At 35.2% G+C, this 144,179-nt stretch overlaps 1 protein-coding gene across 1 annotated transcript; it reads left to right on the forward strand.

Moving 5' to 3' along the window:
* Positions 1–32,790: 32,790 nt before the first annotated feature.
* On the forward strand, positions 32,791–111,055 carry Vwde (von Willebrand factor D and EGF domains). The gene is made up of 31 exons (XM_074057795.1): positions 32,791–32,936; positions 43,116–43,312; positions 47,029–47,213; positions 50,370–50,601; positions 54,791–54,856; positions 57,337–57,584; positions 58,159–58,248; positions 60,426–60,570; positions 63,662–63,879; positions 64,115–64,188; positions 65,663–65,933; positions 67,366–67,574; positions 67,714–68,678; positions 70,618–70,754; positions 76,673–76,828; positions 76,945–77,049; positions 78,636–78,750; positions 87,353–87,603; positions 88,624–88,843; positions 90,877–91,014; positions 94,266–94,826; positions 96,147–96,242; positions 96,345–96,440; positions 97,688–97,783; positions 98,360–98,455; positions 100,053–100,148; positions 104,043–104,138; positions 104,233–104,328; positions 105,401–105,496; positions 108,060–108,163; positions 110,761–111,055. Exons 1-31 carry the CDS (start codon positions 32,791–32,793, stop codon positions 110,773–110,775), a joined length of 5,616 nt encoding a protein of 1,871 aa, XP_073913896.1. The 3' UTR covers positions 110,776–111,055.
* Positions 111,056–144,179: the final 33,124 nt, after the last annotated feature.

Genomic DNA, 144,179 nt, shown 5'->3' on the forward strand with positions numbered 1-144,179 from the left:
TTTGTTTTGTTCTGAGTTTCCTCCCCAAGCTCTACAATGATATCAAGTACCAGGTAGGTAAAGGAGAATTCAAACACAGTGATCATCAGGTTCATAATTCAAGCTGAAAAAATTATTACCATAGTTTTTATGTTACAAGATTCTTCTCTGAAAAACAGCAGACATAAGATTAAAATTATAAAAGTTGATGAAATTTGATAGTTATATTTGGATTTGACAGTAATTTATCAGTTTGTCATAATATTAGGAAATAATTATTGTGTTCTTAAAATATGTACTGGTTATTCTAAACATATACTATCTTATCATTCTTACTACAGAACTTTGTAATGACCTCATTTGATGAAGACAAGTGAAGTGCAGAGACTGAAGCTTGAGGATGGTGTAAATAAGGGTTTGAATACAGGTGGTCTGACTCCTCGTGAGGCCACATTGTTCACTAAAATATCACAGTATATTCCAATTAGAATATTTGCTTCACCAAAATTGTCAGGGAAAAAACATAAAATCAACTGAGAATGAGTTTAATGACTATGATACTTTTCTTCCCTATACATACAAATAGGAAACCGCTAAATTTACTACATTTATTTAGGAGGATGTCTGTGAAGTGATGAAACTGCAAAGTATCAGCCTTGGCTTGTTAGCAAATCTGAGTGCACCAGATGCCATGGGACTAAGGCTGGCAAATAGCGTAAAAATCCAATAGTGAGTATTCATTAAATATTATTGATGAAATGATCTATGGGAAATCAGGCACAATTGAGGTCATATGAAAATGATAGACTTTCTAGAATTTTATACAAATACTATAAGAGAGGTTTCAGATGTCATCACCAATAGCTCTATTTTCTAGAGGAATAAATTATGGAATCCTAAGGGTTAAGTGATTTATTTAAGATTACTGGAATAAACACTAGCAGAAATCTCATGTCCCTTCAATTTTCTGAGGTTAGATTTTCTACTAGGTAAAGCAAGTATATAGGGGAGGAAGAAAAATGTACAGTGTTGCTTTTGTCAACATTTTCAGCCCTATCTCCTGCCAAAACCTTGAAGCAGTTGAGCTTCCTTTACATGAGCTATGACTCATCTAGCAGATGTAAAGAATAGAATTTCATGATCCATTTAGAATACTGTACTAACAAAAATACAACATGCATTTTATTATGCCAGCAATGTGAAATAGAGGATAGCTCAACTTCAGATGTGTAACAGTACTTGGTAGTATGCATGTAATCTGGAAAGGTAATTAATAGCAGAAAATATGGTAATAGCATAACAGCATAAATGTGACTCTCAAATTGAGGTTTATTATAAGAGAATAAGCAGATAGGGTGAAATTAAATGATTCGTTTTCTACTCAAATAATGAGAAAAAGAGTTCACTCTTTAAATTTTCTAGTATTTGTTAAAGTATTGTCTGTGTTACAGATACAGGCAATTGTAGTCTTGAGAAGCTAGGAACTTACTTAAATTTAACCAGAAAATTCATGACAGTAGCACAGATGTTTTTAAACCCAGAAGTGGATATTTTCAGATACACTAAGTCACATTTCCTCCATAATGGAACCTTTCATATTCTGAAATATACAGAGAATAAAATTCCAAACCAAAGTCAGAACATACCTAAGTCACGAGATTTTTAAAGTCATGAGAGGCTGTTACTACTTAGCCCAATTTGAAAACCAAATTGAAATAAGTTTTAGCAAACAATGTTCAATGTTTGGATTATGATCAGTTCATTCTTCAGAGGTTATTTTAAAGTCTATTTTCAATGTTATCTCTCCAATATATGAGGTAATCATAATCTAACATAAGATTTTGTTCTGCCTTTGTATTTCTATAGGTACCCTGGGCTTAAAGTAGAAAGAGAGAAATTTATTGGACAAAGATATATTTATGACAATTTTCTTGGTCCTTCCAAAGATAATTTCTTAGAACAAAACATTTATGGCAGCTAGAAACCAACGAGTTAAAACCCTATCTCATCCTAAACCCTATCATGCTTTAGCATGATGGTTTGGGCTGTCCAGATCACAAGAACAATTTCTGTCCTTTGTTTATGTGAGATCTCCAAACTTAAATCAGTGTGCTTTTCGTTGTCTGAAATCTAGCTGATGCTCTCTCTAGACAATAATCATGTCCAACTTTGATGATTCTATATGTATGAACTCTTCATGAATCAAAAAGGTGATATATAAAACTTTGAGAAGTTCACATGCTGATTCATTTGTAAATGGAGAAAAAAAGTATAACCCTTCCTTGATTTACATATAGTTGAGGCCAGGAAGACTTACTGTTCAAACTAGTGTATAAAAGGAATCCACCTACAAAATCCCAACACTCTAGAAGATATTGCTTCTGAACCTCAAATATCTACTTAGTGTATTTATGATTGTTACATATGCAAAGTAGTGCACAAAGCAGATATTATCCTTACACAAATCTGTCATTTTATCATGTTTGTGCAGCAAAACGTGTAACATTCCACTGATTCTGCCCCCTTGGAAATCTAATATGCATTCTAGAAATAGATTCTGATTCAGTTTTAATTATAAAAAGTACATTTCTGGAAGTGAAATTTTCATTTGGGTTAGATGAAGGATGCTTGTTTTAAATATATACATATTCTGATTCACTTACAATTATGATCACTACTACCAGACAGAGAGAAATGAGGAAAAATTTTTATGCTAGCACATTCTTCTTCTAACTGAAAAAGGTTTATGTCCATTCATTTTAAACCCTGCAGGATTATGTACCCATGATTGCTAGTTATCCATAATCAGTCAAATAAATATGACCTTACTCTCTCAAGGAAGTTTAAGAATATTTCTAAAATAAAAAGCAACTCAATATGACAATTAATTCTATTAAACAGATTCATATTCTATTGTGAAAACAGTCTATGTCTAATGCATCTATCTTTCATTTTTATCATAAATATGGTCACTGGTATTTTAAATATTCTCTTTGTGGTCAGATTATGGCTCTGCAAAGATGAGCATAGAATCCAACCACCACATTTTGGATCAACATTAGCACCACATTAGGTTGGGGTATGTTTATCTAAGCCCATTTATCTTTTATGTAGGTCAGCAGGACTAAAACTTATTCTATGTCAACTTTGAAAAGAAAGATAAGCAATTCAGGACTATTTTTCTCCTATTAAGAGTGCTTCTTTTTTGACTGCTTTACTAAGATATGATTGATAGGCAAAAGTTCTAGATATTTAATACATGCAACTTGGTGGGATCTGAGATAATTATATAATTATTATGACTTGTGCATGAATTGTCTCCCCTAATGGTTTATGTGCTGGAGGTTTGGTCTCTAGCTGGTGACTATTGAGGTGATGGGATCATGAGTGCCTAACTTTATCAATAGATTAATCCATTGATGGGTTCATACCTGAATGGGCTATTAGAAGGGATGGCCTATTTGGAGGAAGTAGATCACTAGGATTATGCCTTTGAAGTGGGCTATCTCCTTCTGCTTTCTGGCCATCACAGGGTGAGCAGCTTTGGTCCACTGTACATGTTCCCCACTATGATGTTCTAACTCATCACAGCCTAAAAGCAATGGATTCAGTAACCATAGACTCAAACCTATGAACCCATGACCCAAAATAAATTCTCCTTTTAAGTTATATCAGGTATTTTGTCACAGCCACTGAAAGACTGATCAACACCATACCCTTAAAACTATCACCACTGTCAGTGCCATAATCTTATTCATCACTTCCAAACATACTTTGTGTGTTTGTTTTCTTCGTGGTTAAAGCACCTAAGGTAGATCTACCTTCTTGACAAAATTTTAAATATATAGTTGCAGTTATGCAAAGACAGCTTTGTAAAATCTCAACTTAGACTAATGGAACCTAGAATAGTTGACAAAGAAACACTTTCTAATAATGTAAACCATGAACAACTACTTGCATTGTGACAGAGGAAATGAGATGTTGACAATACTTTGTTTCTATCAAATTAAAGGAGAGAGCAGAAGGAATAATTGCTTCCTTTGAGCACATCAACCAAAAAGGTTGCCTTTGTAACTTTCTAAAGTAATATGGTAAAATTGGTAAAATCAGTAGAAGAAGCAGTTTGAAATCATGACTATGGTATGAGTAGAAAATCTCCTCTTCGTAAAACATATTTCTCTACTAACTAGTGGCTTACCCTTACCACCTCCAGCAGATCCTTCCTTTCTTCTCTAGAGTAAATAGAGCCTGTCAGCTCCTCTGCTGTTATTGGCACTCAGATACTCCATGGTACTAAATTCTTTCTTCTGTGAACTGGTAGCAGAATTTCCTTTGCTTTCCAGGGTCCTGCCTAGATTCTTTTCTTCCCTACTCTGCTTCTTAACTGATCACTAACATTGAGAAATGATATGGGATTAAAACTTCTGAGTAGTTTGGCATTGGGTAAGAGCCATTTAAAAATTTTTTTAGTTGTCAATATTTCAAATGAAAACTAAAACTTTCAGTCTAATCTTATAATAGTTCTAAGACTATAAGCCTACTATTGTTAAATCTTATGGTTAAAAATAGATTAATGATAAATAGAATTGGAGCTGCATAAGCTTTCAGAATTTTTACATTGTTTTCATTTTTAAAAAATATACATTTGTCATAATCATTTATATACATTTACTATAAAACAGGTTCCTTGTAGCATATTAGTTAATAGGTAACATGACTCAATAAAATAGCTTATTTCTCTTTCTATTGCATTGTATTTTATTATATTGTCAAATATTCTTCCAGAACCTAAGTTCCAATGGGTACATAAAATTTCATAATATAATCATGCAATAACTAGTTTCATATTCCTAATTTGTTACACATTTAAGTTTCTCTAATTTTTGATTATTAAGTAACATTGAATAGAACATCTTTTGCAAACAAATGTTTGATTGCATTTCTGATCATCACTTTAGACTGAGATGTAAGAGTGGATACAGGTATACAATCATTTTTATACTCACTACATATTGGTACTTTGTTCCAAGAGACATTGTACACTTATAAGGAATCATCAAATTATGAGATTTCCTGTTTTACTACTACACATCTAGCAGCATTTTGTAGAATCTTTTAAACATATTTTCTAATTTAATGAGGAAATGGCACTTAATTTTTATTTGTGTTTTTATCACAACTGTGGTTGAATCTTTGTTGACATATATATCCCATTTAAATTTTCTCTTCTGTGAATCATCTGCCTGTTCATATCTGCTGCCTGCTTTTTCACCTTTTACCCTTTTACATTGAGGGGTATTATAGCTTCTTTTTATCTTTATGCTTTTAACAGTTTCCTAATTAGAAAGACAAACAATTCTACTTATGTAACTCAAAGTTGTTATATATTTATTTGAAAGATAAATCTATTTTACCGTTTGTAAAACCAATTTTAATTTGTTGATTTTTAATATGTTCAAGTTAGTATTTAAAATTAGGCTTTTTGAATTACCTATAGATTCAATTGAATTTCTCTTGTATTAAATAGATAATTTATAATTGGTAGGTGAAAAAGAATACATCGAATCACACCATTTTTAAATGAAACAGTGTCTGCTTCTCTGGTTCTTCTCTAGAGAGCAGTATCTCTAATATATATCACATATAGTAAATATGTACTAGTATATATATATGTATCTATAAAATATATATGTGTGTGTGTGCATATGTACACACACAACATACACACTTCACTTCATATGAAGAACACAACTTTGCACTGGATGCCTATTTGTCTTTAGTATGTGTTTTATGGTGGGTGAAAGGATTCGTCATGTTGAACTGCAAAGCTGAGACCCTGGGTCCCAAGGAAAAATTCTGCTCTGTTTAAGTGGATTTACCTTTAAAGACTAATTTCCTCTTCCATAAAGGATGCCAAGGGTCAATCCAGATGATCAACTGAGAATCATGGGAGAGGGCAGCAAAGTCATCTACACATATGTGACTGGGAATTGAATGAGATTAATGTCTTATAATCATGACAAAACTCATGTTAACAAAAATTTTTTAAATATGCAAATATACTCTCTGCTTTTCTGGAGACTTCACTAAGAAGAAGATAAAGTCCTTTCTGTCTGGACTTTTGAAACATCTCACCTTAGGAAATTATTAAATTAAGCCATCTGTATACCTTCCACTCACTACAGCTAGTGGATTAATGAAAAAATTGCAAAAATGCCTTAGCAACTTCAAGTAGATTTTATCAGGCCACTTACATAGCAGAGTTTGGAAAATTTTACAATATTGAAATTATATATTGTTCAACACAATAAAAGAAAAGCAGACCATTTTCCCTCAATTAAAACTGCTTTTTAAATAGTTTCTTCTTATTTGAAGTATGTACATATTTTATGAGGAGCAAAGTTATCATCCAAACTTAGACTATCTTGAAATCACTGCTGTTAGTGTGAACTACCCGAGCATTCTATTATTTTCTTATAGATATTTTCTTGTTTCACCAGATAATTTTCTTACTTACAATATGGTCAGTGACTTTTTTGAACCCTGGTTTTGTTTTGTTTTTAATATCAAATGACATTTTATTAGGAAGCTGTATAGCTGAAGAACAAAACTACCTGCAGCATCTGGAAGCCCTGAAAGGTTATCTAGTGTTCACAGACAGGAGGATTGTTCTGTCTTTGTACTCTGAATTCAAGATATTATAATTTATCTCCAAAGACTAATACGGTAATATTAATAAAATGCACATTTTATTTTCTTAAGAAACTAAATGTAACTCTACATCTTATGCCATACTTGGAAGCCAAATTCAATCAAAGGAAGGTGACTTACACATTTAGGGATAGTTAACAAAGCAGAACAAGAGCACAAAAACAAAACTGCAGGACATTAGTCTCATCATTGGGGGAAATTAAAATGTAGCACAAGACCTTGTCCTTATTAAAATGAATTTCTAGGGATCAACTCTTGAAAAATGAAGTCCTGCCTGTGTATATTGGTGGTTTTCCAACTGTCAGTTTTTAATAGCTTTATTATCAGTGGCCACAACAATTAATAGGTCTAAAAAGGGATGGAACAAATTATAAGTGCTTTTTAGGAAATGGATAAGAGGTAGAGGGATGAAATATGAAGGAGAATATATGAAGATGAACTATGAATTTATGTAAGCTCTGCTCTGGCAAATACCACACACTTCAAGAAACAAAAAACAGTATTCATTTCCTGTTTTTAAAGTAATATACTATACTAAGTTTAAAAAATGATGAACCACTTTGGAACTCCTTTTTATTTACTTTGAGCAGAAATAACTGCTCTTATTACACATTTGGAACTCAAAGAAAAATACATGGTCAGATTTTAATAATTTTCAAAAATACAAAGTGAAAGGTATCTGTATATTTCATTTATGTATTTTTTGTGATACATGATAGGTTTACAGTGAAGAAAGGGGAAAATCTATCTTGAATGAAACAAATAGTAACTACACATAAAATTAACTTATCAGTATCAGAAAACATTTGACAATGTTTCTTTTTCTTGGTCTTTTTGGGTTCTAACAATTTTCTTATATTGTAACTTCAGGCTCTTCTTTTCCAGGTGACAGTAATACCTGATGCTGACACCTGATGACAGTTACTGATGCTTTGTGTGTCACAGACTTTTGAGAATCTGGTGAGCACTATAAACCATCTTCCATTATAAGTAATTTTGTTCCCCAGAAAAAATTATAGATACAATTTTGGAATATTTTTGAAATCTTATGTTGATTTATGAATTATGGACCTGTATTTTAAGATACTTGCCCTTATAAAAAGGTGCTATATGTGTGGAGAGATCTAATAACTAACTTTTAATACAGCTAGGATTTTTGCATGCAGGGCAAGTGATGAGAAGATCCTCGCTCGGTCACCTATACTCCAGGCCCTTGGGAGGCTAAGGCAAGAGGATTGGGAGTTGGAGGTCAACCTTGAACACAATGAGATCCTGTCTCAAGAAGCCAAGCCAAAACAAAAAGACAGAAGATACTTGGTTACTTACCTATAAGATTTACTTTCTAAATAGAATTATCAACAATAAAATTTGCAAAAATTTGAGCCCAAATCACTGGTGGGGCAATCCATAATTCCTTTGGTGTGAACTACATTTATGTTCTCATTTTCAAGGTCAGTGTTAATTTCAAATAAAATTAGTGTTAGTTGAATGAGATGTTGTTATAGCACTTCCTTTGGTATTTTTTTTTTTTAAAGTCTTTGATTTAAAAAGGAATCGATTGTGAATGATTGTCAAGGCTGCCTTCTATTTCAAGTCAACTTTTCTGTAGGAAATCATCTAGACACAGTCATGAACACTATTTGAAAGGGAAAAAACATTTTTTGGTGTGTCATAGAATGAAGGTTCAGAGCATTAATCTTTGTTCTGTGTTCAGCAAGCAATATGACAACTGACATATTGTTCTCTCAGTTAAAGCGCAAGTGGAATTTTGACTTCTTTTTCTGGTTTAACTAACACATTATTGATCTATTTTGTGTTGATTATGCTTTTTGCTAGTTTTTCTCATTATAGTTAATGTTAACTTTTGTATATGATTTTGTACACAATATAAAAGAATTTTATATTATTTTTTATAAGGGCAGGTCCAGTTATATCAACATAACTATTGATCTGTTTTAACTAACATTATTGGTTGTCACTTAAACAAAAATCGAAATGCTTACTATGTGTCTTTATTTATAAATGTTCTAATTTTCATTATTTTCTGTATATTTTATTTGAAATAAAGCTATAATTTTTTTAAGATACACAGTTTTTTTTCTTATCACTTAAACCTTTTTTTTCATGATAAGCCATCATTAAGAGATAAGTGTTTTTATAGTTAATCATCTTAGTCTCCTTCCACAACTAGTATGAGAATATTCTTTTAACTTTTATCATTACTAACCAGGTCATAAAGTAGTCTTCTACACCTATGATACAATAAAAAATTGATTACTTTTACTTTGAACTCTCAAGATAAATTTCATCATATTTATAAGGAAAGAATAGATCATTATGTCTTTTAACTCCATGTATCTAATCTTCATTTTGTTGTAGGTAGTTTGTATAGACACAAGGACACATATTTACATGGGGGTGGGTTGTAGTGCCTGCTTAGTTCCTGCTGTGTCTGGTTACACATTGACTCATCATACTGTAGGTAAATGAAGGTTTGGCTCTATGTAAATAAGTCAGATAATGGGTCTTTTTACTAATCCATATTTACATGTATTATCTGGAGTTTTACTGGTGACAGTGAACCTAGTTAGTAGCCATAGACCCTTATGGAAATGTACATTGAAAAGTTAAAAATATCATATAAAGAAACATTGCCATAAGTGAGTTAACTATTTACTGTTATTCTTTACCTTCATGATATAAACAAATGACCATAGTTTAAATCCATTTCTGAATTTATTAGCTCAATTCACTAAAATACTATCTTTTACAGAAAGAGATCCATTCATGGAGCTATGTAGATGTACTGAGCCACACTACCCTCTCTATATCCAAGTAGAGTTATCAATTTTGGCAATGGAGGAATTTCAGGGGTATAAACAAAATACAATTCTCAAGGCAGAGTTGGATTTACAAAAAGATTACTGAAGCACAAAGTTTGAGGTCTCCTGCTACCACAGACCTCACTTTATATTTCCTAGACCTTGCAACATGCCCTAGAGATGCCTGTGAGACTGTTTTTATAACATTTCCAAATGTAAAGTGTTTTGTGCAAAATCAAGTAAGATTTGTGTAACAGTTTTCTCTTCACTTTGCTTCCCTTATATTTTTCTCATGGGATGTATATTGTGGGAGTTGGACTGACCACAGGCATTTTCTAGATTTTAAATATGGTTAAAGAAAGTTAAGTTGGGAGATACGTTGATTGTGTTTAACCTGAAATATGTATGTGGTTCATAGCTTTTTCCATGGATGCTGCCATCATCACAAACTCTTTGTGTGAGAAGATTTTTCTGTTATCCCCATATCAATTAGGTGAGTTTCATGTCACAAGAATGTCAGCACATGAGATGTGGCTTATCGTTCTATAAACTTGCCTAATAGTATCAGACACTAGATATGTTTGTGTAATGAAGAAGAAGAAAAGTCTTGAAAAAAGACATATTCAAAATATACATACTCAAATACCCATTTCTAGATATTTGTCTAAATTTTGCAGTTTACAAATGAAGGAAAGCACACTCCTAAAAATTAGTATGACAGCACTAGTGATGAGTTGTGAAGCTGAATGAAATATTTCTAGATTATTATTAACAATAAAAATTCTCTATCAACTACGCTCCAATACTGAACTTTCTTCCTCTCTCTTTATACAGAACTTATATTAATGTTGTCATGAGAGGAGATACCCAAAAAACATTAGACCAAAAAATGTAGGAAGAAGTATTTTAGGTGTGTATGGGTAGCTATCAATGAGAATGTATATTCTGTTTACATTTTGTGATGCTTATATTTGTTAGCTTTTAAAAATACATAATTTATTATAATTTTTCTCATTTTAACTAATGTTAAACTTTTGTACCTGATTTTGTAAGTATACTTTCATATTCTTCATAAGGCAGGCTTAGATAATATAAGCTTTAGACTTCATAAAACCTAGCTCTGTCCCTTACTTCAGAATTTCATGAAGAAGAAAGTTAGTTGTGGCTGTTCAAGAAGGAAGAAGATGTCCAGTGACCTTTTTCTTCTGGCTTTCTAACTTGATGCCTCATGTTGTTACCAAAAACAGTGTTCAGGGAATAGCTTTCATCTTTATTTGAGTCTCTACTCATCAAAACAAACCAGAAACAGACAGACAACAAAAAACCAAATGTGCATCAAAATTGTCACAGTCATTCTTGTGTGACAGAATTATTAGTGGTTATATATATATATATGTATATATTTTTCTACATTGGAAAATACTGCCTTTATTTTTAAAATTAAAGTTATTATAAGAACTTGGTTTAAACATGGATAGGGTGAAAATTTCCTTTTCCCATTAAAACAATTTGAACAGTTCTTAAATTTTTATTATTGAGTGTTTCCTATGTGCCAGTCCTAGGAGTTACCTAAATAATTAACTTATTACAATTTTAGAAAAAAAAACCAAGAGGATGCCAAGAAGAAATCATGTGATATGTACTGAACATTGAAGCCTAAAGAGCATCCTTTTCTGGGGGAAATACAGCCCACTCCTCATAAACTGCCTTGCATGTCTTATTCTGAGTATTCTGGGGAGAAACATGTGATTGATTATTTCTATAACCTTCTTTTCCCTACTTCTTTCTTTAATCCCTCTTTGTCTACATGGATATTCTGTGGAAGTCAGTAAGGGATGACTTGGTTAATGGCTACAGAGCTCACATTGTTACCAGTTTTTGTAAAAGTGTTCAATCCTAGTATAGTGGCACATCCTGCAATCCCAACTACTCAGGAGGCAGAGGTAGAAAGATTACAGTTCAAGGCCCAAGACCCTGTCTGAAAAACAAGCTAAAAAACCCAAAAGGATTAGGGACATGGCTCAGTGGGTAGAGCATTTGCGTAGCAAGGTAAAACCCTGAATTCAATCCCCAATACCAGCAAAGAATAATAATAATTAATTATAATATAATAAGACATGAAAGAATGACCTCCTGACTCCATCTCCTTTTCTTTTTTTTTTTTAGTACTGGAGTTTGAATTCAGGGCCTCAAGCTTGCCAAGCAGATGCTTTACTACTTGAACTACTTCTCTATCTTACCCTCTTTTCTTGTTTTCTCTCTTCACATGACAGTGATATTTTCTCACACAGAGAGAATTCTTACTCACTTGTAGGAAGAACACTTTCCTCTAGTAGCTACTGATGAGAGACCCATGCAGAAAGAGCTTCTTTCTGTTCTGTGTAAAGGAGATGTTAGTAGGGCTATCCTAGGGTTCAAACTGAGCCTCAGAGGCCTACCTTGCCTGACTTCCTTGTTTTTTAGTAAGAGGGATTTTGCAATAGGAAGAGGAACTTGCTTTCCAAAAGGAAATTGTAGAAAGAGAAAGAATGATCAGGACTAAGCCTTTGAAGGGAAATTGAAATTGGAGGGAGGACCCAAAATGACTAATGAGGAATTTTTTACTTACTTCTTATGAAATGTGTTATATGGCCTCCATTGTTTTATTCCCATGCAGGAATGTAAAGAAAAGCCTTTGTTGAACCTCTCCATTCCTCTCCATTCTCCAGGAGGCTAGAATGGGAGCTAAGATCTGAGGTTCTGAAGTGCCAGGATGCAGGGCCACAGGACAGTGGGTGAGCTGACTTTGGGTATGTACAACAATAATTTGGTGAATGAATGAGTGAAGGAAATCTAAAAATAAATGAGGTATTTTAGTGAAATTGCAAAGAAGTATATGGATTCCTACATAGAATAAAAAGATGGCTGTTTTATTGTAGAATGATTTGTAACTTAGGGTCAACATTCAAGAGCCTGCAGCTCTTTATAGTTACTTGTGGTAATATCTTTGGCAAGTAATTTCAGTTTTCCTAGTGTTTGTTTTCCATTTGTAAAATACAGGCTGATTAATATTCCTAAATAGGCTTTTTTGTTAAAATTTTTGATTAATCATACAAAAGTGCCCTGTTAGAATACTTGTAACCCTTATATACATGGGCACTCTAGTCTATACTTACAGAATAAGGGCACTTCTTTTGTTATAATTACTGTAGCACTAAACCCCAGTAGTCCAACTAGGGGAAATCAGCCTGAGGCATTCTCCAAGTCATTTCAGTTTTCTAGCTCTTACTTCAGGTGTAATCCAGAGCAACACTGGCTGCCATTCTTCTGTGGAGACCATGAATGATGTACTCTTGGGTCTTGGTGTAGAGAAGACGTTGTGTGCCCACATTTCTCCAGTGCAAATGAGAATGGGCTGTGACTTTTTTAACAACTAGAATTTCTTGACATTTGAGTTAACAGAAACATAACTTGAATTCCCACTTGTCTCTGTCCTTCAGTGACAGACTTTCTATGTGGGACAAGTCAGATCCATCACCAAATACTTCATTTTCTTTCCTCATGGTTTGGCCCTATACGCATCCTGCTCTTTAAGGATGGAGCAAATGCTTATGGGCCAAAGGTCATTTATCATCTCCTGCTTAAGTCTTTTTTGAGTTTCTTGATGAGAAAACACATTCATTCCCTTTAGGTGAGTACTTTCACCACCATCCCTACAGGTGAGAATCTTGCTGTGGCAGAGCCTATCAAAGTATTTTGGGGTACATTTAGCTCAGTGTGGCTTATCTGTACACATACACACATATACACGCATATCACATACACAATTATTAAAGCAGGACAGCACTCCAGTCCAGTTCATGTACTGTCCCACATCTGCTTGTGCTGCCTCCATTCTAGCTGAAGGGAAGATGGTCCCTGATAGACTGGGAAAAATGCATGGCTAGGGATAGTGCTCTGAAGAAAACTGATTATTGTCAGGGTATGGGGTGGTCCTGAACTGGACTGAATACTTGTCTCAGTTGGAAACATCTGCATTGGGGACTTTCACTGCAGGAATAATGAGAAAATAAGAGCTCTTGCTAACAAACCCTTCCATACATGGTATGTCATAATTTCTAGAATAAACAAAGCACTGCCTGAAACATGAAGCACAACCCCATCCCAGGAGCTAGAATCTGGCTTAATTCCCCCAAAAGGCAGTTTTCCCAGCTTTAAAACAAAACAAAAAAAATTCTGCCTATTCTAATCTTGTAAGCCATTTAATGCAATATAATCAAGTTATAACAGTCACTGAATATCCAAGCTAAAGCATTAAATAACCCCAGTATACAAAAAGTTGACAAAATTATCTTGCAAAAGTGTGAAGTAACTCTTCTTAACCTAAACAGGGACACATAGAACATGTTTAAGGAAAATAAAACATTTTAAAATTAAATTACACATCCATTTAACTCATGCAATGATGTAGGCTTATACACTCATTAAGATAATGCTACATACTCTTATCTACTAAAAATCAATAATAGGGCTGGTGGTGTGCCTCAAGTGCTAGAGCACCTGCCTAGCAAGTGCAAGGCCTTGACTTCAACCCCATTACTTCCAAAAAAATCAATAATAATGAATTATAAAGAGAAAAAATAGACTACAAACCACATGACTAATAGCCTACTTGTGCTAAGTGTAAGTAATTGGTTAAACCCAAAAAATTCTGGAATAATGTATTTTTAGTATATTCAGTGGCTATCATGCAGTAATGTGTTAGTTTTCTTTACTCATATATTCAAGTTTCTAGTTTAAACATTTATTACATTGACCCTAAGACAAATACAGCTTTTCTGAGTTGATAGTAACTGAACTAGAATAAAAGTATAAAGTCAAAGTACAGAATCAGGATACATTTTAGGTGTTTGTTATGAAAGTGTAAGTGTACTAGGATGACTGCATAATATCACTCAACCAAGACATTTTGAGAGTGAAACAGACAGTTTATAATACAGTCACTTGTCTGTAATCATGGGGAATTGATTCTAGGACATCCTACAGAAATGAAAATCTGCAGGTGTTCAAGTCCCTTCTACAAAATAGTGTAGTAGTATTTGCATAGAACCTACACACATCCTCCCATATCCTTCAAATCATCTTATAATACCTTATACATCTTATAGTCTTACAATGTATCATCTTATATCATCTTATAATACCCATTTCCTAATACATTGGAAATGCTTTGTAAATGGTTGCTATACTGCATTGTTTATGGAGCAATAACGGCAAAAGATTTTTGCATATATTCAGTAAAGTTGTAATTCTTAAAAATTATTTTTATCTGCAGTTGGTTGAATTTGAAGATGAGGAACTTAGAGGTCCAGAGGGCTGACTGTAACATTATCAGAATGAGAAAGCATCTGGGGAAATTAGTGACATTCACTCTAAATTGTAATAACTTTGTGATTTTGAAAGATAAAGAAAATTGTTAATACACACACAGTGATTAGACCTGGTCCAGCCTCGCCTCTGGGATACTGACAAGAACATGGTATCATATGAACTACTGTAGTTTAACAGGATACAAGTAAACAGCTTGGATTTTTCCATTGTAAAAGTGTTTACTTGTTCTATTAAAATAATGGCAGTTATGACTGTGAATTGTGGTTGTATCTTTGTACTATGGTGGTTTCAAAACAGATAAAAATTCTTTGAGGCTCTTCACACTGATGGGCCAGGTCCTTTGCTTTTTCTTTGAATCTGAGCAGGTTTATGATGGATTCCACCAGTTGAATACAGTGAAAGTAACGCTATGTGATCTTCGAAAAGGCCATTTGGATACTTCCTGGTTCTCTTGGGATGCTTGCTCAACAAAGAAATCTGCTTACTCTGAGTCTACCATGTTTGAACAAAACAACATTATGCAAAATTGTTATATTCAGAGACTTATAAAAGTATGACTTATAAAAGAGATATTAAAGAATGTGTTAATAGTAGTTACATCTGACTGTTAAGACTGTGGGTCATATTTTTAGTTTTGAATAAGATGTTAGACATTCCAAAGCATTTCTTTAAGAGCATGTATTGTCATTATCAAAATAAAATAAGCTAATAAATGAATAAAGATGTCATATTATTCTAGCCAACTTAAATCTTAATGGCATATTGTTATTTTAAAATATTTTCCTTTGCTTTCTTTAAAGATATAGCTATTAATTTAAAAAGAGGACAAAGGTCATACTTCTGGGGGTAGACTAAGTTTATTATTTCTACCTGAAAGAGCAGAAGAGATTTAAATTATTGAAACATCAGTCTCTTTGTGGAGCTAAATGAAATATTTAGATGGATGAAATGGAAGACAGATTGTTGATCTCTAAGTAATATAATCAACAGAGATGTTTTATGGCATGTGAAAATTAAAAGTATGGTGAAAAAACTATATGATATAAAATAGACTAGGGCACGTTCTATAAGGATTAGACATCAGCTCTATAAGAAAGCATGTTGTCATTTTTAAGAGTATTTATAGTGGTAAACTGATGTACATGCATTCAAATGTACACACAAAAATAGAAACTTACTTTTTCTTAGTCTAATTCACTATATTTTTCATTAGAAATCCTTTAGTTTTGTTTTATGACATAAATAATAGTAATACAACAATGTCACTAAATAATGAAATTAAAATATAACTATTCAAATTGTACATGTAAACCAGTGAAAAATGATACTAGTGCATTAAGTATTTTGTAATAAAATGCTTGCCCATACATCACAATCAAGAGTCTAAGGATGATTTAATAAATAAAATAAAGTATGATACTAATCTTACTTTTTTCTTCTATCAAGGTTAAATAAGGAGAAGAGTCCTGAGTAAGAATTATTTTTTGTTGTTGCTATGACTGCTGTTTTTAATGTTGATCTTCCATTATAAGTTATTATAATATACAGTTCAAGGATGAAAAAGCTAGAAGAAACTTATGAGGTAACTTTATAAATCATAAAATCTCCCAAATTCATACAGTATGTTGATGCTGAAGGGTGAGTAGGATTTTAAGAGCCCATAATCTCAACTAAGCTGTTGTCTCTGTCCTCTCAGACCTCATGCTCTAAGAACATATTTACTGTTACCATCAGCTGAGTAAAATATTTGAATCTTTGAATCTTTAGTAATGACACAGTAATAACAGTATAAGAATGTCTCTAAATTATTGAGTACTTACTATACTTATGCTCAAAGTTTTATATGCACCAATATATTTTAAACTTGATACCAATTCAGTTATTGGCAATTGTATAATATTCCCATTTTCCAGAGGAGAACATCAAGTTTAGCTATTTTGGTCACATTTAATCAACACAAAATCAACTGTCTTAGCTTTTAATGGGAGGAAATGGTGGAAGGTATTCTTGTACCCAGCAGTTATGGGCAGATACATTTATTAGATTAGCTAAGTCAGTGGGGATGAGAATGAGTTAACCTAAACCAACCATCCATCTCTATAGCCATGCTTAGCCACAACAAAGCAGATAGGGTATGCACTTTTCTCTCTATCACCACCTTACATCCAAACTTTCATTCCTAAAATTTATCCCCTGTGTGACAAGTGAGGAAGTTGATAAACAAAAATAGATCTTCCCAACCACAAAGTCTGATCTCTTCATTGGTACACCATCATTCCAAACCTTCTCAAATCAAAGGCAATGATTTGGTGAGCTAACATATGTACACCAAGGTCACAGAATACATGCTTGCCTTATTCAAGTCAGGAAAACTTCTGAAATTGCATTCTCTCATCTGCAATACCTTTTAAACTCATACTTTCTCTTATAAAGAAGAGAAAATACAGTAGATCTAAAATTGAGACTTGGGACTAGACAGAGTGGCTCACTCCTACAATCCCGGCTACTCAGGGGGCAGAGATCAGTAAGATCATGGTTCAAGCAAGCCAGGCAAAAAAGTTAATAAGACCCATCTCAACAAATAAGTTAGGCACATTGTGCATATCTGTAACCCAGCCTACTCAGGAAGACGTAAGTATGAGGATGGTGGTCCAAGGCTGGCCACAGGCAAACATGGTAAGAGCCTATTTGAAAAATAACTAAAGTAAAAAAGGTCTGGGAATTTGGCTCAAGTGTTAAAGCACCTACCTAGCAAGCATGAGGCCCTCAGTTCAAAACCCAGTACAACAAAGAGTAGACATTTGAAAAGAACTGCAAAATGATGTAAGATTAAATGACTAAATATTAAGATAAAAACAATATGTAGAATGGTAGATTGATTATTTTAAATATCATCTTGAGACTCCATCAGGGATCACAAAGTACCTGGTAAACTAGCTGTGACTACCAGAATTTGTAAAGAAAAGGGTCACTAGGACATGGTCACATCCATTTGTTTACGTGTGAGCTATAGCTACATTTGTGCCACTGTGGCAGAGAAATGAGACCCACTATTATTTTAAAGCATATGTTCAGGTATTTGTTGGAAGGCAGATACAAGTGAGATGAAGGCGTTTTTTCAAAGACTCCTGAACAATTAAATCACAAGTGACTTAGAATGTGCTCCATACTGTAGCCATACTTGATTTAACAAATATACTGAGAAATTGAGATTTATTTTTCTGTTCTATTTATAGAAGGGTTTTGTAAGAAGAAACTAATTTTTATCCCATAATCAAAAATTAAGATGGATGTCATCTTTTGGCCACCTCCATTAAAAACTTTCACTTCATGTTAATCTTAGGGCATTGGGTGCCTTTTTGTTAATAAAAAAGAACTGAGAAGATAGCTCCTCACAAAGGCATGCTTTAAAAAGATAACTTTAAGACTTTAGTTTCAAAAACATGTTGCAAACTTTTAAATGGAAATTTCCCTTTCAAATGAAAAAATGAATTATGAGGAATAGAATTTTAAATGAAAACATTCACTTGGCCACTAACTATATTAAAGTTACAACTAATCTAAGTTTTGATCATCAAATTAAAACATGAATCTTTGGCTTGACCCTGATATACACCAGGATCTCCTACTAACCTCTGATTCTCTTTGTTCCCCTCTAGTAATGGCTCTATGAGTAGAATCATTCATGACAGTCTCATATGACAGACCAAAAAGCTCAGGGACTAAGCTTGCTAGAGAGAAAGTATTACCTCCTTTTTCTACAAAGGCAACTCCACTTCTGGAGACAGTGGGGTAATTTGAAGTCCATCCTTGGGCCATTTTGAAAGTCTTGCAACCTGGCCTAAGAATGGTGGCTCTACAACAAAATTAGAGGTAAGGGCAAAATAGTTTCTGCTGAGTAGCGAGGGGGTGGTGGGGGAGAAAGACGGGGTGGGGGGAGAGGGGAGAAATGACCCAAACATTGTATGCACATATGAATAATAAAAAAAAATAATAAGGATGGTGGGTCTATCACCCAACATGAAAAGGTGGGTTACAACTGAAGCTTTTCCCCCATCCAGATATAATGTCAAGTTGTGATATGCTGTGCCCGTTGTAAATCCACAACTGTCAGGAGAAGGATAGGTCTGATTGATCTCTTGTGAGTCCTTACAATTATAACCTGCACAGTGAAATCATGTTTGTGGAAGCCCTGTTTTCCTTGGTGTCTACTCACTTGTTCAGGCAAAACACAAACGAGGGATTTTTTTTCCATGGGAGGGAGTTTTGTGTGACCTTCGTGGCCTGGATCGGTATTTCAGTCTTTAGAAGGAAACTTTACATCTGCAGAAGAACCTCACCTAGAAACATGGACAGTCTTCTACTGAGCCCCTTTTATGAGTATAGCCTGAAGAGTATGTGTGGAGAAAGGTCAGGGAATGACATTGCTTAGATTCTCTAAGGTTCATGTGGGGCTAGGTGTTGCCTAGAGTTAATACTGCTAATGGCTGATTGGCTCTGGCTGTCTTAAATTTTCTCCATTTCCTACAAAGTCCTGTATAGTGACAAACATTTGCACTTGTACAATTGTGGAAGCAAAGTTAGAGAACACTAAGTTAGAAAAACTGGATGCAGCCCCCTGATTGGCTGTCCTGAAGCCTGGAGCCTGTATGACTCAGGGTTCCAGGCAGACTGCCCTAGACCACAGGATACTGCAGTGCTGCCTGGAGCTGTGGAGGAGCCCTGTTTGCAACCAAAGCATCTTTCCAAGCAGTCTTAGAGCAGTTGTGCAACACTGACTACAGTATATAAATTATGGACAAAACTCTCACATATCATTCTTTGAGTGTGCCCAAGAAGAAATTAAATGTCAGAAGAGGATGTGAGAGCTGAAGGAGCAGACAGAACTTCTTAAAAACGTCAACACTAGGCAGACAGGTTTTAAATGATAAAGCTGACAACTGAAATCTCAGACTGACCCTGGGCTAAATCACTTACTCCATGGATGATGTACCAAGGAATTAGGTGAAAGAAGTGATTTACAATATGGAGAGCAAGAGGACCTGAAGTCAATGTGCAAAATCTCACCAATTCTGCTCAATTAAACATTTCCTCACAAAGGAAAACCTGAAGGAGGAAAAAATAAGAACTAATCAAAATGCTATGAGCAGAAAATCAAATCCATGAAGCAGTTACAGTGTTCCGTAGGGCTATGCTGCCCTCCTCTGGGTTGCTCCTTAATGGTCCTTGTATTGCTTCTCTTTGCTGGTTCTTCAGGATTGGGCATGGCCTGTTTGCTACAGCACATGGAAGAAGGACTACCCACTTTGTGCTGGGATCACACAATTCTAGAGGCTGAGCAGCTAAAATTAAGGTGTCAGCAGGGCTGCAACCCCTCTCAAATTCTGTGTCTTACTTCTTTCCTACCAAAGGTTTGATGTCACCCTGTTTTAAATAAGACATCAATGACAGGGCTTGACATGGTGGTATGTACCTGTGATCTCAGCTATGCAGAAAGCCTTAAGTAGGAGTATTGCAATCTGTGCAAAAACTTGAGCTCCTACTTGAAAATCAACTAAAGCAAAAAAAGATTTCCTTTATAATATTGATGTATTTAACCATCTGGACAAGTCCAATACAATTTTCTCAAGTTTTCCCCCTAACTCCCCAAGTCTTTTGTTAACATTTCCTGAATTAGAGAACAATCAGAAGGCACCATATCCTCCATCAAAGATGAGGAAACATCAAAAGAGTTGTCTGGCAGTTCTGTCAACTAAGAAAAAGCCCAATGATCACAATAAGCAAAAAAAAAAAAAACTGGCTAAGTTAGAGTTTGAAGTCCAGCTTTTTCTCAGTGATTCCTTAGTACTGATCATTATAAAACAATCTCATCCTGTGTGTCAAGTCCTCTCCCACCTTCTCTGGACCCTAGGAGAGCAGGCAAGGTGAGCTGGCGAGGTGAGCAGGGAAGACTCAGGAACGCAGGGAGATGCCAAGATTTGAAGCAGGCTAAGCGCAGCCAAGCTCTGCCCACTCATAGATAGAGTAGAACATCTGACATCCTTTCTCTCTTTAAAATAATTTCACCTATGCCTTTTAGTTTAATGTATTACTTAATCAATAGTGCATTTTTTCTTACTAAAATCTTATATTGTTATAATTCCTAAAATTGTTTCCAGAATATAGTTTTGATATAATTCTTAATAATACATAGTCTCCATTTCATAAAACCCACAAAATTAAGTCACATATTACATTTAAATTTAATTAATTGATCCACTACTAGTAAAATCATAATTGAAATTTTACATGACCAAGTGGAGAGATGTAAAGCAAAAGCTTTCTGTCTATGAAAGTAACCTCAGGCTGGTAGAATGGCTCAAGAGGTAAAGTGCCTGCCTAGCAAGCATGAGGACTTTAGTTCAAACCTCAGTGCCAACAAAAAATGTAACCTCAGATGCCCCAAGTAACATTGATTAGTTTTTAAAAAAATGCATACACACAAAATAAGACTAAAAGAAACTACAATGACATACACACTTGTTAGTATTTTTATTTGGTTTAGCTCTAAATTTATGAATAAACTTTGCACAGTCAACATTTGGCAGGTGTTTGTTTATTATTTATTCTGCATAAATTTTGTAATGTTCATTGTATTGTGTTCACTTTAAATATTTCCAAAATATTCAGTCAAAATACTGTCTTTACTAGTTTGTGACTATTTTTTTCAGTTATTTCTTTTTTTTCCTCTTTTTTATTAGTGTATATTAATTGTACAAAGCAGTTTCATTGTGATATTTTCACTTGTGTATGTTATATGATATGATCAAATGCACCTCCTCTATTGTGCTCTTTCTTATTCTCCTCCCCTCTTTTTTGAACGATTTTTAATGAGTTTCATTTTTCTATTTTCATACCTGTATTAGAAGTACTTTGTTCACATTCAGTTCCCCATTAGCTCTGCCTTTTCCCTCCCCCTCCTGTTGGTTCTCGCCCCAAAACAGTCCCCCAGGTTTTACATGTGTGTCATTGTTTTCTTTTTCTGTCTCTTTTTTTTTTTTTTAGACTCAGATTCCCCAGATGAGAGAGAACATGCAATATTTGCCTTTCTCAGTCTGGTTTATTGCTTTTGACTAAATTTTGATTTGGAAAAAATCTTTTCCTTTCCGCTATCTCTGTTGTTCTATTTTGTATAAGAAATAAATTAGAATCCCAGTATCATCTTCCCTTTCTAAAAGTTTAGCGAGTTTCCTATCATGGTTAATGAGATAATTCATTTTTCCAATTATTTGAAAAGTTCTATTTCTTATCACATTGCCCTGTTCATTTAAGGTTATTTCCATCTTGTTTTAAAAATGAAAAATGTTTATTATATATCACAATAGCCCAAGGAGAGAGTCATTCTCCATTTCCTTGAAGAGTTTCCTTCATATCTTTATTGTATTTTACTCTCCAGTTGTGTCAAAGTCTGCCCTCCATAATCCTGGCTAACCTATTACTAAGGTTTAATGGATTAGCACACCTTTCATGAATTATTTCGGGGGGGGGTCTTTAAAATGTTGCTTCATACCACAGAAAAGGCATGTTTTTATATTTGCTTCAACTCTTCTTCAGATAGTCACCTGTTCTCTACCTCTAACAGAAACCTTTAGAAGCAGATCATCTAACTTAAGTACTTGATTCACTACTAAATAATAAATCAAGTTTTACATGATATGTTGGTCTATAAAATTCCATATTACTGAGTTTGTGAGATGCTCAGAAAGTGGAGTCTGGAATAGACTACATTGTGACTTGGAGAACAACAGACAGACTCTCGAAAATGTATCTATGCCTGACAGAACCAATAGGCCCCACTTTGCATAGGTTAAATATATCAACCTAGATTTCTTCTTTGTTTTGTCAAGTATTTAAGGGACAAATTAACTGAAAGGACAAAGGAGACCAGATTTTTGTAAGTAGTTTGGTACCCCCATGCATCTGAAACTGGGTTTCTTAGTAGGTATCACTCTGGCAAAGTTGTGTAGACTTTACACCTAACTCCTTCACAAATCTGCTCAATGAGGACACATCGAGATTTAATTTAATTAGGCAAGTTTGGTTGCATGCCAGTGACATCTCAGGCACTCAGCAAACCCCGTGGATAAAAAACATGACTCAGAAATAGTCTTTATCAGAAGAACGCTATGAGGTGTCCAGGAAAAGAGATGGAACTAGAGATCATGATGTTAAGTAAAATATGCCAGTGTGACAAAGACTAGTATCCTATGTTTTCTCTCAAGCATGGAATCTGAAAAAAAAGACATAAAAATAAAAGGAAGACTATTTAGAGATGTAGAAGGGGAAAGGGGGGAGCATTAGGGTGGGACTTAGACAGTGTAAGGGGGTGAATGTGATCCAAGTACATTAGATGCATGTATGGAAATGTCATAATGAAATCCATCACTTTGTGGAATTGATTTACAATAGTTAAAAAAGAAATACTCTTTGTCTTCCAGAAACCTAAGTTTGGTTGGTTGGATAGCAAAGGAAAAGAAGATATTTAATGCCTGTGTAAAGGTAAGAGCTATGAGAATAATAAAGACAATTGTTATGGGAACCCTTCTTGGTGGGCCAAGAAAATTCATGAGAGCAAGATGTCTCAGCAGACACTTAAGCTTGGGTAGGAGAAAGCCACATAAAAGATGAACAGGCATACTTCAGGCTAAGGATTCTATATCACAATGGAGTGCAGAAGAGCTTGGCCATCCCAATAAAGTCAAGCTGTTTATTGTGACCAAAAGACAGTATTGTGAAAGGAACTTTAAAGGCAACCAAGAATCTAAAGAGAGCAGCTGGTTCTGAAGGGTCTTGTGGATTACTGGGAAACCACTGGAAGTGTGTAGAGAACTATGGAAACATGAAGGAAAAAGAAAAAGGTGAGTTAGTGTGATTCTCCAACTGGTGAGATTTGATGACGATTTACACTAAGGGATTATCAGTAGAGAAGGTGGAAAATGAGTGGAATTTATGTTAAGGAAAAGTACATGTTTTAAAAATTGAATAGCTGTGGGGGGTGAAGTAGAGGGAGTCAAAGATGTCTTCTGGTCCTTTTTTTAGGGAAAAGTAAGGAATTGCCTCTGAGATAGGAAATCATGAAGAAAAGTGTTGGAACAGGTATGTGAACACTGTAGACATCCTGACCATATTCTCTGGTATATTGAGTCCATGAAGCAAAAAAAAAAATTTTTTTTTGACAACACTGGAGTTTGAAATGAGGGCCTCATGTTTGCTATGCAGGCATTCTTACTGTTTGAACCACTCCACCAACACCCACAAAAGCAACTATTGCATGAGCATTTAGATTTATGAATTTGAATTCAGAGTGGTCATCTGGAGTGGTTAGCACTAAGCAAGCTTTGGCCACCAGCAGCCTACAGACTACACAGATTTGTATAATAAGTGGGTTCCCTCTCTTCCATATCTGAAAATCTGCCCTAAGGGCACAGGACAATATCCTACTGTCACAGTATTTATTTCTGATTTCTCCAGTCTTTCTTCTGTGAGATTGAGGTGGTAGGAACATGCTCTGGTAAACGATTTCACTTTCCTGGGCACATTAACAGCTGAGGGTAGAGGAAGAAAGATTTTCTACAGAGATAGTGGCACTGTTTTCCAATAGCTTCTCTTACTATAGATCCATTGTAGTTAGCCAACAAGTCTTACTAAAGTACTTATCAAAATCACCAGACACCATATGACAGGATGCATGGATGAAGCTTTAGCCCTGGCTGTGAGCAAGTATTCTAGGTGCTGGAGTTCCTGCCATGATGCTCTGGGAACACTGTGGTCCTCTGGGGGTGGAATGAGGCAGACAGCTTTCAGACAGACCCAACGGAACTGGGAGATAGGAATATGGAAGGAGTTAGGTGAAGGTTTCCATTGCTATCCTAGAAAGGACCTGCACCTCCATAAATGGCAGAAAAGTAACTGGCAAAGTAAATCCAGCCATAGGAGGGCATAGTGGTTGCCAGTCTCTGGGAAGTCTTGGAACTCCATGGCAGCAGCAATGACAAGCATTGACTGGGTGCTGGTGGTGATGTTTTTGGCCCTGAAAGAAGATGGATGAAATAGAGGGCTGGAAAATGTCACCCAGAGGCACTCAGGGGTAGAAACACCTAACAACTTGTGAGGGTCCCCATGCTTCTTTAAGGTGACATCTAATGTTTGGCCTGTCCCACAGTTCTCCTGCACTGCTCATGTTGTTGCAATGGTTACTTTGTAAGCTTTGTTCCTCAGTTTTCCTTTGCACACTGGTGGGTTGTTGCCTTCTCCTCTGCTTCTCTAAAACTTGTGGTTCTATTTTATTGCCACTGGTGGGATTTTTTTGTTTTCTTTTTTGTCCATTTGTTTTTTAATTTATATATGTCTATATAAGGTCATTTTAACTTTCTTATAGGAAACTTTTGCAGGTTGGTGGCACATGCCTGCAATCTCAGCACTTGGAAGCATAGGCAGAAGAATTATAAATTTGAGACCTTCGTGGGCTAAATGCCCCAAAACAAGAACAAAACTTTTGTTACATGCTACTAGGGATCCCATGGGCAAATGGATCTTATTTATCAGGACTATTAGAAGTTTAATTCCAAACTCCACTATTTTTTCCTCTGTTAGTTGGGTAATATTTTATCCTTACCAAAACCCTAATACATTTCTACCCATGACATTTTTCATGTATCTGCTAGATTCAACTTTTGCTATTGTGAGTCTTCTACTGAAAGAACAGATCATCCACCCCAGCTCACTCAAGTCCTGAAATAAAACAGTTTTAAATATATCATATTAAAAAGAAAAACCCCAAACAACATAAACCTACAGCGTTCATTGGTACTTCCTACTTGTTGTGCTCATACAGATAGGGATATTAAATGAAAGGTGGCATATTTGTAACTTTCTTGTTTTTTTGAGAAATAAATCTGTCTCATATGCAACTATATGCAGTGTAAAAAATTAAGTACAACTACAAAACTATTCAATGACTAATTTTGCTTTTTATTAGCTTGTTGACCTTAATTTATTTTGAATATAAAATGTGACATTAACAGCACTTTTTAGACTTATTCGTAGAGCCTGATAGTACTCTGTGTCCTGTGTATTTATTTAGATATTTGGACTTGTATCTTCTGTCACTTTGCCATTTCAAATAAAGAACCAAGATTCATTCATTAATTCAACAAATATTTGCTGAGTTTGTGCTATATGCTGCGTTCATAGGGAAAAAAATGAATTTCAAAGGGGAAAATAAATTTAAGTTCTCCAAGTGCTTGAATGTGTTTCAATAAATGGTTTGTTCTCATAAGAACAGATATACAGTGATACACATGTTTAACAGAATGGTTGATATTAATAAATAGGTTGAGAAGTATTTGTATATTGTGTTTGATCTATTCAATTTCTCAGCAGTTTTGATTGTTGTTACAAAACCAGGTTTAGTTGAGAAAGGTCCTTGAGCCAATTCCATACTGCCTTTTTTCATACCTCCTGCGGCAATACTGGAGATGAGCCAGAGGAATCAGGTCATGGATTGCTACAACCTCAGTTTTCTGTTCAATCCTCAGCATCCTAATCCCAATGCTGGCCCTGCTTCATATCCTCCAATATTATACCTTGTAAGTATTGATGCGAAAATTTGCAAAATAATTTTAATAAGTCAAGTCAAATCAAATAATATATTAAGAACATGATATATCATGACCAAGTGGGTTTTATGCCAATAATGCAAGGTTGCTTTAAAATGGGAAAATAAATAAACATAATTAGTCCTTTTAACAGACTATAAAAAGCAAGGGGAAAATAATTCTTACCTCACCCTTCAGAAATGTAGCTGATTTGTACATACTAGACCAAAGTAGTTATCTAGAAGATATAGTTATTGACTATTGGGAAAGATTGCTTCAATGCAAGATCTTTTCTTCTTTTATAATTTCATCAGCCTTCATATGCTTCGGCAATTAAAGGTTATATTTCAAAGGTCAAATGAAAGGAATGAGAAAAAGTTTTCACAAGTATATCAATAATTCATATAAATTGATAAGAAAAGACAGACCAATATAAAAATAGATAAAGAAAAATAACAGATGAGGAAGCCCACCAATTAATCAATCAATATGAAACCATGCTTATTTTCACTAGCGAACGGAGAAATCCAAACCAAAGCAACAAAGGAATTTCTTTATTCATCCATCAGATTTGCAGAGTTAATAAGAAGGATGTTATTTGGTGCCATCTTGAAGAAATGAAGATTATCATATGTTGCTCACTGGGAATGTCAATTATTACATGTTTCTCAGAAATTCGTAAGGAATATTAAAACAAAAAAGTACCATTAACCTAAATTTTCTAATCTGAATACAAAGTCTATAACGATAAAGGACCATATAAAATATTATAAGAGATTTTTTGGCAGCATTTTAGAAGAGAAGACACCAAAATGTTGAAATTGTCTTATTTACCAAGTGGGAAATGTTGAATGGACTGTATTGTGTCAATAGTGTATAATATTTTGTAGCTATTGAGTGACTGAGAGCTATGCATTTGAACCTTGGAGAACCAGCAATATGTATTTTCAAGGAAAGATATTTTCTATAAATATAACATAGCTTACTTTTTGTAAAAACCAAAAACTTCAAGTCCACACAAATATGTATGAATGAGAATATGTGTGCATTTTACATATTCGTGTTTTCTATGAGTGTGGTGAATCACATATACCAAGTGGCAATAAGTGGTTACCAGGGCAATAAGAATGATGGACATTTGTGCTGATTTTGGATGATACTTTTAGCATTTCCTATTGTAACATTAATGCATCAGGGATATAATAACTAAATTATTGGAAATTAATCAGGGCATGTTTAAGGAAAATCAATACAGCATGACTGAATAACACATACAGGGTAAAGAAGAGATGGAGTTTATGTTGTCTTTTTTGGTAAGTGATTTTCATTCCGAGAGAAAATTACTTTTAAGACACATAGGAAGGTTTTTGTAAAACTAGGAATTTTCAGTAATGATTGATAAATTAGCAAGGTCACATAAAATGAGCATACTATGTTATTTGATCACCTACATGAAAAATAACCACTGTCTTAGGTAATTTGGTGATAAGCCATTTCATTTCTTAAATTGTGCTACTTTTAGGGCTTATCTATTCAGGTACACTTATCTGACTTATAAAAAGACTGATGTCTTAGGAAACTATCATATTTATATTAAAATTGTTCATTGTCAAGACAAGGTCAACTTATTGCTTTGTAGCCTTGTTAGAGACTAAGTATTAGAAAAAAAAACAAGGATTTGACTAAATCCTATTTTGACTTAGACTAAATATTAATTTTTCTTTAATTGTTGGCTGAAAATTTTTCACATCGTTTTGCATTAGATAAAATTGGCACTGAGTTTGTACTAAAACAAAAAGGCTGGAAGGAGCAAGACAGTGAGGTGTATATAATGAATCATTATGACAGAAAAACACTTCAAGGAGCTCACAATGTAATAGCTCCAAATGAAAGCTTACGTAGTTGCTATTCACACGGAGACTACAATATAAACTAGGATGTCTTTTTTTTTTTTGGCTTTGGAATTTGAACTTAGGGCTTCATGCTTGTTAGACAGTCATTGTATTGCTTGAGCCATGTCTCCAGCCTTCGTTTTCTGGTTATTTTTGAGATAGGGCCTTGCTGTTTGCTCAGGCTGGCCTGGACCATGAACCTTCTATTTTAGGCTTCCCACAGTAGCTGGGATGAGAAAGGTGCCACCACACCCAGTTTTTTTTTCTGTTGAGATGGAGTCTCATGAACTTTTTTGCTTTTCTATCTTTTCTTCAGGCAGAAAAAAATGTGAAGAAGTAAGTTTTCAGTGGTAGTGCTCCACTCCAATGCCCAGTCCTCAGTACTATGTGTCCTGGAGCATTTCAGTAAGGGTGACAGCTGATTCTGCTCAATTTTCCATTCAGCAACATTGCAGCCATTGAGAGTGAGGTTGGTGGTACAGGAGCACCACAGATAGCTTCCTCTCACCTGGGTAGGTACTCGCAGGTCAGGTCAGGTTGTTGTGCTCTGAGAGTCCTGGGACCCAAACTTTTTTTTTTTTTCAGCCACTGCAATGATTTCATGAGCATTCAACTCTTCTTTTAAATCCCTTTCTACTTATAATATCACAGTGTCATTTGTTTTTTGCAAACACTTTGACTGATACAGCATTCTCACTATATTTAAGTAACTCATGTATTATCTCTGTGCTAGCTATAATGCCCAACAAATCAGGCCATCCCTGAAAAAATATTTCCATTTTTTTTGGAATTTCTATTTCAGTTAGGTTAACCAACCATTCAATTGTGTTTCCAATTTAATCCTTACTCTTTTTCTTAGAAATTATCATTAAAAATGAGTAATATTAATCTGTTAAAGGAAAATGTTTACTCATTGAAAATGAGGTTTATAGAGAACCATTATTTCCAGAAATCTTTCTTATATCCTGCTTCTGCATAGTAAGCAATATATCTGCTTTTAAGAAATGAAGCCTGAGCACAGTGATTTGTGTTTTCCTGAAACCTTTTTTGTTTAATTCATATGGATTTGCAAAATCCACGTCTTACAGTGCTTTAGTAGTATATGCCTTTTTCACAAGTGCCTAGAGGTGAAACAACTGCTGCTCTGTGTAAACAATATGCAAGTCTCAAAAATAAGATAGGAAACTTGGTTCCCTGAAGACTAGATGCATTTTGTAGTTAAAGAGCTAGAAAATTCTTTTCAAAGGCTTCATTTTACTTGCAGTTTATCATTAGAGACATTGTTTAACATAACAGTTTATAAGATTCTGCATATTTCTTCAACATAATTTTTTTAGTCTCCTTTTGAAATGAACTATATTAATCTCTTTGCTTATTTTGAGGATGTAGTTCCTTTGTCTTCCAGATTAAGTTTCATGACATTGAAAGGAAAATGAGATTCACTGTCACCTGGCAGATGAACTCCATTTTGTGGCTTGGTTGAGTTGGAAGCTCAGTGTAACATTTGTGGAGAGCTACGATCTCATCCCATCCCTCCCTGAAAACGTCCACAGGAACTCATATTGGTTTTTTGTTTTGTTTTGTTTTTACATTTTTTGTGGTACTGGGGCTTGAACTCAGGACCTACACCTTGAGCCACTCCGCCAGCCCATTTTTATGAATTTTTTTTTTATTTTGAGAGAGGGTCACATGAACTATTTGCTTGGATTGGCTTCGAGCTGAGATCCTCCTGATCTCTGCCTCCTGAGTAACTAGGATTACAGGAATGAGCCACTGGCACCTGACCAGGCTTGCTTTTTTTTTTTTTTTTCTTGATTGCAAACTAATACAACTGTGATATGTGCGATCCTTTTGGGATATACTTATTCCAGAAAGATAAACTATAAACACACATACATATATATGTGTATATATGTGCATAGTCATAACAAATGAATCTAATTCAGCATATATGTCCTCTTAATAAAATTTCAATCACAAGCTAAAATTTAATAATAGTTCCATTTTTCAAGTGATTGTATTATGCCAGGAACAAGTGCTTCTTATTGACTATTCCATTTAAACCTCACCACAACACTCTGAGATATGCAGTTATTCTTTTATTACCACTGAGAAAGTTCAGATGCAATGGACTCCAGAGTTGATATTCTAGAACACATCTGCCAGCCATGAAGGCTGTACTCTTAATTGGTTCTCTTCCTAAACTCAAACACACTGTGTTAGTGAGAGTGCATTTTGACACTGAGATCAGAGAACAAATGCTGTTTTTGCTCAATTCATAACAATTTTGGATATTCCATCTCTTACCAATAAAATGAGGACTCTTTTTTATTTTTTTGAAAGTACTGGGGTTTGAACTCAGGCCCTACTTCTTACTTGCCAAGCACCCTACCACTTGAGCCACACCCCCAGCCCTTTTTACTTTCAGTTATTTTTCAGATAGGGCCTCATGCTTTTTGCCCAAGTGGGCCTTGAACCTTCAACCTTCCATCTCTGCCTCCTGTGTAGCTGGGATTACAGGCTTGCACCGCCATACTTGCCCCAGGACCTTGTTTTAGAACAGAGATTGCTAATTGTCAACTTCCCTCAAGGGTTGTTTCTGTGACCTGAACAGCATTTCTTTCTGTTTGTTTTGAACTGCTTTCTGACTTTTAAAGGATTTTTCATAAATGTAAAATGTTAAAATAAAAAAAAGAGTGAGAAAAGAAAAAACCTTGGCGTTTATTGAAAGAAGAAAACATTTAGCAAAATAGGCCCAAGTTTGACAGCACAACCATCAGCTGGTGGGAGCAATTGCTCTGTTTATGTGGTCCCTCCAGTCTTCCTGCCTAGTCCCACCTTTCCCAGTTGCCTTGCATCAAATCATTTCCATTTCTAGCTTTTGCTCTGCCTCTAACTGTCTATCCCACTGTGGAGTCATGTTTTCCAAAATATGTTCTGCAGAGTTGGCAAAACCTTTGATACATATAATTTTCTTGAGTAAATTTTTCTTAATCTTTAGTTTAAAAACCACTGGTTGAAGATTACTTGTTCAATTCTAAAATAACTTTTATTTAGATATAACTATAATTTGTTATATTTATTATGTAAATTAGAAAATGTGGTTTCAAAGTAGGTTTAAAACAAATTTCAATGAAAAAGATCAGATAATTAAAATTAAGGAAGAATTGTATTACACAGAGAAATACATGTAGTCTTTTGGAGATCAGCAAACTGTGGCCCATAGGTCAAGCTTACTGCTATTTGTTTTGGAAAACTACCATATCTATATTAACATATTACCTATGACTGTTTTCACTCTGAATGATAGAGTACAGTAATCTCAACAAAGACCATAATGTCTACAATGCTGAGAATATTTACCATCTGACTTTTTAGAGATAAAATTTGCCAAACTTAGGGTAAAAACTGAGCAGTACCCACAGAACAAAAGGAAAGGATTCTGGATCAAGTGGGGACCAGATGTATAGACATTCTAGGGTTAAGTGATGTCTCATAGGGTATTTCTGCTCACTTAGATGTCATATACTTACTTTGTCACAGACAAATGAATAGGATATTTCATTCACTGTGCTTATAAATAATATTGAAATATGTAAAAAGTATCTATTATTTAGTATTTGATAGGCATTACATTAAATGTTAGAAACAAATATGTGTATTATATATATTCATATATTTTATTTTTATACCATCCCATTGATAGGCACTGGTATATTATTTCCATTTCTAGATAGTTTAAGTAGAATGCTTAGTGTCACATTTAAACCTAGTATGAATGTAACAAGGTAGTCATGTCATGGAAGCATGTCACAGGAAGGGGACTTTTACCAAGCTTTCAAGTTCAGGGAATTGGCTGGAGGCAGTGTATTAGCTAAATTACACGGAGTAAGTGGTGGTAGTGGTGGGGAGGGGGGATAGTAAATAACAGAAGAAAGAAAGAGAGCATACATGAAGCCCATAGGCAATCTCTGAATTTCCTGACAATTGCTTTCAATTTAGTCTTCTTCAGGTTACATTGAGTTAATGGGGTTGCATTTAAAGGCTGCATGAGAAATAATAATACTAACAATAACAAAAGGCTCCACCATTCATCCATGTATTATTTGGTTTAATCCCCAAGGAGCTTTATTAAACAAACACTGCTATTAATTCCATTTTACAGAGGAAGAAATGCAAATATAAGACAAGTATCTTGCTTAGAGTTATCTAGATGAGAAGTGACAGAACCAGTTGTTAAAATAAGTCAGTCTAATTCCAGTCTAATTTGTCTCAACTACTGCACATTCAGTGTTAGTGCAATAACTCTCAGAACAACAGAGTCCTGGCAGCTAAATTTCCAGGTTGAGAATTCAATTGTCCTGCAAAAATAAAGACATGATGGCTTCACAGAGTCAGTATCTGTCTGGGAGCCATTCCTTAGGTACAACTGCAATGCCAGGTTCCCTCCTGTGCATCCAGCAGGGATCCGTGGTCCAATCGGAGGCAGCTAAGAGTAAACAGATTCAAACATCAGATGTCATGAGGTGAGTATGGCCCTCAATTAAAAAATATTGGATACCTCTCTATCTAGACAGACATTGTATTATGTGCCTTACTTTATAAATCAAGGAATAAATTTTATGGGCTTATCTATAACTTGCCACAAATCATCCAAATTTTAAGGTATTAGATCTTAATCTAGAATGAAAGTCTGTGATTTCAATAATGATCACATTTTCCATATGATAATTTTCATATATGTACAAAATTTAATTTCTTAAAATCTAAAATATTAGAAAATTCAGAAATATTATTAAACACAGCTAACTAAGCCTCTGGCTTTCTTTTAATGTTCTAAGTCTACAAGAGCTGCTGAAAGGCAAATCATTCATGAAGAAAAATAACTGGGAATTAAAGAAATTTTCGCAATACTTTCATGACAATATTCATAAGATTTTGAGGTTTTAGAGACTAACCTCAAAACTTTTCATTGTAATTTTATGCTTAAATGTCTTTAAGATACTTACTTAATTTTATTTCATCTCCTATCAAATGGACTGCACAGACATTTTTTGAGATACTCTGTTCTTTCAAAGAAGATGATAATGGTTTAACAGTGTAACATTGCTAAGGAGGTTGCACAATTAAATCATGAAAGAAATCCCTTGGTGTTATGGGGGATCAGTTCCAGGGCCCATGTGAATATCAAAATCAGAGATAATCAAGTCCTTACATGAAATTGCATAGTATTTGCAGGTAACTATGCATATCCTCCCATATGCTTTATACCCTGAATGGCTTATAATGCCTAATACAATGTAAATTCCATATAAATAATTATTACAGTGTATTACTTAGGAACTAATAACAAAAAACATCTGTATGTGTTTGGTATAGACACATTTTTCAAGTTATTATTATTGTTAGTATTATAATAATTATTATTATCATTTTTCTGGGGATAGAACCCAGGGCACATGGTAGGCAAGTAATTTAGTACTGAGCTCTACCCTCATACTTTTTTGAATATGTTTTATCCAGGGTTGGTCAAATCCACAGAAACAAAATTCACAGATGTGGAGGGCTGACTATATTTAATTTTCTAATCAAATCTTTTTGAGGGATTTTTTATTTGAGAGAGACTAAATACAATCCAAGAACACATATATGATATTCAGATTGTTTTCCTTAGTAAAGCAAGTTTATTTGGAAAACAGTACAGCAATTTTTAAAAAAAATTAAATGTAGACTTATCATATGACTTAGTAACTCCACTTCTAGAACTGTATCCAGAATAATGAACATATATGTCCATAAAAACATTTACATTCAAATGGTCACACCCTTACTCATAATGACCAAAAAGTAGAAAAATGTCCATCAAACCATAAACAGATAAACAAAATATGACCCATCCACAAAATGAAATATTATTTATCAATAAAAAGGAATAAAATACTGACAAATCTATAATAAAGACAATTTCAAAACTTAAATAAGTCACTCTTAGCCCTGTATCACTGTGACAAACTACCAGAGATAACTCAAAATGAAGAAAGGTTTATTTAGTCTCACAGTTTCAGTTCATGGCCACTTTACCAGGCTGCTTTGGCCTTTGGTGGCACAGTTCATTACTGCCAGAGTATGTGTCAGAGGAGGCCTGTTCTCATAGCCGATGGGAAGCAGAGAGAGATAAAGGGGCCTGGGTGAAATATCATCTCCAAGGGCATATCCCCAGTGATCTAACCTCCCTCCACTAGGCCCCTTCTACTAAAGCTTTCCCCACCTACCAACAGTGCTATGGACTTGGGATCCAGCACTCAACACATGGGCCTTTGCGGAACATTCAAGATCCAAACTATAACCTCCAGTCATAAAAGAACATGTCTATGTACATTTTATGTCCAGAAATACAGATGTTAAAAGATAAGTTTTTCAGATTGGAGGTTGGGATAGTGAGTGGTAATAAATTGTCCTGAGATTTCTATTTGGAGTGATGGATAGGCCCTAAAATTAGATGGTGGTGATATTCCTATAGCACTCAAATATGCTAACATTCATTGACGTGTATACTAAAAATGGGTGGTTAATTTTATGTGAACTACATTTCAGCAAAGTTGTTTTAAAAAAACGAAGTTTGTACATTGTATAATACCTGGTGCATTTCAAGTTAAAGTAAGATGTTTGAGGCAGCAGGACAAAAACTAAATTTACTGATGTCTATTAGATTGTTTTGTAAATCTATCCACTTCCAGTTACAAGCTATCCATTATGTTGCAAGTTATAATTTTGAGGCTCAAAGTGCTTTGTGATTTAGAAAGTGTAAATATAGAAATCATATAAACAAAAGCACATACCTTTATCACCTGTTACAACATTTCATTTAAGGCTTCTAAAAGAGCCTAAATAACATTTAGATATAGTCATGACAGTTACTAGCCAGACATGTCAATTTCAAAGGCATTTTCCAATGTACATTTCAGATGCAAACAGTCCTACTTGATGTATATAGATACCTGTTGAAAGGGAAAATGCACACCTTTTCCACTTCATTCAAAGGAACATTAGTTCTCCAAACTCATTTTAAAATCACATTGTGGAAAATATTTGGTCAAAGCAAAGTGTTTTCTGTATGAAAGTAACCATTTTAAAAGTTGCTTTTATTGTACTAAAATGACAAAAATAGAAGTTTCAAAAAGCAATGTTTCAGTCTACTATGAAATATTTCATAACATTAGGTTTATTTGGTGCATTTAAATGCTCAAACTTTATAGTAAAAGGCATCTATAACAATCCTCTGGTCCACTTCTCTCATTTTGCTGTGAGAAAACAATCCCTTAAAAATTGCTATTTAATTTTTTCCTGATAAATAAAATCTATGTTTCTACATTTGAGCTAGCTATATAGTAGCATATAGCTGTGGTAGAAGCAGATAGCTGAAGTTTTGAAGGCCCAGCTGTGGTAGACAGGTAATGACCCTTACCCTCCATATATCATGGTCCTAATCCAGCAACTTGTGAAAAAGTTATTTTACATGATAAAGGGACTTTGTAGACGTGATTAAGGATCCTGAGATAGGAAGTTTATTCTGGTTTATCCAGATGAACCCTGTGCAATCCCATCTCTCCTTATAAGAGGAATGCAGGAGGACCAGAGTCTGAGAGGGATTTAAGAACTGAAGCAGAAGTCAGGAAGGAAAGAAAATGCTACACTACTGGCATTGGAGATGGAAGGAAGGGCCACAAGCCAAAGAATATAGGAGGCTTCTGTAAACTGGAAAAGGCACAGAAACAGATTCTTTCTCTCGAGCCGCTGAAGGAACGAGGCCTATTCACATAGTAAGAAAACAAATAACTTGGTTTAAGAATGGACAAATGACCTAAACAGACACTTCCCTCTCTCTCCCTCCCTGTCTCCCATCTTCTCTCTCTCTTTTTGAGACTGGATCTCTCTTGCTATGTAGTCCAGCCTGGCCTCAAACTTGGCAATCCTCCTGCATCAGCCCCCTGAATGCTAGGATTGTTTTAGAGAAGAAGCCTCAGCTCCTGGAATCACAATGGACTAGGCTGGGCCACCCATGCTAATATGCCAATCAAAAAGATGGGGTGAAGGTAGGAGCAGAATGAGGTCTAATCAATGTGACCACACTGGGAACAACAGATACAGAGGCCCAGTAACTGCAGATTCCTTTGAGGGACTGTCAGAGACTTTGAGATTTTAAGGAAAGAGAAGTAAAGGTTTCTGGTTCTGTTAGGTGGTGTTGGAGAAGGGCTTACTGCTGTCATTCCTTGAGGGGAACAATCTGGTTCCCATGAAATGATTCCAGGGTGCAGCCCGACTCCCCACAATGAGGTAATAGAGCCCATGGAGGCAGGTGGTGATCTCATCATGGGTGATGTGTGAAGGTTGCCTCTACTTGTGCACAGTTTTGATTCCTTGTTATAAAGATGCTTATTGATCAGTTCTGTTTTGCAATTCTGAGATAATTGCAGAATATAGTAATGCAAGAGGAAAAAAAAGTTAAGAGGCAAAATAGAGTCAGAGAGGTTCAAAATGGAGTCAGTTAGACCAGCAATGGGGCTCTGCTTCAGGATTATAGGCTAAACAGACAGTTCTGAAAAGAAAACATATGAAAAAATATATGCAAAGTTACATAAAAATGCTCAGCATCAATAATCTTTGGGGAAATGTGAGTCAAAACCACAATGAGATTTCATCTCGCACCTGTTACAATGTTTATCATCAAAAAGACAAAAATTTGTCTTTCAACATGGATGTCCAGAAAATAGACCCTTTGTACTCTTTTCATGGGAGTGTAAATTGGTACAGTCATTATGGAAAGCAGTATAGAGGGTGCTTAAAAATTATAATTACAATTATCATATGATTCAGCAATCCCATTACTGGGTGTGTATCAAAATGAAATGAAATCAGTATCTCAAGGAGAGGTCTGTACTCCCATGTTCACTGCAGCATTATTTACCATAGCTAATATATAAACAGCCTAAGTGCCCATTGATGGATGAACAGATAATGGAAGTATTATGTATGCATAACATATAATATACAGGCAAATATAATATAAATAATATGATTCCATATATGTGGAATATTATTCATTCCTAAAAAAGAAGAAAATCCTGTCATTTGTAATACCATGGATGACCCTATATGACATTGTCCTAAGTGAAATGAACAAAGCATAGGAAAGAAAATACTGCATGATCTCATTTATGGTTGGATCTGAAAACTCAGTTGAATTTATAGAATTCTAGTACAATAGTAGTTGCCAAGGACTGGGAGGAAGTAAGGAGATGTTGGTCATAGAATGCAATGTGTGAGCAAAGCAGAATGAAAACACTTGAGGTCCAAGGTACAGCATGGTAATAATGTTGTACTATGTACTGAGATTTTGCTACAGTAGGACATCTTAAATATTGCCACAATAAGAAGAAAAAAGAAACAATCAGAGGTGATAGATATGCTAATTAACTTGATCATATAGTCATTTCACAGGTATATGTTGATGAAAACATCACGTTGTAGGTGGGCGTGGTAGCATGGGCTGAGGTCAGCTTGGGCAAGAGCTATACCCTACATGAAAAATAAACTAACACAAAGAGCGGTGGCAAATGTTAGATCATTTAACAAGCTCAAGGCCTGGAGTTCAAATCCCAGTACCATACAAAAAAATTATTGTGTACCTTAACTATAACTACATTTTAATTTATTTATATCTTATAAAAGCTGAGGGTAAAATAAAAATAAAAGTAATAAAATAGAAAATAAGGAAATGAGTGCTAATTAACAAAATCAGAGAGAAAGAGAGAGAGAAAGAGAAAGAGTCTGATTTCATACTGTTGACATCCAGAAATGTAAGAAAGCAAGAATAGGTTATCATTTTCAAAATCTGTGTTGTTTTAAGCCACTAAATTTGTGGTAGCGTGTTCAAGTAGCAATTGGAGTCAAACTGTATTTTAAAAACTTAAGAACCAATGTCTAGGATATTTGAATCATCAATACTTGTTTTTCTACTTATTTTATAAAATAAAATACCCAAGTCACTTGCAAGTATTCACTTCTAATGAACTGATATTTTAATTTAACGTATAACAAAATTAGAGTCAGAGCTTCATTCTACCTTCTAAGTAGACATTGTTCAAATGCTATTCCTTAAAAATACTAACTTTAGATTCATTCTTGCCAGAGATCTAGATGTAAAGAAAAGAGTCCTGACCCATACCTGTATAGGCCTTACATTCTAGTAGAAAAAACAAATAATGAGCAAAGAAGGATATGGATTAAATATTGAGTTTGCTTGAAGTTCTGAAAAAGAAAATAAATAATACAATGTTAAAGATGCCCTGGGTCTTTAGCCAATTTAGACAGAGTGTTGAAGAGGTGACACTCACTTGAGATTGTAGAATAAGTGATGGAGCCCTCCCTCTAGCACCAGTGTCTGTTCATTTCAAGAGCTGTCAAAAGGCTGCTGAGTTGAAGCATAAAACATGTAAGTAGAGCTGAGAATAAATAAAAAATAGGGTAAAAGAGAAAGAGCTAGGAGGGGTCAGGAACTGTAGGTCATAGTGGTTCTGGTAGTTTTACCCATTATTGATAAAAGATTTCAGAGTAGAGGCATGGTATGATTTACAATTTGAATGTTCACTCCTGATCAACCTATGGCTTATGAACTGACTGGGGCCGGACTGAAGCAGAGACCAAGGTGGTGTTTTCTTCAGGGAACCACAGAAGACATGGTGATAGTCTAGACCATTTTCTATGGCAAAAGACAGAACAATGGGTTTTGAGGTTCCTTTCAACTCTTTGTTAAGGATTGAATGCAGAAGTGGAGCAGTGAGTAACAGAGAAGGGAGGAGATCTCCAACATCTTCCTAGTTTATGAAGAAGGATACTGAATAGTGCCCTTTTCCAGAACAGGAAAGACAAAAAAAGGAACCAAGTTTAAAGAGACTTTCTAAGGACAACTAAGAGAATGACTCGCTTTAATTATTTTCATTTAAAAATTATGATTTGTCTATAATCCTAGATATAAATGAAGCAGGAATATGCCATCAGTAAATGCAGTTTCAGGGTATCCTCTTTTTAACAACTCACTGATTTTCCTCATTAATATATTTTAATAGAATAAATCTGGTTCTCTCTTTATTCATCCAGATTTTTCCCATTAATTTGTAAGCAGTTAAAAAAAATAAGGAACTGTTTTAAATGCAGGAAAAGAAAAGAAAAAAAGAGTTGGAAACTTAGCCTATGAATGAGAATTAAAGATGTATATTTACTTGTTGAGCTTCAGTACCAGTGAATTTTACTTCTGTCTCTCCTGTAGCTAATTTTTAGTTACAATCTCTGCAACTGACCACATCACACACATTAATCATTAAAATTATTAATGATGGATAGGTAATTATCAGACAGCTTGGAAAGAAAAGCAGCTTTGCTATTCCAATCTTTCTAACATTTGACTAATTATCTTCTGAAAGATAGTGAGCATTTCTGATGACTCTTTATTTTTACTCTGCCAATAACCAAACTATACTTGTCCCTGAAACTTTTTGATTGGATAGTTTCTATGTGGCCACATGAGTATTCTGTTTTTCCCTAGCAAATGATTACAATTTCAAAATATAAATCATTATTGCATTTTCCTGGCAAAATGCATGAGTACAGCAAAATATTTAATAATTTATATGGTCTATAGTTTGTCCTGATGTAAGACAATTTTCTTTTAGCTGTAAAGAGCAAAAAGACAAATTCAAACCCACTAAACCCTACTTATAGGTAGTGTATTTTAGATACTTAATGACATTTTAGGCCAAGAAATATAGGCTGTCCTCAAAAGATTTAGGTGACATAGACTGGCAAGCCTCAGGAATTGGGATATATCTCCATCAATCTCTATTTTTTTCTTTTCCTCTGACTAGACCCTCTCTCTTCTATCACTGTGCACAAGTGAGAATATTGTTTATCACTCTCATGTGTTTTTCTCCTTTGCCCTTCTCTTTGGGCACCTACCATGGTCTTTTTTCTCTCCACTCACCAGCTTTCATCATTTGTCACACCTATAGCCAAATACCTATTAGCTTCTGCTTCTGAGTTACTTGTGTTCAGTTCAAATTGACCATGTAAGCAACCATACCAATTTTTTGTTTCTGGGCAAAAGAATCTATGGTCTCAGTAGAGTCAGTACTGACACCAAGATGGCTTCAGTAAAGAGCAAGAGTGTTCTCACTTAGTAAAACATATATGGAACTCATGTTATATAAACATGCATTTTTCACTAAGTTTGCTCCAAATTATGCAGTACACTGCAACACTGAGAAACTCATATCTTTATATAATAAGATGCAAAAAGGTATAATTTTATAGGTTTTATCCAGTGTTTTAATAACAGTAAGCTATTATATTCATCATAATAGCTTCTTGGAACAGACCCTATTCCAACTGCACCCCTCCCCTCTCCATCCCCTAAACAGTATACACACACTTTGGAGTCTTAAACTCTGTGAAGTATTATTTTCATTCCTGTTGTACAGGAAAATGAGGTTAAGAGTGAGGGAGTAGGCTGTTCAAATTAATAGCCAGGAAATATGTAGCATATCTAGGATTAGAGCCCAGGTATCCTGTGTGGTTAACAATTGTCCTGAATTCAGTGTTTTGTCCATGACAGCCTATCTGATGATATTTAAATGAACTTGACAAGAACTGAACTATTTCCTTTTGTAAGAAAATCATCATTTGAAATTTTCTCCTGAAAAACTTTTTTTTTTCCATTGAAACTATGTTGTATTTATTAGCTCTTGGCTTTACTCTTCCTATAGTCATGCTTTTTCTCAGTGATATTTACTGAATCTTACAAATATCCTGAGTATCAATAATTAATGTACCATGCACGTTTTTTCTTCATCTTTTCAAAAATCATGATGTAAAAAAATGAATCTTGTAGTAATTTTTGATTAGCCCCCCAGACACGTGGCAACACTTTATTTTTTCTTTCACAGTCCTATGCTTAGCATATCTTACAGTTCAAAGTCAATTTAGATAAATTTTCTACTGAGGATTGAATAGTATTCTTAAGTCATTTTTAGCTTTTTCCATTTCAACTCACTTATATGAAAGAAAACTGGTGTTTGCTGCAAAGCTATTTTAAACTCATAGGCTGATAGTTGTAAATGAAAAACTGAAGGTACTTGATGGGAGTCAGATACGTGACTCAGATATGTGACTGTATCCTTTAAGAAAGTGTCAAGACTTACTGCCTTTCTTACAGATATTGCCAATTAACTCAAAAGATTTCCCATGATTTGATTCCTGATTAATCAGAAATAAAACAACTCCTGATGATTTAAAAAATAAACTGATGACACTGATGCTTGCTTGCTTCTGTCTCAGAAAAAAATGGTATTTATTTTTCTGACTTTATAAGCTAAAACAAACAAAAAACGTACATTAAGAAGTCTCTGAGTTTTCATCCTGCTCACATTATATAGCTCTTACATAATTAGGCTTTGTAATGCAATCCCTTGGCTTCATCCACCCAAAAGTTATATTTCATTTTTATCTTAGAAGGTTGGGTGCCATTTTGGCATATAAATCAAATTTTCTGCACCACAAAGAACTTATTTTCAAATGGGTTAATACTTTCGCTTTTTGAGACAGGTTTTAAGCTTTGAAATGGTAATTTGCTTTAAAATTTAAAAAGAATAAACCCTTCTAAAAAACTTTTTATGCATTTGGACACATCCTGTTGTCAGTCACTACTACACTTAGTCTCACCTTGCTCCTCCAGCTCTGTAGGGAGGTTGTGAGGCTACCCTCAGCATCATCTCTAGCTCTGTGTGTGTGTGTGTGTGTGTGTGTGTGTGTGGTCATTTGAAAAAGGAGCCACTTTTTCACACCTGTGAAGACAACTCAATGAATTGGAAACCATCCCTGGCAATTGTGGGTTCCTGTGGCCATATGCTGGGGAATCCAGAGTCACTGGGTCACTACTGGACAACTGAGAGCTCTAAGGTTCATTTGTAAATACATGTTGACTGACTGACATGAGTAGTGTCTGCCTTGTACTTGTGAAAACCTGTCAAAAAGACAGGGTTTCTACTGTCCCAGAATTCACCTCCACTGTTTCCCCATCGCATCTTCCGGGAAGCAAGTTCACGTCTGTGAGCAATCAGCATCACTAATTACACGATAAAAAAAAAATCCATCTACAGCCAGGAAGTGGCGATGCACACCTCCAATCTAGCAGTGCTCGGGAGACAGGCAGGAGGATGTGGGGTCTAGGCTGGGCTACCTAGTGAGTTCAAGGACAGCGTAAGCTATGGAGCAAGATGCTGTCTTAATAAAAAAAGAATCCATCTGCAGATATAATGAGGGCATTGCTCCTTCCAAGAGAAACTTGCAAGGCTTCATTTTGTTGGCGGTTCATCTGAGCTGTCTCTAGTTTACCAAGAATAAACACTTGTTAGTATAGCAAGGCGTGACATCCCAAAGCTACATATACAACCCAGAGCTCGAGTGCTGGCTCTGCGAATGCAGGGTGACATCCAAGGTGGTGGAGCCACTGCCAGGACGGGTTGGGCGTGTCTGTTATTAAGGCCCTCAGCCAGGATTGGGGGGAGGAGTCTCTAGGACCCCGGATAAGGGACACACAGGCTCAGTCACTACCCCGTCCTAACCCGGACCCAGGACTCGCACCCTCCCTGCAGGCCCGGAGGTGGAGCCGCGGCAGCCGCAGCCACAGCGATGCCCGGCGGGGCCTGGGCGCTGGCGACCGCGCTGATGCTGCTGGCCCCGGCCGGGGGGCGGCCAGGTAGGTGGCGGCGGACGGGGACCAACGTCTCGGATGCCCGCGGGGCTCCTGGCATCCTCACCGCTGCACCTGAGCTTGGTCCCCAGCCCTTGGGTCTGTCGGACGCGGTCTCGGGGAGGCGGTCACTTCACAGCCCGGTGCCCCTCGGGTTTTTTGTTTTGTTTTGTTTTTTTAAGGCACAGGCGGCTGTTGCTTGCTCTTCTCTGAGTCCCTTGGGCCTGTTTTCTGTTTCCTGCTGATGAATTTTTAAGTTCCTCTCATTTGCTCTGAGAACTTTTCGCTGAACCTGGCAGAAATCTTAGAGGCTGGTGATCTGAATAACCAGAAGTTCAGGTTCAAACCGCTGGATCTCCGCACCCACCCCCAGCCCGGAAATAGTTAATTGGTGAACATTGTATTCCGACAGTACGTCACGAAGTTAACTTTTGTGCATGGTATTTTCCATATTTATGTGTTTAAGTCAGTGTTCCTTTGTAAAAAAGATCTTAGTGGAAAGAAATATCCCCTCCCAATTCTTTAATCTCCGACATAGAAAACAGTTTAAATATATTAACTAACCCTTCAGAATTGTTTTGTGTGTGTGTGTGTGTGTGTGTGTTTGCACAGATAGGAATATTAAATGGAAGGTACCTTGTTCTTACATTGCACGTTTATTAATATTTTTGAGAATAAACCTGATGTATGTACAGCTATTTTCAAACAATAGTCATGTGTAACGTTTGTAACTATTTAGGGTATAATCATGTTTTTTCATCTTGTTGATCTTCATCAGTTTCATTAATCCAAGTTTGCTCTGAAAAAAAAGGGCAGGACAAGCATTCTCCCATGTAAAATTTTAAAAGAATATTTAAATCCAATTTGTTCCCTGAAATGATACACCTTAACAAGGTATCACTGGTCTGTGCCTTCTTTGGTTTGCTTACTGATTTACTAGGTCTTCTTGAAATTTTTTTCTTAAGTTGGCAAATAATAATTGTGCACATTTACAGGTTGCAGCGTGATAATTTGATATATCTATGCAGCACACAGTGATCAAAGCAGACAGTATTTCTGTCTCCTTACACATTTATCAAATTTGTGTTGAGAACCTCTGAATTCCTCCTACTTGTCCTTTGTAAAATGCATAATAAATTGCAGTGAACTTTAATTACCCTACTTAGCTGTGGAGTCTTCATACTTATTCCTCCTATGTAGTTATATTTTGGTACCCATTATTCAACTAACCTTGATCTCTCTTCCTCCTTACCTTTCCTGCCTCCTAGGACCATAATTGTAAAGAGTTTTTAAAACTCATGTGTAGTAAGAACATATTAAATATGTATTCGTTATAATTAGATTAAGTGTTTCCAGAAAAAAGCTTCTGTGTCTACCATAGTTCACATAATTCTTGTTCCCTCTTTTTAATAGCTTTGTAATCTCTCTATGAAAGACAAATATTATCTTTCACAAGTTTTCAAGCGTATATCATAATAATGTTAATAATTAGTTTACATTTCGTAGAGTAGAAATACAAGAGGTGAATGGAAAATATGTTTGCTGATTTTTTTGTACAGTTTTCTTAAGATAGCTCATGGACCATATAGAGCACCCAAAGTGTGTAATTGTATGGCTTTTAGTGTATTCACAGATCTGTGCAATCATTACTATAATCAACTTTGGAACATTTTTATCAATTCAAAAAGAAAAATTGCACCTTGAGATATTAATCCCCTATATCCTTCATCACACTCCCTTCCTCCCCAGCCACAAAACAATTACTATTCTGCATTTTATCTCTATTGATTTGCCTGGTCTGTGTATTTTACCAGAATGGAATCATATATCAGGTGGCTTCTTTTACATAGCATAATGTTTTCAAGGTCCTTCCATACTGTAGTATGTCTCAACTCTTATTTATTTGTATGAGTTTTTGATGATTTTTGGATTCAATTCTCTTTTCGGATTTGTGATTTTCAATTTTTTCCTCCCATTCTGAGCTGTGGTTCATGTCTATAATACCATCTACTTAGGAGACAGCAATTAGGAGAATGGTGATTTGAGACCAGCCCCATCAGAAAGTTAGCAAGTCCCCATCTCGAACAACAAACTGGGCATGGTAGCATGTGCTATCATCCCCGCTACACAAGAGGCATAAATAGGACAGTCACAGTCTAGGCCAACCTGACACAAACAGGAGGCCCTATTTGAAAAATAACCAAAGCAAAAATGGCTGGAGGCATGGCTTAAGTGGTAGGGATGCCTGCCTAACAAGTACAAAGCCCCAAATTCAAACCCTAGTACTGCCAAAAATTTAAATGTTCTTAGTTTCTAATCAGGTGAAATGTTCTTATATTAAAGGATATTAGAGAGACACCTCTTGGTAACTCCCCCAACTCTGAGAGCTCTGTTCTTCCACTTTACCCTTTTCTATCTCAATAAAGTTTCCTGTTTTACACTTTAAAAAAGGATATCAGAGTTATTTTAAGATTAAATGAAACAATAGCACATTCTTCACTGCTATTACACACATTTTATAAATATTTATTTGACATTTACAGATTGCAATTGTCAAAGTCATTAGAGCTTTGGATTAAATTCTTCTTGGAACATTTACGACTATGGAAGAGACAAAGAAGAGACTTTGTGGTGATTCCGAAAATCTTTTAATTAAAAATTAATTCTTTAAGGAGGTCATTTAACTTACAAAATAATAATTTTGAATAATTTAATTGTCTTATCTACAAGCAACAAAATAAAAAGCAAAAAATAATAATGACTCAAATTTTATCAACCATGTTTGTGAGATCCATTTGTAAATTAGTATCTCTATTTTATGCCTATTAATTTAAATTGAGAAATTGATTTGAGTTTATAAATACGATCTACTGTGTCAACAGAATATTCTAGTATTCTAATAAGGAAGGTTCCTTGTGAGGTTATTAGTTGAGTTAATTGGACATGCAGGAGCCACAAAAGCTGCATTTAGGACAGTTTTGCATCCTTCTCTTCTCTTCTCCTCTGCTTCTATGGAAAGATAGTATTTCACAAAAATAGTATCTTTCAAACCAAAGACTGCTCATAAAATAGGTTCACTAAAAGAACCTCACAATTTTTCCATTCTCATGTTTTTTCTTTTTCTTACTCAAATATGCTTCCCTCTACCTGTTCTTTTTCCTGTGTGAACTTTCAATATTCAGAAAGAAAGAAGGAAAGAAGGAAGGAAGGAAGGAAGGAAGGAAGGAAGGAAGGAAGGAAGGAAGGTAGGGAGGGAGGAAGAAAGGAAAGGAGGGAGGGAAGGAGGGAAGTGAACTTTTAACAACTTCATATGCTTTCTTGCACTAAAGAATGCAGAAAACCTCAGTTTGTGTGCACTTTACAAATCACAAAAATAGGTTGACATGAAAAGATTCATTCACTTCATTGCATTCCAGAATCTGACAGAGGTAGGACTTTGGTGATAACTTTGGGGAAAAACTGCTTGAAGTGAGTCAATAATGACATTGAAATCTAGAAGCCCAAGCCCAAGAGGAATGCTGGTAGAGCAGAATAAACAAATCCTTTGCTTTGTTCAAATTAAATGATAATCAAGGTCTTAACAGTGAAGTAATTAAAAGTACATCTTAAAGAGTTCTGTCCAGTTGTTTATTGTGCTTATGGAAAATACCAACAAAGTCATCTTTGACTTACTTCAAGACTGATATTTTGGAAGGTTTTTATGTGTAATAGTAGTTTATTTGTTTATTTTTGTTTTGGGAATCAAGTCTAATTGAGAACTGTGATATATTAATGCATAAAATGCATTACATGAAGACGCTCTTCTTCCTGTCTAGCTCAGGAGTGCTCTCCTGGTGGCCACCAGTTTCTACGGAGTCCTTATAGAAGTGTCCATTTTGACTCAAGGCACCTCCAGCAGTCGGCTGCTCAAGACCTGATATGTGACCATTCCCTGTCCCCTGGATGGTACCGATTTGTCATCTTTGACAGACCTGCTGAGATGCCAACCCAATGTGTTGAGGTATTCAGTCCACTAAGAACAATATATGGTTCTGCTTATGTGCTTTTCCATGGGATGATTGAAACTTTTTACAAAAGCTTCATATTTCACATGTTGAAATATTATCTTAATTTTATGGTAGTTTGAGTTAATTCAAAGGAGTATGTCAAATGGTGATAGCAATGGTAGTAATGTTAAGCTCACTGCAGTCCACAGTGTTTTCACCCACAGTACTGTCTACTATTTTCATAGCTTCAGGATACAACCTATTGGTAATCATTTGCATCAAATAGTGCAGGACACATATATAAGGCATAATCTTCCTATAGTCATCCTGCTAGCAGGTTGAGGAGCCAAGTTTTGAAGGTAAGCAATCATAGGTATGTACTTAATGGCAAGTAACCAGCAAAGAGTACATGCTGTGGTTTTTTTTTTTTAATACATTTTCTTCCAAAATGCCTCAGAGAATAAGCAAAAGGAAAAGAAATGCAAAGCGTAGTGTCTTGGGTATTCCTTAACTAGCATTCATTCCTTATCAAAGTCCTCTTGAATTTCTATTGAGAATTCTAATAATGTGAGTCATGATTTTCCACTAAAAGTTCCCCCCAGTTCACCAACAGTCCCCATGTGGCTGCTGATAACTGTAATGACACAGATGCCATCCCCACTTATGACTAGTTAGCTTTTCAGTTCATTTTCAGTTGTTTCTGATACATTTCTATCCTATGGTCTAAGGAATAAGACTCTCTAACTCTCTTAAGTGACAAAGTCTATTGCCCCAGAATCCTCAATTATAGGATCAAAATAGTGAGGCAGTGTTTGAACCTGACATTTATTTTGCAACTCACACATCCCCTGCACTGGTGGACATTATCACCTATGTAACCTCTGTAACCTCAGTAGATCTCTCAGTGATGTTTTGAGGTAACTAGAAAGAGGTGCAACCAGATGGTGTGTTTGAATCACATAACAAGTCATGCCTGGCAGGAGCAGTACAATATGCAGTGTCTTCCATAGCATGGACCCTCTTCCCTTATCACAAACTTCCATCTATCTCTGATCACTGTTGTCCCAGGGCAATCCAGGCATAAGTAGGTGTTCAGTTGTGATACACAGCTAAAACAGGCACTGCCAAAATGATCACTGCATACATTACTGTACTCTGCCTAAGCGGCATTGGGTGTGATTTCATTCTTAAAGGTAATTTGTAATCTAGAGGACATGTAGTTACTATTTAACATTTGGAGTGACAGCACATCATTCAGGATCATGTTTTAGCAGAAGATTTGTTTATCTTATCATCAACCACACTTTATGAATTAGGCGGAAGCAGGAATTATTTTCCTTTTTAAGTACTAATGTAAAAAGGCCTCAGAAAAGACATTCAAATTTTAACAATATTTCATTTTAACTTAGGGCATCATAGTTAAGTCTTTTTTCTTCTTTGTTTATTGGCTAACTTGTCACTTTTTGTGACATTCTGTTTGCAAGGAAGTAAAAAAAAAATCAAAATTTGAGAGTGAAGTTTAAGGAAGAAAATTGGAGGAAATTCATGACATTCTTAAATATTTGTGTTTTTTTCCTTTGGCTAAATTAGTGAAAATTGATTCTAAACCTTGCACAAAGGTAAAGGTGAAATGATTTGCCTGGCTCTTTCCCTGGAGATCAGCTAACATGGGGTTATGCTGTGCCCTGGAAAGGGTTTCTAGTCTGCACCTTGTCATTCCCTTCTTAACTAAAGGTTTAGAGCATTTGAGTGGAAAATCAATAGAATTTTTTTGCTTGCAAGACAGTGCAAGTCTGCTTAAATGATTTTCTATCTGTAATGTTGTACATATGCATTATAGAAAACCTGAATAATAAAGAAAAGGCAGGAATGGAACAATATTTATTTGTAATCCATCTCTACAGTTGTAACTATTGCTAAAATTTTACTGCTGTTTTCTCTTGCATCATTTTATAACATGATTTTATTCAATCAATTTTAGCGTAAGCATGTTCCTATATCATAAATTCTTTCATATTAGTTTTGAAAAGATACTCTATAATAATTACATGCAATATTTATTTAAGCCATTGTCATATGTGCACGTTCAGAATTTTGTCATAAAAAAGTAATTTTGAAGTTAGCAAATGTGCGTATAATCATTGTTATAATTTCAGAGTGTTTAATAAGGTTGATTTTTATAAGTAAAATTAGTGAAGGCTAATTTTTTGAGGTTTTTGATATACTTAGCTATTTAAAACATAATGTTGTTTTTTGAATTCGCATAGCAGTAGATAAAAATGTCTTTTTCCATACTGAATATTCAAGTGTATTTATTAGACATCTTCATTTGGGAATTATGTATTGATGGTCTCAGTGTTTTTAAATGGATAATATAACATGATTAACATAAAGTAAGAACTATAACAGTACAACCAGACAATAAATAACAGCATAGTAAATAATGCTATTTACAAATAATTTTCTGTGTATTAAACTTATTTAAACATTTCTGTCAATATTTCCTTTATGATTTTTCCTTTGGTTTTAAGCACAGAAATAACATGATTAAGGATTATATATTTTAATAGACTCCAAATGAGGTTTTAATTCTGTTTTTTTAAAATTTCTTCTTTTGTTTAACTTATTATCTTTTATTACTTATTTCTTTACATTTTTATTAGCACATATCATAATATGAGTTGTACAGGGTGGTTTTATTGTAACATTTACATATGTCTTACATATATCTTGATTAGAGTGCTCCATCACAAGATTTTACACAATCATTTCCTTATTTCCTGGTTTTTGTTACATCTTGAACTCTGAATTAATTTCTTACATGTACTATTTCCAAGATGAGTTTGTCTTTACAGCATATATTAAGATGCTTTCAGATTAGCTCATCTTGTTTTAGAGTATATCAGCTATCTTAGTAAGTTATTAAAAATGTACTTTCTCTTGTTTACAATACAAATATAACAACTAGTATAAAAGAACTTACCCTAAGACTATGTTAATTATGATGTATCTACCTTTAAATTAAGTATTTCTCATATAGTACAAGTTACTAGATATTTTAAATGATTGATAATTTAATATTTTAAGTATTGCTTAAAAGAAAATGCAAAGTTGATTTATCTGTATGAAAATAAATTGAGATTTAACTTTTGTCTTCTTTGATCCAAAAGATGAACCACTGTGGAACTCAGGCCCCAGTCTGGCTATCTCTGAGAGATTCAGAAACACTGCCTCCTCCTGGAGAGATGAAGCAACTGACAGCCTGTGTCACATGGCAGTTTTTGTTTAGCACTAAGAAAGATTGCTGCCTCTTTCAAATCCCAGTGGCAGTAAGCAACTGTGGGGAATTTTTTGTGTACTTACTACAACCCACCCAAGGATGTATGGGCTACTGTGCAGAAGGTAAGAAAACATCGTACCACAGTTATGGAACTGTGGGAAGGTACATTTGCACAAACCTAGATAGATTGTTTTAAGCTAATGCAAATCTCAGTAAGAGACATAGGCTAGCATCATTGCTAAATTTATGCTAAATTTCTGGTTTAAGTTGTCCAGGTTTGTTTAAAATTCTTTGCCAAGGTCTTAAGGTGCTCAAAGACACATTCTGATTTGAAAGTATCAAAGCAGACTTCTTGCCATTTTCTCACTGCACATAATCATTGTGTTAAAAATTCTTTGGTTTCCTCTTGGCCTTTTTTCTCTTTAATTAAGGGATGAAAGATGATGAGTGAAAGTTACAAAAATCTGGATTGTATGCTATTTTATTTTTCATTCACCAATGTTTGTTGAGTGTTTATCCAGTGCCAGGAATTAGCATAATGAACAAGATAAATGAGATCTCTTCCTTCATAGAACTTACGTTCTAGTGGAATGCTTCTAATGACGTATAAAAAATGGAATGTAACTCTCAAAGAATAAAAAAAAAATGTTCCTGAGTCCTTCTCTATAAATACATGATTAGAGAAGTAGTAAATAATAAATAGAGGAAAGAAGACAAAGCTTCCTTAAAGAAGAATTTCAGTAGCTTCTATGCTACTAGATGCTAGAGCTTAATCCCTCTCATTTTGATTTTGGGCTTGACTTAATGACTTGCTTGCATGTAATAGGAATAGGAAGGAAGAAAACACTGGTTTTACAGTGGAGACATCTGGCAGACCCTGCACTGGTTAACTTAGCATCACTAGTGATGAAGCATATGGATGTCATGCATCCCTGATAGCATCAGTAAGAAGAACACCACTCTTTTGTGTTAGGATTCCCCAAAAGCCAGTAAGCTAGTCTAATCATGAGAAAAGTCACATAAACACAAATTAAGGAACATTCTGAGCAGTATATTTTAAAAGTGTCAAAATGGTGAAAAAAAGAGGAACTAATGAAAAGTGCCATAGATTGGAGGAAAACATGATGAATAATAGTACAGTGTGATGTCCCAAAATAGATGATGGAACAGAAAAGGACATTATTGGAAAACTAATCCTCAATTTATTTAATAGCATAATCCTAGCTGGGAGCAAGAACACATTTCTGTAATTCTAACTACTCTGAAGGCGGAGACAGGAGGCAGGAGGAAAGACCCTATCTCTAAAAACAAAATGTAAACCAAAGGGTTGTGGGCGTACATAGTGGTAAAGTACTAGCCCAGAAGAATGTGTGAGTGAGGCCCTGGGTTCATTCCTTGGTACCATGACAAAAATATAATCCTAAAATCTATTTCATAGTTTCAACAAATGTGTCATGGTTGCAGAGAATGCATAAGGTATATATGGAAAAGCTCTGAATTATTTTTCAAACATTTTTGTGCTTCTAAAATTATTTTAAACTAAAATGTTTATAATAAAGCAAAAATAAAATTATTTTGGAAATCCTGTGTTATAAATTAAACTGGTCAAAGAAACAAGGAAGAAACAGCACTGTGGGGTCTGCAGCTCATGGGAAAGACTAAGATTGCGTTATAACCACAATATAAAATCTCATGAGATATTCAAACAATGAATAAAATGATCTAAGGATTGTTCACGGGGTATTATTCTTTCAGAAAGATGCCTATAAAGTGTTGAATTAATTAAATAGAGAAATTCTAAATGACTATGCATTTAAAAACCAAGCAAAGTTAATAGATTTGCAAGGAGAAATAGACAAATCTGTGATTAATATTGGAGATCAACATCCATCTGTAAATAACTGAGCTTATAATAATAAAAACAAAAAATAAAGGAGAGTAGAGCAACTCTATCAACCAACTTAATCTACATGACATTCACAGAAAACTCCACGCAAGGACAGCAGAACAAACACACTTTACATGTACATGTGCAGCATTCACCATGATAAACTACATTCTGAGCCCTAAATTAATGAAACTAGAATATTAGAAAAATTGAAGCTCATTAAATTAAAACTCACACACTCCCTAAACATCTACATTGAAAAAAGCCCCACATTAAATACTTCAGTTTATACATTTAGAGGCTAAAAGCAAAAATCACAAATGAGACTCAGAGGAAGGGGATAAAAGGAAATGATCAGAATAGAAAACAATGCAGTATAATATAGTAAACAACAGGGAAACTTCAATAAAAACAAAAGCTAATTCTTTGAGAAATTCCATAAAATTAATGTCTTCAGATCAATAAAAAAATATTTAAGCTGGCTAGTGTAGTTTGCAGTAGAGCACATACTCAATGTACAAAAAGCCCTACACCACACACACAATATCAGGAATAAGACAGTGATGCAACTATCGAGTTTACAGATATGCAAGCACTAACAAAAGGAATCATTATGAACACCTCTACACTAAGACTGTGATAAATTAGGTGAACTCGACGAATTTCTTACAATATGCACACAACCAAAGATCACTCAAAAATAAACACATAATCTCAATGGCTTTCTATCTATTAAATCAATTGTATCTCTAGTTAAAATTCACCCCAGAAAGAAAATCCCAGGTCCAGATGGTTTTAATTTGGAATTTTCCAAACATTTAAGGATGAAATAATACCAATTTTGCACAAATTCTGGGGAAATGAAATGAAGGGAATACTTCTAACCTTCTACAACTAAACATAGAAATACAAGAAAAGAATACAATCAGGAATGTTAGTGTAGATGGCATGAACATTTATTTTTTTAAAAATCCAATGGAATCTACAAAATAGCTATTGGAGCTCGTAAGTGAGTTTAACACTGTTAGTGAAAAAAAGGATTAATATGTGAAAATCATTTTGTATTCTTATACTAACAATAAACAGCCAGAAATTTCATCTAAAATACTAGTTATAGAACCAAAATTGAAACACCTGGTAATAAATATGATAAGACATATACAGTGAAAACTATTAAACATTGCTGAGAAAAAAATTTTAAATCCTAAATTGATGTAGAGATAAATCATATCCACGGGTCAAAAAACTCAAGGTTAAAGTATCAATGCTCCTCAAATTTATCTGTAGTTCCAACATAGTTTTGGTCAATACTGTAACAAGTTTCTTGTGGAAATAAACAAACTCATTCTAAAATTCGCATGGTGACACAAAACCACTTTGACAGTAGAAAAATTTTGCCAAGTTACACTGGCTGGCTTTAAACTTTTTATAAAGTTAAGACTACATAGACAAGTATGGTACTTGTACCAAGAAATATAAATCAATGAAAAAGAATAGACTCCCAAAACAAACAAGCACACATAAACTGATTTTCAAAACAGGGACACAGCCAAATCTATAGAAAAATGATTATATTTTTAGCCTATACATAAAATGTATTCATGTGCAAAAAACCCTTCAGTTTTTATTTTTCATCAAAGTACAAAAATAACACTCGAGCCTTGTAATCTTCATAGACCCAACTATAAATGCTAAAAATGCAAAGATTCTGGGATTATATTAAGTAATATTTTCATTTTTAGGGTGAAAATGATTATGAACTTCCTAGCAGGATGCTGAGGCAGGAGGATCATGAGTTCAAGTCCATCTCAGGCTACATAGTAGGTTCCAGGCCAGCCTGGTTCCAGAGCTACTTAACAAGACCCTGTCTCAAAACAAATTTGTGATCTAAGGTTAAGCAAACATTTTTATAGCATAAAACCAAAATTTTATGCTATAAAATTTACAATAAATGTAAATCGAACAATTATGAATAAAAGTGCTAAAAATATAAATATCCATGTTCAAGTTTTTGTGGGAAAATGTTTTCAACTTCTTTGTGTAAATATGAAGAAGCAAAACTTCTGTATCATGAGAAGAGTATATTTAGTTTTATGTGAAACTGCCAAATGGTCTTACAAGTGGCCATTTTGCATCTCACCAGCAATGAGTGAGATTTCTTGCTGCTCCATATTGGCAGCATTTGCTTCATTATTTAATAATACAGATTCAAATGTAGAAAACAAGATGTGGATGCTACAACTGCTTCAAAATATAAGTGCTTATCATCTCCATTTGATCTTATCCATATAAGGGGAAATTTTATTATGAAAGAGTAAAATCTTAGTCCATTTAAAAACACTTTCCCAAGGAATGGTCATACTGGACATATGTAGATTATATTTTTATGTCAAATTGAGTAAACATACACATCTTTTTTATAGCTGTTTCTGATGCAAAATTACAACCATGTGGCCCTGAAGAGACAGAAATTGGAGGTGTCTGTGTTGGTAATTATAACATTTTGCTTTTTAAAAATGTATTTATAAACTAGTGATTTCAACAGACATTTATGTTCTGTGGCTTCAAATGTTGAATTATGCTAATATTTTGTGGTCTGGTAGACATCAAAAACAAAAGTAACTTTATCAGTCTTTGCCAGGCATGGTGGTTCATGCCCTTAATCACAGCACTCTGGAGGCTGAGGGAGGAAGATAGAGAGTTTGAAGCCAGCCTGAGATATATAGTGAGATCCGGTCTCCAAGAAACAAAACAAAAAATGGACCTTTTCATGGGGCCTATAGTCAAACATGATCTTCTAAAATGAATGAGGTAGAGGTGTATAATTAATGTAATTAACAAAGCTGTTTTAAATGGTGTCATAAGCCATTGGTGTGGTAAAATATATTAGGATAGATCATCTAATGTTTAGATACCATGTGTAAAAATTAACATGCCTTTTATTTTAAAAATACTATTATAATAATCCTCAAAATAAATCACTGAGTTGCTTTTCTATGCAATATTCCAACTGCAAATGTATTTTCTAACCCCATTTTCTAGCATTATTTAAATAAATCATTACTATATCTGAAAGTCTCAGTTTAATTAGACTCTGTGATTTAAGCTTCTGTTTGGTTTTTTGGTGGTATGGAAGTTTGAATTCAGGGCTTCCCATTTGCTAGACAAGCACTCTACCATTGAGCCATACCCCCAGATCTTTTTTGCTTTTAGGTCATTTTTCAGAAAGGATCTTGTGTTTTTGCCCTGGAAGGCCCGGTCCACAGTCCTCCAATTCTTGCCTCTCACATAGGTGGGATGACAGGTATATGCCACCACACCCAGTTCATTGGTTGAGATGGGATCTTGTCAACTTTCTGCCTGGACTGGCCTCACGTTAAGATTCTCCTGTTCTCAGCTTCTGGAGTAGCTAGGATTACAGGCTTGAGCCACTGCCACCAGTTTCCCTTAAGGTTTTAAAAGAATAAAACAGTATGTCTTAACACTAATAATAAACAACATAAAATATAATTATTTAGCTATTCAGCACAGTAGGTGTGTGGATTTTCTTCATAATGTGCTTGTGCTGTGCTAAAGTCACTTTTCTTCCTTGAATAAACAGTGAACTTCAGCAACATGTGGTATTCAAAATGTCTGTGCATCAAATTGGAATTCTATACAAGATTGTATACAATTTGGGAAGTAACACCCAACTGAAAATATTGACTATGAATATGCTCACTTGACTTATTTTTAAATGTTGAGCAAAATGTTTGTAGCCAACTATGTTGGTGTATGCCTGTAATCCTAGCACACAGGAGTCTGAAGCAGGATGGTGAGTTCAAGGCCAGCCTGTTCTGCAAAAAACCCAATTTTTTGTTTGTAATTAGATTAATTTGAAAACAATTAGTCTGTCATTGGGACTTTAGGATACAATTCCTGACAAAAATGACACTTTTAAATATCTGAAAGTATATGTTCTTTACAGAAACGACCTTAAGAAGTCTCAGGACTTTCCAAAATCTACATAACACAGAGCAGAAAGTTTAGTTTTGTGATGTATGCAGTAGAAAAAATATTTGTACATTTTAGAGTATTTTTAAAACAGTTTTAAAATTAATCACTCAGTTTCTTTTTTCTAGAACAATAAAAAAACTTTCAGATCATCAAATTTATTTTTTTATAGTACTCGGAATTTAAAAATTGTAAACTTTTCACATGGGTTCTTAAATAAAACTTCATATATCTTCAAAATTAGAAAATGAAAAAAAATGAGGCATAGGTTGCTCACACATAAAATCCTGGTATCTTGGAGGGTGAGATCAGGAGGATTGTGATTCAAGGCAAGCCTGGGCAAATAGGTGGTGAGAACACATCTCCAAAATAACCAGAGCAAAATGGACTGGATGTGTGGCTCAAGTGGTAGAATGCCTACTTTGCTAGCATGGTACCCTGAGTTCAAATCCCAGTTCAACCAAAAAAATAAAAAAAGAAACAATTACTATTTAACAGCTCATATAGATCACTGATGGTATAATCTCCCCCATAAAGAGCAGCTCTTTCATCTGAAAGTAATGTTGTTATATGAGTAAATTACAAGAGTAAAATGGAAAACATTTGATTTTACATTATAGTTGATTTTTTATTAGAACAAGGAATTATAATGTATAAGTTATGAATTTTGTTCTGCCTGAAAGAATGTAAATTACTTTTATTTTCAAGACCAGACTTTTCAAAGGCAGACACATTTAACATGCATTAAATGTAAGTTTGATGAGCTAAATTACTCCATTATCAATCAATATTCATGTGATTGTAGGTCAAGCATGAAATTGTTAATTTGGCCGATAAAAAATAATTGTTTTTCTGATTTACTTCATTGTTTTCTTAAGATAAATGTCAGAGTTGTAGTATTTGTGTGCTTTTACTATAAGTCATTCTCCATTCTTCCAGGTACTCAATTTACCCATGATGCCTTTCCTCCTACCAGGTCAGCTGCTGGCCTTATTGCCACCTCCACCTCCAGGAAGGCCAGAGGTTGTGGTGGAGTTGATTGAGTCCAGGATTTTCTGTAGGTGTGCTTTTGATGTTTCCCCTACAAACAACTCAGTGGGATTTCTCATAGCTTGGTCTAGGCTTTCTTCTCAAGAAATCAAAGAGGAGCTGAAACAAGAGACCACAGTTCAGGCATTCTCTCTTTTAGAACTCGATGGCATAAATCTCAGACTTGGAGATAGGGTATGTTTGGAAAAAATTGGATTTTCTTTTCTTTCCTTGAATGTATTGGTTTTCAAAAATGAAATTCTTTTAAAATTATATCCTAAATTTTTAATTTAATTAAATGTTAGATTTTTTTCCCCCTAAAATATAAGGAATTAATACTTTTTGGTTTTTCCCTCCTAGGCAACTGTGTCAGTAATATAATTTCAGTAGCTACATATGAGTGTCTCCTTTTAGCAATTTGTTGAGAGTTATTGGTAAATCATAACTATAAGTCTCTTTCAAGCATTAAAATGATATCCTTGTATTTTGGAAAACAGTTTTAAGTTTTTCAATGATGATATAATTTTTTATTTATTTTCAAACATGTCACAAATAAAAAGCCTACTACACTTTAATTTAAGCTGAGGTTTGATTAAATAATATTTTATAATGATGGAGTTTTGCTCAAATTTCAGACAAGTATTTAAATCTTTTATCTCTGTGTACTACCTACCAAGATTTGAATAAAGAATTTATTAAAGACAAGAATTCACACATATTTTTCTCCATAATTGTATTGCTAACTGATTATGTGTAACTGTATTGATAGATATTCTGCAGTGTTTCCATCTTCTTCTTGGAGAAACCAGATGTACAAAGTTTAGCCACTGAAAGCCAAGAATTTTTTGCAGGCATTAAGGTATGTAGCAGTGGAGGTGGATCAGAAAGATAGTTCCTCTGTGACTGTGATCAGCTCTTGGTGGCTCCTGGGCCTTATCACAGACTGTATCAGAAGCTTGGGACCTGCAAGTGTGTAGTTTTGAAGAATAGCCCCAATAATTCTAATGTATAACAAAGTTTGAGGACCTCTGAAAATGGGCTAAAACTGGGATATGTGGGTGCTTCCTGACTTACAATGAGGTTACGTCCAAATAAACTCATCGTAAGCTGAAACAGTGTAAGTCAAAAATGCCCTTGGTGCACCTAACCTGCCTAACACCTCGCTGAGCAGCACAGCACACAGTAGGGTATCTGTTGTTTACCCTTGTGAACATGTGGCTGACAGGGAGCTGCAGCTCCTTGACGCTGCCCAGCATTTGGGAGAGAATCTTAAACCATATTGCTAGCCTGAGAAATCCAAGTCCAAAATTTAAAGATATTTTATGGAATGTGTAAAATTTTTGTACAATGATAACATCAAAAATTCATGAATCTATGTCAGGCACAGCAGTGGCTCGTGTCTATAATCTTAACTACTGAGAAGGTGTTGTTTGGAAGAATTGTGGTTCAAGACAGCCCAAGCAAAAAGGTAGTGAGACCTCATCTCACTCTGTAAGCTGGGCATGGTGGTACATTTCTGTGGTCCCAAGTACAAAGAAGGGTGTAGGTAGGAAGATTGCAATCTGAGGCAAGCCCAGGAAAAACTTTAGAGCCTACCTAAAATATACCTAAAAGCAGAAATGAGGTCCTGAGTTCAAACCCTGATACCACCAGAGAAACAAGAAAAATCCTAAATTAGATCATCTAAGAAATAGTCCAAATTAGTAAAGCAAGAGCTCTGTTCCCATAATCCATTCTGTGATGTCACTGAGTGCTAACATATCAGTATTTATCTATTGTGCGATTTTGAATAAGGGTACCAGGGCAAGGACTAGAGCTTCTGACTACAGTAGAATTGTCCCAATGCTCAACTTTGTAGATTGCAATGATTGAACTAAAAAAGATCCTATTTTTAGTTATTGCTGGGAGTCCAAGGAGTCCAAGAACTGATGAGCTATTTCAACAGGTCATCAGAAGTGACAGGGAATCAGAGCAGTGGCAGCATTAAGTAGTAATGCTTAATGCATCTGGGAAGTCGCACCCACAGAGAAATAATGCTTAAACAAGCACAATGCACCTGGGAAGTCACAGCCACAGAGACAGAGTTTGACTTGCACTCATTCCTAATTCAAAGATAAAATGGGAAAACTGATAACGTTGTGAGAACAGGACTCAGGACCAGCATAGAACATGTTTTTAGGTAAGCTACATGTATGCACAGTATGGACCAGGATGAGAAGAAAAACGGACTTCATTGTCAAACTAGCATACACCTACAGTGGGCAGGGAAACAGCTCAGGCCTTGGCAACACAGTGCTACACTGGTAAGCACTCACCGAGTAATGTCCAAAGCCAGTGGTCAGCCCCCAGGGAACGTTTCTAATTAGGCTAACAAAGAGTAGGAGTACTAAGAAACATCTGTTTGGAGCGCTAGCCAAGACTTGAAGCTTCATTAAAAACAATCCCTGCCTTCAAAAAGACAGGCCTGTGTCCAAAGTTGCAACAGCAAGTCTTAGTACGTCTAACTGTAGAAAAAGCTGAGGTTCAGAAATAAGCTGAGGCTCAAAAATAAACTGAGGGTTAAGATATTTCTGATGACAGTAATAATTCAAGTTAGTTATTAACACATACCTAAATTTCTAGTTAAGATGGCAAATTTAAATCCCTGAAAATAACCAGACTCTTCCATTGGTATATCAGAAAACATTAGCAAATGAGTAGAAGAAAATAGGAAACCGTTTTCCCTCCAGTTCCAGTGCCCTCCACAGTACCAGAATCACTGAGGCAGGCTTGGTCACAACTTGCCTGCATGTGTCGCAGAAGCAAATCGAGCCTAAACTCAGTGGTGTTGCCACGCTAGGTACTCTACTGAATGCTGCTCATATTTTTATTGACTTGGTTTTAACACTGATCTCGTGTAGTTAAAAATTCCAATGTGCAAGTTATTACCAGTTCAGTTAGCCGAATATGAGCTGTAGAGAAAATATACTTTCAAGTTTATATATTAGAAATAGATCCCACTTTAACATAATTGCTCTCTGTATTTTCTTATACCAGTTGCAGCCTGAATTGAGCACTATATCAGAAGATGGGAGAGAGTACCAGCTGAGGATAGTGAGCACAATACCTATCGTTTGTTCTGAATTTAGCAAGCATGACCAAGAATGTAAAATCTCATTAAAATTGACAACTGTTGATCAAGGTAATATACTAAATTCATTTAATTTTATTATTAGATTTCCTACGGTAACTGATGCTTTTTCTTCTTTAGAAAAAGTTCCTGGAGTGTACTCATATAACCAATTTTGCATTATAACTTAACCATATAAAAATGTGGGATCAAATTGATGATTTATAAAGCAATTCATATTTATTCTTCCTGGGTTCAAAATGTACATTTAAACACTAGTGAACAATCTCCTCATTGTTGTCATCTTTCTCTTCCTTCTGCTTATCTTCCTCCACTTATTTCTTATCCCCCTTCTCTTCATTCTCCTACTTATTCTTCTCTTTGCTTTGTTTTCAGAGACTGAGGGACAGAGTTTGTTTCCAAATCATCCACAATGAGGGAGGTGTGATAAGTTATGCTAAAAGTTCAAGCTTATGAAACATGGATCTCATAATGCATTCTTCATACTTCTTGCTCTAATGTAAGCTGCAAATTACTAATTTTATAGATGCCATGATGCATGGCCACATACACATCACTGTCAAGCCAAATAGAGCAGAAATCCTCCCATAGAATGAGACAGAAAATGAGAGGAAAAACCAAGTATGGCAGTGGTTGGTTGGCTGAGTTCTTTTCCTACTTAAGCCTCTGATCAAAGCAGGTAAGAGATTTTTAGATTAAAATAGAACCTATAGCCCTCAATGCAGAGAAACTAAAGCAGATACTTTAAAGCAACTGAGGCCAATAAGAGAAGGGGACCAGGAACTAGAGAAAAGGTTAGATCAAAAAGAATTAACCTAGAAGGTAACACACATGCACAGGAAATCAATGCGAGTCAACTCCCTGTATAGCTATCCTTATCTCAACTAGCAAAAACCCTTGGTCCTTCCTATCATTGCTTATACTCTCTCTTCAACAAAATTAGAGATAAGGGAGGGGGCAGGGGGAAGGGGGGAGAAATGACCCAAACATTGTATGCACACATGAATATAATAAAAAAAAGGAAATAAAATAAAATACAATAGAACCTATAAGAGAGATTACAATTCAGATATCATATTATGTAACTTTTACCCCAGACTATACCATTTTAAGTCACTACACCAAACACAAGTTACCTAGGTCTTGATGCTTATGCTACACCTAATTAAACCAAATAAACAAAAATATAAAGGTCAGAGATAATCTCACGAGAATGATGCACCTGAAAAAAAAGACAGATCAGGAGATAGAAAGAGGAATTAAGCATGATGTTCTGCACCTGCCAGTTACACAGGCTCTTGATAACTCCCAGCTACTCAGATTTCATGAGCATCATGAGCAAGGCTGTATTCTGTATTACAGCTCAGAAAGATGAGAGATACCTTCTCTCTCAGTCTTTGTATCAATTGTACTTCAAGCTACCTCTGAAAAGCTTATTATGCAAGTATTACTACAATTTATGGGAGGAATAGGAAGAAGATGATGTTACTGATGTTTTCCAAAATTGTGTTAGGCAAAGCTTTCCTTTGGTTACAAGTATACTTTAAAATACATTTGCATGTTCTCAATTCCTTCAATAAGGCAAGCATTGCTATAATAATACAAAGATAGCCTACATATATTTCTACATTTCAGAAATTTGTGTGTGCTTATTCTTTATCAGTTAAAAATGTATTTCTTTTTTCCCTAGGGAAAAACTGCTGGATTTCATTCTAGATATTCCTCACTTTATCTTCTTTTGTGTACTGCTATTAAACTTCTTTGATAGAGAACAAGTTGGTGTCCTGATATATTTCTACACAGATTATGTTTGTGTAGAGAGACATTATGCTTTTTCATAGACTTGAAGAGAACCACACTTGGCGCTCGTTCCATAAATTCAGACAGGAAATGATGTCATAGGCTATATAAAAGCCAGAAATAGTCCATATTCACCTTGGGGAGCTATGGAATGTTTCTATGATTTTTTTATGTGTGTGGGAGAAGTATACACATCTAGAAAAAACACATAAAAGAAAATATTTTGCCAGGATTTTAAAATCTAGTACAGTGCACCTGTATGTGACCATTATAATTTCACATGTAAAAATCTATGTGAGAGAAAAGTAGATATCCTTGATTCTCAGAAGGACTTTGTGATCAATAACTGAATATGTAAACATGCTTTCTCTGTGGCCAGCTTTTGGAGAGGATGTGCTCTTTTTATTTAGTTGTACAAATTTCTTTCTTCATTCTGTTATCAAATTATTTTTTCCCTTCCAAATTACTTCTTAAAATTTTTTCTTAGCATAAATTAATTTTACAAAGGGTTTATTATATTTACATACATGCATATAATGCATTTTGATAAAATTCACCCCTTTCAAATCACTTACTCTTCTTTCTTTAAGCCAGGATGCGTCTTAAGATTCTGAATATATTGGAACATTGTAGAAGTGAAATGATATAATTTATTACTGATATAAGGTCACTTTCATTGTTTCTACTTTTAAGACGATGAACACTATATAAATAATTAAGTACATTGCAGCCATTCAACAATGAATGCATATCCTTTGGAGCATGAACATACATCCTGAAAAATATTGTAGAAATACCTGGGTCTGAGGCCCAAGTGTTAGACAGAAAAAAAACAAAGCTTCTTGGTGATAAAATAATCAGTTTTTTTATAGAAACAAGGTTAACTTTTTATTTTTTTCACTTTGTTAAACAGGTTTATTAAAAAATCAACATGTGATAATTATGTGTGTTTATAGGCTGCAGTGATACTTCAATACATGTATAAAATATATATTGATCAATACAGAAATTTGTTTCCATCTCTTTATCATTACTTTGTGTTATTTATCGATTTTGAATTTTATCTAGCTGCATATAGACTTGTAACTTTATTGAAAATAGTTATGCTTATGCATGTATATATATATGTGTTTATTATATAGTCAAGTTTATTAACTATCTACAAATATCAGGTAGATTTAATAGCTTTGTTTTAATTTAGACAAAGATTGCGAGAATATTTTTTAAAGAGAAGATAATTTAAGACTCAGTTTAATGTTTCATGTTAGCTAAGTTGCTACATGCTTTGGTTAGTACATACCCTTAGGAAATTTTTCAACATATTTGTTTTTCATTAAAATAGGTAAAGAACACCTAGGCTTAAATTTGGTATTGTCTTCCTGCCATGTGGACTTGCACCAGACATCATCCTGCAGCAATGGAACCTGTAGTCACGCTTTAGTGCACTACATGGCTGTGTCAGATTTTTCCCGAGATGGAGACAGAGTTTCGAGCATTGTAGTGCAGCCTATAGTTAATGAGGACTTCCTGTGGAACAGCTACATTCCAGACAGCATTCAGGTTGACAAGTTACAAAGTGATCTTTATAGTTTAAGCCTGAAAAAGATATGTGTATTTTACTTCTATATCTTGTAAATTTTCATTTACATTTATTTGATAAATGATTTGTTTTTAAATACTTCAATTTTCAATAAGCATAACTATGCTAAACAAGAATTCATTGAAAATTCACTGTAATTGCTAAGTAATTTATTGTATGTCATTAAATATTCATCAAAATATCTTTATTTTTAAGATCAGAGTCAAGGATGTCCCAACTGCCTACTGCTATTCATTTACTGACCCACATATAATTACTTTTGATGGCAGGTAATTTCTTGAAAGTTTTTTTTAGTAGTTTTTGTCTGGATTTTGATGTTGTTTTATTTTATTGAGCCTACAGTTTTATCATTTCTTAGTCACTAAAATATTAGAAAGAAAAGCATATATGACCATCACTGGCTTGTTTCAAGATACTAGACTATTTGTATAGAATTATTTTGCCTTAAATTTAGTTCCATAGTGAAAAATATGGAGATATCATGATCCTAAATTTGTAGAAATGAATATCATTACAAATACAGATAAACATTTTTGCTTATCTATTTATTTTTAATAATGATGAAAGCTTTTGCAGTAGAGATATCTACCATGTTGCAGTTCTACATACTAACAAAATAATATTTAAGGTTTAGACAAAATGCATAAACTGATACATTAGATTTATCTTCAAACTAATCACTGTTAATTCATCATAAGGATACTTATGGTAAAAAACCGTTATAATCATCATAAATTCCTTTGTATTTTCTTCTGGAAGTTAAGTAAAATGGACACAGTGACCAAAAAGCAATCTAAGCTATCCTGCTATTAACAGCTATAGGAAAGATTTAAACTCAGCAGTGCTTTTCTGGGGATTTGTGAACCAAGGTGTCCTTCAGGAATAAGATACCTCATCGTTGAGTCAAATTTTTCTTCATGATACGAAGTAATTGTTATCCTTGTAATGTGATAATTATCAGTAAAATTACTCAATATGAATAGATGTGGAACTCCTCCAATAAAAGTGACAAGTTTACAGATTTGGCCATTATCGAAAATTTGTCGGAACTGATCCTTTGTTTAAAAACCTTTATGCTTATGATTGAAGGCTTAGAAGTTTTAGTGAAAAACATCAAGACACCATAGAGATGGTGTATTTAATCCAATTGAATTCAACAAGATTGTATGTAACTAGATGACAAGCCATGTTTTGAGTGTTGGGAGGTGTACCAGTGAAAAAAACAGATAAACTGTCCCTGCAGTCAAGGAGCTGATCTTTGAACAGATTAAAAGAGATATTAACACAATTAATATATGAAATATACCAAGGTTCGAGGTAGATACATGCCATGAAGAAAATTAAATTAGGGTGGGAAGGGGAGGTTGGAAGTATGGTTTGATATTTTTGTTAAAAGAGATAGGTTCTGGAAAACCATTTAGTGAAGGTAACGTTTGTACAAGGACTTGAAGAAGCTGAGGGAGCCAGCCATATTCATGCAGTTAAGCAAATTTCCTCTCCTTAGAGTGCAGCCTGATAGGAGTGGTGAAAGGAAAGAAAAGAGGAGGCGTTGAGGTGTTTAATGCTACTTTATTTTGATTCATCCCATACAAATAAATGTTTATGACACATAAAGCTATTGGAAAACTAGATTTCTCATTCTAACATAAAAATATACTGAATGCCTGTAAATACATTAAATACACATTTTTAGCTTATAATATTTTATGCTGACTCAATGCAATTTACTTTTATTAATGACAGGATTTATGATAATTTCAAGACGGGAACATTTGTGCTTTATAAGAGTATGTCACGTGATTTTGAAATCCATGTACGTCAGTGGGACTGCGGAAGCCTTCACTATCCTGTGTCTTGTAACTGTGGATTTGTTGCCAAAGAAGAAGGCAATATGGTTACTTTTGATATGTGCAGTGGTCAATTACATGAATCACAACCATATTTATATGTGAAGAGCCAAGATGCATCCAGCAGTATCAAGATAAGTGAATCTTACTTGGGAAGAAAAGTCACAGTATGTATAATTTTTTAATATTACTTTTCCTTTTTCACATTTTAGATGAACTCCTGTTCAGCTCTACTAAATTAAAAGCTGTCATTTTTAATGTTAGTCTATTCAAGAAATTAGAATTTAGATTATCTATGATCTTAGAAGTAATGAATTTTTTTTCACTTACAACACACAGGTAGACATCATATAGTAAAAGCTGTCAAAGTTAAACTAACTTATTTGAAATTTTTGTGAATTATTCACAAAAATTATTTTTAATAGTGTCTAATAAGCAGTATATTAGGCAGAGATGACAGATATATTTAAAAGTGAATATTCAGAAATATCTAACCTGTTTTTCAAATGAATATAGTTATGTTACTACTTCAGGAATGGGCCAGTAGGTAAGTAGAAGAGAATAGCAATCAAGAAACAGACCCAGGGCTGGGGGCTGGCTCTAGTGTTAATGTATTACCTGTCTAGCAAGTATGAAGCCCTGAGTTCAAACCCCAGTACTACCACAAAAGAAAGAATGAAGGGTGGAAGGGAGGGAGGGAGGGAAGAAGAATGCAAAATTTGTTTGCATTTGAAATAATTTTCTGTCATGAACATATACTTTTTTAAAATAAGCATTTCTTAATTAAAAAATTAAAAGAGGAACAAGAATCAGAGTCACAAAACAAGTGATGTATCTTTAGTATCTTTTAGAAGAGATCATTTTCTCTGTATTTACATGCAAAGTCTGGTCAGGGACAGCGATAGTCCTGAGACCAAGAGAGGTGACTCAGAACTAGATGATACAGGCTATTAGAGTTGATCAGCAAACTACTCTTGTTCTGATTGACAACTCCCCAGGCTACCTTTTGTTATAATTTGGCTTCTGATTCCACATGTCTACTGGCAGCAAGAGAATGCTGATTAGCTGTGGGAATATGTACTCCTCTGCAGTTACATTCAAGAATTAATCAGTTGGCAATCTAGTTCCATATTAAATAACTATGATCAGAAAATTAATTGGTAAACATTCTTATGATTGATTGATTTATACTTTTTTTAAGTTTTAGCAAGATTATTTTACTACAACAGGGTAAAGAATGGAGAAGCGGGGGTGGGTGGGGGGAAGGGAGAAACATTTCCTGCTACAGACATAAGAGATGGGAATAAAGACTCCTATAACTGTTTAATTATATAAGGGACCACATTTTAGCTTAAATTATTTAAAGAAAGGAGTTGCATGCAATGTAGCTCAGAAACAATTAATATGGTGACCACATTTCAAATCAGCAAAATGTAAAAATACATTTTGAAATGTAGCACAAAAAAGAAAATTGTCATGTAAAAAAAATCAATATTTTATAGTCTGTGTATGTAGAAGGGGTGAGTTTATTCCTTATATATTAAATGATACATTTTTTTTGATCCATATTGAATATTGCTTGGTTACTCTGTCTTTCAGATCTGGTTTTCTTCTGGAGTGTTCATCCGTGCTGACCTTAGTGAATGGGGCATGAGTCTCACAATCAGAGCCTCTAGTTCAGATTACAGAAACACTTTGGGTCTTTGTGGCACCTTTGATGAAAATCCAGAAAATGATTTCCATGATAGCAATGGAATCAAGATTGACGAAAGTATTAATAATTGCATTGCTTTTATTAATGAATGGAGGTAAGAAATAAACTGCCATTCATTTGCAATTTTATCAATTGGGACCTTAAGTGGGTTGTGACTTAATACTCTGTAACACCTCACTGGGGAAAACTGATGATTCAAATCACTGCTCTTCTCTGCTCTTTTCATCTGGAAGGATTATAGCAGGAAGAAGCATGTTCGACACAATGCCTGCTGCTCAGGCCTTTCCTGGAAAGACATCCTACTGCAGCTGCTCATTGGGTTCGGCCCCCGAGGACCCATTTTCTAATCATGTGAACAGTGCTTCTCAGTCAGAAATCAGTTCAGGTTGCAACGACCTTCCACATGTCAAATTCACCTCTTTGATTCCAGGACTTGATGTCACCTCTGAATACATCAATTCAGAAGCTCCAGCCAAAGGGATAAATAATCAGACGTCCCAAGAGGAGAATAATTTTAATTTCTTACTGCAAGAAAACAAGTCTGCAAACCTAACCAAACTGGACATAAATTTGCACCATCCTGGGAATGAAAAACAAGATGCAACAGAATATCTGGACGACCACAGACACACATGGGACCAGGGTAGCCAGGCCCAAGAAACAAGTTGGAATCCACAAAACAGATGGAAACGACAAAACTTTAATGAATTCCTTTCTTTGATTGCTTTTCAAAGTCTCGGCCAAACCAACCTTGAAGACTTTGCTTATTTTTTCCCTGAGGACCATGCTGAGAACATCCACCAAGAGTTTGTCCCCTCGTGGCCCACACCCTCTGGCCTTACTGAATACAGAACCATGGTCCTCTGTCAGCAGACTCTAGCCAACTCAAGCATAGGAAGACTCTGTCTTGACTTTCTTGGCAAGAGATTAGACCACGTTATTGATATGTGTGTTAAGGACATTCTGTTAAAAGATGATGTTAGGTGGGCAGAAGCAGGTGTAGCCCTTTTGGAAAATGAATGTGAAAAGAGGATGTTGGAAGAGGGGGAATACAACACCGGAGAGTATAACAAGTCAGTTGAAGACACTCTCTTGGTATTACGGTGCCCCAGTTTATGCAGTGGCAACGGGCAGTGTATGGAATGGGGCTGTGCGTGTTCCCCTGGCTTTAGTTCCTATGATTGCAGAGATTTGTATGGTGAGTGAATGCTCTCAATCTTTGATGTTGTGCATGACATTCAATTACTCAAATTTCTTTCTTCTTTTTTACCTTCAGTGTTTTAGGGTTTATGAAGATTATGTAGGAAAGCCTGGCACTGGTGGCTCACACCTGTAATCCTAGCTACTCAGGAGGTAGAGATCAGGAGGCTCACAGTTCAAAGCCAGCCTGAGCAAATACTTCATGAGACCCTATCTCGAAAAAACCCAACACAAAGCAAAGGACTGGTGGATAGCTCAAGGTGTAGGCCCTGAGTTCAATCTCCAGTACCACCACCAAAAAAAAAAAAGATTATGTAGGAAGAAAAACCAAATGACACTAATTACTACATTAATTTCCCTGAAAGTTTCCATCTTATTCAGAGTAACAGCTAACCTGGCACATGGTGTCCTGAGCTACTGCTTTACCCTTCTCTTCTCCAGCCACTTTGGTCTCTGTGCTGTTCCTGAGAATACCAGGCTCACTCAACCTCAGGCCTTTCATGCAACTGCTGCTTTTACTTGTATAAAATGATTGTTTTCCTAGAGCTCAAATTTGGTTTATTTTAAGAATTTGTCTTAGTGTTTTGTTAATTATATTAATATGTTTGTTTCTCTTTAACTCATATATATGTTCTAGAAAGAGCCCCTGAAAAAGTTGATTTGGTTCCTTTAACCAATCATAGGAGGCTCCCCTTGCTTTCAGTTCATCTACCAGTCTTGTCTTAGCTCATATTCTTCTGCCACACTGGCTGCTTTGCTGTTTCTTGCAGTCCTGTTCCTAACTCAGGACCTTTGCATTTACTGTTCTCACTCCATGAAGCATTGTTTCACCCAATTTGCACATGGCTTTCTTCAATTCTCAGTTACAATGTCATATTATCAAGAAATCCTTCCATAGTGACTCACAATAAAAAAGTTTTTCTCACACAACCCCAGAGTCTGTGTCTCCCGTAATATAGTTAGTATAATTTTTCTTCATATTCCTGAAAATGCTTATTGATGTAATTTGTATCTACTTTTCATTTAACTATTTCTTATTTTTTTCATGATAGAATGTAAGATATATGAAGGCAGGGACTTTATTTATTACTATGTCCCCTATATAGCATAATACACAAAGAAATTTTAAAAAATCATTTGTTAAGTCTATGAGAAAATATACTAATACGTGTTTTTTTCATAAATGATTTAGAGTTCTGAATACATACGGCTTATGGTTTTGTTCCCTGTTGCTAGTAAATTTATATACACTTAGGTTTTTCCAATACTAAAACAAAGGATTTAATTATTTTATACACAGTGTATGTCCATTCAATGACCAGGTCTCACTGATAGATAATACATGCTCTTGCTAAGACCAAGGCCAAAGAAATAATTATATGAAGATTGGTTAAGTCCAAGTGCTAAAATAATTTTTTCTTCAGTAATGGTGTAGTACATCTAAAATTATGCTAGCATGCAGAATAACAATCATAGACAAAAGTATCAATGATACTAGAACAGCACCATATGTGAATTTTGGTAACTTTTTTTTTAATCCTTAAAGAATTTTTGAAATGTGAATACATTGCCCTGACAACTATACACTATTTTATTGCAAAAGTACATTTTCCTATAGCCCATATATATATAGCACAAACAGGTATTTCTTAATACCTGTCTTTAATTGGTACCAAATATTACTAAACATGAATGAAAACATAATTAGGCACTGGTAGATCTGTGATGACACTGTTATCAGTTTGATGATAGATAACATTTCCTTTAATGCCAGATTACTCTTAACATTTAATGGTTTAATTAATGTAAATAATATGCTAGGTATACTTTGAAATATTACTTTACATGTGCTTTTAATTTAGGCTTGGAAAATAATTATGCAGACCTTTTCTGTAATTGAAAAAATGTATTCTATTTGTTACGATTTTTTTCCAAAGACAAAGCTCCTGAAATTACAGAGCTTGAGAATGCTGGATTCTGTGATGTTCAAAAATATAACTGTGTGATGGTGAAAGTTTTTGGCCAAGGCTTCAAAGAATCATCTTCCATTAAGTGTGAAGTTACTAAATTGCAGGTACGATAAATACAGACTTTATGGCAAATTGTTTAAAATAATTAAGGTTATGAGTTATTCAGTCAAATTTTGTCTTGGGTTAGTTTGGTCTATTAATTAGCAATATAATCACAAATGATATTATATCCAGAGAGTGAGCAGGAAAATGATTTGATTGCTTAAACTTAAAAGCTTTCTTATTTATGAATCTTACTAAAGTATTTTATATATTTTATTGAAGTATTGGCTCTCTGTTTTCAGTCATAATAAAAAGCTAAAAAGACCATCAATCTTGATTTACAGAAGCATCTGTGTTTCTTGAAATGCAAGAATACAAAGAATAGAGATTGTGTTTAGCCTGGACATCCCATGTGAATGGTGGGATAGAGATATGAATATTTCCCTTTGGCAAAACCAAAAGTGAGGGGTGATTGTGCCTATCCTTTGACCTTCATTTACTGTGGATTTAGGACCAGAAAATATACTTTCCTCCTAAAATTAGTGGTTTTGTTTCTCAAGCCCACAAAAACAGGAATGATCATTCAGTTTAAACATTAACATATCACATTTTACCTTATTTTTGATTATTATGACTATATGATTATGATTATAAGATCTTTTGCTTCTTTCAAGTGGAATTTTCATTTTAAGCTCTTTAAATTTAGAAAGTATTTATCTGGACAAACTGAAAACTTAAAACAGTAAGTCATATTTTGGCCTTCTTACTTTTTCTCTAAATTGGTGAAGCAAAATGTTAATGTGAGATTGAGAATTATAACTTCTATAAGATGTTTCCATTATATAGCAATGCACAAGTACAGTCATGTCATGGCTTTATGGATAAAGCCTTTCTAAATAAGCTGTGAAGAACTTTAATCCTGATGAAATAAGATGCACAATAGAAAGATATATGTATAATTTCAACATAACTCAAGAGAGTAGATATTATTTTGGTTTTACATGTTAAATAATATATCACACTACAATTAACTGATTTACCATAAGAGACTTTTATAGCTTTATATTCTCTTGGAAAGTACATCTAGCACTTTGTGTATATGTAGTGTATTGTGAGTTATTCTCCCACTACTTCTCCTCTCCAAACATCTGATAAATAAAAATTCTCAAGTTCCCTAACACACTATGCAGAGCTGTACAAAGATAAAAATCTGTTCATTTGCAAAAACCAAGATTACAGTGCATATCAGTTATTTATTTTTTGTAATGATGAAGTTTAAGTCAGCCTCTTCCAGCTCTAATCTCACCCAATGCTGGGTTTTAAAGGCGTTTTTTTGTTTGTTTGTTTTTTTCTGCCCTTTGATTCACTTCTTGAGTTAAGCCTGCTTGGTTTGGCACTACATTAAAATCCCTGGCAGGCTCAGGACCCATTGAGGACCCTAGTACTGAGTTTGCATGGAGGTACTTGCTCTTGCACTAAGCAAATGACTTCTAGTTTCCCTGTTATATGTTTAGTCAACACAAGTAGATTTGTGTTCACTGTTTTAGTTGGAATTCCAGCTCCCTTTGAAGTTTGCATTTCTCTTAAAGATACAAATTTTAAAAAATTAGGTCATTCAAAATCCTCCATAACCTTCCATTGTAGGAAGTAATGTTTGAAACATTTCTGTCAGAGTATGAGACCTGTAGTAAAAATAATACAAAAATTAATGTAAAAATCATAGTGTAAATTATTGTGAACTCCCAATAAGTTTTACTGTATTTTTGGTATGCATTCTAATCTTACTTTTGGTAAGTGAATATATTTTCTTTTTCAAGCAGCTCCATGTAGTGTGTTAGGGAATTTCAAAATTCTTTATATATTCTGCATTTGGAAAGGAGAAGCAGTATAACAGTAAATCACCCAGTTTTGAAATTAACATGTTGTATATCCATAAATCAGTTATTTAAACCAGAAAAATCCACCTTGATCAAATAAAACAATGGTAAATAATTTAAAGACCTTGTTCAAATTCTGCCAGTCATTCAACTGATTCTAAATCTAATCCAAGATTTTATACTGAATTTCTCTAAATGTGAGAAGACACATTTAGACAGTCCTAATGTATGATTTCCTAATATATATTATTTCCTAATATATAATTTGTCTCACTAATTTTAGCACCAACATGTAATTTTTCTTGTTATTTATCAATGGTGATTTTCTATTCTGTCATTTCTTCTACATACATTATTTGGAATTCTTGTGAAAGGAAGAACTTTTCCTTCTTCCCTATTTTTTCATTCACTTCTTTAGATCAGTATGAGATAAGAGATACCTTATGAAATGTAACTCAATGTTATTATTATTTACTTTGCTGCTTAAATTTTTCCTGCTTTGGACATTGGCAGCTTCTTCAAGCTGATTCTTAGGTCCCTTTAATATGTTCTCATAATTTATTACAAAATTCTTACTTTCTATTATCACACAATATTCCAGACTTATCTTGTATTTTCTGTACTCTAATCATAGAACCAACCATTTTTCCAAAGAGCTCTGTTCCCTTTATTGAAGAATGGCATTTATAAAAAACATAATTCGGTTGTGAAGTGTGCTCAGAATGTTACAGGCTAGTTATTGCTTCTCTGCTCTCTCAGGGGATAAAAAGAGGAAATATATGTATGTATGCTCACACATTATCTATCACTATCCATCTATCTACCTATCATCTATATATCTATCAACTTACCACATATCTATCACCTTCTTGAGCTGACACTGGTGCCTCTGATTTCATTGCAGCCCCATAGTCTTCTTTACAGTGTTCCTTTCTTATTTGTTACTCCTTTCTTCATGTGTGAAAGCTAGTTCTCATTACTCACAATATGTTTACCTATTCTCTCAACTTTAGTATGTACATAAATCAATTTCAGAAATGCCAACCCATAACTGTGTGAAAAACAAATTTTACAAAATGAGATTACAATATAAAGCAAATGCTATTTCCAAAGTGACATACATTGACTATTTCCTTTTCTTTCAGAGTGGGTATGTATTTCATTTGCAATACAATTAGATTCATTTTCAAAATATTTGCATTCCATTTTGAATTTTCTTCACTGTGGTTGATTTTAATTATCAGATTACTTGGGGAGTATGTGAAATATTATCATGGTCCTAGAAATAGCATCCATATGAAAGGTACACACAGAGAACTGGCTATTTCTTCCCACCTGCTTCCCATTATTGCTCATTTCCATCCTACCCCTTTCCATCTCCTGAAGGAGGCATCCACCGTCCTCATTTTCTGGTTCATTCTTACTATATTCCTTTAATAAAAAGGAACAAATACACACAGGATAGCATATTATAGATGCTTTTTCTACTTGCAGTAGTAATTTTAAACAAGTTTTTAATTAGAGATACAGCTACCCAATTGTTTCTTTCGCTCTCTCCCCTTACAGCAGAATCCAGTTTTTAAATTGCTTATTTATAGGACTAAATCCAAGTTGTTATCCTCTAAATGGATGGTTGTTTTTTTTCTTTTTTTTGGTGGCACTGGGGCTTGAACTCAGGGCCTTATGCTTGCTAGAAAGGGACCCTACCACTTGAGCCACGTCTCCAGCCCTTAAATGTAAGGCTCTTTACAATCCAACTCTTGTGTATTTTTGCAGGCTTGAACCTCCTCATTATGTTCTACTAAAAAGTTCCATGTGTTTCATGTGTCCCTGTTTTGTTTGTTTTCCTCCATGCTGTTCTCCATTTCTGCTTTCAGTATCCAAGCGGAAATACCTTTGTGCTTCCAGGAAGAGGTATCATCCTCATTTTCTGAAGCCTTCCTTAATTAAGTTAGGCTTAGTGGCTTCTTTCTTATTATACCTTATTTGAATCTCAGTTATAGCAATAATAAAATTATAAATTTTCTGTCTTTTCTTTTGTGATCTCTTTTCATCAGAATATCCTCAGCATATAATAGGTAATCACAAATTATTGATGAATAAAAAGGACATACAATACTGTGTATTTCTCATTTTGTGAGGCCGGTCATTTGAAGTTTGGAAATCATTCCTAAGTTCTCAGTCATTGTCTGGAGTCTGTTTCCACACAGAAACCAAGAGACCCTACATCCCTTAAGTATAGGTATCATGAGTACTCTGAGACATTCTTGCCATTCCTCTGCTGCTAGAGGAAAACCACTGACAGATCTGCTAGGCCAGACTGCACACCTCCATAAATATGGAGATTTGTACTGTGGCTCACGCTTTCAGTCACTCAGTCTTCAAGAAGGCTTAGTATTCTTACCTAAGAATGTTTCCTTTTCCTGATATATCAGCCTGTTGTGTGACCAGAATGTTGAAAACATTCTACAGTCAAAAAATATTTTAAATCTGAATCTAAACTTTGGCAACAGAATATATGCTTCTCATTTTCTGTATAGTCACCAGTACTCAGAAAATTACTCCAGCTTTTCCTCTTTAGAAACTAGCATGTTTTGTGACACTGAAAAATGGTACTTAATGTGCAGCTCAAGCATGATATGCCACTGATTCTTTTCTTTTCAGTCATTAACTTTTCTTACGATTTACACACTTCACAAAAAAAAAGGAATGATAAAAAGAGGCCCCAATTGTTATGACAAAATAAATTCAGATTTGTATAATCGCTCTATTTATACGTGGGAGCAGGACTTTCCCCACAGTAGGCACAGCAGGGTTTGAACTCAGGGCTTCACAGTTGCTAGGCAGATGCTCTACTGCTTGAGCCACTCCACCAGCCCATCACTGATTTCTTAAATAGGATGAACTAGTTAGAATTTTACTTTCACGTTACATAAACTACCCCAAGAAAATAATACTTATTATGAGGATAGTACATTTCTTACAGAATCAAGGAAAAGAATATAGCTGAATTCTCAGGGAAAAAAAAAAACTTGAACTTGACATTTGGATATCATGAAGACTTAGTATGTGCATATTTGTACATGTGTGTATCAATTTGTCTTTGTTCTATTCTTTGTTTGTGGGCTTTGTTTTTCATTTTCATATATATTTGATTTCTCTACAAAGTAAAATACCTGGCCAAGAAAAGCTCCAGTTTTTTGTTTGTTTTTGTGGGTTTTTTTTTTTTTGCAGTACTAGGCCTTGAACTCAAGGCCTTCACCTTGAGCCACTCCACCAGCCCTATTTTGTGATGGGTTTTTTTCGAGATAGGGTCTCATGAACTATTTGCCCCAGCTGGTTTTGAACCATGATCCTCCTGATTTCTGCCTCTTGAGTAGCTAGGATTACAGGCATGAGCCACTGGTACCCAGCCAGTTTTGTATTTTGAACCTCAAGCCACCAGAGGCAAATTTATCACAAAATCCACTTTAGTTAAAATATATATAGTTAAATATATAAATAGTTAAAATATTCCATTTGAAGTTAAAAATAAAAATTTGAAGTTAAAAATATTCCATTTTGAATTTAAAATATTCCATTTGAAGCACTGACTTCAATTGAATCCCTGATTCAGCTTAGTTCCTCCCCTGGATAATTCAAGTGTAGTCAGAGATGTGAGCCATATAACAAGCCAAGAACCTTGTGATCAAGGGCAGAAAGGGCACTTTCAGGTAGATGAAGAAAGTGGGGTCTTCTGCAGGAGAAATAAAGGAGTGTCTGGACAGCAAATCCATTATGTATCAACTACATAGTCAAGTAGTTTTCCTCTTGCTCCAAAAGTCACTGCATAGTGATCTGTTGCATATGGTCAATATTGGTAACTTCTTTCATTTGAAATCTCCAGAAGTGAATGATTTGTTAGAAGCTATTTACATCAAATTAAAATGTATAGTGCTTTCATTATTCCAAATACAACTCACTCTCAATGTGACTTTTTTTTCTTTTATATTCCATTATACTAGGTGTGCATTTTGAAAATTGTGTTTTGATTAATGTAATTCACTAGGAAAAATATTTTCATAATTTAGCAGAAATTAATTGCTTTCTCATTATTCCTTCAGTATAATAGCAGTGTATTGGTGCTTGGAGAACCCAGCTACACACAGACAATTTTTCACAATAGCAGAGCTGTTGATTGTCAGCTGCCTGCTGATGTCCAGAAGTTTAATATTATGGATCTCATGCATGAGAAACCAATTGTGAAGTGGCAATTAAAGGTAAAATATTAATCAATATCCTTATAATCCAAGTAAATGCTCATCTAAAAATTCATAATGAATTTATGGGGCTACGTTTAGAACACATGACCTTATTCTAGAACTGTATCTTACAGGTATCTAATGATGGTTATACATTCAGTAATCCTAAAATAATCATCATATATGATGGTGCGTGTCAAACTTGTGGTCACTATGAAAATGGCTCATGTACTATAAAGGTATGTATTAGCTGTTGGGATATCAATTGTGTCTTTTTTCCACTTTCATATCAGAAAGACCTAGAGAAAAGAATTCCTCAAGTTTATATAAGATTAATTGAAATTGTTCATCTTATTATAACTTTTGTAGAAGTGGTAAGGGAGAGATTACCACCTTTAACATTTTGGACAGGCAGATTTTTTATTCCTAAAAAACCAAAGTAGAAGGTTCAAATTGAATTATTCACTCCTTCAGTCCTATATACACTATTTTTTGAGTAGTACTAATTATTTTTCCAATAACATAGCTCTTTCTGGTTACCTAATCCTCTTTGTGGCAAATGTTATGCATTTGAGTAGAGTTTGTAAAATATGTAGGCTTAGCACTTTTACAGAGATAGTGTTTTCTTTTCAACTAAATTCTTTGGAGCATGCAAGTGCTCACCACTTGATGGATTACAGACTAACACCACAGCCTACACGGAGCTTATAGTCACACCTTTATCTTTATATCTAGTCTCCTGGGCTTTCTCCCTGTGAACTGATGATTTGGTAGACAGCAGGAACCTAATATCACATAACTGTTCAAAACCAAAGTGCACACAAATAGTATTTATGTATATGAAAATAAAAAGGTTATTTTTCTAAACTAAATCTTTTTTCTTTAAATTAGCCATCAAATCACGTCAATAAGACATTTCAGTTGTAGAGAAGTTGTTTGATTTTTATTTCCCCCCAATATTCCATTTATACATGTTCATAAGTACCTTTAAAATGTTATTATTTAATGCTATTTTATCCTCTTAAGACTATTTGTTTTAATTCTTATGCAGTATTCCAAGTGATAACAAGGGAGAGTTTGTAAAATGAGAAAAGTTTATAAATAAAATTTGAATATTCTCAAGTTAAGAATAACTGCTATATTCCAGGAATGAGGTAAAGGAGAATGATGGAGAGGTGAATTCAACTATGATACATTATTGTAAGGACATTTGTAAATGTTGCAATGTATCCCCAGTACAACAATAATTAAACAAATAATAAAAAAGACTTACTGTACACTTAATGTCCTTTCTCTGTGTGTCAGAATCTTCCTCTTGTAATGATACCCATTACCAAGTGTGGGTATTTATGCTATGGATCTGGTCTAATTTGTTGTATTCACAAGACATAGAGGGATCCAAGGGGAAAGGAAAGTAACTATAAACTAAAATGATTCTTTAAGCTGTACAGGGGAAAAAGTTAATCTTATTTCTTTATTAATGGAGTACTTCCAGAATGTGTTTGCAGTGAAAAAAGGAAAAAAGAAGAGAGATTTTTCCTTAATGTTATTTGTAAGCTATCAGCGACAATTTTGCAGTTGACTTATACTGCCTTATTCCTCAGATTGATGAGTTCCACAGGCATTTATACATATGGAAATTATTTGCTTTTTAGCATGCAGTCATGATTTGAAGTGTGAAAAAATATTTCCTACTCAAAACAGAGATAATATGCTTTCATTAAAATCATCAATATGTATGTTTCTATTATTCTATGTATAATTTTATGCAGTAATTATAACTCATCTTTACCGATGCTTTCTTTTAAAAAAAAATTGCTACTAGGAAAATGTTTGCATTATCGATGGACTCTGCTACACTGAAGGGGACAAAAATCCTACCATTCCTTGTTTGATTTGTAAACCCAAAATTTCAAAATTCACTTGGTCATTTTTAGAAAGTAAGTCATTCTTTTTTTTTTTGCATTAGTTATTTTTTTTTAATTTTATTATTCATATGTGCATACAAGGCTTGGGTCATTTCTACCCCCTGCCCCCACCCCCTCCCTTACCACCCACTCTGCCCCCTCCCTCTCCCCCCCACCCCCTCAATACCCAGCAGAAACTATTTTGCCCTTATTTCTAATTTTGTTGTAGAGAGAGTATAAGCAATAATAGGAAGGAACAAGGGTTTTTGCTGGTTGAGATAAGGATAGCTATACAGGGCATTGACTCACATTGATTTCCTGTGCGTGGGTGTTACCTTCTAGGTTAATTCTTTTTGATCTAACCTTTTCTCTAGTTCCTGGTCCCCTTTTCCTATTGGCCTCAGTTGCTTTTAAGGTATCTGCTTTAGTTTCTCTGCGCTAAGGGCAACAAATGCTAGCTAATTTTTTAGGTGTCTTACCTATCCTCACCCCTCCCTTGTGTGCTCTCGCTTTTATCATGTGCTCATAGTCCAATCCTATTGTTGTGTTTGCCCTTGATCTAATGTCCACATATGAGGGAGAACATACGATTTTTGGTCTTTTGAGCCAGGCTAACCTCACTCAGAATGATGTTCTCCAATTCCATCCATTTACCAGCGAATGATAACATTTCATTCTTCTTCATGGCTGCATAGAATTCCATTGTGTATAGATACCACATTTTCTTAATCCATTCGTCAGTGGTGGGGCATCTTGGCTGTTTCCATAACTTGGCTATTGTGAATAGTGCCACAATAAACATGGGAGTGCAGGTGCCTCTGGAGTAACCCATGTCACAGTCTTTTGGGTATATCCCCAAGAGTGGTATTGCTGGATCAAATGGTAGATCAATGTCTAGCTTTTTAAGTAGCCTCCAAATTTTTTTCCAGAGTGGTTGTACTAGTTTGCATTCCTACCAACAGTGTAAGAGGGTTCCTTTTAACCCGCATCCTCGCCAACACCTGTTGTTAGTGTGTTGCTGATGATGGCTAATCTAATAGGGGTGAGGTGGAATCTTAGTGTGGTTTTAATTTGCATTTCCTTTATTGCTAGAGATGGTGAGCATTTTTTCATGTGCTTTTTGGCCATATGAATTTCTTCTTTTGAGAAAGTTCTGTTTAGTTCACTTGCCCATTTCTTTATTGGTTCATTAGTTTTGGGAGAATTTAGTTTTTTAAGTTCCCTGTATATTCTGGTTATCAGTCCTTTGTCTCATGTGTAGCTGGCAAATATTTTCTCCCACTCTGTGGGTGTTCTCTTCAGTTTAGAGACCATTTCTTTTGATGAACAGAAGCTTTTTAGTTTTATGAGGTCCCATTTATCTATGCTATCTCTTAGTTGCTGTGCTGCTGGGGTTTCGTTGAGAAAGTTCTTACCTATACCTACTAACTCCAGAGTATTTCCTACTCTTTCCTGTATCAACTTTAGATTTTGTGGTCTGATATTAAGATCCTTGATCCATTTTGAGTTAATCTTGGTATAGGGTGATATACATGGATCTAGTTTCAGTTTTTTGCAGACTGTTAACCAGTTTTCTCAGCAGTTTTTGTTGAAGAGGCTGCTATTTCTACATCGTATATTTTTAGCTCCTTTGTCAAAGACAAGTTGGTTATAGTTGTGTGGCTTCATATCTGGGTCCTCTATTCTGTTCCACTGGTCTTCATGTCTGTTTTTGTGCCAGTACCATGCTGTTTTTATTGTTACTGCTTTGTAATATAGTTTAAAGTCAAGTATTGTGATACCTCCTGCATTGTTCTGTTGACTGAGTATTGCCTTGGCTATTCGTGGCTTCCTCTGTTTCCATATAAATTTCACGGTAGATTTTTCAATCTCTTTAATGAATGTCATTGGAATTTTGATGGGAATTGCATTAAACATGTAGATTACTTTAGGGAGTATCGACATTTTTACTATGTTGATTCTACCAATCCATGAGCATGGGAGATCTCTCCACTTTCTATAGTCTTCCTCAATCACTTTCTTCAGAAGTGTATAGTTTTCCTTGTAGAGATCTTTCAAATCTTTTGTTAGGTTTACACCTAGGTATTTGATTTTTTTTTGAGGCTATTGTAAATGGAATTATTTTCATGTATTCTTTTTCAGTTTGCTCATTGTTAGTGTATAGAAATGCTAATGATTTTTCTATGTTGATTTTATATCCTGCTACCTTGCTATAGCTATTGATGATGTCTAGAAGCTTCTGAGTAGAGTTTTTTGGGTCTTTAAGGTATAGGATCATGTCGTCTGCAAATAGAGATATTTTGACATTGTCTTTACCTATTTGTATTCCTTTTATTCCTTCTTCTTGCCTAATTGCTCTGGCTAGGAATTCCAGTGCTATGTTGAATAGGAGTGGAGATAGTGGGCATCCTTGTCTGGTTCCTGATTTTAGAGGGAATGATTTCAGTTTTTCTCCATTAAGTATAATGCTGGCTGTAGGTTTGTCATATATAGCTTTTATAATGTTGAGGTACTTTCCTTCTATTCTTAGTTTTCTTAGAGCTTTTATCATGAAATGGTGTTGGATCTTATCAAAGGCTTTTTCTGCATCTATTGAGATGATCAAGTGGTCTTTGTCTTTGCTTCTGTTAATGTGGTTTATTACGTTTATTGATTTTCATATGTTGAACCACCCCTGCATCCCTGGGATGAAGCCTACTTGGTCGTGGTGAATCTTTTTTATGTGTTGTTAAATTTGGTTTGCCATTATTTTGTTGAGGATTTTTGCGCCAATGTTCATTAAGGAGATTGGACTATTGTTCTCCTTTTTGGAGGTGTCTTTGCCTGGTTTTGGGATAAGTGTAATACTGGCTTCATAAAATGTGTTAGGCAGTTTTCCTTCCCTTTCTATTTAGTGGAACAGTTTAAGGAGGGTTGGTATCAGTTCTTCTTTAAATGTCTGATAGAATTCAGCAGAGAATCCATCAGGTCCTGGACTTTTCTTTTTCGGGAAACTCTTGATTGCTGCTTCAATTTCATTTTGTGTTATAGGTCTATTCAGGTGATTAATTTCCTCTTGGTTCAGTTTTGGAATATCATATGTATCTAGGAATCTGTCCATTTCATTAAAATTTTCAAATTTATTTAAATAAAGGTTCTCAAAGTAGTCTCTGATGATTTCCTGGACTTCCATGGTGTTTATTGTTATCTCTCCTTTTGCATTCCTGATTCCAGTAATTTGGGTTTTTTCTCTCCTCAATTTAGTCAGGTTTGCCTTGGGTCTATCGATCTTGTTTATTTTTTCAAAGAACCAACTTTTTGTTTCATTAATTCTTTGTATGGTTTTTTTGGTTTCTATTTCGTTGATTTCAGCTCTTATTTTTATTATTTCTCTCCTATTTGTTTTGGGATTTGCTTGTTCTTGTTTTTCTAGGAGTTTGAGATGTATCATTAGGTCATTGATTTGGGATCTTTCAGTCTTTTTAATATATGCACTCATGGCTATAAACTTTCCTCTCAGGACTGCCTTTGCTGTGTCCCATAGGTTCCGGTAGGTTGTGTTTTCATTTTCATTGACTTCCAGGGACTTTTTAATTTCCTCTTTTATTGCATCGATGATCCATTCTTCATTAAGTAATGAGTTATTTAGTTTCCAGCGGTTTGCATGTTTTTTTTCTTTACTTTTGTTGTTGAGTTCTACTTTTACTGCATTGTGATCAGATAGTATTCACGGTATAATTTCTACTTTCTTGTATTTGCTGAGACTTGCTTTGTGCCCTAGGATATGATCTATTTTGGAGAAGGTTCCATGGGCTGCTGAGAAGAATGTATGTTGTGTAGAAGTTGGATGAAATGTACTGTAGACATCAAGTAGATCCATTTGATCTATTGCATATTTTAGATCTTGGATTTCTTTATTGATTTTTTGTTTAGATGACCTATCTATTGATGATAATGGTGTGTTAAAGTCTCCCACAACCACTGTGTTGGCATTTATATATGCTTTTAGGTCTTTCAGGGTATGTTTGATGAAATTGGGTGTGTTGACATTTGGGCATACAGATTGATGATTATTATTTCCTTTTGGTCTATTTCCCCTTTTATTAGTATGGATTGTCCTTCTTTATCTCATTTGATCAATGTAGGTTTGAAGTCTACTTTGTCAGAGATAAGTATTGCTACTCCTGCCTTTTTATGGGGGCCATTGGCTTGGTAAATCTTCTTCCAGCCTTTCATCCTAAGCCTATGCTTGTTTCTGTCAGTGAGATGGGTCTCCTGCAACCAACAGTTTGTTGGATCTTCCTTTTTAATCCATTTCATTAAGCGGTGCCTTTTGATGGTTGAATTAAGTCCGTTAACATTAAGTGTTAGTACTGATAGGTATGTGGTGATTCCTGTCATTTAGTTGTCTTAGTTGTTTGAAGGTTTGATTGTGTGTATCTAAGTTGAGGTTACTCTCTACTTTCTTGCTTTTTCTTTTCCTGTGGTTTGGTGCTGCCTGTCCTTTCATGGTTAAGTTGGGTTTCACTTTCTGTGTGCAGAATCCCTTGAAGAATCTTTTGTAGTGGTGGCCTTGTGGTCACATATTGTTTTAGTTTCTGCTTATCGTGGAAGACTTTTATTGCTCCATCTATTTTGAATGATAGTTTTGCTGGGTAGAGTATCCTGGGGTTGAAGTTATTTTCATTCAGTGCCCGGAAGATCTCACCCCAAGCTGTTCTTGCTCTTAATGTTTCTGTTGAGATGTCTGCTGTGATTTTGATGGGTTTATCTTTGTATGTTACTTGTTTTTTCTCCCTTACAGCCTTCAATATTATTTCCTTAGTTTCTGAACTTGTTGTTTTAATGATGATATGTCGTGGGGTAGTTCTATTTTGATCTGGTCTGTTTGGTGTCCTGGAGGCCTCTTGCATCTGTATGGGAATATCTTTCTCTAGATTTGGGAAATTTTCCATTATTATTTTGTTGAATATATTACGCATTCCCTTCGCTTGCACCTCTTCTCCTCCTTCTATGCCCATGATTCTCAAGTTTGGTCTTTTGATGGAGTCAGTGAGTTCTTGCATTTTCTTTTCACAGTTCTTGAGTTGTTTAATTAATAGTTCTTCGGTTTTTCCTTTAATTACCATTTCATCTTCAAGTTCTGTGATTCTGTCTTCTGTTTGTTCTATTCTGCTGGATTGGCTGTTCTGTTTCGTTCTTTTTTCTGAGGTTTTCCATATCCTGGCTGTTTTCCTCTTTTATGTTGTCTATTTTTGTCCTGAGTTCATTTATCTGTTTATTCATCGTGTTCTCTGTTTCACTTTGGTGTTTATGCAGTGCTTCTATGGTTTCCTTTATTTCTTCTTTTGTTTTTTCAAATTCTCTATTTTTGTTGTCTTGGAATTTCTTGAGTGTCTCCTGTACATTTTGGTTGACCCTATCCAGTATCATCTCTATAAAATTCTCATTGAGTACCTGTAGTGTGTCTTCTTTTAAATTGCTCTTGTGGGCTTCATTGGGTCCTTTGGCATAGTTTATCTTCATTTTGTTGGAGTCTGGATCTGAGTACCTGTTTTCTTCATTCCCCTCTGGTTCCTGTACTAATTTTTTACTGTGGGGAAACTGGTTTCCCTGTTTTTTCTGTCTTCCTGTCATTGTCTTTGGTGTTGTTACTGTCCTTGTACTGTGTGCAGTTAAGTATTTTCTAGCTTGTAATAATAACAATGGTAATATTTAGAATGGAAGGGTGAGCTGAGATGGAAAGCAAGAAGTTAAAGAAATGGGAAAAACAAATACACAGACTGGAGGGAGAAAACAGAACAAGGTGTCAGACAAGAAGATTTCAAAGTTATAAACAAGGAGCTTTAGTGTACTAATCGACAGTAAGCTGAACAGACATTAGAGATACAGAGAGAGGATTGAAAATCAAACATAATAAAAAAAAAGGTAATAAAAATAAAAAATAAGTAAATGAAAGAAAAATCTATTTATACAAATGTATTAAAATAAAATGAAAAAATAGAAAATTTAAAACAACCAAAAAACCAAAAAACCTCCAAGTTCAAATGCAGTGAAGTCACGGTCTCCAATCCTAGAGATGGTGCCTCAGATGTTGTTCTGTAGTTGTCTCATCAAAGGGGACGCATAAAGAAGAACAAAACTACACACACATGCACAAAAATAACCCCACCAAGAGTCCCAAGCTCAAATGCAATACAGTTTCAGTAAGTTTTTCAGCTTGCAGGTGTAATTCGGTTGTTCTCTCATCAAAGGTAGGGAGACAAAGAAAAAAAAAAAAAGAATCTGGAGACAGTTCTGAGAATGGTTTCTGCAACTGTGGCTTGCCTGCCCACTGTTGTCAGCCTGCTGTTGCTGGAGGTGTTATTTATGCAGATCTCTGGGGTTAGCTTAGCACTCACCTGGACCCTCAGACTTTCTTGTTCAGATTTATCCTGTGCGGGAGCCTCTGCTAAAAGCTTTCCCCTTTCCAAGCACTGGGAAAGGTGACACTGCACCCACGTTCTGAGGCCTGCATGTTTATTTACAGTTCATGTGGGAGGTGGGTCTTCCCCCCTCTCCTGTGGAGTTTTCCTCACACCGCCACTTTCACAAGCTTTCCTGCTCCTGGTTACTGGGCGGTGCTGCTGCTCCTGCCAGCCGCCATGTTTATTTACAGTTCATGTGGGAAGTGGGTCTTCCCTCTTCTCCTGTGGAGTTTTTCTCCCTCCGCCACTCTCACAAGCTTCCCCGCTCCTGGTTGCTGGGCGCATGCCCCCACTCCAGCCAGAGGCTCTCTGGCCTGCCTGGCTTGTTTATTTACAGTCCCGGGAAGGATTCCCTTCCCCCAATCTTTAGCTCTCAGTGCACCCCACCCTCTTTCCTGCGTGTCTTATTTGTTCTTATTGTTTATTAGTCAGTTTCTCCTTTTTCCTGGGGTGGAGGTCAGTTTGTCCAGGGGGCTATGCTGCTCTGGCCCAGGCTTGTCTGTGGGAGTATCGTGAAGCCCACCTGGTCCGCGTCTTCCCAAGCCATCTGGGCACCGGCCTCTGGCGGCCTGGGGGCCCTCCTTGTTTCTCCCTTTAATGTGAAATGGAGATTCTCTGCACCAGCAGGAGGTGTGGAGGGGTCAAAGTTATGCCTTTTCTCAGTGATTATGCCTGCAAAGTGTGTCTCTGGCGTCTCTCCAAGATTTCACTATAGGAGGCTCGCTTTCTGCTTCCTCCCTCTAGCCGCCATCTTGGAATTCTCATAAGTCATTCTTTATCAATCCAAATATTTCCTATATGAGACAGTTTTAAAGTATTTTAGATCACAGGTTACATAGATGTGTTTTAGAAGGATGCACACCATGTATAATTTATCGTCTCTCCTACCTGTATAATTTACTCTGAGGAAATAAAAGATGAGATTTGTTTTATACACAGTCATGCATCAGATAATGATATTTCAGTCAACAACAGGCACATAAATTGTGTCCACATAAGATTATATCAGCTAGTGACGTCATAGTTGTTTTACTTTGTGTAAGTATACTGTAGGATGACATGAAAAAATTGCCTAAAAATGCATTTCTAAGAATTTATCCCCAGCATTAAGTGGTGAATAACTTATGTAATTTCTATTATAATACTATAATAACATGAGGTATTTTAATATTTAACAAGGAAAGAAAACATGAATTATTAATGGAATAAATGGAAATTGTTAATTTAGTTACACATCATTTCTTATTCTTAGCTTTAACTCTGTTCAGTTTTGTGAAAAGGCATTTAACCATTTACACTCCAGAGGTCATGAATTCATCACTTGCTAAATAAGATATGTAGACTCAATACTCTATAAAGTGCCTGCCATCATTACCATTTTATGCTATGAGTATAATATTGGGTATGGGTAATTTGGGAATACTTTATTTCATTCAAGCAAAACTGCAAATTGTTGTCACATACCATATGACTTCTTCACTGTCCTAAGCATGGTTAATTCTGTCCACTAAGTGAGTGAATAAGGAAAGGGGACATTTTAAAAATGTAAGACAACACAAGTAGATATTTTAAATTGTTTTATGAACATAAAGGGAATTGTCCCTATTCTCTGATGCAATAATTTTCCTTGTGTTGGAGCTCAGCCACAGGAAGGGCTCAGAAGTGCAGAGCACTAGTGTAATTAAAGGCACCCAACCACTACAACTGGGGAGGCAAGTATGATGAGAAGAGTTTGGAGGAGTCAAATGAGGAACACAGTTATAGACAGAAATGGAGAAAGGGAGATGCAGCAGAAGAAAGTGATGTTGAAAGAGCCAGAGTGCATAGAAAGAGTGAGAGAGCATGCAAGGGCAGCAAGCAGTGAGATGGTCAGTACTCAGAAGTAGTTGAAGACAAGATGAGGTGCCTCCAGTCTGGGCCATGCAAATGTATTCATGTATTTTATGCTATATTCAAGGAGTTTATACACTCTCATAGCAAAGCATGAGTTCAGCACTGCCAGTTACTTTTACATTTTCTAAGAATGGAATTGAATTAATTTATTCTGAATGTTAAAAAAAATACAGCTAATAGAACTTTTCTCAGAGTTTAGTCTTTATCAAAATTCCTGGCATTGTTGAAGCTCTAAGAATCATACTTCTTTCCTTTTCTACACAGGTAAAAGATTTTCTCTGTTTGCTCTGTTATAGGAAACCAACCACCTGTCATTCAAACATTGCATGACAAATTACAGACATTTTATGGAGAAAACTTTGAGTACCTGTTTAAGGCCCTGGATCCAGAAGGGTCTGAGATCCATTTCACACTGGACTCTGGTCCTGAAGGAGCAAGTGTTTCCTCTGCAGGACTCCTTACATGGAAAACAGACTCACAAATTCCCCAGCAATTCACTCTACGCCTTAAGGATGACTGTGGTGCTGAGACTAAAGTCACAATTCAGGTTTAGTTGTAGTTACACTAATATCACTGGATCCTTTAAGGATAGCAGCAACTTTATTTTTAAATCAAAGCATAACACGTATTTTTAATTTCAAAGAGTAACAAAGTTATCTAACACTGCACTTTGACTATTTTTTGTAAAAACAAAGAACCTTAGAGATAATCTCAAACCCAGAAAAATGGATCTAAAATGAGAATCAACACCATTTTATTCTGTATCTAAGATAAAGAACTAATTCATTTCTACTTCCATCAAAGACCTGTGATTACAATAAAATTGATAATTATATCCTACAAATGAAATTCAGATGTTAAATTCAAAATTGTAATCATAGATATGATTTGAGATGACTGACAACTATTATTCCTTTATTGATATTTTTAGTATGTTAGTCATGAGTTTTGAATACTTATAAACTCTTTTTGGGCCATGCATTCACTTGAAACTTGGGACACACTTTCACCCAGACACATTGGTATTAAGGGCTATTGTATTCTATGTCATGTTAAATTGGTAATTTAAGTCATCATTCCCTTCTTTGATTTGGGGATAACCTGGAGGGCTAATTAGGTTCCACATTAATGATGTTTTCCCTAAGTATTTAGTTTCCTACTGGACTATAATGCATGTCTGTAATTCCAGAACTCAGAAGGCTGAGGCCGAAGGAAGGTCATAAATTTGAGGTCAGCCTGGAATGTACAGTGAGTTTGAGGCCAGTCTGGACTACATAAAGAGAACCCATCTCAAAATATATATATATAAATAAAACAAATAAAAATGAGTTTAATCATCTTAGAATATTTTAAAAATAATATTGTCCCTAGCATGTATATTTTAGCTATGCTCTTGATAGAGTGCCTTAAAATTATTTTAACTACCATCTTATATAAAATATATATTTTACAAAAATATATAATTGGATCAAACATGTACATAAACACACATGTCTGTCATGATTTTCCGGGCATAAACTAAAGAAAATTTTATTTTAAAATAAAGTATTTTTTTTCTCTTTTGTAGGTGGATGTGAGGTCTTGTGATTGCTTGAATGGTGGATCGTGTGTGTCTGATAGGAAGTTTCCTTCAGGTAGTGGAGCATACCTGTGTGTCTGCTTGCCTGGCTTCCACGGTGTTCTTTGTGAAGTGGATGCCAGTGAGTGCCAGTCAAACCCATGTGGCCTTGGCAAATGTAGTAGCCGTTTTCCCAGTTATTCCTGTGACTGCCCACCTGAGCTCAAAGGTAAGTTTTGATACCTCAGAAACTAACTTGGAATGTGAACAAATTAGAAAGTTCATCAGAACATCCATCTATGGGTTACTAAAGCAAATGGATAGCCCTAAAGATTTTTAAACACATTTTAAATAATCTAATACAAGTTGTAACAATATATGTGCTATATATAGCCTCTGGGTTTTTAAATTATAAGTTGCTTACATTTACTCTTGTATATGTAAGCCCATTTATTTGACTGTAATAAGAATCAAGGAACCTGAATTGCAGGTTCCTAAACATTTTTTACCTGTCTGGCAGGTAAAAGCACATTTGAAAATATTATTGGCTCAAATGGTAGAACACTTACCTAGCAAGTGCAAGACCCTGAGTTCAAACCCCAGTATGACAAAAAATATTATTATTAAAATATAATATGGAATAGTAAAGAAATTATGACATGGAATATACGACAATTAGGACTTGAAGTGTTTTGATAAATTTAAAAACTTTGATAAACTTAAAAAATTTCATGGTATAAGGTGAAATCAAACGAAATACTAGCATATTCACTGAATAAGTTTCATTCTGTCTGTGACCAAATACCTGCCAGAAACAATGTTAGAGATGTAAGATTTATTTTGCTTCACAGTTTCAGAGGTTTCATTCCAATGTCCTTGGTTTTGTTGATTCTGGGCCAATGGTAAGGCAGAATATCATGGTGACAGGGTCATGTGGCAGATTTTCTTCACCTTAATGTAGACAGGAAGCAGAGAGAGACTGGAAGGGACTAAGGCCAGGTACAACCTTCAAATCATGCCCCCAGAGACGTACCTTCTCCAGTAAGGCCCACCTCCTAAAGTCTCCACCATCTCCCAAAATAGCACCGCCAGCATGTGTTGAACACATGAGTCATATTCCAACTGTAACATTCAGTTAATTCATTATTGTACTAAAATGTCTGATTCTAGAAATAGCATGTAACTGACAAACTTTAATTTCTCAAAGCTTTTTAAAATCTTATGTGAACATTTTTAAAGTTATATAGATGTAAATTTTCAGTTATTGAGCTAATATTTTCCTTGAAGACATCTTTTTAACATCACAATTACAAAGCAGAATACTTAAATGTCTTCTAATTTTTGTCATTTCAAAGTAACTTTTATCATTTGGAACTACAGAGTATAGATATTTCTTTTCTACTGTATTGTGGACTGTATTTGAAAGAATTCAAATGTTGGTTGCTTCATGGATTTTTGTATAACAAGGGCTATTTCCATTAATGATATGAATTTGTTCATTCAAATAAGTTACTAAGCATTTCATAGAGTACCACTTCATCTTAAAATATTTTATTGAGGAAAGATCCACTTTCCCAAGACATTGTAAAATTTTCAAAATCCAGGAACTAGACTAACAAGTTGTCCTTAAGCTAAGCAGGCAACCATCCTAGGCAAGCTTTTTTCTTTTTTAAAGTCATTGAGTTTTTAAGCAAAGTACAAATTAATTCTGTAATATGGTAAATTTTACCTTAAATATTAGTAGTTCTTTTTTTGGACAGGATCTCACTATGTAACCCAGACTAGTCTCAAACTTGTGGTCTTCCTGCCTCAGTTGCCCAAGTTCTGGGACTACAAGTGTGTGGCACCACATGCAACTATACTAATAGACTTCTAAGTCAACTTATCTACAGGAGAAATCCTCCATACCTGAAGGGTCAGGTTTACAATTAAAGAAATCTATAGACTATAGCAAGTTTTTTAAACAGCACATTTTTCTCCTTATAATGCAAGACTTGTTTGTGGGAGTTAGGAAGTCATAAAGAGTAAAAAAACCAACCAGGTGTGGTGACACACTTCTCTAATACCAGCATAGCATTTTGGAAGTTGTGGCAGGAAAATCTCGAATTGGAGGCCAGCTTAGCCCACATAATGAGGCCTTGTCTCAAAACACCAAAAAAAAAAAAAAAAAAAAAAGAAGTAAAAGAAACTGTATAAGTCAGTTAGACATACAATGCATTTCAAATTATAATAATTTTCATTCTTAATCTGTATTTCCTATAGGCAAAAATTGTGACGAAGATGTTGACGAGTGTGAATCTACACCTTGCTTTCGAGGAGCAGAGTGCCTCAATACCTTTGGTTCCTATCATTGTGGTCCATGTCCAAAGGGATTTTATGGTGATGGGAAACTATGCCATGGTAAAAGTCCTTATTTTCTGCTATGAGATGTTTTCTGCTACATTTGGCTAATCCATATCATTTAGTTCCATTCTTCCTTGCACTCATGTGTTCCTTCAGTATTTACACACTTTTTCATATACTGAACTAGATGCAGAGGACTTAGAAATATATCTGACATGTCCTTCAACTGAATAAATAAGAGTGTTAGCAGGGAGTGTGACTAGCAATCAAATAGCACAATTAGGTATTCTATGTCTTTTGGTAGAAGTGCCTAGAAAGAATAGGAGAAATACTACTCAGGGCAACATTTCTACCTCTAATAATAATAATGGAAAACTTTAAAGAAGAAATTCTAGACTATACTAAACACAAGAGCTGAAACTGATGTAGCAGTTCAAGGGAAAGAAAAGTATCCCAAGAAAAAGGAATAGCAAGAACAAAGGCATGAGCCAGGTGACATCACAGCACACCTTGGGCACCATGGATAATTGCAATGTGCTTGGGGTATAGGAGGCCAGGAGAGTTGCTGCAAGAACTGAAACTAAAGAGGTAGCCTGTAGGTAGACCAGAGGGGAGTCACTTAGAGTTTTGAAAATGGAAAGAAACACGGTGAGGTTTACATTTGAGAATATTTAAAAAATGTAGAGGATATGTTATTTGTAAGTCTGAGGATAAGAAGAAAAGACAAGATAATATTTCAAATATATAGGAAAAAGATGATGATATTATGCTGTAAGAGCAGATGATGTTGAATGAAAGAGACACTAAAATAGCAAGATGGTAGTACTTGGTCAGTAATTGAGATTAATATGGTGAGAAAAAGAAAGTCATTAAGTTTCATGTGTTTCATTTATGTCAGTGGGTGTGTGGAACTGGCATTCACATTGCTATGGACTGAGTTGTGTCTCCCTAAAGTCAGATATTGAAGACCATCTGGCTATATTTGGAGTAAGGAAGCAATTAAGGATAAAAGATGTGATAAGGGTAGAGCTCTGATTTGACAGGATTTGTGTCTTACAAGAAAAAACACCAGAGGGCTTTCATGTAAGGATGTAATGAGGAAGTAGCCATATCCAGTCCATGAAGAAGATCCTCACCAAAAGCCAACCAAGCCAGCACTATGCTTTCCAAAACAGCACGAAAACAAATTTTTGCTGCTTAATCAGCAGGCTTTGGATTTTTGTAATGGCAGCTCGAGCTAAGGCACACAAGCAGCACACAGGAAGAAGTGGTTTTGGGGAATAATGATGCTGGATTTTGTTTGGATACAAAGAGACTGAGGACTGTGGAATATACACATGAAGCTGAGAAGAAAGGAAAAGTTACGACACTATTCGTATTTATTGACTATGGGATAAAATTATCCATGGAAAGCACAGATTTAGAGGAAAGGAGACACAAAATTGGTGGGCATAAAAACTTTAAATATTGAAAGAGAAAAGATATAGAAGACAGTATCAAAGAATTGTATGTTTGGTATAATTGAGTGGATCATATTTTTATGGAAAATGTGTATTGATAGTATATCTGTCACCTTGTACTTCAAATTGGAGTGGGTCTTTCTAGCATTGGAGGCAACAAGTATGAGGAGCACAGTGAAGTGAGGGAGGGGGTAAGAGGGTTGCCTACTACTTTGGCTGCTCACATTTCCACCCACAGTATCCAGTTCCTAATATTTACACTTTCCACATGACTAACATCCCTTTTTTCCAAACAAAGGGGACTGTTCCCGCAAGAGAACCTTTATCGAGCAGAATTTAAGAGAAAAGCAAGTTGAACCAAATCCCATTACACAAGAGTGACCAAGAGATATCTAAATATTGTCAAAATCATTTGTGTATTTTAGAAAGATGTTTATTACTACAAAAGACATTTCCATTGTTGTTGGTTACTTAGTTTTATGGTAGGCACCATAGTTAAGAAGTATACAAATAAATAAGGCATTGTTCTTATTCTTGAGTATTTTGCTAACTAGTAAAGGGAAAGTGATACATAAGAGTCAATATAAAGAAAATAAAACACAAGAGTTAATATCATGAAGGATAAAGTTCTGTGTGAGAACCCAGATGGACTAAGTAGACTGGCTGTGTGAATGGTATTGAAAAAAGGTCTATTAATCAGCTTAGGCTTCCATAAGACAATACCAGAGACCAAGTGATTCAATCAATAGAAATTTTTCTCACAGTTCTAGACGCTAGAAGTTCAAGATGAAGGTGCCGGTTTGGCTGGTTTCAGAAAGACCTTCTTCCTAGTGTACAGATAGCTAATGCCTCTCTGGGCCTTTATTCTGTGTGTGCTTTCCTAATGCCTCTTCCTCTTTTTAGGACAACAATCCTATTGGGTCAGGACTCCACTCTCTTGACACATGTAACATTAATTACCACTTAAAAAGCTCAGTCTCCAAATACAGCCATATTTACAGCTAGGGTTTTAACATAGGAATTTTGTATACTAGAGGGTCTACTAAAAAGATGGTGCCTCAGTTGGTTCTTTAATCTAATTTGCAATGATTTCAATCTATGTGACAAGTATATCCTATGTTCTTGCTCATGTTGCTTTAGCTTTGTAATATCTGAGCTCTGATCTGTTTTGTGTGTATGTGTGTGTGTGTGTGTGTACCCATTCGCAGTTGAAACACAATTTTTAAGTGAAATTACTACACAAATTGGGATTCTTACAAGGTCTGACAAAAGTGTATTTAAGGAAGAAGATGGCAAAAATGTCAAGCAAACAAAGAACCATGTTAAGCCAACGAACAGTAAGTAACGGTATTCCTCTAATAAGCAATGGTGTTCAAATCTAATGACAAATGATACCTACCATTTGTCTTCTACAAGACCAATGTATTTATTCCTCAGGCATTTTTAATTTTAGAAAGATCACCTATATAATGCAGCTTAAAATGTATTTTTTCTTGCTAATCTAGTTAATCTTCTGGGTTATAGTCTACAAAAATGAATTTATGCCATATAATGACAAAATATAGCATTACTGAAGGGGATTTCATGGGAGCTTATTAATTATTATTCTTTAACTTTTATACTAGCTAAAATTCTGTTATCTTGTGTGTCCCAGTAGGTTACAAGATCCCTGAAGACAGGATCAGGGTCATGATTTTTTATTATTTTATGGGTCTTGTTATAATGTTTTGCATGTTGTAAACCCTACATGAAAGACTGAATAGCATAATGCCAAATATCATGGGTAGAACACAACCTCTAGATTGATAAATCTTATTTACTAACATTTCTGTTTCTTTTTTGGTTTAGATTTGAGTTTTCAGCCATCCAAAACAACACATTCATTAACTGGTACAAGCTTTACCCACAGCCCTGCTACTATGGAAAAGTTCGTGAACATGGTGAACACCTCCCACTTGTCATTAAAATCAGTTAAGAGTCAAATGGATAACTCCAAGAAAGCTATTTCTCATCAGATATCAGACTATGCACATGTGGGCTATGTTCTCAGAGCAAATCTCAGTCTGAATGAAGTGGTAGTTCTTATAAATAGCAGTAGTCCTTTAAGCAATTATCCAAACAATTCCAATGGTGAAGTGAAGGACATTCTCCAGAACACCATCCAAACACAGACAGGAGGGCATAATTCTCACATTAACAGATCTGTCCAAAGTTATTCCCCGTATGAGTTTATGCCATCAGTTACTAAACCAGTGACTATTTCGCCAGAAAAGTTTGGATCAACCAAAACATCCACTTGCACTGAATCACCTTGTTTCCCTGGTGTTTCCTGTGTGCCAACCACAGATGGTCACTTCAAATGTGGACGCTGCCCATTTGGATATTACGGAGATGGTATCAATTGCAAAGGTATTGTGACAATTCTTCAGAAGATATAAGGAAAATTATCTAGTTCAAGTATAATTATCTTAAAGGAAAGGTTTTCCTATTTACTAATTTCTCTTTAATCACTTTAGTTCACCATGTCTTGAAAAAAATAGTAGATTTTTCCGAGTTACTTTTTAAATACTGTTAATAACATATAGGATGACAACTATACAGTATGTATTATGAATACATTTATTAAATACCTTCTATGTTCCAAGCCTGTAGAAATACTCTGCGTTAGTTATGTTATATAATTTGCAACAGCCGCCTGACACACTGTTGTTTTTCTCATGATGCAGATGAAAACACAGCTTTGTGCACCTGCCTGTTCTGGTACCAAGCAGCTAAGGAGATAAAACAAAGATGTGAATAAACACCTCATGACAGTGTGGATTGGTTTCATTTTAGTTCACAGTGGGCAGTTAGCACTTCAAATTACTAATTCAGGCATGAGCCACTGGCACCTGGCTAAACTACTCTATAATTTCCCCAACTCATTTGTGATTCAAACACGTTTTGCATCATTTTAATTTTATAGGTATTGTTTACATCTTTTCAAAATTATCAGCATTATTTTCTCTGATACAAATCAAATTTTTGGCTTTGACAATGTAGATGCTGTTTTCTTGTTGACGTAATTGTTTTATTATTACTGTTTTCTTTTATGTTTTGGTTTGTTTGAGACCAAAAGGGAGCAAGGGAACTGCTGGAGTATTTTTACATTCCCTAAAAGAACTTTTTTTTTCCTGTAAGAATAAGAATAATAATTCTCAACACCTGCATATTTATAATGCAAAATTTCTTGTTAGCAAGGAAGACAAAACATCTCATGCATTTCAGTTACCTAAGGAAGTATTAAATTCTCAATAAGATATATCAGGTAGGAAGAGAAGCTTAAGAAATACAACCCTATTACCTTATGATGGGGTTCCTGCCATCTTGCTCTTTGAAATTCTGATTATCCCTGTCATTCATCACCATTTAGCTAAATAGTATTTAAAACTTCATTACCCTCTGAGAAAAGACTGTAATCCTGAGTGTAGTTACCTGTTGACTCCAAAGTTAAGTAGTGCTATGGGAGTAATTACCACATATGGTACAACTTTCTTACTGTAGTAAGCATTTTTTTGTCATTCTAACAGTAAAAGAAGTATAAAAAACAAATTATAGGTTAATATAGTAGTTGTTTAATACTGAATCAAAATGTTGGAATTTGAGAAAATTTTAGTTTTATTATGACTAAATCAGTGGGTGACAATATGTCATACCAAGAATTCAACCATATTTCCTTGATTTTTGCAGCCATTTGTAGGCACCCATGTGGAAAAAGCAGGGAGTGTACTGCCCCAAACATATGCATATGTAAACCTGGTTACACTGGCTCTAACTGTCAAACTGGTAGGTATATCATTCCTTAGCTTGCATAATAAACTTTATTTGATAATTGGTATTTCTAAATCATCTAAAATCAATTTGATAATTGGGCTTTATTTTATACAGCTATATGCCACCCTACTTGCAAAAACAATGGAAACTGTGTAAAGCCTAACACTTGTGAATGTCCTCCAGGATATCGTGGAGCAACATGTGAGGAAGGTGATAATTCAAATTGAAAATCAAATAATAGGACTAATATTAAGAATTATTTTCTTTAAAATATTTTTTAAAGAATAGATAATTCAAATTGCTGTGCTTGTATTAATATGTATTCATTAATGTCCATGTAAGAGTTTACAGTTTTTTAACATTCACTAAAAATAATACATTTTAAAATTTTAAAAACTTAAACTTCAGAAATCTGACATCTAAAGATCAATAGCTAGTTTTGGTAAAATTATCTTCCAAAAATTTAGTTATAGGATACTATATCCTTCAAATATTTGGCAAAGGTAATTATTAAATAACTTGTCAAAGATGATTCAAAGGAAATGTTAAATTTAAAATAATTAAAAGATATAGGGTTTCAAGAAGAAATGTAAAAAGGGATTTTAAAAAGGACATAGCAATATAAATTGCATTGCTTAGGTTCAAATGTTAAGTGGACAATTTGTGGACTAGCATTCCTAAAAGTATGGTATTCAAAGAAATAAATTTGTTATTTTTAATTTTTTTTGAAAAAAATACATTCTGGTAGATGACACATGTAATTATGAATAACTGAGAATCCTGTTAAATGTTTTAATGATAAGGCAAGCTACAAATGAACAAGTTAAAGTAAATTTAGGGTGAACTAACAGAAACCTTCAAAATTAATAGCATATGAAAATAACTATGGAAAGCCAGGCCCAGTAGCTCACATCTGTAATCCTAGCTATTTGGAAAGCTGAGATTGGGAGGATTATGATTTGAGGCCAGCCTGGGCAAAAAGCGTTTGCAAGACTCCATCTGAACCAATAAAAGCTGAGTGTGTTGGTGTGCATCTGTCATCCCAGCTATGCAGGAGGTTTAAATAGGAGGATCTCAGTCCACCCTGGCCCGAGCATAAATGGGAGACCCTATTTGAAAAATAACTAGCACAAAGGACTGAGGGTAAGGCTCATGTGGCAAAGCACCCACCTAGCAAACACAGGCCCTAAATTCAAACTCTACTATGTTTAAAAAAAAAAAGTGGAAATATAGAAATAGTCTATTTACAAGGCAAGAATACTTTCATGACTGATAAGTGCTTTAGAAGTGTAACTCACTAGTCTATCCCTCAGGAGTAAATTGCATAGTAAAAAGGAAAGGAGTTTGTTATTAATTGCTCTTATAAGAAGGCTTCATTGTGATTGTGCTTCATATATATAAATGGACTATTAATGATCGCTATTAAAATTTGACAATAATGTAATTTGTGTCTGCAGAACATTGTAATCCACCCTGTCACCATGGTGGCACGTGCTTGCCTGGCAATCTCTGCACTTGTGCTTATGGTTTTGTGGGACCAAGGTGTGAAACAAGTAAGTAAAATTCTCTTTCAGTCTGATGTAATGGACGTGCTCCTTAAATGAGCTGATGTCTTCAAAGCTAAGTGAAATGAACCCAAACCCTAAGTAAGGCGTACCATCCATGATTTATGATGATGGTTACCACCAATGTGGGTAGTGTTGGGAGCAACCATGGAGGCCCAATATTAACATAAAGAAATTTGGTCTCAATTCTAGTCTTATCCCTACTCATGGTCTTTTCTTTGAAATAAGAGGAATTTGATTTTTATAATTTGCATCTAAATTTACCTCATTTAATTTTTTCTAGAATTGTTTTCATAAGTAACTAATAATTTCCCCCAATAGCCAACTTTTGTTTATCAGTCAGCTTAATGGTTTTCTACTTTCCCCAGTTCTGTTAGCAAGGGAACACATGAATGTGAGAATTGCAGAGCATCTAAAGCCAAAGTATAAATGATGTTTTGCTTTTGTCTCTGATCTAATTCATTACAGATGTGCTTGGCAGTTAAGAGCTCATTAGGTATAGCCAACGATTTGACCTTTCCAAGCTTAACTGGTCTTTCTCTTATCTTTACTCTGTGATCTTAGTGGTTTGTAACAGGCACTGTGAAAATGAAGGTGAATGTCTTGCCCCAGATGTCTGTCAGTGCAAGCCTGGCTGGTACGGACCCACCTGTAGTATAGGTAAAATCAACTACTTTCAATTAACATGTCAATTAAAATTTAAAATGTGTCAGTGTCCTAAGGACTTACACCTAAGAAACCAAACTGATCTGACAAGACAGTTATGAAATTTTTATGTCAGAAAAAAATTTAAAAATTCTTACATTTCTTATATACCATAGAGTAACTTACAGCATTCTTCTTATCCTATATAACCAGTATAGGGTTTTTGTTTTTGTTTTGCTATTATATTTCCGTCATCCACTTACCTGTTGTGAACACAGAACACCTGTGTTGCATTTTCTACATTTAAAGGTTTTATTCCTCTTAAATCACAACACGGACATTCTGTTCTGTTAAAAGCTAAGCAATTCTGGGTATTAAACAGACACCCATCATCTTATTCCATTTATTTATCACAGTATTTGACTTGCTTCTTAGCAGCAGTGTTTGCAATTATTTGTATTTAATCTAATTGACTGTGATCTAATGAATTTTCTCAATGAAAATTTAATTCAACATTCCTAGTTTGCCAACTGTATGTGAAGCATGGTAAAAAGGGAAATAAAAGTGAAGTTGATTCTTGCTTTTATTTCAAGCAGCATATCTTTAGTGGAAGAGACGTAGGATACAATTATATAAGCAAAAGATTATGAGGCAAGTTAGGTAATATTTAAACAGTGTGATTAAAGCACATGTGCTTGAAAGTGAAGACAAATTAATTCTGAAAAGTTGAATTTGGAAGAAAATAGCATTTGTAGTTGACCTTGGAGAATGAGTAAAATCCAGGTTGAAAAGGGGATTTGAAATCTGGGTACCATGGCTTAAGCCTGTAATCCTAGCTACTCAGGTGGCAGAGATAGGGAGGATTGCAACTCTAGGCCAGCCTGTGCAAAAAGTTCACAAGACCACATCTCAGCCAATGGATGGACACTGTGACACCTACCATCCCAAGTACATGGGGGAGTCACAAATGGGAGGGTCACTATCCATGCTGGCCTGGACATAAAGTGAGATCCTATCTAAAAAGCCAACACAAGAAGGGCTGGCCAAGTGGCTCAAGTGGTAAAGCAACACCCCCCTTAGAAGAATGAAGCCCTGAGTTTAATTCCCAGTACTGCAAAAAAAAAAAAAAAAAATTGAGCGTACTTTTCAAAGCAAAACCGAGACAATGAAGTTAAAAAAGCAATGTTCTTGAGCATGCTAGGGCTTGAGTTCAGTGTCTCTATTTTGTTTGGGAAGGAGACAAAGTAGTACATATGGTCATATGTATATGAGTGGATTACAAACCATCTTGCTTAGAGCTGTTGAGTTAATGTTTCTTCTCTTAACTTATAATCATTTTTTTCAGTTTACTAAGGGCATTCTGAATTCTAATTACATAGTCCACATTCTTGGCTTAATATTATTTGTACATTTAATGAACAGACTTTCAAAGCAATTATGGAATTATTTTATTTCTCATCTGTCTGGTAAAGTCTAATTAATTATAGGTTATGGGGTTTACTTGCAGTAAAAATAAAATATTTCATTATGCTCCATTACGTACTTCTTATGAAGCTTTCTTTTTTAAAATAATAGCACTTCTAAAGTCTCTTTTCCTCCTGCTGTTCATTAGCTTTGTGTGACCCTGTTTGCCTCAATGGTGGTTCCTGTCATAAGCCAAACTCTTGTCTCTGTCCAAATGGATTCTTCGGTGCACAGTGTCAGAATGGTAATTATTCTTTCTTTATGATTAGAAAAGGCAAATGGAAAGTTAGACATCAACAGATCTAAATTCAAGACAACTTTCAAAGGGGATGATACTATTTAAGGTGTTCTTCGTTTCTTGTGATACTGCAGGTATAGTCATAAAATGAGCAATGCATGTAAATGTATTACAGTTGCCTTGGAAAATGGTTCTGTTTATTCAGCATATGTTACAACCTTGGCACCTGTTCATGGAGTTATGTAAAGCCAAGATGTGAAACAGATAGTCAATGTTCTTTTGTAGTTTATAACAAAATAGGGTCACTTTTGTTGCCTTCACTGAAAAAAATTTTTTTTGATTTATTGTCAGTCTACTGTGTATTGTTATTCTATGATCTCTCTTGACTTTAGTTTCATTAAGTGTTTATGAAGAGTCATCTATGCACGTACTATGCAAGATGGTGTGGAGACGTAGGAATGCATCATTTTCCCCTTCATGACCCATTATTTTAATACCTTCCCTCATTTGGTTAATGCTACAGGTTTTTTCAGAATAATGGGAATGTCTCAAGGGTAAGCACATGGGTAGGAACTAATGATAACAAATTAAGTTAAAAGTGCATTTCCTGCATCTCTATATTTTTAAGTTACACAAAAGGTAGATAATAGTAAAGAACATGTTAGAGCATCCTCATAACTGAATTCCTAAAACTAATAACTTCCTTTTTATGACGCAGTTTGATTTATAATTATATTTCTTTTGTTTGGAAGTTGGCTAGGATTCTTAGGAGGATACTGAAGCAAAGAAGAAAGCATCACTCAAGGGCTGGGGACATGGCTCAAGTGGTAGAGCGCCTGCCTTTCATTCCCAAACACAGGGTACTGGGCATAGGGAATGACTTCACTAACTCATTTTCTCTGAGCAGTCAGTTGGAGAAGTAGACAGAAGTGGAGACCAAGTTAAGACAAATCTTAGAAACTAAGGGATTATAACTAAATCTGTGCCAGACAGTCGTAGGTATAGTTTTGAGTGGAGAATGTAATGAGGAAATGAAAAGCTTGCATTTGTCATGCTACTGACAGAAGGTGTAAGACACAAAAATATGTTCCAGCTGTTATTGAATAAGAAGAGGGAATCTCTGAATTATTAACTTGAACTAAAAATTATCTTTTGACCATATGCCTTGTTTTAAGGACCCAGAAAACAGGTCATTTTTCTGAGAAGAGAGCAGGGTTTAGAATTAACTAGTTGCAACAAAGCTGGAATGGAATTTGGAATTTGGACATTCACTGTAAGTCTTCAAGCTTCAAACTTCCTGGCTTTCAAGTTTGATCAAGACATTATTTGATCATATCTGTTGTGAGCCCAAATGGTGGGAAGGGGAAGATGGCACACATATTGAAAGTAGTTGAATAAATTTAGGCAAAATGAAGGACATATACTGTGTGCTGTAGAACTTTAAAAGACAAAGATAGGAATTAAAATACATACATCACAAAAAGTTCATTAATGAGCAAGGTTTAAAATACATGGCTGAAGAGAAGCATAAATACATCTTCCAATTTTCTTAACCTCTTCTTTTCTGGAAGAAAATTTTTATTACAAAGTTTTCAAAATAAAATCCAAAACAAGTTAACAAAAACATTCCTGACTTTGAAGGAAAATAAGACACAAGTAAACAATAATTATTTAGAAGAATGTCACTACATTAATATTATTCATTTTTAGACTCTTCGTGAAATCAGCAGTATACCACAGTATTTGCTTTAAATCCCATTTTCATTCCATTTCTGGTATTTTATAAGATTTTCCTGCTCTTTCACAGTTTTTCACGCTTGGTGGCCTGTACTTCACTTCTTAAAATCCCCTAATTAATTGGGTCACTTTTGGTTGTGGGGCCTCTAGGGCCTGTAGAATCTCTCACAAGAGGGGTAGTTTTCTCTAAAAACTCCTTTCCTCATGTGCATCTATGAGGGAATGTTTAAGTCCAAATTTTATTGTCTTAATACATTATTTTAAATATATGTGCTTTTTGTGTAAATGTGATATTTATATTTATGCTCAAATTTTTGTGAGTGATTACTAATTATAGTAAGATCACCTACCATAAGCAATTTGGGTTTTACTTTTTAAGTTTTAAAGTATTAATCATAGGTATTCCTTATGGTGTTTTCGTATTGGAAACAATACTTTTTGCTAGCAAATAAAAATTATCTTAAATTGTGTAAAGGATAAAGTGCAGAAAATGTAAGAGCATTTAACTAACAATAAAAAATAAGCTGTACTTCTGCTTATAATGATCTATTTTATTGGTAAACACTTTCTACATATCAAAGAATCCCAAAAGTCTTAGTGGCCAGCAACAAGCTTTTACTTCCCTTACCTGTAGGTCCTACAGATTGGGTGGGCTTGACTCTGAACTGTTTCTCCTGCCTCTCTTCCACCATGGACTATCATTTGCCATTCTTAAGCAAACACCAGGAAAGCAAGAGATCAAGGCAAACTACTCCACATATTTAAAACTTCTGCATGCATCATGTCTGCTTACTGGCTATGGATCAAATTAAGTCACATGATAAAGCCCAGTAACAATCAGATGAAAAAATAAGTTACACCTCCAGTGGGGTGGTGACTACAAAGTCACAAGCAAATGGCATAAGTGAAAAAGAAGGAAAAATTGTCAACGGTCATCAATAACCCAACCTAAGTCCATTTATTATCTAAACTCAAATTTTTGTCACGGCTTTCTTTACATGCTTAGTAAACCTTATGAAATAAGTTTTTTGAAAGTACTGACAAAATATTAGAGAAAGTAGACTTAAGCATGAACCAGAAAATGTTCAACCTAAAATAGTGGAAACTATCCCTTCTCTAAAAGCATCCAGTTATACAGCTTCTGTACTTAAAGTGTTTCATTGTTTTCATTTATAAATCCATTTGAAATCAGTGGAACTTTCCTTACAGGGTTTGAAAATGAAAACAGCTATGAAAAAGATGGGCTAATTCACACTGGCAGTCTACCCGCAGCCCATGACTAAAACCTGTGATTTGAAATTCACTTTTAAAATATAAACAGAAATCCATTTAGTTATCATTCGGGGAGAAATTAAATTTAAAAATCCCAGAAAGTTTTGTCTGTATGTAATAAAAACAACAAGCTAACACTGCGTGCTAACAGTGGAACACACCAGTAATCCCAGCATTTACTTAGGAGACAGAAGCAGGAGGGTTGGGAGTTCAAGACCAACCTTGGCTACCTAAAGAGACCCTGTCTCAAAACACACACACACACAATCAAAAGAAACATGAAGCAATAATAATCCTCTAATAGAAGATACCACTAAATTGTATTCTAAATTTCTAGCAAATATTCTTAATATAGCAAGGGATTCGATATTACAAAGATATTTACCCAGTATTCACAGAAACCATCATATAACTCTGCCTCACCTTTCTAGGTGTTGGAAAGCTAATTTTAAAGATTTCCTGACACTTTTGTTACATCATGTGACGTATTGTTGAGATTTGTCTCAGTTCTACAAGAGCAAATACACTCTTCTTTTGAGCTAGGCTTTAACTTGTTTTCTTGCTTTTGTTCAGAGCATTTCTTGCTTTACTTTGCAGTGTGGAAAAGCATAAGGTTATAATGCACGTACTATAATACCGAAGACTACATTTGTTTTGAATACTTCGCCAATACACTCCAAATCATGCTAACCCACTCGTAGCTTAGGGCTATAAGCATTGTATTTTATGATTCAGAAAGCACAGTCTTAATGACTTGCAGCTGTGATCTTTTATTTTAATCGCACATTCCTCTGCCTTATGGCTCCATAGATAACAAGCACATGATGCAATAAGTAATATATAATAATTGGATATGTAATATTCACGTGTTGCTGCCATGTGTCCTTTTAGCTATCTGTCACCCTCCCTGTAAGAATGGTGGCCGCTGTGTGAGAAATAATGTGTGCATCTGTCGTGAAGGATACACTGGAAGGAGATGCCAAAAAAGTAAGACACCACTAACAATATTTGCAAAGTACAGGGAAAGCAAACACAAAATTATTGCTGTTTAAGGACTGATATTTCATGCTTCTACCTTAAGGTATCTGTGATCCTGTGTGCATGAATGGAGGAAAATGTGTGGGACCAAACCTTTGTTCTTGCCCTTCTGGTTGGAGTGGGAAAAGATGCAACACACGTAAGAGTAATATTTGAGATATCTCTTAAAATGTTAAAGCCTACGTCCTTTGTGGGGACATAATGCAGAATTTAAGACAAAGAGCATTTTCCTTATTTTCATTTTTGTTTATTTAATCCTGCTTTAGGACATATCTTTTTGAAATAGAAAGTAAAAGGCAAAGTTCTCCAACTTCGTTTTTCATGGTTAGCAGAGAAAGACAGGATACAGATTTTCTTTTTTTTTCCAACTACATTTGTCAAGATAAATAACAAGCCTTAAGTTCTGGTCTCCTTATCTGAAGTAGAAGTCACGGGGTTTGAAAATAACCACTGATTCCGTGTCTCCACTTCAACACAAGACCTTCAAAGGTGGAGCTCCACCACCTTTCAGTCTGGTTAGGTTCTGAGATGATGGTGGCTCTCTTCGTGCAAATGTTTCACTTTTCTCCTTTGTGTAAAATTATTACTTAAAATTAGAAGCTACTGTGCCACATTAATCAAACTGAAAAATGAGCAGCAGCGTATATGTCCAACAACTGGGAAAAAGTTAAATCATAAAGCACCACGGAACACTGTACAACCATTAAAAGCACATACAAGAGCAGGTAGTAACATACAAAAAATCTAGACCTAAAAAAGAAATGACTGACACTAGGGTAAAATGGGAGGATGGTTTGAGGGTGGGAACCAGCAGGAACAGGGAGGATGAATGAGAGGATGGGGCGCAAATATGATTGAAGTACTTCATACGCATGCGTGAAATCAAAATAGTAAAACCCTTTAAAATTGTTTATAAAGGGAGGATAAGAAAGAGTAACAGATTGGGTGAATTCGATCAAAGTACATTATATACATTTATGGAAATGTCACAATGAGACCCCTTTGAACAATTAATAAACACTAATTTAAAAAGAGGACAAAAAGGACAAATAGTGACCTTGGAAGGTGTTTTGATAAAATGTTAAAGGGGAAAGACCTTTTAATCTTTGGCTTTAAACTGTTTCTTTGTTTTCTTTAATGAAAATTTTTGTGGTTAATGATTGGGTTTGGCCAGTAATTAAATTTTAATGTGTTCACATTTGTATTTGCAGCTGTCTGCTTTCAGAAATGTAAAAATGGTGGTGAATGCATCGCTCCCAGCATCTGTCACTGTCCTTCCTCCTGGGAAGGAGTGCAGTGTCAAACACGTAAGCATGTTTTTCCACTATGTGTTCTGAATCTGAACCTGATATAATAATTAAAATGCAGCTTAGGGAGAAATCCATAGTGGAAAATCTTTTGGCACGCTTTTTAAAAAATGGTTTTAGAAATAAAATCTTATCCTGCTTTATATCAATTTAGAAGAAGAAAATGAGAAGTTCATCTCCCACATCTGTTCTTGACCAAGAATAAAATCTCCTTTGCTAAAATAAATTAAAATAGAATAAAATAAAGCAAAACAAACAAAATAAGAAAGTATTGCATAATGTGTTTAGATTTTTGTGACATAGTTGTAAACTATGGTAGTTGGGTTGTCACTGAAGTTTCCTCAGGTAGGCCAAAAATATTTTAATATACAGAAGTTTAAATATTTCACGCTATAACATAATAGTATTTACCATGGAAAACTTAGAAAAAATAGGAAAACAGAAAAAATCCACTCCAAATTTCACCACTAAGAGTTAATTTCTGTTACTGTTATTGTTTCAGTAATTTATGTATTTCCATCTATTTTTAGTTATAAATCTCAAGACATAAAGCACAATCAAGTTTATGCAATTGTGAAATTTATGAAAACATGAAATAATATTTGGAAATATTAACAAAGCCGAGCTTAATGGAAAAACTTTAAGTCCTCCAAAATGTTTTCAAATAACCAATAATTACATAATTTCAAACTGGTGGCTAAGTGTGCTGTAAATTGAAGTTCACAGTTGTAGCATGATCATGACTTTTATTAGAAATACATGACTTCCTTTTTAATGTCTTTTGAAGTATATTGTTGTTTTCATACATTAGAAATTTTGCATGTAATTTTGACTCTTACTAGCAATTTCTATTATAATTTTACATTTGTTATCAAAGAAAAACATATGAAAGTGCATTAAGTACTAGTACTTATATAAGAAATGTGTGCTCAAAAATTCATAATTCTGATTGTAAGTTCGGTATGATAAAATGCTAGAATCGAAGAGCTATCAACTTTAATTTGGGTTATTCATTCTGGAGAGAGGTCTGTCTGGCCCATGAGAGATAATAATGAGAAAATATTTTTTAAAAATTGGACTTGGTGGTGCATGCCTGTAATCTCAGCACTGGAGACTTTGAGGCAGGAGGCTTATGAGTTCGAGGCCTTCCTGATCTACATAGTGAGTTCATAGCTATAGGTTGAACCTCTCTGAGCACAGCCTGAAACTGTGCACTCTGTTTCTGCCTTTATCACCATTATGTGATTATTTTTAAAAAACAAAGAACTTTCCTCAGAATGCTTTTTATAACCAACTGTCCAGAAACTCCCATATAGTGACACCACCATCTAGATAGTTACTGCCACCTGCTGGAAATTTGTTGCAATAACTATTCAACTTATGTGACATGAATGGTGCTTCCTTTGCTGTGGAACACTTGTGCATTCCACATCTACCCAGGAGCAGCCTGTCAGTGCTGCATTTATATCAAAGGGTATATTACTCTTGAATTGTGCAAACTTTAAATATGATATATCCAAGTAATATCACTCTGATGAAAACTAAATATATTGTATATAACTTTGAAGTATGCTGATTTTCATTCAAGATTACTTAAAATGTTTACTATGTCCTAAAACACCATAATTTTAAGTGATATGCTAAATTTCCCAATATAAATACCATAATTCATTTGACATTTCCTATTATATTGAACATTTTAATTGTTTATAAGCATTGTAAGCATTTTTCTCTACAGATAGATTAGATGGATAGATAGATAGATAAGTTAGATAGGTAGATGATAGATAGATAGATTTTTAGAATTGTCTTGGGAGAAGGCCTGGGATGGGGTAAACTACTGTAATCCCAGCACTCAGGATATACAAGCAGGAGTTTCATGGGTTTGAGACCAGCCTGGACTATGTAGCAAAACCCTATCTCAAAACAAACAAACAAAGAATTTTCTTGGAGAGATTTCAAAGAAGAAATTTCTCATACAGACAATATAAATGTATTTAAGAAGTTTCCATTAGAAACTTCTATTCACATTAAGTTGTCAGTGATGGTATATAAAATTGATTTTTTCATATACACAACACTAGTGAATTGTTTCTTACAAAAAAATGTTTTGAGACAGGTTCCTATTATGTGGCCAAGGCTGGCATAAAATTTGCAATCCTTTTCTGGTGTGTGTGTGTGTGTGTGTGTGTGTGTGTGTTCTGAACAATGAGAGTGCATAGATTGGATCCACTCATAGTTGGTCATTAGTAGATTCATTTTTCCCACCTGCTTCTTTTCTACTCCAATGCCACTAGAAAATTAAAAATTGCATGTGTGGCTCACATTATTTTTATTCTTTTTTGGTCAATGTTCACATATTTCTTTTTAAGTGTCACATAGAAATTGTACATATCTGGAATACTGTGGTATCTTCTTGATGCATGTATACATTGGGTAATGTAATAACTTGTTAGAGCTACAATAGTGTTCCAATCAGGAAATAGCTTTAGACCACAAAATACAATATGTCACAAGCATTCCATTTCAAAAAGTGAGAATTATAAACATTTTTGTATTGCAGCAATTTGTACTCAAAAGTGTCTTTATGGTGGCAGATGTGCATCTCCCAATGTGTGTTTGTGCCGCTCCGGATATTTTGGAGTCAAATGTGAAAAGAAAATACAGGTACTTTAAATTTTAAAGAGAAAGTAAATATTAGATCTTGACATTTTAATGTTTCTTGTAGTTAGTAATTGACTACTGTTAATGTTTTATTTCCCAAATAAAAAATACAAAGATTAAATATTTATCTCTAAAATCAAAAATAATATAATTCTAGTACTATTTTAGAGTTATCTTTTTCCCCCTCAACTATTGGGGCTCAAACTCAGGACCTTACACATGCTAAGCAAATGCTGTACCACTAAGCCAGACTCCTAGGCCCTAGTGTTATCCTATTATATAAAATTTGGGGAAATTTCAATGTATAAATATAGTTGTAAAGTATATTACAGGATTTCATGACATTGGAGCTGAAACATTAAATATTCTATGATATGAACATAAGACACTACTAATTTATATTTTTGTCAAATGCTATATCAAAATACTAGCCATCATCCCACTTTGGGCTGGGGATGTAACTCACTGGTAGAGTGCTTGTCTAGTGTGAGCAAGGCCCTGGGTTTGAGCCATAGGACCATAACTACATTTACACTTCACGTTAGCGAATTACTGCTTTATTGATTTGGGGGTGGCCCTGAACATTTTCAGTGGGTCATATGCCACTGAAGCCATATCTATTCTCATTATTTTCTCTGACAGAATTTTTTCTCTTTATTTGCCAAAATCCATTTCTAGACAAATAAAACTCTTCTTATTATTAAAACTAGGATTTCTTTGTTTTTCAAAATCAAAGAATCAAAGGAAAAAATAGAGACTTTTTAGGAGTTTCTGAAATTATTCCTTACTTAGTTGTAAAACCAGTGCTATCAAACACCTATTTCAAAAGTTCTGGGGATGATATTTCTGTATGTAAGATTATACCATATTCTGTTTGGTCTGTACTGTTAAATTTCCAAGTATCAACAGCCAATGTATTTCTTCAGTACTAATTCCTACACATCCCAGGATAGTTGTTATGATCACACACAGACACACAGACACACACACACACTGCAGCAGCATCAGACCCCTCACAAATGCCTTAACATTAATCTATAGGAGTTTCAATTTAAAAATGATAATATTCTATTTATACTTCAAAAGTCATGAATATCTAAGTGTCCTGGAATGCTATTAATTTGAAAAATGTTTTAAAATTTTTTTCTACTTGAAGATTGATAATGGATTACTGAATCAGTCTAGATGTGTGGTGTTCACACATGTGATCTGAAAATAACAGAATCATAATTGGTTTATGGTTTGAAAATCAGGAAGCAAAACTTATTCAGTACTTACTTGATTAGATATTATTGAGAGAAATAAAAATAAAAGCTCGTGTTCTCCAGGTGTGAAGACAGCCTAAATACATTAATTTTACTTGAGCTTTCTATGGCACAGAAAACCCATGGCCTCAAAAGCTTTTTAACTCTACTTTCACAGTACTAAACTACCCTCCTCTCTGTGTTCTATTTTTCTTTAACATCTGAATCCTCCCTCCTATGATCTGTACTTCATCTACATTAGTATTGCTTCTCAGACTGGATCTGGAATCATATCAATGGATAAAAGAAAGATACTGATTGGACTGCTTAGAATTTCAATAAAATAGAGAATTCATGGCTAAGAGACAAAAGACACAGAGCAAAGGGAAACTGGATGAAGGAAGAATGGGTGGTTTGGTAAAAAGCTTTGAGCAGCATCTAATCTTTTGTTAACTGCTGGGTGCGCTTACCATTGACCTTGCTACTAGTTTGCTCTGTGACCCTGAACAAGTTATTTAACTCATTTTAGCCTTAGTTTCCTCATCTGTACTATTTGGCAGTACTGAATATATATGAAGTACCTAGAACTGTGTCTGGTATGTAGCAAGCACTATGTAAGAGTTTGTTATTATTTATTGCAGTGAATAGAGGAGTACAGGGAGGTGGAGAAGGAAAAGAATAGGGAATGAGACATAAGAGAAATGTTACAGTGCATTGTGATCTACAATCTTTCCCAGATGATATAAAACAATTAAGTGGTAGTTGGTAACTGATAGCTCACTCCTATAATCCTGGAAGGCTTGAGATTGGGAGGATCATAGCTCAAAACCAACACCAGCAAAAAGTTTGCAAGACCCTCATCTCAACTAATAACTGGACACGGTGGTGTGTGTCTGTCATCTCAGCTATGTGGGGAGCATAAATAAGAAGATTGTGGTCCAGGCCAGCCTGGGCAAAAAAAACGAGATCTTATCTCTAAAATAGCCAGAGCAAAAAAGGGCAGAAGGCTTGGCTCAAGTGGTAGAATGTCTGCCTCCCAAGTGCAAAGCTCTGAGTTCAAACCCCAATACACCAATATGTATGTGTGTGTTCAATTGATTGTGAATGTTTCTTGAACATAATAGTTTCCCAAAATGGGACCATGTATTATGCAAGCTCCTTTCAGTCGCAACTGCTTTGACCTTTAAATCTGATCTTGACTAATTTCCAGTTTTATGAAAACAGTATCAAGTGTAGTGGCAGACATCACCAAAATAGCTTTATGTATCATGCCAGAGGGAAGAAGGGAGAAAATGAGTAAGGGTTAAAGGACTTGCTACTATTTGTTAAAACTTGATTTCCTTCTTCCTACTACAGATAAAACATCACTGAGTGTTAACATCAAGTATATGAATTACAAGGCTGTATCATAAGAACCGAAACTATTCAGTTGAAGAGAACTCTTGAAGTTTATTTGCACATCATTATAAAGAGCAAAGAAACTAATAAAATATGGAATGATTTTAGTTGCCATTGTTACAGAAAAGAAAAAGGAAGTTCGGGTGATCTAATTTAACTTTGAAATGTGATTTGATATTTACACATTGTGATATGTATCTAATATTCCAATCATGCACAATATTTAATAAACTGAATATTTTCTCAGTCCTAATTGTGACTATATCTGTACTATCAGGGGTCATGAGTCACTTGATGTCACTCAGATACATGGTGTTTAATGCAGAATTAGGGACTCACAGGTCTGCTGGAACTGGGCCTGAGAATGGAGAGCTAAAGGTCAGAAAAGTAGCTGGTCAAGTTTGGAGAGGATGATGTGAAAAATGTCACCCAAGGCACCAAGTGTTTACTTTCCAGAAGCTTTCCTGGAGCTGCTCTAGTATTCAAGTATCTTCAAAATTTAGCACCTACTCTCTCAGGCAAAGTGGGTCATTCTCAAAATTGTGCTGCAAGGCGCCTGTGAATGGTTCATATATCCAAGCGCCTAACAGAAAACACCTGCGGGAAAAAAAACCTAATAGCTTCCCCTTCATTTCCATCTCCCAGCTCTAAAGCGAGTCTTCTCCTTGGAAAACTCATACAGAAGGGGATTCTGGGAAGCAGTTCCCAAGCCCTAAAAAGGAACAGGACTGGTGTTGTGGGGCCAACAATGAGCTGACACAAGACGCACTGAAGGTTGGTGTCTTGTTGCTTTTGACTACATTCCAGAGATCAAAGCCATTACTTTTCATTGACAAAAAATACTATGTTTTTGTCTGTTTCTTCCCCCTCAAGTTTTTCTGTTGCTCTAACTTATACTATTCCTAGGTAAGGGGGAAGAAATAATGAAACATTTTGATTTTAAAAGATTTACTTTTTCATTGTGTTTATGTATGAAAAGAACCTTAAAATGCCTGAGATACCTGTCCCTTATTTTACCACCATAGTTGCTATCATTTGAATAAGTGTTCAGCAAAGATCCTGTGACAAAGATTTGGTGCATAGCTTGAGCTTGACCCTATTTGGAGGAAGTGGAGACTTTAAGAGGTGGGGCCTACTAGAAGGGCCTTGGGCAAAAGCCCTCAAAAGAGGTGATGGGACCTTGATTACTTTCTCTTCTTCTCTTTCATTTCCTGGCCATGCAGTGAGCAGTTTTCTTCTGCCATGTACTTGTACCATGATGCCTCACACAGGCCCAAAAGATCATGGACTGAAACCACGAACCAGCCTTGAACTTGCTATGTAGTTCCGGCTAGCTCACACTTCAGCTCTTCATGTCTCAGCCTCCTAAGTTATAGGATTATAGGTATGCTAAAGTGAATAAATATGGAAGATAACAAATAATTTGTTCTTCTGTTTCTGCCAACTTTTCTCAGTAGGCAACATAGCAATAGTAATTTCATCAGTAATTTTTTTTTTTTTGGTAATGGTACCTAGGGTTTGAATCCAGGGCCTGGCACTTGCTAGGCCAGTACTCTTCCACTTGAGCCACACACTCAGCCCTTTTTGTTTTTGTTATTTTTCAAAAAGTGTGTCATGTTTATGCCTTAGCCAGCCTGGACCTTGATCCTCCTATTTATTCTGGAGTAGCTGAAATGATAGGCATGTGCCACTATGTCCACCTTTTTATGGTGGAGATGGAGATCTGGCAAATTTTTTATCTAGGCTGGCCTCAAACTGCAGTTCTCCCTCTCTCTACCTTTTGAGTAGCTAAGATTACAGGTATGAGCCACCTGTAATTGTGGCAGGTGCCCAGCCACAATTGTATCTTTCTTACCCATATAAAATTTTGCTTAGAAAATCAGTTCAACAAGACTACTGATGAGGCTAGATGCAGTGACTCGTGCCTGTAATCTTAGCTACTCAGGAGGCAGAGAAAGGGAGGATCCTAGGTTGAGGCCAGCTCAGGCAAAATGTGTAGCTCAAATGGTAGAGCACCTGCTTAGCAGGTGCAATACCCTGAGTTCAAACACCAATACTGTCCCCCCCTCCAAATTATAATTGCTAAAAAGATATATTCTGAAACATTTAAGCTAACAAATACAGTAACTTTTTCATAAACATTTCCTATGTTCACACCAAGAATTCCAAGTTACTGTTAAAATATAATCAGTATACTCTTTATTTATAAAGTTTAATGGAGCTGCATATGTGTAAAGAAATGCTGTGAATCGTAGATTTTATACAAAATCATTCTTTATGAAAGATAATGACTCATCCAAATAAAAGTAATATTTTTTAAATATATAAGTTTAGGAAAGCAAGTAATTTGATAAATCTATGAGGAAGAAATCTAAGTTTTGCTTATTTCTTGATGATATTTTTCAATTAACTTAAAAACTTTTTATTCAAAATGAAAATAATGATTAAGAAACTGAGCAAAAGTACTTTCAAATGTGTAAATTTCATGATTTATCTTACAAATTATTTTCTGAAAGAATTCAGATCAAGACCTTGCTGAGTCAGTATGTGTAGCTACTTTGTATTTATTTACGTTAACAGCAAAATATTTGCATTAGCAAATATTCCTGTCCTTTCTTTGACTTTCTATGTGAAGTACTTCTCTGGATTTTAAAATATGGTGAGACTGGCAGAATGGCTCAAGTGGTAGAGCAACTGCCTAGCAAGCAAGAGGCCCTGAGTTCAAACTCCAGTGCTGAAAAAAAAAATTAATTGAATTAAATATGCCTAGTAGACCTGATTCTAAATTCTTAAACATCGCAATCTTTTTGACAAAATTATAAATTCATCTTATTTTTCACATGTACAAATTATAAAGCTTATCCTAATTATAGCATTCATGAAAACACGAAAACTTCAGCTTAAGATGAATATGGTTGATATACTCACTATACAAGAATTAACATAAAAATTTTAAATCCACTGAAACCACCACAAGAAAGGAACTAAGGCAGAATGAAGAAAAATGGAGGAGATAACCGGTTGGGGTTAAGATACATATATATGTATATATAAAAATATCACAAGGAAACTCTCTGTGTACCTACCATATCTCAAATAAGCAAAAAAGAAAAATCCATTTTTTCTCTTTTTTTTTCTTTTTTCTTCTACAAAATCAGAGAACAGGGGACACAACAGGTACTGCAGTGGGGGGAGATTGGTATGAGTGGGAGGGAGGAGGTGACTGGGAAAGGAGGTAGGAGAGTGAATATGGTGCAAATACTGTGTGCACACGTATGTAAATGCAAAAATAACACCTGTTGAAACTATTCCAGGAAGGGAGGGGGCGGGAAATAAAGGAGAGCAGTGGAGGGGGTGAATTTAAGTATGATATATTTGATACATTGTAAGAACCCGTGCAAATGCCATAATGTGCTCTTACCCAGCACAACAATAAAAAATAAAAATAAATAAATAAATAAAAGCACTTGGACTATTTGGGGTCCATAATGGTAATACTGACAATTGTATATAACAACTTCATAGAGCACTATTATCATTATGTAACTTTTAACAATAGTTATTGCTAGAGTTTAAATCATGAATGTTTATATTAACTAACAATATAATATTTTGCCTTCCTTTAGGCCACTTGATAATTTTTTTCTTATGATATGCATGCCAGATACTTCTAAAATAAGATGCAGTGTACTAAACACTACACATGTTAAGTGAGGCGGCAGGGGTGTTGGGGGGATCATGGGAAATGCAGAAAGTCTCAAAGGAGAAACTCTGTAGTATTGTAAACAATTAAATACCTAAAAGGCAGAATTATAAGATTCTGTCTTTTTTTTTAAAAAAAGTAGAATAACCATTTGTTCATAAAAAGCAAAGTTGGAAATCCAATATTAATTACTTCTTATGGGTACTGAATAGAACTACAGCTGATATTTTTCTAATCAATTTTTATATGATTCTGGAAACATCAAGTGTTGTTCATAAGAAAATAAAATCTAACAAAGTCCTTAAAACTTGCATAAATCTTAGCTGGGTATACCTGTAATGCCACACTCAGAAGGCTGAGACAGGATGAGCTTGAATGAGCCTGAGCTACACAGCGAGACTGTGTCTCTAAATAAATAAATAAATAACATGGAAATGCTAGCTGTGGTGCAGTCTGTAATCCCAGCACTAGGGAGGTGGAGGCAGGAAGATACAAAGTTTGAGTCCAGCCTGATATACATAGCAATTCTAGTCCAATACTGGCCATTGACAGTGTCTCAAAAAAAAAAAATAATTACCAAGGATACAAGGATTGCTATGTATTCCTGGTATTAGATTGGGAAAGTGTGCTTTTCTACCTCTATTCTGCCAGTCCCACCGTGGCAGAAACTGCCTCCCTTTCTCCAGGTAAGAACTATCAAGTTCAGCATTTGTTCAATACAACCCAGTGAGAATGGGGTTGATTAAAAGGTTATGGTTATCCACCAAGAAGTAAAACTGAGTCAAATGGGAATCTGAATGCAATCAAAGCAGGAGACCCACTGGAGCTACATTGGCTATCTCTAAATATTTGCCCAATGCTGCCTTTTATTGATTTTCTCCAGGATTCATTGTGACTGCTAGATTACATGGCAATCTTTCAGTACTGCCAAATGGTGAGCAAACATGTCATTTAGTTCGAAAGTCTTACTCAAGATAAACCTCAGAGGGGTATGACCAGTCAGTGATTCAGGTGGACTTGAACCAGTAACCATCCCAAGGCAGTCAGACAGGTTTGGGGCAGCAGAGTAATGTGGTGGGTGGAGCTGTCCCATTACCAGCCTGTGGGGATGTTCGTGCTCTGAGCTGCATTGCAGCAGTCTTAGATACAGGAAACTCTCAGTGTGCATGGTTTCCTGAGCTTGACTTTTGTGACATTGAAATAGTTAAGGCAAATTAATTAGGCCGGAATGAGTCCCTATTTTTGAGAAACTATGGTAATTCTGAACAAACCATGGGTAGCTTGAAGGGATGATTGTGATTTTTTAAATTCAATTAATTTTTTTCAGGAAAGTGGATTTTCTTTCTGGCATTTTTGTAGTTGAGTATTATGCATTATAATCATATTGACTCCCATTGACTACTCTTACCCTCTTCCTATTGTTCCCCTCCCAATCCCGCTACTCACCTTACATGGTTGACTCCCTTCTGCTTTCATTTCTTTTTTTTTTTTTAATATCTAGATTCCTCATATAAGAGAAATATATATTTGTGTTTCTGGCACTGGCTTGAAATAAGTTAAGTGAAATACTTAACATAAGAGGTAGGGGTTTTGCTTTTATATTTGTCCTTTATTTATGTAAGGCAGTTGAACTAAAACTTATGGGAACAAACATGTCTAACAAATGACAGTGTAAGGTCTGATGACATCTTCACTCAACATATACTTAATTTTTTTAAGTCATTCCATAACACACTTGAGGGGGCTTAGGGTATAGCACAGGGGTAGAGCTTTAAACACCAGAATGTCAACACACACACACACACACACACACACACACAAGTAAGAAAAAGTGTCTTCTTACTTTGAAGTAGGTCAATTACCTGATAATTACTTAGAGGAAAGAAATTAAATTAAGCTAATAAATGAATGCAAACTAAATATTCTCAGCATGACACTAGATATTTTAACTTAATGTTAATCATTTAGACTTCAGGGAAATTTTGAGAGATTTATCCCCATTTTACAGATGATGATACTAAAAGCCAGAAAAATCCAATTATTTATCTGCTTCCTACTTCTTACATATTACAATGATTTGTATTTAAAAGTATGTCAATATGATTACGAAGGACTATTACTTTTTTCAATAGCACAGTATCACATATTAAAAAAGAGAAAACTTTTAATGGCTTTTAATGGCTATGGCTGCTCATTATTGTGTTAAAACATCTAAGTTTAGTGTTTCTTCCCATGTATCTTTTCAATTCATGCTATGAATTGCTATAAGAAAACTATGCATGCTAAAATAAGATGCTTTACTATATTAATTTTTTGGGCAAAATATTTTGAAAAGAACACATCTGAGGAAGAGCTCATATTGCTAGTAGCCTGTTTATTTAGCTGTGGGATATGCCTCCACACCTGGAGAGGTGTCATTCAGAGAACACAGTGCAGAAACAGCCAGAAGCAGGAGAACAGAGGACACAGCCCACTGAGGTTATTGTCAGGTGCACCTGAGTTTTAATTCAGTCCCAAATCCTGGCTCCACCTCTTCTCAGGTCTGTGGACTTGTACATGGAGTCTCACCTTGCTATACACTTGAGTTCCATCATTTGCAAAATAGGGATAAATAATACTTATTTCACAGGGTTACTGAGTAATTTTTAATTTGAAATAATATTATTCCACATTATTTTTCACAATGACTATCATCTAATAATGACCAACGTATTATAACTGTTGTGGTTGTTATTATTATTCTTACTATAAATCAGTCAATTAAACCAGCTGAAGAAATGATGACAAATAGACACCCCTACTTGGCTTTTAGGTCTTCCAATGATTACTATACTTTGTTCACAAATTAAAGAGTTTACTTTTAAAAAACACTGAGTAAACAGTGTGTGAATTAAAGCAAGATAAAATCAGTGAACATAAATTTTAAGTAAAACACTCAATTATTAAGGATAAGACTAGAAAAGTTCAAAGCAACAGTCAGATAAAGACTGAAATTTGAAAGCTGAATGGATGCTGAGCTTTGCTCTAAACAGTTCGCAAGGGTTGAGTTGATTACTCCCTGTGACTCCCCTATGTAGCTTCCAAGCATTTAGTAATTGGCTTGTGAGTGAGACCACTATGACCTTAGAGGGCCTTCTCCTCCATTTAAAAATATTAAAAATCAGTGCTGGGAATGTATCACAGTGGTAGTGTGATGCCTAGTTTGTAGGAAGCTCTGGGTTCAACTATCAGCACCAAAAATAAAAGTTCTGTTTTACAACTGGGTTGATATATAGATGAATACATTAATAAAATACTGAAACAGTTGACCATAAAAATTAATTCCTCTCCCTCAGATTGGGGGTGTGGCTCAAGTGGTAGAGTGCCTGTTTAGGAAGCGTGAGGCCCTAAATTCAAACCCCAATATCATCAAAAGAAAAAAAAATTCTTTGTGGGCATTTTAAAGTATTTTGGGCCAAAGTTGCTGTGCCTACCTGGCTGATCAGAAGGGACCCTGCCTGCAAGACTGTGGTAGACTTATTTGCATGATTTCATAGACTCCAGTACTTTATTTATTCATTTGTTCGTTTGTTTAGAGACAGGGTCTTGCTATGTAGCCCAAGTGGGTCTCAAACTCAGGATCTTCCTATCTAAGGCTCCCATACAGTACGATTTAAATGACCCCTGCAGATGTTTTGAAAAAATAAAAGAAAGGGAAGGCAAGCTACATGGCACTTCAATTTATTTGTTTTTATTTTAACAACAGCCATCCCTGTCATTCCCACAACTTTAACCTCTGTTTTAACCTCTTGTAAAATTGTTTCTACTGCCGGATGAAATTAGCAGATTTTGCCTGCAGATGGTGCTGGATCCTCAGTTCCCAGACAACAGACCATAAAGGCAAAACAACCACTTTGATAAGATAGCATACTAGATATTTAATGGAAACATGACATTTTTCAATACGAAAATTCTTCATTACCATGACAGTAGCTTTTCCTGTGAGCCTGACGTCTCCGTTACAGCTGGCAATTACCCAAAAATTATAGTCATTGACTGATTGCAGTTAACAATCCCCATTGTGCTAGAAAGAGATACTACTTTCATGTGAAGATTTGGAGATTTGACTCTCTGCCTGAGATTAAAATTTTTCTGAGTAGTATTTGGTTAGACAGAAAACATTTTTCCTGTATGATTGAACTTGGAGAAACTGAACAATTAAAATAGCTAATACTTTCCAGTATTTAAAATTATACTTCCTTAGGTTGCTAAGAAATAATTGTGAATATAAGCGTAATAATAAACTGAAAAGTGCTTGCACAAGGTAATACTTTCCTGAATGTGCTCCTTCCTGGCACTTTAATTTGTCTAAAGTAAGTAGGGTTTCCCCAGATTTCTGTAAATGACAGTATCTAGAGATTCTTTGATTTGAGAACTGTGAGCTTAAGCAATAATACCTATGGACACACACATCATAGTGATGGTTATCCCAATTTATTTTCCTTTATTTTTCATTTATATTGGGATCAAATACAGGGCCATATACATGCTAGGTATGTGCTATACCCCTGAGCTATACCTCCAGTCCTTATTTTCCAATTCAATAGATAGATGATAGATAGATAGATAGATAGATAGATAGACAGATAGATAGATGATGGACAGACACAGAGAAAACATAGAGTGGATTCTGTTACCAATCTTCTGTCTTCCTTACCAAGGAATTGGTAATAATCATTGCTTAATGTGGTTAAGGAATATTGTTATAGACTAGTTCTGTTTCTTTTTTCAGGACCCCAGAAGCATAATCATCTGCTTTTCCTTCACTGTTTGGGCTCAGTGCTATCTGAGTTGAGATGTTGTTTTCTTGGTTGAGGGCACTGATTACTAATCAAAGAGAATTTTTAGTGTTCTCTTATTCCATGACCTGATGTTGTGTTACTAGGTACCAGGAATTGTCAGTTTCTATGGAAGACTTTGACATTGACTCCTGTATTCTCTTTGCCAACTCAGTGTTCTCTGTTGATATATTCTCTCTGCTGACTGGCATTTTCCTGAGGACTGTGGGAATGGACAGAAAATATTTTCAAAGCTTTTCTTGTGACAATAGACAATAGTCAATTATTTCTTTTGATTTGATCTGAAACTTATCTCCCACATTGAAGAGTCAATGAAATTTAAAAAAATAAAAAAACACCCACAGTGAAGGAGAAATAAAGATTACAGACTTACAGATGAGTTTCAGGTAAGTGACCTACACAGATGAAGGTGACTGGCTTAATCCAAAGCAAAAGAAATGCAGGGCAGCGACAACATTTAGTGAAAAATGTTAGTACTTTTACAGAGAAAATTTTGAAATTTTTTTTGCATTTTTTTCTCCACGTAAAAGCCAAAACTAACTGTAGGAAATGGAAATTCACACCACTAGAACATAAAACCTAAACTATTCATTTTGAGGATTGTCATCAGGTTGTGTGCCTGATTCTGGAGAGCAATAGTGGGATTTTTCCAGAGTCATATGGTTGAATCAAGAAGAGCAAGGGACCAGAGAGGACAGAAGGCAGCTTGAAGTTCATGATAAAATCCTAATGCACAATAAATTTCCAGAAGCTTCCAGTGTTGGATTTGATTGGGAAGGAATACTTCAAAGTGTTTTTCTCTGAAATGAGTGAGCAGATTCCAGAGCAAGAACTGTTAGCAGAGCTTGCATGCACTAGTTAATTGCTGTTAAGCAATTAAGGGAAAATTCCTATTTTGAATTGTCTTAAACACCATTATTGTTTTCCATGTGAATATTGAGTTTCCACTAAAATGCAAAAATACTTACTAACCTGTGAAAGTCAGCAGATTACAGGCTCTACTTGTCCCTGTGACTAACCGCCAGTGAAGCACCTTGCTAGGAAGTTGTTAGGTTGCCCACCCTGGGGGAACACTAAGATGAAAAGCACATTTAGAACAAAAAGAATAACCAGTTTGTAACTTCTGATAGAACATTCATGCTGAAAATATACATGTGAGATTCTAATTAGGCTCCAAGTTGTTTTTAAAAGCTACATTCATATTAATTAAAATTATTACACTCATTTTTATTTAAAAAGTGAATTGGTTATTATATGTACATTATTATATGTATTATAATACATATAATACATATAATTATATGTATAAGAAAAGTAAGCATCTTAAACTGTCATATTACAGTTTTTATGCAGAAATAAAAATAGATCAAATTTGTCATTAAGCTGTTCAAGTTGAAATTGACAAAGTATTATGAATACTTTTGCTAATATTTAACAGTAATTGAATTAACAAATGAAAATCAAAGTCAAGATTTGTAAACTTTTTTGAGGATAAAATTAATAAGTGTTATCACATCCACTTTAATTAGAGCAGTGCTATGAAATGGAACCTGATGGTGGAAATTTTGAGAGATATGACTATTTAAGTGAATAAATAAAAAATTTAAATACCTTCTGGTATCTTATAATCTTATAATTATTTATCTTAGAATAGCATTTTCACTGCCAATGTTTATTTTAGCAGTTTTCAATACCAAAAAATGAAATTATTAGTAATAAAATTACATACATTAATACATACTTACAAAGTGAAAATTGACAGATAATAAAATATTTTAAATGACCACCAATTTGGAAGCATTAAATGGTTATAAACCAAGCCATCAAATTTTTTTAAATAATATTTTTAATGAGTTTCATTAATATCAGCAATGGAATTTCTATACAGCCCATAAAACAATGAGTAGTACAGATTAGATAAAAATCATATAAAGATGGCCATGAAAATCTCTAGACAATAATTCTAGTACATTCTAAATTCAAAATATGCATATTTGCATATGTGCAAATACATACAAGTTTTTAATATCACAGAAAATATCTAAAAAGGCAAACATCAAGCTTTTAAAATTGTTTACCTCAGGAGGGTGGGGTTGAGAGATGAGGGGTGATTTAGGAAGATTTATTACTTTATGTATATTTATATTCCTTAAAATTTTTATAGTGAAATTATTTTTATAATTTTTTTGCAGAATCTCCCATTATCCTCAATACTGAAGCTTTCTACAAATACCAATTTATAGTGTTCACAGTAATTTGAGTTGAAAGCAAAGGAATCACTAATTCTTTTCATTCAGAGGGACAACAAGAAATTGTTATTTGTACAATATATTCGTTCTGATGTTTATAATTATGCAGTTTTAGAGTTAAAGATTTGGCCATCACATTATGGAAATGTCTTAAAGTTGGAACTTGTATATAAATTAAGGAAAATGGTTTACAGTGCCATAAATGTTATCATCAGGGTAAAATTAATTGCTCAGAGCTTTGTATGAGGCCAGACTGGACAGAAAATCAATCATAGACTGATTATTAACTTGATTCATGTTATCAAACTATATTTTTGGTAACATCAGAAAAGAGGGTAGAAAGGAGAGAGATATACAGTACTCTTTATCAAAATATTAAAAAATAAGTTCTTTCATTTGCATGAGTCTTAAAATTTAGAGCTCACATAGCAAAGTTATATTTATAATTCAAGTGAGAACTCACATTTACATAAATTTATGGGAGTAAATATACCCCAAAATAATGTTTGTGTTTATAAGTTTGAAGAGTACATTTTTATGTCTAAATTTTGTAATTTAAAGATTAGGACTAAATTAATGATATTTCGTTATGATTTTTTAAAAGTTTCATTTAAAGATAGAAAGAATTGAAATGCAGTTTTAAGTTATATAGTTAATGTGAAGTGTGTAGGGATGAGGCAACTCTCCCAATGATCTATAAATCAGATAAAATACAATGGTCAATTTTTTATAAAAACTGGAGTTATCAAGGGTTAGCCTTGATAGAATTTGATTTGTTTCACAAATGTTGACTGTCTTTCTTTTTAAAAATTTTTGCTATTTTATACATACAAAAATGTCTTTCATCTCTAAAGTTATAGACCACATCAAAATGGACACTTGGAATCTAATCACCCGATTCAGAAATACCAATGCCAATGCAACTGTACAATGACTTCTATGCTTCTCTTGTAACATTGCTTCTCTCTATTCCAAACTACTGTCTGTATTTTGTGTTTAGGACTTGGCTAGGCAACCTCTGAAAAGATCCTCAGTGACCTACACCACTGAGCATTCATACCTTGTAAATCTCCTTCCCTCAAAGGTGAACTGAGCTTAGTGGTTCATTTCTTATAACCAGAATCCAAACAAAGTGGTGGATATTTGTATTATAAAGTAACTGTAGATAGGTGAGAGGGCAAGGAAAGGTCATGCTTCTGAGGCCCTTCCAATTTCCTTCAGTTCAAAGTGCTCATATGTCAAAAACGACACTTTGGTCATAGTCACGTTCAGAGCATTCTGCCTTTCAACCAAAACTAATTAAATGAATTATGGTTATAAATATATTTTGACTTGTTTTGATCATTTTGTTTTGTATTCTCTCTCTCTCTCTCTCTCTCTCTCTCTCTCTCTCTCTCTCTCTCTCTCTTTCTCTCTCTCTCCCTCTCCCTCTCCCTCTCTTTTTCTGGCCCTTAGTCCATCAATCCAGGGAGAACTGAATCTGATCAACAACGACATGATGACATGATCACTTTGCAGTGAACCATCTCCAAGGTGCACTGTGAGATGAGACTGTAGCCCCAACAAACATCTGGCTACCTTTTGAGAACATTTGAGCAGAGGCATTTGGTTAAACCACGTCTGAATTTCTGACCCAGAGGAGCTGCAAGAGAGTGTGTATTGTTTTGAGGCACTACATTTTGAAGTAATTTTTTGTCAGCAAAAAGACCAATATATCACTCTTGCCTTTTATAAAATTGTGCTGAAGAGTGAAGAGTGTATTATTTTCTGCTAATCCAAACTTTTAAATTGTGTTGCACAATTTTTCTTTATCCTACAAAAATTTTTGTCTGCTTAAACTTTTAATAATTTAGAAAGGTGTTGAAATCACCGTTTTTTGTATTTACTTATTACTACAGTTTTATTACATTTTACTTTATATACTTGAGGCCACTAAATTAGATGCATACAAATCTCTAATATATTAACTGTCTTTTATCAGACAGCATGACATAAAGGTTAATTCATAGACTCTGGAGACAGATTGCCTCTGGGTTTCAATCCTGAATCCTGATTTCACTCTTTACAGATAAGTGACCTTTTAGCAAATTGTTTGAACTCCCTCCCTTTGTTGACTCACCTGAAAAATAAACATAATACCTATATGATCCGAAATACTTTCAACTTTTCTACTTCCTTAGGTTTTACATCTACCTCTTAAATTTAATGTCCAGCTGAATTTTCTTTTTAAATACTGCAGGATCTCATGTTGAAAGATCATAACAAATGTATTTCATCAAAGATTTTTGTGACACAGAGCCTTCAGAAATGAAGATCAAAAGACCCAGGGAAAACTGTCTATCTTTATGCTTAGGTTCAATAAGTAATGGTCACCTATGTAGAAATGTGATTAGATAAAAGGGTGTGATACAATGAGTGAGGAGAGGATCCAATAGGTCTGCTGTTCAGATCTTGGTCTTGCTGTGCAATATTCCTTCATGGTGGATATGGAAGAGAACCCCTCTAGAATGAGTGTCTCCAAGAGAGAAAGAAGAGAGAAGTGACTTTTGTAGGTTTTATGGGTTGCTTTGAAGAAGTAGATTTCTAGTTTCTATGATTCACCTTAGGAAAGAGGAACTCTGGTTTCTATAAATTTCTTTGTGGGGAAGGAAAAGGGCTGGAAGATAGGAGGTCAGAGAGATGATGCTTTTCCAGTCTCCTTCAGTTCAAAGCTTTCAGCATGCCAAAGTCAGACTGTGGGATATTGTGTTGTAAGCAATCATTCAACAGAAAATGATGAAATATATTATGATTGTAAATAAGTCACTCACCATTCTTGAACTGCTTTTGGGAATCCCTTTTCTTCCTTCTTAAGTACCATCATTTGGATGTTCCTTTAGGGAAAGCCTGTTGAAGGTAAACATTCTGTCTTTATTTTAAAATATTACTATAATTCCTTCATACTTGAAGATAGTTTTGGCATTATAGTTGTTTGTTTATGATTATTTTCTTCCTACACATCAAAGCCATTGTTATACTGTCTGCTTTTAACATTTTTCTATTATTAATGTCATTGTTGCTGTCCTTTATTCTGGCTATTTAAAAAAATAACTTGGTATTTTATGGTTTAACTACAAAGTGTCTAGATGTATATTTTTTATTTATACTATGTAATATGTATTGTGTTTCCTATATCAGTGGATTCATGTCATACTTACTCATCAGACTGTTATAAAGATTATCATTAGTATTATTTTGGTGGTACTGGGATGTGAACTCAGGGCCTTGTTAGACTGGCACTCCACCACTTGAGCCAGACTCCCAGCAATAAGGATTAAATTAAGTAAGGACTACCAAGTACCATTTTAAAAAGTGTCTTATACATAGTAAATGCACTGTGTGTGTTTACTTTTATTATTTGTATTATCATGTATTTCAATATTGCCCCCCATTGTTAATATTTGCTTTTGTTCTTCTAGGATACCCATTAGAAATGTAAAACACTTTTCCATCCCAGTCTTCATGTTAATTCACTAATCTTTCCTATTTTCTGAATCCTGTCTTTCTGTGTTTCTGGACCATTTCTTTAGATCTGTCTCCTAAATCACTAATTATCTTTTATATTGTGTCTATTCTGCTGCTTAATCCATCTGTGCTGGTGAAAAGTAGTTAGAACTCACTGCCCACAGCACTGCCCACTCTGTTGTCTTTACTGCCTGCCGCTGTGCATAATGATCTTTAAGGAATGCCTCACCTGGACTCCCTGATGGGGCCAGGATAGCAGGCATCAGCAGCAGGGAATCCCAGTTCAGGAGGAGGGAGATAAAAGGGTATTGTATTCCTTCTTTCTCCCATGTTGCATTTTGGTAGTTAGCATTTTACTTCTTTGTGAAGCTGGAATTTATTCTTAAATATATCAAAACCACAAAGGATATTTTACTTCAAAGACTGAATTTGATTCTGCAGAGTAACAGCCAATTCTCCCCCAAAATGAGAATACACAAATCATTTTTCTTCACCTGAATATTACCATGCTCATCATCACTTGATATTTTATGTATAGTATTGCTTCTCAAGGGTTAAAAATGAGCCAACAAATCCTTTTCCACTTTAAATGAGAGGCAGAGCAACTCCCTTTAGATGTAGCACATCTGGTAACAGAATGGGCACTGTTTATGAAGCTTAAAAAACTGAGTATAAAAAGGAAAGAAAACGTTTAGAGACTGGCATAACGCGATTAAAAGCTTTCAGTAAAGGAAATAGTATAGACAGAGGAAAAGTGAACTTTTTAGCTAACATGTTTTTTCTCTTGCACAAATAAAATATGGATGATCATAAAAATGCATTGCTTCTTCCCTTTATAGTTTTATCATTTATTTATGTGCAATTACTATTAATAAGGATATAAGTAAGGCTGAAAAATTGTAACTTAACTTCAAACTCAAGAAAGAAAAACAGAATTAAGGGGGTGGGGGGGAGGGAGGGGGAGGAGTGGGTGGTAAGGGAGGGTGTGGGGGCAGGGGGGAGAAATGACCCAAGCCTTGTGTGCACATATGAATAATAAAAGGAAAAAAAAAAGAAAAACAGAATTAAGACAATTTTAAGAAACTAATTATTATGGTTTGAATATAAATTGTCCATCATATCTTGCCACCATGATGTTCTGCCCAAGTGCATGGAGTCAAGCAACCCTGGACTGCGCCCTCTGAAATCAAGAGACAAAATAAATAAATCCGTCCTCCTATAAGCTGTTTATGTCAGGTATTTTGGACATAGCTATGCAAAAAATAAGCTATAAACTAATTACATACTGTGAAGGAAAATTGCTGCATTATCACAAAACATCTTTACCTATCTACATTTTTTTTCAAGATTTCCCTGACCACTTAAATTTAACAAGTGCGAGAATGGGCAATGCAACAATCCTGGCTTATTTTTAGTTTCCTTAAATTATTTTAGTAAGTATACATCACTTTTTCTCAACATCCATACTTTTAGTTAGTAGCAGGAAAGCTTAACCAATTTCCCACATCCAACTGGTGACCATCCTATTAATCCTAACCTGTCATTCTTTCTGCAAGGCCCTATCAAAAGACCAAATTACAACAAACTTAGTTTAAAGATCTTATTTGGTTTCTCTCTGTGATTACACAAAATATAATGAGTGCTCTGAGATGCTCAGAGAGGAGATTGTCTTTATAGACAGAAAGGACTGGAGAAAGCAGAAAGAGAGAACAAAAATGGATTGATTAATTCAAAGTTATTTTACTTGGAAAGGTTAAAGCAGAAGAGACTTTTTTTTTTTTTTTAATCATGCCTGCTAATACTGACTTGACTCTGGGGAATTTCTCTTTCCCCCCTTCTTTTTCTTCCCCCATCTCTCTCCCTGTCTAGCCCTATCTCTTTCCTAATTTTTTGCAAGGTCAGATAAACACTTGGTCTTGGTCTGTTGGGTCCAAACCACAGGATTCAATCCAAATCAGAGTCCTCCTATCAACGTTAACAGTCCTTGAGATAAGAAATCAGCAAATTTGTGCACCCAAACTCCTCTAAACAGCCCCCCAATCTTTGAGTTTTCCTTTGAACCTAACTGCGCTTTTAAATAGAGAAATGACCAGCAATAAAAAAAGAATACATGCTATTGTGACAATTATTTGGCTTGGATAATACACACTTCTACTTATAAAAAAGAAATTATCTACATTATTTCAGCACACATAAAACACAGTTCAACTGTCCAGTTATCAAGGATTTAAGTGAGATGTTCAATTAAGTTTAAGCCTAAGGATGCTGCTGTGCCTGAGTTGTAGGTAACAAAGTGAAACCTATCAGAGTACAAATAGCTGAGCCTCAGCTTGAGTTAATCATAGGCAGCCAGCTAATTTAAATAAGTCAAAAGACCTGCTTGTAAGCAATTAGACTATTTCTACATTCCATTTCTGTTTTCTGTCCATAAATGTTATCTGACCACTTTTGCAACACCAGTGTTTTTTGGATGCTAAGGGCTGCCCAATTCTAGAACTGTGAATATTAATTTGTTGTAATTTTATCTTTTGACTCAGGAAGGGAAAAAATCATGTGAGATCTGGTCTATAACAATTCAAGAGGCTACAAAGTGCCCAAACCCATGTTTTGAGTTAGCAAATTAAGCTTGTTTCAAAAGTTTTAGACTTATCTAGAAAGAAACTCTAAATTCAAGGTATTACTTAGCTAATGCAACAGTGTGTTTCTTTTGAAAAGATGGTATTTAAATAAAGGTTTGCTTCAAATCAATAAAGTTATATGTTCTCAAAGTGCAGAAGACATGACAAGTATAACTATTTCTAATATCAAACACAATTTATTCCAGCAATAAATTGACTAGAGTAAAACACCTACAAGGAAATGTGAAATAGTGCTCCCTGCTTTTCTGAAAAATAGGGAAAACTGTGAGCATATGTATCTGTCTTGAAAAATATATAACTGAACTCAGCAAATTAGATACCCTTTATCAATTATTAAGGATGAAGTAGAGGGAATTTTTCAGCATATTTTTCCTCCCCTGTCTGTGTTGTAGTCTTAAAGGTTGTTTGTTTCTTCTGATTTATTGTCCTGTTTGCTCATTCCAGCCTCCAAGTCGTAGTTAAGGGGACAGCTAAAATTAAAAGACTAAAGAATAGTCTGTCAATCTTTGCCCCTGGGTGAAAGGCTGCTATAAAACAAATGAAAAATGAAGCATCATTAAGAATAAATTGTAGGTTTTAAGTATGTTCCTTTATTCTCAAAATGGGTTTTCCTTTTTGAGAATTGCCTCTTTCCATTTGAATTGCCTTGTATTATAAGCTGATTGTGGCTTTCTGTTTTCATCTGAGCCTTCCCAGATGTTCCCTCCATTTACAGGATAAATTTCTACTTCACAAACCAAGTTCTATATGTATCAACCCCATCTGCATGGTTAGGTTTCAAAATCCTCATAAAAGTTTTCAAAATTTAAAACTTTATCCTGCTTTCTAAAATGAACAGAATATACGAATATAATTTGTGTTGACTTTTTTGCTTCTTTATGCTTTTAAAGTTTCCCTGCAGAAATCAGTTACATTTTGTATCTAAACAGCATCTTGTTTCTGTGGTTGGACCTAACTGCATAGTTTCAAACTGTTTGTTATAACTTTGTATAACCTTTGTGTCATTAATAACCCTAAATCAATTGGAATACACATATGTTCACTTCAAACCAATGTTACATGCCCTGTGCAAATTCCTGAGTAAAAAATTCAGTAGTTGTTGCTGTTGTTTTGGGTTTTCTTGTCATTCTTTCATGTAGAGATGGCATTAACCCAAACATTGTAGTATTTTATCTCTCTTTCTCCAACAAAGCCAATAATGTAAGACTTTTAAGGAACAGAAATTTTGCTGACTGAATACGTTACACATGGTAAGTAATAAACTTTAATTAGACACGCAGGTTCTTGAACATTTCCAGAGCCACTAACATCAGTGAAGGTTTCTAATACACAATTTTTCCCCACATAAAACCCAGCCTTCCAACTTTCTCATTGTCTCCTATCTTTGCTGCGTCATTCTCTCTTTTTCTTTGCTTACATTAGCAGAAAAAAAACTGCTCTCTCTATTTTTTTTTAATCCTTTTTTCCTCTCCTGCAGACTGGCTGAGCTTCCTCTTTTACTGTCTTGGCTTCAGAAGGATAATTCTTTCCACCCCAAATAGCTTAACAAGATCTTATCCTTAGTGGCAGCTCCTTCCCAGTAAGAATTTGGGTGGCAACTGTTGAGATTAAATGTTTTCCCTACTACGCATACATTAGTAATTACATGACACAGAGTTATTCATAAATCTATTGTTTCCTTTGCAGAAGAGGGGGAAGGTTGGTGAAATCCTTACATGAGTTTAAGAGAAACCAGAGCTTATCCAAAAGTGACCTGCAAATTAGGGCACTAGAAAAGTATTTCTCACATCAGCTATAGTCAAAATATGATCAGGATCAAAGACAGAAATATACAGAAGCCATTTCACCTAGATCTCAATATCTATACATAGAGAAATATCAGGCCCTCAATGCTGATGGAAGGGTCATGTTCAGATTACTATCATGGCAAGAAAGACTACACAGGGTCCTCAGCAAAAACAAGAAAATCATGAAGACTGTGCAGTAGCCCAAACCACCAGATCATGTCCTAGCAGTCAGAGAATCTTCACTCACCAGGTGCATCCCTTCCCCTGCCCCCCACAATGCTCCTAGACAAACTTCTTGCAGTGTGGGAAACACCTAGGCTAATTCTTATTAACTCTTTTAGTTTTAGTGCAAGTTTACCTCCTTCATCTGAACTTCCTGACTCCTCCAGGCTCCTTATGAATCTACATTCTCAGAGCTTTGTATTTTTAGCTGTAGTACGTTATAAAATAACTAGCAACCATCATGCCTAGCATTTAGGAGGTGATCAGAAATGTTTGGTGTACTCAAGAAAGAATCAAAAGAGCACTTTAGCTCTATTTAGCTATGCATTGGCACAAGGTTTAAAACAATAAAATTAACACCTGTATTATGGTAACTTGATGCTCTTGAGCAGATCACCTTCTTCATATACTTTTAAAACTTACACTATAAAACTACACTGTGAAAATATAAACTATAAAAACTAGCTGTTAATTTTTACAGTGAAAAAATAGAATACATGATTCAACTATTAGCTTTTACTGATTCAAACACTGTTATAATTTTTTAAGAGGCAGGACCCTCAGTTGCTCAATGAGGGGAAACTGTCATGCCATCAGCTTTTGCTTCACTGAAGAGTTAAACAAAAGTATAGAACTTTTGCCATAAAGAGACTCCAAAACCAAATTACAAGTCACTTTATAAGAATCATGTTCTTACTGTGATTGGAAATGCTCCTTAGAGGAGACATAATTAAACTACAATCGTTTGGTACAAAGTGTATACTACCAATAAGAGGAAATTGACATTTCTTTTCTTTCTGGTTTCTAAGTTTCCCAGAAGTAGATAATTGTAAAGGGAATCTACACAGATGTTCATGTGTCCAAAATTGTGTTTATTGTCAAGTGTGGTAGCATATGTGTGTAATCCCAGCATTCAGGAGGCTGAAGCAGGACGATAAAGACTTGGATACCAGCCTGAGCTAAATAGAACACTCCAGGCTAGCCTGAGCAACATAGTGAGATCCTTTCTCAAAACCAAACCAAACCAGATCAAAAATAACCCCACAACAAACAAAACAGTTGAGTTTCTATTTGGAGAGAAAACAATTATCTTGTGACTTCATAATAGATGGTGCAAAATTAAGAGTGATATCTAAGGTTTACTTATGAATGTGTCATATTTTCTTTTAAATTATACTGATTTGTGCATATTCATCAGTATAACCTTTATACTATAGTAATCTTTAATGTTTTTCCACTGTCAAAATTGAAATACAGGGCTGTTGTCATGGTTCAAGTGATAGAGTATTTGCCTACTAAGAGTAAAGCCCTGAGTTCAAAACCCCATTATTACACACACATACACGCGCACACACACACACAGAAATGAAAGTAAATGCCACATTGTAGATTTACAGTAGGTAATGGTCTCTGTAAATTCCTTCTGGCTTTCCCACTGTGCACTGATTTGAGAACTGAATGATCAATAGCAATTATTTTCTTCATTTTATACCTTATTGGCAATTAATACCAACCAACTAATTCTACAGTCCTTAAAGCATACCATGTATCTTTCGAGTTATAAACACCTATCTATGATCACTTCCCACCTGCATGTCATCACAGATCTTCATAGGTGAAGGTCTTCATAGCATGCCAAGATATTATCATATCTATTTGCCACCAGCAATGGGACCTAGTTGAGCCATCACAAGGATTTGCTTTTGTTATCTGTAGCGTCTTCTTTCTATTTTTTATATGAAGAGACAGAATATTGGTATGTTACCCAGGGTAGCCCCAAACTGCGGGGCTCAAGTGATCCCCTTGTCTCATCCTCCCACATGGCTGGGATTATAAATGTATGTTATTGCACCTAGCTCTCACTTTTAGTACCAATGATCTCATTTTTACTTTTCCCCACCCCATGCAGAACCTGAAACAAGAATTTGAGCACAGCTAGTTTGATGGGGAGTAATCCTGGGAAGTAACTTCAGGGTAATGAAAAAATGAGCCTTAGAAGGAAAGTCAACAAAAAACTTACTACCAATGTCAACTGAAGCCTTGGCTTGTACAGAGTCATAGATGTACTACTTAAATTTACTCAAGGACAGATTCCAAGATGGCGGCTAGAGGTAGGAAGCAGAAAGCGACCCTCCTATAGTGAAATCTTGGAGAGACGCTGGAGACACACTTTGCAGGCATAATCACTGAGAAAAGGCATAACTTTGACCCCTCCACATCTCCAGCCGGTGCAGAGAATCTCCACTTCACGTTAACGGAGAAACGAGGAGGGCCGCCAGTGGCCGGTGCCCATACGGCGTGGGAAGACGCGGACCAGGTGAGCTTCACGGTACCGCGGTACTCCCACAGACAAGCCTGGGCCAGAGCAGCATAGCCCCCTGGACAGACTGACCTCCACCCGGGAAAAAAAGAGAAACTGAGTAATAGGCAATAAGAACAGTTGGGACACGCTGGAAAGAGGGTGGGGTGCCCTGAGTGCTGAAAATTGGGGGAGGGGAATCCTTCCCGGGATTGTAAATAAACAAGCCAGGCAGGCCGGAGAGCCTCTGGCGGGAGCGGGGCGCACGCCCAGCAACCAGGAGCGGGGAAGCTTGTGAGAGGAGGGAAGACCCACTTCCCACGTGAACTGTAAACAAACATGGTGGCCGGCAGGAGCAGCAGCACCACCCAGTAAGCAGGAGCAGGAAAGCTTCTGAAAGTGGCAGTGGGAAGAAAACTTCAGAGGAGAGGGGCTCCGACATGAACTGTAAATAAACACGCAGGCCTGACAATGCGGGGCAGTGTCACCTTTCCCAGTGCTTGGAAAGGGGAAAGCCTGTAGCAGAGGCTCCCGCACAGGAGAACTCTGAGCAAACAAAGCCTGTGTGACCAGGTGAGTGCTAAGCTCACCCCAGAGATCTGCATAAATAACTCCGCCAGCTACAGGCTGAAAGCAGCAGGCAGGCAAGCCACAGTTGCAGATACCACTCTCAGAACTGTCTCCAGATGCTTTTTTTTCTTTTTCTCCCTACCTTTGATGAGAGAACAACTGAATTACACCTGCAAGACGAAAAACTTACTGAAACTATATTGCATTTGAACTGGGGACACTTGGTGGGGCTTTTTTTCTTATTTTGTGTGTGTGTGTGTGTGTGTGTGTGAGTGTGTAGTTTTGTTCTACTTTATGCATACCCTTTGATGAGACAACTACAGAACATCTGAGGCACCAACTCCAGGACTGGAGATTGAGACGGACACCCAAATTATTAAGACTGAAACTGCACTGCATATAAACTTGGAAGTTTTTTGGGTTTTTTTTTTTTTAATTTTCTATTTTCCATTTTATTTTAATTCATTTTTATATATAGATATTACTTTCATTTACTTATTTTTTATTTTTTTATCTTTGATTTTCAATCCTCTCTCTGTCTCTCTAATGTCTGTTCAGCTTACTGTCGATTAGTACACTAACACTCCCTATTTATCCCTTTGAAACTCTCTTGTCTGATACCTTGTTCTGCTTTCTCCCTCTTGTCTGTATATTTGTTTTCCCCTTTTCTTTAACTTCTTGCTTTCCATCTCAGCTCACCCTTCCATTCTAAATATTACCATTGTTATTATTACAAGCTAGAAAATACTTAATTACACACAGTACAGGGACAGTAACAACACCGAGGACAATGACGGGAAGACAGAAAAAACAGGGAAACCAGTTTCCCCACAGCAAAAAATTAGTACAGGAACCAGAGGGGAATGAAGAGAACAGAAACTCAGATCCAGACTCCAACAAAATGAAGATAAACTATGCCAAAGGACCCAATGAAGCCCACAAGAATAATTTAAAAGAAGACATACTACAAGTACTCAATGAGAATTTTATAGAGATGATACTGGATAGGGTCAACCAAAATGTACAGGAGACACTCAAGAAATTCTAAGACAATAAAAATAGAGAATTTGAAAAAGCAAAAGAAGAAATAAAGGAAACCATAGAAGCACTGTATAAACACCAAAGTGAAAGAGAGAACACAATGAATAAATGGATAAATGAACTCAGGACAAAAACAGACAACAATAAAGAAGAAAACTGCCAGGATATGGAAAACCCCAGAAAAAAGAACGAAACAGAACTGCAAAACAAAATGGAAGGCCAATCCAGCAGAATAGAACAAACAGAAGACAGAATCTCAGAACTTGAAGATGAAATGGTAATTAAAGGAAAAACCGAAGAACTATTAATTAAACAACTCAAGACCTGTGAAAAGAAAATGCAAGAACTCACTGACTCCATCAAAAGACCAAACTTGAGGATCATGGGCATCGAAGAAGGAGAAGAGGTGCAAGCGAAAGGAATGCGTAATATATTCAACAAAATAATAACGGAAAATTTCCCAAATCTAGAGACAGATATTCCCATACAAATGCAAGAGGCCTCCAGGACACCAAACAGACCAGATCAAAAAAGAACTACTCCACGTCATATCATCATTAAAACAACAAGTTCAGAAACTAAGGAAAGAATATTGAAGGCTGTAAGAGAGAAAAAACAAGTAACATACAAAGGTAAATCCATCAAAATCACAGCAGACTTCTCAACAGAAACATTAAAAGCAAGAAGAGCGTGGGGTGAGATCTTCCGGGCACTGAATGAAAATAACTTCAACCCCAGGATACTCTACCCAGCAAAGCTATCATTCAAAATAGATGGAGCAATAAAAGTCTTCCATGATAAGCAGAAACTAAAACAATATGTGACCACAAAGCCACCATTACAAAAGATTCTGCAAGGGATCGTGCACACAGAAAGTGACACCCAACTTAACCATGGAAAGGCAGGCAGCACCAAACCACAGGATAAGAAAAAGCAAGACAGTAGAGAGTAACATCAAGTTAGGTACACACAATCAAACCTTCAAATAACTAAGACAACTAAATGACAGGAATCACCACATACCTATCAGTACTAACACTTAATGTTAATGGACTTAATTCACCCATCAAAAGACACTGTTTGACAAAATTGATTAAGAAAGAAGATCCAACAATTTGTTGCTTACAGGAGACTCATCTCACTGACAGAAATAAGCATATGCTTAGGATGAAAGGCTGGAAGAAGATTTACCAAGCCAATGGCTCCCGAAAACAAGCAGGAGTAGCAATACTTATCTCTGACAAAGTAGACTTCAAACCTACATTGATCAAATGAGATAAAGAAGGACACTCCATACTAATAAAAGGGGAAATAGACCAAAAGGAAATAATAATCATCAATCTGTACGCACCCAATGTCAACGCACCCAATTTCATCAAACATACCCTGAAAGACCTAAAAGCATATATAAACGCCAACACAGTGGTTGTGGGAGACTTTAACACTCCATTATCATCAATAGATAGGTCATCCAAACAAAAACTCAATAAAGAAATCCAAGATCTAAAATATGCAATAGATCAAGTTGACCTAGTAGATGTCTTCAGAACATTTCATCCAACCTCTACACAATATACATTCTTCTCAGCAGCCCATGGAACCTTCTCCAAAATAGATCATATCCTAGGGCACAAAGCAAGCCTCAGCAAATATAAGAAAATAGAAATAATACCATGCATACTATCTGACCACAATGCAGTAAAAGTAGAACTCAACAACAAAAGTAAAGACAAAAAACATGCAAACAGCTGGAAACTAAATAACTCATTACTTAATGAAGAATGGATCATCGATGCAATAAAAGAGGAAATTAAAAAGTTCCTAGAAGTCAATGAAAATGAAAACACAACCTACCGGAACCTATGGGACACAGCTAAGGCAGTCTTGAGAGGAAAGTTTATAGCCATGAGTGCATATATTAAAAAGATTGAAAGATCCCAAATCAATGACCTAATGATACATCTCAAACTCCTAGAAAAACAAGAACAAGCAAATCCCAAAACAAATAGAAGGAGAGAAATAATAAAAATAAGAGCTGAAATCAACGAAATAGAAACCAAAAAAACCATACAAAGAATTAATGAAACAAAAAGTTGGTTCTTTGAAAAAATAAACAAGATCGATAGACCCCTGGCAAACCTGACTAAAATGAGGAGAGAAAAAACCCAAATTAGTAGAATCAGGAATGCAAAAGGGGAGATAACAACAAACACCATGGAAGTCCAGGAAATCATCAGAGACTACTTTGAGAACCTATATTCAAAGAAATTTGAAAATCTTAAAGAAATGGACAGATTTCTAGATACATATGATCATCCAAAACTGAACCAAGAGGAAATTAATCACCTGAATAGACCTATAACACAAAATGAAATTGAAGCAGCAATCAAGAGTCTCCCCAAAAAGAAAAGTCCAGGACCTGATGGATTCTCTGCTGAATTCTATCAGACCTTTAAAGAAAAACTGATACCAACCCTCCTTAAACTGTTCCATGAAATAGAAAGGGAAGGAAAACTGCCAAACACATTTTATGAAGCCAGTATTACACTTATCCCAAAACCAGGCAAAGACACCTCCAAAAAGCAGAACTATAGGCCAATCTCCTTAATGAACATTGACGCAAAAATCCTCAACAAAATAATGGCAAACCGAATTTAACAACACATAAAAAAGATTCACCACGACCAAGTAGGCTTCATCCCAGGGATGCAGGGGTGGTTCAACATACGAAAATCAATAAACGTAATAAACCACATTAACAGAAGCAAAGACAAAAACCACTTGATCACCTCAATAGATGCAGAAAAAGCCTTTGATAAGATCCAACATCATTTCATGATAAAAGCGCTAAGAAAACTAGGAATAGAAGGAAAGTTCCTCAACATTATAATAGCTATATATGACAAACCTACAGCCAGCATTATACTTAACGGAGAAAAATTAAAACCATTCCTTCTAAAATCAGGAACCAGACAAGGATGCCCACTATCTCCACTCCTATTCAACATAGTACTGGAATTCCTAGCCAGAGCAATTAGGCAAGAAGAAGGAATAAAAGGAATACAAATATGTAAAGAAACTGTCAAAATATCCCTATTTGCAGATGACATGATCCTATACCTTAAAGACCCAAAAAACTCTACTCAGAAGCTTCTAGACATCATCAATAGCTATAGCAAGGTAGCAGGATATAAAATCAACATAGAAAAATCATTAGCATTTCTATACACTAATAATGAACAAACTGAAAAAGAATATATGAAAACAATTCCATTTACAATAGCCTCAAACAAAATCAAATACCTAGGTGTAAACCTAACAAAAGATGTGAAAGACCTCTCCAAGGAAAACTATACACTTCTGAAGAAAGAGATTGAGGAAGACTATAGAAAGTGGAGAGATCTCCCATGCTCATGGATTGGTAGAATCAACATAGTAAAAATGTCGATACTCCCCAAAGTAATCTACGTGTTTAATGCAATTCCCATCAAAATTCCAATGACATTCATTAAAGAGATTGAAAAATGTACTGTGAAATTTATATGGAAACACAAGAGGCCACGAATAGCCAAGGCAATACTCAGTCAAAAGAACAATGCAGGAGGTATCACAATACCTGACTTCAAACTATATTACAAAGCAATAACAATAAAAACAGCATGGTACTGGCACAAAAACAGACATGAAGACCAGTGGAACAGAATAGAAGATCCAGATATGAAGCCACACAACTATAAGCAACTTATCTTTGATAAAGGAGCTAAAAATATACGATGGAGAAATAGCAGCCTCTTCAACAAAAACTGCTGGGAAAACTGGTTAGCAGTCTGCAAAAAACTGAAACTAGATCCATGTATATCACCCTATACCAAGATTAACTCAAAATGGATCAAGGATCTTAATATCAGACCCCAAACTCTTAAGTTGATACAAGAAAGAGTAGGAAATACTCTGGAGTTAGTAGGTATAGGTAAGAACTTTCTCAATGAAACCCCAGCAGCACAACTAAGAGATAGCATAGATAAATGGGACCTCATAAAACTAAAAAGCTTCTGTTCATCAAAAGAATGGTCTCTAAACCGAAGAGAACACCCACAGAGTGGGAGAAAATATTTGCCAACTATACATCAGACAAAGGACTGATAACCAGAATATACAGGGAACTTAAAAAACTAAATTCTCCCAAAACTAATGAACCAATAAAGAAATGGGCATGTGAACTAATAGAACTTTCTCAAAAGAAGAAATTCAAATGTCCAGAAAACACATGAAAAAATGCTCACCATCTCTAGCAATAAAGGAAATGCAAATTAAAACCACGCTAAGATTCCACCTCACCCCTGTTAGAATAGCCATCATCAGCAACACCACCAACAACAGGTGTTGGTGAGGATGCGGGGAAAAAGGAACCCTCTTACACTGTTGGTGGGAATGTAGACTTGTACAACCACTCTGGAAAAAAATTTGGAGGCTACTTAAAAAAACTGGACATCGATCTACCATTTGATCCAGCAATACCACTCTTGGGGATATACCCAAAAGACTGTTACTCCAGAGGCACCTGCACATCCATGTTTATTGCAGCACTATTCACAATAGCCAAGTTATGGAAACAGCCAAGATGTCCCACCACTGATGAATGGATTAAGAAAATGTGGTATCTATACACAATGGAATTTTATGCAGCCATGAAGAAGAACGAAATGTTATCATTCGCTGGTAAATGGATGGAATTGGAGAACATCATTCTGAGTGAGGTTAGCCTGGCCCAAAAGACCAAAAATCGTATGTTCTCCCTCATATGTGGACATTAGATCAAGGGCAAACACAACAAGGGGATTGGACTATGAGCACATGATAAAAGCGAGAGCACACAAGGGAGGGGTGAGGATAGGTAAGACACCTAAAAAACTAGCTAGCATTTGTTGCCCTTAACGCAGAGAAACTAAAGCAGATACCTTAAAGCAACTGAGGCCAATAGGAAAAGGGGACCAGGTACTAGAGAAAAGGTTAGATCAAAAAGAATTAACCTAGAAGGTAACACCCATGCACAGGAAATCAATGTGAGTCAATGCCCTGTATAGCTATCCTTATCTCAACCAGCAAAAACCCTTGTTCCTTCCTATTATTGCTTATACTCTCTCTACAACAAAATTAGAAATAAGGGCAAAATAGTTTCTGCTGGGTATTGAGGGGGTGGGGGGGAGAAGGAGGGGGTGGAGTGGGTGGTAAGGGAGGGGGTGGGGGCAGGGGGGAGAAATGACCCAAGCCTTGTATGCACATATGAATAATAAAAGAAAAATGAAAAAAAAAGAAATGAATGAGTGTACTAGTGATCCTAGTACACTATGTGGCTCTGAAAGGAGCAATGCTTATAAAATTAAAAAAAAAAAAAATTTACTCAAAATCTTGGAGACCCATGACATTTATCCACAATTTCCCACCAGTAAGGAAGGGATGTTTTGGGGGGAAAAATGAAAGACAATTCCCCGGCATTTCAGTCTGCATGGGCAGAGGAGAGCAACCAGAAAATTCCTCTGCCAATTGAAAGTAAGGCTAATATATCATGGTTGTTCCAGGAGCAAGACTGCAGATGAGTATGAGGTAGGCTAAAATTAGTGAAAGTTTGGGACTCACAGAAAAATATTACCTCTCAGATTAATCATGCTTTGCCTCAGGAACTGCCCTTATCTGGCCGGGAATCGCCCATAACCCTCCCCACTCATTGATTATTTGATGGCAATAACCTGGTTCTCACCTTCCCACAGGTTATCATAGGTTTTAAAAGCACCTAAAGAGCAAAAATATGCTCTCTCATCTTCCAGCATCCACCTGAGCCCCATTCTGCTCCCCTTTGTATTTCCATTCTCTAACTTTTCACAAATTCCTTTTATACCCACATGTCCTGCCATGGGTTCTTCCATGCAGGACAAATAATTTGGAAGTCTTCTGATCACAGACTGCACCAGCGCCATTAACATTTTTGGCAAAGCCAGCCAAGGAGTTAAAAATGTAAAATGCTGTGTTTATTGATTTGTTTTCTTCTAAGCCACTCCTCCCTGACCTCTGGCCCTATGCCCCTTCTGCATCACCATCTTGCCCAGAGCATGCTGCTGGGAGATGCTGGGATGCACTTTATTAGCCCAGCCTCATGTGGCACAAGGCATGTGGGGCCTAGTGCACCCACAACCTGCTGTGGCTGTGTCCTAATAGACAAGCAGCCAGGAAGGGCAGAATTACAAAGGTGGACGGTGCTGCAGGGTACAAGTTCGCCATCTGGCGCAGGTGGAGAGGGCAGTCAGGACTGCCCATGAGGCCTGAAGTTATCAACCTTGGTAGCTGCTGCCTCTTTCCTATGGCTGCCATGTGTCATATTTACTAAGAAATTGTTAGCTTTGGATTCTTTTGGCCCTGTGGTGGTTTTCTGAGTTTGAGTCACTGGCTTGTTAAGAGAGACATTGAGTAAACTTACTGGTTCCTGCTCTAATTGATGTAGAATTTCTGTTTAAAATTCCTAGCTTTTGCTCTGTCTAGCTCCTCAGTTTGTGTTTTTGTTTTTTTAAGTTAACTTGTAAAAACCCTCCCTGATCCCAACATAGTTGTTTAAGATGTATATTGCTCATGGGTAGAAAGTGAATTAGGCTTTAGGATAGTGGCTAACTTCAGAATTTCCTGTGATGGCCTCTGGGCTCTGGCTATCTAATATTAAATAGAGATGAGTGGTGTTGGGAAGTTAACTTAAAGTGATTCCTTCCTACTGCCTCTCAGAGGAACCAGGGATGTGTCTGGGTTCCAAGTATAGGGCCCCGCCTATCAGCACCAGCCTGGGAGCCTCAGCTTGGGGACTGGGAGGCTTGAGCATCTGCCTGGGCAGCAACAGCAGCACCAAGGTGTTCCCAGGAGCCAGCCTTGCCCAGCCTATGGAGTCCTCTCTGCCACTACAAGCCAAAAGTACCAGCTCTGGTGGCTGCTGGCTAATAATATGTTTGGTTTTTTTTACACTAGACTATGAATTTTAACTATCTACTTGAGATAAGGAGAACTTAATGGTACTAATTAATCATTGGTTTTGTTTTGTATTTTACTTACAAAACTTTATTCTCTGTTGATAAAATTAGGCTTACTTACAGTGAAGAGGTCAAAATAAATTGGTCCTTAAGTGTGAGTATTTTAAATAGGCAATTTAATTAGAGGTTTTATTTTTAGCAATTATATATATTCCATCATGATACTTCAATTAGTAAACCAGACAACAACAAAAGCCCCTCAAAGCTTAAAGTTTTACTGCCATTTTTCCTAGACCTAGTAATCCTAAATTTAGATAAGCCTTTAAAACTAAAAAAAAAAGAACATTATATTCAAAGAAATATACAATTACAACTAATTCTCCAAAACTATCAAGTGATGTCACATCCAAGGAGGTTAACAATACTCTAAATCCCACTTTAGTTTACTTCAATTATTTTGTCTTTTCATTAGGATGACTAACTCATATGGACACCTGGCTCTTAGGGGGTCTTTTATTCCTATTACAGGCTATCTTGAGCCTGTATGTTGCATGTCACATGTCTTTGTGTTCCATTTGAGAGACCCTTTGGAAAGAACATATGGTCACAGGGAATGCTGCCACCATGATGAAGCTATCTTGCCATCATCTAGGAAAATTAAAACTAACTCATGATTAGAATTCTCTAAATTAATATAGTTTTATACACATTTTTATATATTAATCAATTAGGGCTTGGGCCAAAAATAGAGTATTTATGGTGAAGATCTGTTATAAACTACTTAGGAATCTAGCTGACTAATCTTCTAAAGATAATGACAAAGAAATTGCTTAAGAGTACACTCTGAATTAATGTGATTGTTTTGTGTGTCATTGTGTGTTTTCTGTGTATGTCTTTGTCTCCTATCAATTGTGGCCACTTAATTTTGACTTTCTTAAGCTCATCATTCACATTTACATTCCTTGGAATGCCTACGTCATAAATCTGTGTGTGCAGATGTCTTTAGGATAGTTCCTAAACTACTTTTATAAAGTTAATGTGTACAACTGTCTCAAAAGTTACCTGAAGTTCTAATCCCAAACAGGCCTAACTATTCTCTGCCTTAAGGCTAAAGAAAATTTATGGATAATAATCTCATCTGTTTCATTCTATCATGAGTGTAATTTACATTTAACTGTTTTATAATTAGGTTTATTGACCTATGTTGTTCTTATAGATTGCTATTATTAAAAAGATTTAATTTAATTTTCTTCCTAAGTCTTTTAAGGTATGAGGTTACTAAGAGTTTTATTTAAAACAGTGTTATCTAAATTTTGATTTTTACACAGATTATTTCAAGATACAAATTAAGGTCCTAAAGCTTATAAGCTTATAATTTAAAATTTGCATAAAAGTTTTCAAAGGTCAAAATTTAAAGTACAACTGTGTGTTTAAAAATGGGTTTTTGTTTTATCAAAATAACTGTCAGGAATTTTTGGTGCTATACTTGTTCCCCCATTCTTCTCAAGTTTATAAGCTGACTACAACTCCATGGCTTGATGTGAAAACTGATCGCAAGCAGAGGGTTTGTACCAGCCAAGCTTACCTTGGTGCAATTTGGATTCTGTACTGTTTACAATAGTTATGATGTTTTAATGGTTGGGCTGGCATTCAGGATCAGCATCCCATTTAGGAACTCTCGTGCAGGGGTGCAAGAAACTGGCCGTTTGGAGAGTGGTAGGAAGTCGGGGTCACCACAACTTGTTCACACAGAGACATCTGCAAGAAGCCATTTTAGGCAAGCCAACTCTAGAGGACCTGCAACTGAGGCTTCCAGGATATAAGAGGGATGCCCCAAAGATCTTGAAATTGATCTCACACTCTACCAAAGGGCAACTTTCCTCCTACCCTTTTCCTCTCTCTCTCTTTCCACCAGCCAGCATAGGGAATTCCAGTTGGGAGGCCTCATGCTGGGGTGGAGGGGTGAATGGATTCTTTCCCTTCCCTTGCTTCTCTCTCTTTCCACTAGCCAGCATAGAGGAAGTCAACATATTCACTTGGGTATATCCTTAAATATTGAGAGATGCTTTGCTCCTGCTAACCAAAAAGAAGATGATTAGTTCTCTTCATAACTCCTTTAAGATTATTTAGTATTCTTTACATCCTGCTTAAATTAGTCTCTTGCCAGACACAAAAACCCTAAAGTATTTTTCTGATAACACTAATAGAACAAAGTTTAAAGTAAGTAAGTTATTTTAAATTGTTCTAATAGCCTTATACATGTATCTAAATGTCATAAAATCATTTATAGAGTTAAAAGTGTTACATGTAAACAGCTATATAGTTCTTTTATCTAAGGTACATTCTATCTAATAAGGTCTTTGACATTTCTGCTGTTTGTGACAGATGCAAAAAGTTCTGCCATTTAGGCCTGATATCTGTCTGTAGGATTAACATTGGCTTATCTGACATCTGTTCATCAGATAAACATTGGCTTATCTAACATTAGCTAGATAAACATTGTCCATATACAAATTGAGCATCAAAACAGGGGCTATTTAATATTACTGACACTGCCTTCCCTTAAGCATTAGAAAATTTAGTGTACAGACAGTACTGACAACCACTAACTTGTTACTTTACCTAACCAAAATTCAAGGTTTAAGTTATGATGCTGCTACTGGTTCATTTATATGTTAATATGTCTTTGTCTTCTTCAGGTATATAAGCCTTCTAAAATAGTTACAACAAAACACTGTACCAAGTTGGTGCCTTAGCTTTTTTTTACAAGTTTGTGCATATTTTCCTAATTGTAATAAGAGAGGTTTAGTCGTACTATACAATTATATTCATTGCTAAACTATTAACCATGGTTACTATGTAGCCATGTAATTTTAGTCGTTATAGTTCTAATCCTACTGGGACATTTACAGACAAGCCCATGGAAGATGACTCTGACAAGTGTTTATCTGTCAACCAGAACTTTCTTGGGTATTGGGGTCATTTTGTATTTTCCTTGTAAAGTTTTATAACTGTTGTCTGCTGACACTTTACAATTTAAAGATGTCAGTACATCCCCTATGGGACAAACAATTACATTTAATTAAGCCCAGCCTAACAGCCATTTTTAAATAAATCTCTTTGTTGCTTAATTTGGCCAAAAAGATCACATTGGCACTGACTTCTGATCTATTTGATTTGTTACTCCCCCTCCTCCTTGGGATAAAATCTCAGTTTCTGGACTTTTCCAGGAAAAGCCACTCCTGCCCAGAGAGACAAAACTGCCAAATTGGCAAAATCTTGAGAGATGACTGTTTAGAGAAATAGTTTAAGAGGACGCAACCTCCTGAATGGTCAGCATCCTCCAACTTCTTAGAGGAACAACTGGTGTTCAGCCATCCAAGACAGTTCAAAAGGACTGCACGAATGAGAGGATTTCTCTAGATCCAGATGGAGTCAATTACGCCAGACCTCTAAAAGTAACCAAAGCTGAAAGATTTTAAAAAGGGGCGCTTATACATGTGCTCTAATATTTAAGC

Source organism: Castor canadensis, chromosome 2, assembly GCF_047511655.1.
Source record: "Castor canadensis chromosome 2, mCasCan1.hap1v2, whole genome shotgun sequence".
In the NCBI taxonomy this organism is placed as follows: Eukaryota; Metazoa; Chordata; class Mammalia; order Rodentia; family Castoridae; genus Castor; species Castor canadensis.

What these genes read in the sequence shown, in the direction of transcription:
- Vwde (XM_074057795.1), top strand. Translation starts at nt 32,791, where the DNA reads ATGGCTTCACAGAGTCAGTATCTGTCTGGGAGCCATTCCTTAGGTACA. An exon ending in AATTTTTTGCAGGCATTAAG is followed by an intron (nt 58,249 to 60,425) that starts GTATGTAGCAGT and finishes TTCTTATACCAG; the next exon opens with TTGCAGCCTGAATTGAGCAC. An exon ending in TGGGAAAAGATGCAACACAC is followed by an intron (nt 104,329 to 105,400) that starts GTAAGAGTAATA and finishes TTGTATTTGCAG; the next exon opens with CTGTCTGCTTTCAGAAATGT.